At 36.3% G+C, this 124,644-nt stretch overlaps 8 protein-coding genes across 11 annotated transcripts in view; 4 read left to right on the top strand and 4 right to left on the bottom strand.

The window, feature by feature from the left end:
- Window positions 1-7,999: 7,999 nt before the first annotated feature.
- LOC129254291 (transmembrane protein 208-like) lies at window positions 8,000-24,128 on the top strand. Its single transcript, XM_054892743.2, has 4 exons — window positions 8,000-8,158; window positions 13,351-13,506; window positions 16,286-16,422; window positions 18,788-24,128. Exons 1-4 carry the CDS (start codon window positions 8,153-8,155, stop codon window positions 18,996-18,998), a joined length of 510 nt encoding a protein of 169 aa, XP_054748718.1. The 5' UTR covers window positions 8,000-8,152; the 3' UTR covers window positions 18,999-24,128.
- A 4,774-nt stretch (window positions 24,129-28,902) lies between these two features.
- On the bottom strand, window positions 28,903-42,097 carry LOC129254289 (centromere protein L-like). 2 transcript variants are annotated; one of them, XM_064115682.1, is made up of 10 exons: window positions 42,003-42,097; window positions 36,115-36,330; window positions 35,418-35,593; window positions 34,969-35,062; window positions 34,329-34,525; window positions 33,324-33,411; window positions 32,140-32,272; window positions 31,267-31,369; window positions 30,720-30,782; window positions 28,903-29,202 (listed from the first exon to the last, which is right to left on the bottom strand). In XM_064115682.1, exons 2-10 carry the CDS (start codon window positions 36,272-36,274, stop codon window positions 29,119-29,121), a joined length of 1,098 nt encoding a protein of 365 aa, XP_063971752.1. In that variant the 5' UTR covers window positions 36,275-36,330; window positions 42,003-42,097; the 3' UTR covers window positions 28,903-29,118. The 2 variants fall into 2 exon arrangements, with proteins under 2 accessions (XP_063971752.1, XP_063971753.1); XM_064115683.1 differs by lacking the exon at window positions 42,003-42,097 and adding an exon at window positions 36,910-36,929.
- On the top strand, window positions 42,054-57,002 carry LOC129254292 (RNA polymerase II subunit A C-terminal domain phosphatase-like). The gene is made up of 6 exons (XM_054892744.2): window positions 42,054-42,556; window positions 44,697-44,780; window positions 45,242-45,326; window positions 45,693-45,818; window positions 46,739-46,986; window positions 53,549-57,002. The coding sequence occupies exons 1-6, from the start codon at window positions 42,321-42,323 to the stop codon at window positions 55,134-55,136; spliced, it is 2,367 nt and encodes a 788-aa protein (XP_054748719.2). The 5' UTR covers window positions 42,054-42,320; the 3' UTR covers window positions 55,137-57,002.
- A 7,049-nt stretch (window positions 57,003-64,051) lies between these two features.
- Window positions 64,052-68,175, bottom strand: LOC129272099 (small ribosomal subunit protein uS17m-like). The gene is made up of 2 exons (XM_054909335.2): window positions 67,692-68,175; window positions 64,052-65,618 (listed from the first exon to the last, which is right to left on the bottom strand). Exons 1-2 carry the CDS (start codon window positions 67,800-67,802, stop codon window positions 65,283-65,285), a joined length of 447 nt encoding a protein of 148 aa, XP_054765310.2. The 5' UTR covers window positions 67,803-68,175; the 3' UTR covers window positions 64,052-65,282.
- On the top strand, window positions 67,547-73,436 carry LOC129272110 (AFG2-interacting ribosome maturation factor-like). The gene is made up of 4 exons (XM_054909346.2): window positions 67,547-68,265; window positions 69,366-69,545; window positions 70,337-70,452; window positions 71,537-73,436. Exons 1-4 carry the CDS (start codon window positions 67,949-67,951, stop codon window positions 71,575-71,577), a joined length of 654 nt encoding a protein of 217 aa, XP_054765321.2. The 5' UTR covers window positions 67,547-67,948; the 3' UTR covers window positions 71,578-73,436.
- LOC129254290 (probable ATP-dependent RNA helicase DHX35) lies at window positions 72,847-91,436 on the bottom strand. Of its 2 annotated transcripts, XR_010298429.1 has the most exons (18): window positions 91,186-91,436; window positions 88,988-89,127; window positions 88,427-88,597; window positions 87,804-87,908; window positions 85,510-85,571; window positions 84,976-85,149; window positions 84,235-84,303; window positions 83,298-83,426; window positions 82,756-82,934; window positions 81,737-81,938; window positions 80,353-80,579; window positions 79,068-79,162; window positions 78,581-78,658; window positions 77,155-77,203; window positions 76,549-76,783; window positions 74,914-75,025; window positions 74,147-74,323; window positions 72,847-74,087 (listed from the first exon to the last, which is right to left on the bottom strand). XR_010298429.1 is itself a non-coding variant. In XM_064115680.1 (17 exons), exons 1-17 carry the CDS (start codon window positions 91,217-91,219, stop codon window positions 74,282-74,284), a joined length of 2,103 nt encoding a protein of 700 aa, XP_063971750.1. In that variant the 5' UTR covers window positions 91,220-91,427; the 3' UTR covers window positions 72,847-74,281. The 2 variants fall into 2 exon arrangements, 1 of the variants encoding a protein (XP_063971750.1); XM_064115680.1 differs by having other exon boundaries at window positions 72,847-74,323; window positions 91,186-91,427.
- Window positions 91,437-92,621: 1,185 nt separating this feature from the next.
- LOC129254296 (glucose-fructose oxidoreductase domain-containing protein 2-like) lies at window positions 92,622-103,259 on the bottom strand. The gene is made up of 3 exons (XM_054892747.2): window positions 103,162-103,259; window positions 98,064-98,176; window positions 92,622-97,599 (listed from the first exon to the last, which is right to left on the bottom strand). Exons 2-3 carry the CDS (start codon window positions 98,142-98,144, stop codon window positions 96,538-96,540), a joined length of 1,143 nt encoding a protein of 380 aa, XP_054748722.1. The 5' UTR covers window positions 98,145-98,176; window positions 103,162-103,259; the 3' UTR covers window positions 92,622-96,537.
- Window positions 103,260-119,968: 16,709 nt separating this feature from the next.
- LOC129280356 (dentin sialophosphoprotein-like) overlaps window positions 119,969-124,644 on the top strand; it is a 27,029-nt gene continuing 22,353 nt past the window's right edge. For both annotated transcript variants that reach the window (XM_064115679.1, XM_064115678.1), the window contains exon 1: window positions 119,969-120,234. The gene's annotated coding sequence lies outside the window, so the exon portion shown is untranslated. The remainder of the gene's footprint in view (window positions 120,235-124,644) is intronic.

The raw sequence follows: 124,644 nt of genomic DNA, 5'->3' as shown, positions 1-124,644 counted from the left end.
ATCACAATCATATGGTCATTTTTTCGTTTTTGTACACGGTTTTGGAAAAAAGTGGGGGCTGAAGCCCCCCAGCTACCCCCCCCCGCTTCCGCGGCCCCTGGATAAGGCGGAGGATTTTTTGTTTCTTTTCCAATAATCTGCATATCATACATGCACCCTATACACCTAGAGACATATCACAACTCATATTATGTACATGCATATAGATTATAGGTCTACAATTAATTATCGATAGTCGAGGAATGACTATAATAAATCCATTCTGTCCACAACACGTTTATGTTTTCAATTCGATCACAAAGTCAGCATGATATGTAGAATCCGGGGAATAAGGGCGGCCGGGTTACTCAAACTTACCTTTTTTGGGGGGGGGGGGGGCCTAATTGAAAGACATGAGAAGAGTCAGACTGGTGCAACTGGAAAAACATGATGATGATCACTTATGACATTGAAAATGTTTTGACCTTATAAATCCAATTTTTTTTACCCATTTACCTGAAATGCATGAACACTGAAAAGGTTAATTTACATTAGGGGAATATGAATATGAGCGTTTTATATATATAAATATTGGAGCGTTGTGGCCCAGTGGATTAGTCTTCGGACTCTGAAACAGAGGGTCGTGGGTTCGAATCCCAGCCATGGCGTAATTTCCTTCAGCAAGAAACTGATCCACAGTGTGCTGCACTCAACCCAGGTGAGGTAAATGGGTACCGGTAGGAAGTAATTCCTTAAAAAGCTGTGTGCGCTATGAACGCCTAGCTTAGCCGGGTAATATAGGAGCGCCTTGAGCACCTAACAAGGTGGATATGTGCGCAATATAAATACCCTATATATATATATATATATATATATATATATATATATAACAAAATAATGCTGAAGATAATGCTTTCATTGCCAATAAAGTTTTTTATTGCCAATAAAAAACTTTATTGGCAATGAAAGCATTATCTTCAGCATTATTTTGTTACCTACAGAAGCCAATACGTGAATCTTTAAGATATATATATATATATATATATATATAATGACTATACGAAACTGCAGTTACTGAAAAGTGCTCAACTACATGTACATATAGGAACTTCATGTAGTATAGTAATAGGGTGGAGCGAGTTGCTTAGATTTTAGTTGTACAGACTGGCTGTTTCCCCCTGAGGGTTCATCAGCAACTAAATCAAATTTTATTGTTGAACTAAAGTACAGCTAGAGAGAACAAATAAATCTAGTGCAGTCAAGCAAAAAAACAAAAGACACAATTATGTAAGGGGGATAAATAACTACAGTGAACAGATAATAGCTATTCTTTAAACTGAGTTTATATATATATATATATATTTATATACATATATTTATATATATATACAGGGGCGGAAATATCTCCCAAAATGTAGGGGGGACACAGGGGCGGATCCAGCCTTCGCCAATAGGGGGGGGGGCGGAAATTTGTTTCAGCCATATTTTCCCTGATCGGCAGCTCAAAGATGATTTGTGTTGGTTTCTTTGAAAGGGTAGTCCTCATTTGTCATCTTAGCTTTATTCTTATAAATTCATATATAATATATTCATCCTTATTTATATGATGCGAGCCCGAAGCGCGAGCTTTATTTTTGTGGAAATTTTATGTATTTTTTCCTAAAATTTGAACATTCTGGGCAATGTTTGTTATCCTTAGAAAGATGTGTATATGCAACGAACGCGAAGCGTGAGCAGAAATGAACTGATGGAAAAAAATACCTGTTAAAGACTGCATGCGGTATATAGCCATGATATATTCTAAAAATAAAAAAATGCGAGCGCGAAGCGCGAGCTGAAATTTTTGACATTTTTACCCAAAGAATGGAAATTCTATGCACTTTTGTAACTTAAACAGAATAGGTATATAACCAAACAATTGATGCGAGCGCGAAGCGCGAGCGGAAAATCTCGAGATTTATAGACCTACTGGACGAGACACTCTATTCATGTTTTGTAAATCATGAAGAGGATGAGTTATTGGCCCGGGATCTTCCAATTACATCAATAATGCGAGCACAAAGCGCGAGTAGAAATTTTTTATATTGTGATCTGAAACTGGATGATTTAAATAGAGAGCAAGTTGAGTATCTGAATAAACATGCGTGCGCGTGTTTCATATTTAGACCTTGAATCTAGGCATTCTAAATACATCTTTTATCATGAAAATCAAAGTGAGCTCGAAGCGCGAGTTTAAACTATTTGATATTCATATCTGGAAAAAAAGTCAATTTCAGCTCTATATTTCAAGCACTTTTTAGGAAAATTGTGAGGTGGATATGAATCGCACTTAACAAAGAGCTGATATTTTTCTTACTTTGAGATTTGACATAGGACCGGGACATCCTTAGGACATGTCATCATATGAAAATGACGACTATCTTCCTATTCTTCTTGCTAAGCGCGAGATGAAACAAAAGGGATAATTCTAATTATTAAATTAATATCTTATTCATTAATGCCTATAATGAGGGCGCAAAATATGATGATAATATAGCCTGAAAACTGAATGTTTCAAGCACTTTTGTAATCATAAATAGGATGCATCAGTTAATATATTTTCAACCACTAATACGAGCGCAAATTGCGAGCCAAATTTTTTGATAAACTGTCATATGAAAAGGGGATTTTAAGTAGTTTGTTGTAAAATCAATATTGAGACATAAACTCGCCAATCAAAATGCAAGCGTGCAGCGCTAGCTGATTCGTTTCGACAATCAGACCTGAAAAGGGATATTTTGAAAACTTTATGGAATACACGAAAATATTAGGTACCTGATAAAATCAAAATTTGCGAGCGCGCAGCGCGAGCAGAAAATGTTAATATTCAGACCATAAAATTGACATTTTTTACAGAGCACTTTTTAAAAATCAATTTGTAAATCACACAAAATAATGAATGTTCGATTTCCGAGGTGAAATATTTTTGTATATTGACTTCCAAACTTGATATTTAAACTCCATATTGAACAAAATATGAAAATCACCTAACAGGCAATGCGAGATAGTGCGAAGTGCGAGCGAAAATTTTATATAGTGACATGAAAGATTCTTTTTATTTTCCAAGTCTTCCCCTCATCTTATTTTATTCACTCGTCTTCCTCCTCTTATTTTTTGTCCTCTCTTCCCCCTTTTTTTTCTTTCTTTCCCCTTTTCCCTTCTTTTTGCTCCGCCAATAGGGGGGGGGGGCTCGGGCTCCCCGGCCCCATCCGCCTATGCCCCCAAGAGTGAAAGGAGTTGGCCTCTTATTATCATTATTATAGTTAGAAGTATAAGGACTAATAGTTTAATGTTGTGTGGGGAAATATTCTCAACCGGTATCGCAATGCTGCCTGTGAGCGTCAGCTTGCACAGTACCTGCGAATCTGCTCTGCCCCCCTCTCTCTTTGTTATTGTCTTGATTATTGAGGAAGATCAATCTCTCTGCTTTCCCCTTTTCTTTCTTGTTCATATTCCCCCTCCTATTCTATTTCTGTCTTCTTTTCTTCGTCTTTCTAATTTCATTTTTCAATGTTGATTCTCCCTTTTCCTTTAACCCCCCCCCCCTTGTCTCGCTATTTTCCTCCCCGTTCCCCAGTTTTGAAATTTATCTCTCCCATTTCTCCATCTTTCTGCCCCATCCATTTTCTTAATTTCCTGATGGTCCGGTCTTGATGGGTTTCTACTAGAAGACATCTATCCTTTATATACAGGCTTCCCACTCTTTAAGTGGGCGGGCCGGTGATTTTTAAAAAAGGAAAGAAGAGCGTCTTTGCTTTATCATAAGTCCTTTCTAAGGCATCCATGGTATGAACTGAGATAACTCTACTAATATATTACTATGCCTATATATACAACCCCACCCTCACATGCACGGGCCCCTGGGAATAATATTATAGTCCAGGATAGAAGAGGCATAACCTTGTTTTTTTATATATACAATATTTTTTGATGGTTTCTTGTCAATTCGAGGGTGCTGATTCCGAATCTGAATGATGCCACTCGTGTAACCTTGAGCATTTTCCGCAAATTGGCAAAATCCAATATGGCCGCCAAAATATGCAAATTACCCATGAAAATCATAAAATTGTCCACACATTGGCTATGAAATGCATGAAATTGTGTGGCAGGAGTGAAATACTCTCTGAAAAAATAACTTTTGACAAAATATTTATTTTCCTGATATTCAAAATGGCCGCCAAAGGCCCTTGTATACTATATTATGTATAATATGAATAGGGAAAACTAATTTTCACAAAAAATTAGCACTAAAGTGCAAAAATCGCGATGTATGAACGAAGTAATATATGCAAATCATCATTACTAACGAGATATATCATTTATTATATCATATATGGGAACATTTCTGTATTTTGATATCTAAAAGAGCCGCCGCTGGCCCAAACAGTATTGCGTACAATAGCAATGGGGGCCAAAAAATTCACAAGAATGATCACTAAAATGCATATTATTAAGATTAAACGAGTGGAATACAGACTAAAAACATAATTGTTAACAAATATATTATTAATATGCCATGTATGTGATGAATGTTTTATTTTGATATTCAAAATGGCTGCCAAAGGCCCTAAAAGTATTATGCACAATGAGAAAGAGGAGCAAAGAAATCACAAGAGAGAGCACTAAAATGCATATATATGTGATAAATTAATGGGATACTGTCTAAAAACATATTTTCTAACGAAATATAACATTCAGGTTTCAAGTTTGTGTTAAATACTGTATTTTGACTTTCAAAATGGCCGCCATAGACATTAACAGTATTACGTACAATGCAAAGTGGGAGACCAATATTCACAGGAGTGAGCACCATAAATGCACGTAATAGTGATAAATGAGTAAAATATTGTCTGAAAGCATAATTTCTATTAAGATATATCATTTAATCTGCCAGTTAGGTGATAAATACTGCTATTGGAAAGTCAAAATGGCCGCTACAGGCCCTTATGGTAGTATGCACAATGTGAATGGGAACAAATTATTTCAACAGAATTTGACTTTGCTTGGCCAAGTGGTGATGTATGAGTGAAATATTGTCTGAAAACATGACTTATAACAAAATATATCATATCTTATGCAATTTAGGTGATAAAAACTGTATATCAACATTCAAAATGGCTGCCATATGCCCATTTTGTCAACATTGTTTATCTCCACTCAAATTGTATATTTTACGATAAGGGCCTATGATGGCCATTTTCAATTTAAAAATGCAGCATTTATCAACTTAATTACACATGATATGATATATCTCAGTAGAAACCATGGTTTTAGACAATATTCACCCTTTCACAATTCACAATTCACAATTGTATGCAATATTTAGAGTCAAGCAAAGCCAAATTCTGTCAAAGTTATATGTCCCATGTTACAATGTACACAATACTTTTAGGACCTATGGCAGCCATTTTGGATTTCAAAGTACAGCATTTATTACCTCCACGACCAATATGTGATGTATGTAGTTAGAAATCATGTTTAAGACAATATTTTTACTCGTATATCACAGTAATATGCATTTTATAATTCTCACTCTTGTGAAAATTAGCAGTCCATTCGCATTGTACATGATAAATATAGGGCCTATGGCTGGCGGCCATTTTGAATGTCAAAATACTTCATTTATCACATAAATGGCATATTAATGGTAATGATGGCAATGATGTTTTTAGTCAGCATTCCACTCGTTTATCTTAATAATATGCATTTTAGTGCTCACTCTTGTCATTTTTTTGGCCCCGGCCATTGCCATTGTACATACTCTTTGGGCCAGTGGCAGCTATTTTAGATATCAAAATACAGCAATATCCCCATATATGACATAATAAATGATATATCTCGTTAGTAATGATGATTTGCATATATTACTTCTTTAATACATCGCGATTTTTGTTGCGGTTTAGTTCTAATATTTGTGAAAATTAGTTTTCCCTATTCATATAGTACATAATAGAGTATACAATGGCCTATGACGGCCATTTTGAATATCAGGAAAATAAATATTTTGTCAATAATTATTTTTTCAGAGAGTATTTCACTCCTGCCACATGATTTCATGCATTTCATAGCCAATGTGCGGACAATTTTAGGATTTCCATGGGTAATCTGCATATTTCGGCGGCCATATTGGATTTTGCCAATTTGCGGAAAATGCTCAAGGTTACACGAGTGGCATCATCCAGATTCGTAATCAGCACCCTCGAATTGACAAGAAACCATCAAAAAATATTGTATATATAAAAAAACAAGGTTTGGTCAAGTTTCTATGGGGCCTATCCTGGACTATTAGTGATTGAAAGTTGCCATGAATATGGCGCAATTATGCCATATAGACATATCGATTCTCCATAGTCAGATCTCTCCGTTGATGATCTAATAACATTGATCAGGTGGAAATTGGGCCCTGGCCTGGCGCCCCGGGCCTAACACTAATCTGCTGGGCACAGTGGCGTAGCTACGGGGGGGGGGGGCCTGGGGGGGACACGTGCCCCCCCCCCCCCAGGTGCCCCCCCCTAGAAAAAATTGGCAGAGCAAAAAAAAAAGGAAAGAAAAAAGGGAGAAGAAAAGAAAAAAAAGGAAAAGAAAAAGAAGAAGAAAGACAGAAGAAAAAAAGAAGAAAATAAGAGGAGGAAGACGAGTGAATGAAATAATGTAATTAAAAAAACAAATCTTTTTATGTTACTATATAAATTTTTTGCTGGCGCTTCGCGCCAGAATTGCCTGTTCGATGAGATTCATATCTTGCTCAATAGGCTGATATGGAGCAAGTTTTGAAGTCAATATGCAAAACATATTTTAGCTCGACATCGAACTTTCATAATTTTTTTTCATTTACAAATTTAAGTGCTCTGTAAAATGTCCGTTTTATGGTCTACATATATCAGCATTTCAAGCTCACGCTGCGTGGTCACATTGTTTGATTTGCGAAGTTCATATTGTCTACGTGTATTCCATAAGGGCATAATGTTCCATTAAACAAATGTATTCAGAATGCCCAGATTCTAGGTCTACATCTACAACACGCGCGATAGCATGCATGTTCTTTATTTAAAATGTACATGTACTTGAATTATCCAGTTTCACATCAGAATATCAATAATTGTCTGCTCACGCTTCACGATCGCATTATTAATGATACCCAATTGACTATATCCTATTTATGATTTACAAAATATGAATAGAATGTCCCGCTTTTAGGTCGATCTAAAATCTCAATTTTCTTCCTCTCGCGCTTCGCGCTCGCATCAATTGTTTAGTTACATACCTATCCCATTTATTAATACAAAAAGTGCTTAGAATGACCATTTTTTAGGTCGGAATGTAAAAAAAATTTGCTCGCGCTTCGCACTCGCATTATCGAAATATATACCGTCTTCGTGGGTAACTGTAAGCAGTCCTTAACAGGTCCCTTTTCGATAATGCTAGAACAGTTGATAAAAATTTCTGTTCGCGCTTGGCGTTCGCAGTAGCCATCTAGTTACATACGAATCTTGTTCAGGGTCACACATAACATTGCCCAGAAAATTAAATAAAAAATGCATGAAAGTAAAAAAAAAATTGCTCGCGCTTCGCGCTCGCACTTTTTATCAGGCTTATGAGATTATTTCGATCATGTTTATGTTGTTTTATAAGAATAAAACTAAGAAGTGACTGATATAGGTGAAGATAATTTCGGGCCCCTTCCCCTATTGGCGAAAGTCGGATCCACCCTTGTGACACATACACACACACACCGGAAAAATGGTCGGTGCCCCCCCTGAAAAAGCAAGGACCCCCCAGTGCCCCCCTGGGAAAAAAATTCTAGCTACGCCACTGGCTGGGCAAACCCTTCACTCGAGTTAAGGGTCTGAATGTGCAGCCTACTCATGCCTTGTGTACTGAAGGCCCTCTCGTTTAAGTTTTGTATATGCTAGTCTTTGCGTGGAGGTACACTTTTTGATCAAAGTTCCAATCAGGGTCTGCGCCTGCAGACTAGCCTAACACTACAACCGACTACAATTTATCTAAATAGCGCCTGGATACAGAGACTATATTAAGGAGAATCGACGAAATTGGATATATCCACGACCCAAACACCGGCATCTGTTTCGATTTTCACATCTTATTTGGACGAAATTTAGATTGTAGAGTCACCATGCCTGTAAGTATTTACCATTCTAACATGTTGAATTCAATTAATCATACTTTGATATCCGTCAGTTCACGCTGGACGCAGTTTTTTCCCAATCGAATGGGCGACTGCAATTTGAATGGTGTTCCCACCTACTCATTTTAATGTTGGGGATCGCCGATTCGTCTAAAGACCTGGGGCTGGGGTGGTATTCTGAGATCCATTTTATCTCAGATAAAATAAAATATTTTATCTCCGTTAAAATCAGTGAGATAAAATACCCTTAAAATCTCTCCGAATTGGTATTCTGAGAACAATTTTATCTTCATTTTATCTCTGTAAGACACACCTATTTTTTAATCAATATCCAATTAGAAACGCGCTTTTATAGCTCTCTCATATCACTCAACCAATGGAAATCCATTCCGCTAGGAGGTGTGGCGAATGAGTGAGATTGCGTCAATATATTGACTTCAATACGCTTGCACTATACGCTTGTGCGTCTTTACAGATATTTCTTTTTAACAAAAATGGCAATACTCTCATCTTTTTTTCGAAGTCTATATCGCATCTTTTCAAGCATCATTTCAAAGACAATATTAGTCAAGAAAAGTCTTATGAAATGCTTCCTGATTGTACAGGAATAACTTTAAGGTGTTGTTCTCAATGAAGATATAATTTTTCTTAATTTTCATGCCAACATTTGGAGTTAATTCACTTAGAAATATTGACGAAATGAACGTCGCGGAGATAAAATAGCCCCTACCCTCTTTTAAGTTTATTTTATTTTTTCTTCAAAGTAACTTGGGCGCAAGCACATCACCCGCGTTGCAATGGCCAGATACGCGATGGGTATGTCTACGCAGCCACTGCTCTGTTGCGTATCATCATAAATACGCAAGATAAAATTTATCCGCAAGATGAAATTTTAAATTTTATCTGAAAGATAAAATGTCATCTCAGAATACCAATTTCATTTTAAGAGATAAAATAAAATATTTTAAAGATAAAATGACCTCAGAATACCGCCCCTGTACTATTGGCGTATGGCAGTGAGTCCAAACTTCGCGCGTGTCCATCATGTCCATACTTCGCGGACGGTCATTATCTAAAAAACTAGCCAATATCCTTTAAATCTGACATCATCAACGTGAAAAGCGACCTAAAATTACACTTTGGTGTAAATTTCTTTAGGATGAGTTCAGTATTGATGAAAATATTGGCAAAAGATCGGCAAATTTGTCACCGTTAGCGTAGCCTGGAGGCGTCTGGGGAGTGAAAGACATATACTGTACGTATGGTCCCTCCCCTAACGCCTGGGAGCCTAAGCTATATTCCCACACGCACGGGTACAAAACCTGAAACTTTCGCCCCCGAGATTTCTACTTTCCCTCTAAAAGATCGAGCCCTAAAACATGTACATGGAGTTAAACTCCATTCCCAACATTTCTGCGATATTGATTACATTTTTAAAGAAGAATTCATGAAAAAAAACGAGGAAAATGTTATGAAAAGATGAGAGAGCTTACGGCCGTGTTTACGTCGCCATCTTGATTTCTTTGTCTTCCGCTTGGCGACAGCACGCAATCGCGTGATTTTTTTCTGCCAAATATAAATGACGCAATATTCTGACAACAGCGGAAAGGAATTTTAAAACAGATAGAAGTCACCAACATCTCAGATTAATGAACGATCTGTCAGAAAAGGTTTTTAATTATTTTGAGATGCTAAAGAGTTAAAATATATTTGAAATACCTTTTGTTATGGACTCTCTAAGAAATATAAATGACGCATTATTCTGACAACGGCGGAAAGGAAAATAAAATAGAACTGAAGTAAAAAACATCTCAGATTAATAATGATTGATTGGGAATATTTCAAAATTGTTTTGAGGTCCTAACGAGTTAAAATGTATTTTATATGCCTTCCGTTATGAACTCCTGTTCTTTAAAAAGAAGTATAAATGTCGCATTAGGCCAAGTTAGAAAAGAAAGTAGTTGATCGTCCGGGTTTTTCAAGAGCAGTGAAGAGGGAGGTCCTTACTATTTGCTATCTTACTATTTTTTTTTAAAACAAGGAGTCATTTTCTCGGCCCGTTTTTTACATCAGTGATGAAGGAGGTCCTTACTATTTACTATTTTTTTTGCTATTTTTTATTCAAATGATTGTCAGGCTCGATTAAGGTGATCGATGCATGTTCAATATTAAGAATAAATGAGTAGAAACATATATATCAATATATGCATATATGAATAAATATATAATGTATATATATATATATCATACAGTTGATTGAGGCCAAAATTTTACATACACCCATGGAATTGAGTGAAATTTGTCCACAAGCCAAAAATCGTAAAAATTTACTATATCTTCGGATATATAAATACTACCATGACGAATTTGGTATCAAATGAAAGAGTGTATTAGGTTCTTTCACATGATTAGGATGCCGTTGGGATTAAAGTATATTTCAGGTGGAATTTTCTTTGGAGAAAAAATATTAATATTTGTGCCGAATGTATTCTATTGTTTGATATTATATTTTCAAACATCGTTTCATAGAAATATATATGTCAAATCTATGATTTACATTACCGGTACATTTTCTATCATATGTCACCACTGAACAAAAAAGTGTAATCTGAAATGGTTGTGTTGAGAAGTAACTCTAGAGCACAGATATGAAATGTTTTTGTCAAGTTTTTATTTTTAATTTGTCTAAAATATGAAGATTTTTTGTGGAAAAATGACACCTAAATATTTGTCAGCTCCTGATGACAGAGGGGAATGATATACTCATTTGTTTGATATATCAAATTTGTCATGATAGCACAAATATTTCATGAGATACAGTAAATTTTATGTTTGGCAAGTGTCAACTTTTCTTGGGTGAATTTCCTGGGTGTATGTAAACTCCTGGGTGTATGTAAACTTCTGGCCTCAACTGTACATATATATATATATATATATATATATATATATATATATATTGGAAATCTATGGAAAATGTATTATGCAATAAAAAAATTATTGTACTGATGTATGGATCAACCGGTAGTGTATTATTGTAAAACAAAATGTTCATGTCAAGTGAATGATTTAAACATTCTACATTATATATGTAAGGGTAAAAAATACTGGGGGGGGGGGGGGCATTTAGAAAAAAAAATTGAGAGCCATTTTAATTACCCTGGAGCCACGGTTTTCCAGAGCCAATCTCTTTCAGCTCAGGGCATGGTTTCGGATCACAGTTTGTCCTGCTTTTTTTTATTCATTTAAATAATGTTTATTATTGTTTATTCAATTGCTATTCATTTTTTTTTATTGATATCAATTGTTAAATGATTTCTTAATTAATTGTTACTTGTTCACTGAAGGTTTATTATTTCAATATTTGTAACTGTTAGATCTATTTACCAGCTTACAATTGTCAATCAAATTGAATAGCTCAAGGAAAGATGAAGTTTATCAAATTTGAAAAAAATTGGTACTTACCGGAATCCTTTTCATAATTTTCAATGGCTTGATAATACAATGTAAATAGCTCACTTGAAAATATTTTTTTGAATATTCAATGCATTGCCGCTCGAGAGCTAACGTTATAAAACTCGCCAGAAATTTATTCATTTCACAAATTCACATGTCTCGCCAGCACAGTCAATCACATCACCGCAGCACACATGCACACCCAACACAGTCACAAGCACAGTCAATCACCGCAACACACACCAAAGTACCTGGCGCTATCACTCACCAAAAAACCTGCTGAAATACAAATCATGTCATTAAAATTGATTTATCTGCGCCATATTTCCAAAGCATGCGACAGATTTGTTCAGATTTAGGAAGTGAGGTCCCCGAAAATGCAATGAAAATGAAGAAATCTGTGATTTTTTCTGAGTTTGCAAACTTTATTTTCTCGCTAATTTATGATTGTATCTTCAAAATTACCAATAAAAAACTAAATTTTTTCTTTATCGCAGTTACAGCGATATCGGACTTTGCAATAGTTTTAGAAAGTTGCGAGAGAGATCCCAGAGCACATGAGAGCAAATCGCTCGCCAATCTTGTGTATTTTTATTTTGCTTTTCAGCAGCCATAAAAATAGTAAATATCAAGAAAATTGATGCGGCAATCAAAAAAGCGGGCGTGGACAAGAAACATCACATTTTTATATTTTTTTAGCCAATTTTTGAAAATAGTAAATAGTAAAACATTTCATGCGGCGGCCAAAATAGATGCACGCGAGGACGATCAACTACTTTCTTCTTTGACTTGGCCTTATACCGACAACGGCGGAAAGGATTATAAAACAGAATAGAAGTCACAAACATCACAGATTAATGAACGATCTATCAGGACATGTTTTAACATTGTTTGAGAGGCTCACGAGTTAAATTATATTTTAAATACATGTACCTGTCATTATGAACTCTCTGAGAAATATAAATGATACATTTATTCTGACAACAGCGTAAAGGAAAATAAAATAGAACAGAAGTCACAAACATATCAGAATAATGAACGATCTGTCAGAACAGGTTTCAAACTGTTTTGAGATGCTAAAGAGTTAAAATATATTTTGAATACATTCCGTTATAAACTCTCTGGGAAATATAAATGATGCACTAATATGAAACGGCAGAAAGGAAAATAGAATAGAATAGAAGTCACAAACTTCTCAGATAATGAACAAATGATCAGGACATGTTTTAAAATTGTCTTAAAGTTCTAACAAGTTGAAATATATTTTATATACCTTTCGTTATGACCTTTCTGAGAAATATAAATGACGCACTATTCTGACAACGGCGGAAAGGAATATAAAAGAGAATAGAAGTCACAAACATCTCAGAATAATGAACGAACGATCAGGACATGTTCTGAAATTGTTTTGAAGTTCTAACAAGTTGAAATATATTTTATATACCTTTCGTTATAAACTCTCTAAGAAATATAAATGATGCATTTATTCTGACAACAGCGGAAATGAAAATAAAATAGAAAAGAAGTCACAAACATATAAGATTAATGAACAAACGATCAGGACATGTTTTAAAATTGTTTTGAAGTTCTAACAAGTTGAAATATATTTTATATACCTTTTGTTATAAACTCTCTGGGAAATAGAAATGATGCACTACTATGGTGCAGTAAAAATTTAATGTGCTTGTGTTTTATATGTTATTATGAAAACCCCTCTTGATTGTTTCTTGCAGCCCAAAGGAAAAGTTGGCACAAAGGGACAGAAACAGATTCTAGCAGAAAATGCAGAGACCCTAAATTACTACAGGAATATAATGGTTGGAGCATCACTGCTATACATTGTCATCCGTCTTCTTTGGAAACTGGACACATTTACATGGTGGAACTGGGTAAGTAAAATTCGAATTCGAAGACATATATCTGCATTTGCCTCTCCACACCAGGTGCAAATACTAGTAGATAATTGACAAGGGATAAAATCAACACTTAATGGAAGATGTATAGTGACGTTTTTCGTGATTCTGTTTATTTTGATTGCCTTTTGTGTAGAATCCACTAGTAATTTATGGGGGTTTATATTCACTTGGAGCCTGTTTCACAAAGTCCTGCAACTATTGTAACTTTGTCTTATGAAAGGTGCCCCAAGTCTTTGAGCAGTTGGTCCAGTAATCAGATGGTCTAATTGCTCTTTTGTCTATAGATACTCATTTACTTAAAATTAATGCCAAGTTGGTCTAATTTCCACTTTAGTGTTTACAATAATTTTTTTTTTAATTTGTCAAATGATTTTTTTTTCACAAACAATGCATCTAACCAAAGAGACTTGGTGGTGTTGGTGGATATTAGACAAATAGGTATAGCTTCACTGGTAATGTGACAAAATTCTAAATGGACTAAATGGGAATTATACCAAATGGTTAGTAGACAAACTGGTTGTAGACAAACTGAGATTAGACCACGTGGGATGAAACCATACGGAAAGTCAACAGTATACAAAGTGGTAATTTACCATTTACGGGCACTACTTGTACTAGAGGCTAAAATCACTTTAGACTTAGAGGCTAAATATGTGCCGGTACATTGGTTTGCAACTGGTTGGTACTGGTGATAAGGTGATATGAAAATGTACATCTCCATGGTAAACCAAAAATAACTCTGATATTATTGTTTTGGAAAGGGGATAACGCTTCTCAAAGAAAGTAATGGTCATCTCTGAAATATTTGTAATATATTGGTCAGCTTAGTGGGATCTGTAGCATCATGCATAGTTTGAAATTTCATACTATTCTCTGTGTGAATATTCACCAGTTCCAGTTGTATGGCTGTCTCAGTTGATGAGCATAATCTAGGTTGCGAATCATCAAATTAATTAGCATTTGTAGCAAGTGAAACCATAAAATGAAAATTTGTATTTGTCACACTCGACCTCAAAAACCAACAACAAGTTGCCAGACAAGGCTTTCTGTTATTAACCTGAATAATAATTTTTGGTCTCCAAAAATGATTAAAAAAAACTAGCTTATCCAAAAGTAAATCTATGATCTCCATTCTGAAGTTGTCAAGTTAAAACAAAGATGAGATACAAGGGTTTCTTTATGACTACTATAACCCAGCTTGTGCAGTATGCTAGTGCCTTGCTTGAGTGAACCCAAACTTCAAATCCTATTTCTTTTATTTTCTTTGTAGTGTTCACTGGAATCCTTATTGATTGAAACAAGTACAATTTAAATGTTAGGATCTGCTTTCTAAAACTTGAAATAATGTTAACATACATTTAATTGTGGGGTTTGAGGGGGGGGGGTTACATTTGTATTTTGTTCAAATTGAAAACGTTTCATTTGTGTGTGTGTGTGTTTTATTTTTTAGTTTTTTTGGGGGTATGAACTTTGCAATCTTTCCATTAGAAATGTACCTGTTTGAAAACTTGAAAATGAAAAGAGAGTGAAATATTGATTGTCTATCTCTGGATAATTACAAGCAAATCTCAGACAAAAGATGGCCAAATGTTTTTATTCAGTTTGACATAATCAATATGCAGACGAAAGAAAGAGTAGTTCATACGTATGTTTGGATTTGACCATTGTGTAGTTCAATAATGAAGAATTAATTACATCGAAGACAGGTTGAAACAAAGTACTCAGCAGACCTGCCATTGCCAACCAGTACGTTTTATGCGTATTTAGTACGTTTTTGCAACCCAAATACGGGAGTACGTCTTTTCTTTTTAAAAATGCGTTTTTTATCATATTTTTTTTTTTTTTTTTACAAAATCATAATTTATTGAGAAAAATCATCTCTATATGTCTCTATTTCATAAAACTTACACAAATATGTGTGTGTGTGTTTTATTTTTTAGTTTTTTTGGGGGTATGAACTTTGCAATCTTTCCATTAGAAATGTACCTGTTTGAAAACTTGAAAATGAAAAGAGAGTGAAATATTGATTGTCTATCTCTGGATAATTACAAGCAAATCTCAGACAAAAGATGGCCAAATGTTTTTATTCAGTTTGACATAATCAATATGCAGACGAAAGAAAGAGTAGTTCATACGTATGTTTGGATTTGACCATTGTGTAGTTCAATAATGAAGAATTAATTACATCGAAGACAGGTTGAAACAAAGTACTCAGCAGACCTGCCATTGCCAACCAGTACGTTTTATGCGTATTTAGTACGTTTTTGCAACCCAAATACGGGAGTACGTCTTTTCTTTTAAAAATGCGTTTTTTATCATATTTTTTTTTTTTTTTTTACAAAATCATAATTTATTGAGAAAAATCATCTCTATATGTCTCTATTTCATAAAACTTACACAAATATGGTTATTAGATCAATGTAATTTCAGGTAATTTTTTTTTTCTTCAATCATTTTGTTAAAACCAGGGTGAGATATACACATGTTTCAATGTTTTTTTTGTTCATCTGCAAGAGCAGTGCGCATTTAAGCTTGCATGCAGCTTGAGCGCCGCGATGAGCGCGTGCGCCACGCATTTTATTATGAAATACAGATTTTTGAGGAAAAATACAGTTTTTTTTATCACAGAATACAATATTTCATTCCCAGAGGTTGGCAGGTCGTCTGACTCGGTCAATTAGAATGTAGCATTATTATCTACTCTCCAATTGATGTAGACCTTCTAAAATGTTGACATCCATTTCTTTTTCAGCTGGTCCTCGCCTTTGCAACGGCAGTCTACTTCGGTTGTTACTACTTCATGCGCATGATGGCCCAGGCAAAGTACTCGGAGACCGGGGCGTTGCTTGATGGCGGACTGGACCTGAACATGCAGTCTGGCATGGGAGAGTAAGTTTCTTGTGATAGAAACTAGATCATATCCTTCGGTTGGAATTCAGTTAATTCCTTGGTTGATATATGAACATTTGTAATGCGTCGGTATCCATCATAAAAAGATGCTCATGGCGCAATAAAGAAAAGAAAAGAAAGAGAAAAAAAAAAAGAAAGGAAGACAGAAAACCTACTAAAAAGAGGGGGCAAATAACAATTACCTAAAAGCTTGTGTGAATAACCAGGTTTTCAGAGAACTTTTGAAAGTGTTGAGACAAGAAACATTGCAGATTTCTTTTGGAAGTTCATTCCATAGGAATGGCCCAGCATGTTGAAATGATCGATGCCCCCATGAATTTTGAGATTGTGGTACAGCAAGTAAGGATGAACTAGAAGACCTACGGTTGCGAGAGGGATTGTAAGGAGGAATCAGGGAAGAGTTGTATTGTGGTTGTAATACTGTTTCAAAGTATTATTCTTACTATTCATACGTCTGTTTTTTTTTCTTTACTTAATTGTGCTTTGAAACATATGGATCACAAAGCATGCATGTTGTGTATTTATACCTGTATTTTTTTTTTGCATGGCTAATTAATTTGCTTAAAAGGCAAACACTATATGCTATAAAGACCACTTGTCTTGTCTTCCTTGGGTACAGGTACAGGTTTCTCTTAATTGGCCAATCAAATTGCATCATATTTGTAGCTTATCACAATACATGTAATTACCCCTGTATATATAGCATTCTGTATAAACAGACAAGTATTAAACACGTCAAGTAACTTGTAATTGATCACTCAAGTTTTATGGAAACACGAACATCCTCATTTATAGATCATGAGAAAAATTTGAACTAGAACCTTAAAATGAGAGGATTTACTGCATTCATTAAGTCTACAACACTAAAAAATGAAAGGAGAGGGATTGTTTGATATTATGAAGGTACAGAGGTGCTCAAAAGTTAGTGAACCCCACCAGAAAATGAACATATTTTAAGTGTTCAAGTTCTGCTATGTTTTAGATATTTTTATTGTAAAGTCGGGTGATAAAATATTGCATTTGATAAAGTTTTTTTCTCTGGGCTCGCCGAACATTATAGTGTTGTTGGCTGTATTCAAGACTCAGCATGAAGGAGTGTATTTTCTGGTGGGGTTCACTGTCTTTTGAGCACAATTGTATGAGGTGAAAATGTAGATTTTGCGGACATCAAAATCATCATACTGCTCAGATCGAATATGTCATAGCACAAGATTTGTATTGTTATTCAGTTGTCTAGGGACTTAACCTTTGCCGGGATTCAGTTTAAGTAAATAATTAGATAACCTTACAATCTTTAAAGTTGGAGTAAAGTTCATTCCGGGTGCCTTTGTTTGTATTTATTTGAAGGCTTTGGTCATACATGTTGAACTATTGTGAGTAATTATGCCAGGTCTTTGTTGAAATATTTGTGCATCAGTCATTAATTGAATAATAATTTGATCAAATTTGATTATTCAGAACAATGGGTATTATTAATTTAAATTTATATCCTCTTGAAAATGGGGTGATGTCAACATGGTGTCAATAGATAGGAAGGCGTAGCAATCACTGAAGTTTTCTCCTTTCTTTTGCGACTTACACTGTACTTCAAAAGTTTGTAAACAATGGATAGATGAAGAGGGAGGCATGAGCATTTATCTACCATACTTGTTTATCCATCATTGGTTCAAACATTAAAGTAATAGTTTACATACCATTTTATCTGCATTACTTGTTTATCCATAGGTATAGTAGAGTACTAGTTTGCATTTGATAATACATACAATTTTATCTACATTACTTGTTGTGTATAGGGATTAAACACTCATGAAAACTGTAGCTTTAATATTACAGTTGAACAATTCTGTCAGAATAATTGCTGGTCTTTCCCTTGGCCTTGGGCTGAGTCAAATGTACAGTCTATGGGAGAATTTTTCCTTCAGAAGCCTTGTGACTTGGAGCTTACTCCCTCAATCCTCTGTTGGAAAGATGCATTGCATTGTGGGATTTATGATGGTTGGTCACATATCAACATTTGTAAAAGCAGATAAAACTAGGAAAAGTAGCAGGCAAATAATGAAATTTCATGAAATTTCATTTTATTTCTAGGTTTATTCCAAAATTAATCCGAATGATGAAATTGTACACCTGCTGCAGCTCAAAAGCTGAAATACATGTATTCACAATAATATAAATAAAATTCACATGGCATTGTATTTTTTTCTCTTCCAAACAACCATACATGTATTTATTTAGTGTGCTCGCTTTTAATAAATATTTGGATGCCATTTCCAGCTAAGCTATACAAAATGACGTGTCAACCTTTTTTTTTAGAAATATGTTTTTTTTTCTTTGATCCTGACAGGCATATTAAAGACATCATTCTTGTGACTGCGATCGTACAAGTTTTAGGAATCTTCTCAGAGTACTTTTGGCTAATATGGTTCGTGATACCGGGAAGAGCGTTCTATCTCCTCTGGGTCAACATCCTGTCGCCGTGGATATTTGCCCCGGCCCCAGAAGTGGATGAGAAGAAGCAGAAGAAAATGGAAAGGAGACAAAATAGGAGATTTTAGTTTGTTATTCCAATTCAATTTTATAGTTTTATTTTTGTTCTAGATGGTAGTGAAGGTAGTGAATGTGTTAAGTAAAACGAGAAGAATGCAGAGTAAGTGAATTTGAAAGCAAATCTCTTTGCTTTTCATGTAACATCTACAGCTAATAGGCAAATAGAAAAATACATAATATTCTATTTGATCAGCACCTTGATCCTCTACAGAGTTCTTACGTGATCTTAGTATATTGCATTAAATCATCACAAGCTACCATTGACATAAATCCATGAGGTCATTCTCTTTAAGAGGGGGGGGGGGGGAATGAAACAATGGATCACCACCCCCCCCCCTTGAACAATACTGCCGTACTTTGGCAAAAGGAAGCAAGTTACAAAAGTATCATTCGTTGTAAATGAGCAATGTGTGTTCGTCATTCACATACATGTAGGCGTCAATGCAATTTAACAGCATATTTTCTTCAATATCTATCATAGAACGATCATTTCTTCCCCAAATTTTGCCTGAATGTGCAACATACATAGGGCGTTTCAGAAACAACAATAGCTCAAATTTGACTGATGTGTCACTTGCTTCCTTTTGCCAGAGTTGGGCAGAATAGGTTCACAGCTTGGATTTATGCCAGTGCAAGCTAAATCACCTAAATTAAAAGATTTAAAGATCCCAAGGCTCCCTCAAAATAAACTTTAAACCAGGGACTTGTGACACAAAACTTACTAATTGATTGTATGCTTGTACATGTATGTTTATACGTTTGAGTGCACATAAAGAGCAATATTAACAAGCATGAAGAATTGAAAATCAGCCCTCAGATTAAGATCTGAGCTATTTGTTACAGGGTGTAGAACACTTGGAGAATTATAATAATAATGATTATATTAGCTTATACCATGCGAGTAAAAAAAAAACTTGACACCTCACAAATTCCAATTTAAGGAAAAATATGTCATGGACACATGATTATTATACATGTCTGGAAAGAGTATCTTCTCCCAAATAATTCAATACCACATGAGTTAGAGAACATATTTGTTAATCCCTTTCCAACAAAATGAATTTGAGAATTGACACTAAATGTGTTTATTAAACGATTATAATGTAAATTACTGTAAAGGTGTTTTGAAATGGATTTTAATGAAACCTTTGTAGGATTATGACATCATTGTCACCTGGGGTTCATTCATGGCAGTCATGCCTTAATTTGGCGCAAGTCAAAATTTACCTCACTGCAAAGAATGCCTACTGATTATCTAAGCATGAAGACATACAACATACATATGGTATCAAATTATTTGGGAGAAGATACTCTTTCCAGCCATATGTAATAATTATGCATTCATGACAATTTTTTCCCCTTAAAATTAAATCGGGGATTTGTGAGATGTCAAGTTTTTTTTTGCTCACACAGTATAGTACATAGCACTTACCTTATCAGAAGTCTGTAAGTGCTCTAAAGTTATGCAGCATAATTAATAAATTAAGCAGCTAATCCGCACCCTTTGTTTCAAGGAATGAATTCCTGCCAGCCCCCCCCCCCCCATTTACCTCACCTGGGTTGAGTGCAACTCAATGTTGATAAAATTTCTTGCTGAAGGAAATTGACGCTATGGAAACTAACTCTTTGCAAGAATGACAATCAAGTGTATTGATTAAGATACAAAATCGGGGGGGGGGGGGGGGGGTCATAAACTAAAATTGAATTGATTTCAAATGGATTTAAATCTTAAATCGATTTAAAGCTTGCTAAAACACCCCAAAAGGGATCGAAACACGTTATGTGATATTAGGGAATATAATGAAACAAAATACAAAGAACAAGCAAAACAGATGATTGATTTTGCGTATCCCTGCAGGTGTTTCATAATCCAAAATCAATCGTTAAATCAATTTTGATTTTATAAAAAACATCCCATTACATAGTGTCCTGTTCATACATGTAGCTCTGCTAAGATAGAAGATGGAGTGCAATATGTAGCTAATAATCTAAAGCCCTGTTCTGTATTTCTGAAAAATACAAACCTGTCTTTTATACTGAGTCTGTTGCCTTTTCCATGATGAAACTCTTTTGCAACCGTCATCGAATGAGTACATGGTATTCAGTTTTGCATTGTTTGTAGCTATTTGATTAATTTATAGGAGGTAAATGTAGATTGTTTAATGATAGATTTGATGTAGCATGACATGGGAAAACAGACTCTATTGATAGGGACTTTGAATGAAATATTTCAATTTTTTCTGTGTAGATATCTACATTTTCTACTTATTGGATAAATATGTGATAGAGAAAATTTACCCATGGTGGTTTTGTTTATAGATGAGGGATATATATTGATGAATGTTTGGTGAAAATCCATGAACAAATATTAACAGAGTTGATAATTTTAAAATATTGTGATTTTGTGACATCACATGCAAGCAGCTCCACAATATAACATGTAATATATATCCCAATGATTACGTCAATTTTCAAAGAAATTTGAAAATCATTTTACCTACATGTAAACACTCCACTTATATGTACATCTATTAAATGATATAGTCATTCATTATAAACAAATTACACTATTACAATGTATGGAATTAATATGGTTACCTGCTTGCATGTCATGTTACAGAATTAGAATTCAAAGATTGATAACGCTTATTTTGTGATGGATTTTCGTCAAACCATCATTATTATAAAGTTCTTCTCATTTTTCTACCATTTTCATCATAACTAACTGGACGAAGAGGGATAGATTTTCCCTTGTTAAAAGTTGCAACTTCACGAGATCAAGCATATTTTGGTAAAAAAAATGATATTACACAAGCAAAGCAGTGAAAATATATTAAAACCTAATGACAAAATAAAATAAAGTTACAATATTATGCAGTTTTTATTGTTTTCAAAGATACTAAATTGAAGTGGTGATATATGATCTAGGAATTTGCTAAATATGTAATGAACTGACTGGCTCTTAACAATTTTGACAATGTTAAATCCACTGGATAAAGAAAATAATAGAAAATTGATGGTGGGGTCTTGCCTTATCCTTGCACTGTTATTTGTTTATGTAAGGTTTACTATGTAATTGCCAATTTACAATCCTTTGTGTTTTCATCTATGAATGCTGCAAATAATGAAATTGAATTAATTCTCATAATAAACCTTATGCATGAGACATCACGTCAGAAGAGACCCTCAGTCAGAGGACAAGTGACGTTGCTATTCAATCACAAGTGACCATGTGTTATGAAATTGAGTTCAGACTTATTAATTAAAAAAATCCTTCTAGAATGGTGAATTTTTTTGCCGCATTGTGGGATGCCCAAACTGCAGTGTTCGAGACAAGGCCTTGTCCTTCTACTGCATACCGACATTTTTGAAAGAGTACCCAATGAAAGAGTACCTAATGAAAGGTACCTAATGAATTCAGCCCTGTATCCTTGTTTTTTTCTTTCTGATTATTTTGTTACTGTCGTCACAGTGACCTATATGTACTGTCTTGTTAACAACCAGCCTGCTTTAATACATTCCTTTGTATCTTTTACGGTGACACAACATTTGCTCCTGCAACTATTGCTCCAGGCTTAATTTTGTCTAAGATGAAGAGTTAGAGTTGCAATAAGGTTTTATGTTAGGTTTAGGGTAGGGTATAGTGCCTTTAGTGTGTGGAATTTAGAGTAGAGCAATTGAGAAAATGTCATGGAACCATCGTTTAGAATATAGGATTTTCATTTCAATCCTTTTTTCTGTACCAACTATATGTATAGTTCTCTACTACAGTATTATTGCATTACAGTGTATGTACATAAAGGCGTACATGTAGCTTTTTATTTTGGGTATGCAGAATTGAAGATGCATGTGTTCAGGGGATTCCCCCAGTCAAATATATTGTTTTACACATGCGTGACCAAAATAACGCGTTTAAAGGGGTGTTTTTTCAGTTTTGGCCGCAGGCCGCGCATGCACTCGTTAAGGGTACCAAAAACACAGATTTTTAAAGAAAAGGGTGGTGTTGAAAGACTGGTCAATCGTGGGGTCAAATGTATTTAGGGTATGTTTATATTCCAAAGTTTTTTTTCTTTAAGACAAGCGAAATGTGTTTAGGGTTAAGCTTTTTTCCCGGGGTCACATTCTGGCGACTTGTTTAGGGGCCGAAATGTGTAAATAAAGCCCGCAAAAAACTTGTTTAGGGGGTTATTTTGCACACAGAGAAAAACTTGTTTAGGGGGCGTTTGGAAATAATTTGGTCACGCATGTGCACAGCAATACATTTGACTGCCCCCCCCCCCCCGGGTATTCCCCCTCCCTCGTTCAGTTTTCATCTATTGTCTCTCTAAAAGCACAAAAGTCAGGGATTACAAACTCATTTACAAATTGTCTAATGTATGCATCATGTATGTGACATGTATTATTTGTTCTGTGATATGCAAGTGACAAAGTGAAAGTTTTTACTACATGTATACACATGTTGAGGGTGATTGTGGTTCCGTGGTTTTCCAATGGATTTTGTATGTACAGGAATTTTCTTTTCTTGAAATTGAAAACCTCTTTGTGCCTCTGAATGGAAATGATCAAAGTCTGTATGAAATACACGTAGATAGATGTACATGTAAAAAGATAAATTACTGTTTTCTGTGGTAACATTCACACAATACTTGTCAGGATGTTGGTTCAACTCTAACTTAGAGATGGTCACTTCAAAAGGTGTTGGAATCCAAAGTCACCAAAAAAAAAAAATCTGACCTTGAATTAAGAAAGTACATTTTGATGTGACTGCCTTTACTCTCTTTCTAATTGAGCCTTTTTGCTTGAACCAATCTACTTCCATGTGATCACTAAAAGAAGAAATATGGTATTGCTCATTTGTCAGAGGATTTGATGAGTTTCTTTTGAAACAAAGTTTACTTTAAAGTTTACTTTAATTAGCTTAGCAATCTGAACTAATTAATTTTCTGATGTTGATTCAATACATTGCATTGATTATGATGCATGGCATGCAGGTCTATTGGCAAGTAAATTGGGATATTTCCAGTGCATAATTTGGCTGAAATTGAAGAAACATAGCTGTATTTCAGGTACTTGATGTGTGTATTCTCATTTTGTGTAAATAAAATGAAAAATAAAGGATATATATATGAACAATATCATGCAATTTTTTAAATGAAGTAGTCTGTTTTTCTATAATCTAACCTTAATTACCATTAGGGTAACATTTTTATTGTATAGAGTACTAGTATATCCCAATTAACTTTTTTTTTCTTCTGTTTTTATTGTTTTTTTTTCAGATAAATATCTTCATAGCCTTGCAAGAGTTGATCAAACTATATCAATCGATATGTCACTTTCTCCCTTCATTTGATATTAGAAACATGATATCTGAAAAACCTATATCTGAATGCATCTATAACGGCAAAGGAACCATATGAACTCCTGAAAAAAAGTAGTATACTTTCTGAAGCAAGACCAAATAGACAAAACTAATTCAAATGAATGTTTGTTCGAAATGTCACATTCTGAAACAAAGCAGACCCCCTTCAACCTTTCAGTTCCTAGTTTGAGAGGGGGAAATTGACATAGCTATTTGAAATAGTCTTTGTTTGGCCATTCATAGCAGATACATGTTCTAATTGGTGTTGGAAGAGAGAGGAAAAGGGTGAATCCATAATTTTCTAATGATACAAAAAACACACCAAACTACATTTATTTCAGTTTATTTACATTGGTTTTTTAAGCATTATTTGGCAGAAACCCCAGAGATATAGAATCGTTTTCCTATAAGAACCATACATATTAACATATCAACAGCAAAAAAGCAAATTAGATCTGGCAAAAAAAAAATGAGCAAGATGAACCCAAAAAGTTACAGAATCCAAAATTATGACCGAGTGTATGTACGTAGTGAATAAAAAATAAAATTAGTGACATAATACTTGTGGAAAATCATAGTAAACAAGTTAAATATTAAGATATCATTTTATTACAAAGGTAATCTCTCTCTAGGGTACAACATAACAAGCAGTCACTTTGAGGATTCATGTTGGTAAAATTAAAAGTTTTATCAGCACTCCTCTGTTTTCAGCCATTTTTTTTCATTTATCATGTTTGGCTCTTATTTGGTTTTAACATTTTCACCTTGATTTTCAAAGACTTTCTCTAGAAAAGATTGCTTACTGCAAATAGTTAAGATTAGCTTTAACCCTATCTAGGCCAGGATACTTTGGGAATTCATATTGCCGGGGGGGGGGGGGGGGGGGGGGGTGGGGGGGGCAGGCCCCCCTTGAGATCTCGGCCGTCGACCGCGCTGAAAATTGGTACGCGGGTCGTCTGGGACATAACCTACAAAATTGTATAGTAATTTAATTGCTATTGAGTGATTATGCTAATTTATGCGTAATTAGTATGCAAAATCATATTTATTCCTCTAACTCCCTCAATAAAGCTCCAAATGTTCCAATTTTTGTTATAGAAACTCTTTGTTGTGTTCTTAGCAAGTATACATGAACAAAATTGCGATATCAGATCATTTTCTTATGCATTTTACTGGGTTTTTTTTCAATTTCTTATGTATTTCTTTGTGTTTTGACCTTTTGTTTTTCATTGTTTTTTCAATGAAATTTGTTGGGGACTCTTCTGAGATCATAAAAAGCATAAAGTAAATACATTTAGACCAGCAAAACTAAAAATAATCATACACATCATACAATCATATGATTTTTGGTTTGAAAACACAATTTGCATCGACTTTGTACACAAAATCACGTTTTTGAGTAAAGATGCGCAAGACTTGAAAGTAAAAAGTCGGCGAGCGGCGCGGTTACAAACTTTCGCACGGCGAAAATATTGCGCAAATCGTTGAGGGGGGCCTCCGAGGCCCCCCCCCCCCCCGGCCTAGATAGGGTTAAATGTTATCATTTTAAATGCACTTAATGTACTCATTATAATAAGGGGTAATCCAGGCTGATAGCAATATGATTTGGAGAGATTAAGAAAATCAGACAATACACTAATAATTTAATCAAAATCGTGCACTGCAAGGAATAACAAAGTTATGACACTCAAGATTTGCATTATATTGGCGAAACAGTTCTTTGCATGCCTTCATTAATGTTTACTGAGTAAATTAATGATCATGTCACAATCCCCACTTATCATGTATTTTTTTTACATTAAATTATATTTATTCAAAATTACTCCCCGAAGGATAAAAAAAATGGATTGACAATTGATTATATTCATTAGATATACATTTTATACCACAGTGCACATAAGGATTTAAAGTGATTTTGCTGTTTTCGAAAAAGAAAAAATGAATTACTGTCAGCCTTCTTCAATTTATTTTCATACTTAGATATAATATCAGAGGAAAATGCCCTCATATTGTGTCTCACCAAGTTTCATACCTTCATGTATACAAAGGCAGTGATGATTTCATGAGATTTTGTGGTCCAACTTGGGGGTGCAGGATGACTCTCTCACATAGGCTGATGTACAAGATTCGAAAATTGAGGGGTGGGGTTATGTAATTGTAACTGGGCACCTATTCCTAGGCAATTTCAATCAAATAGTCAGTTGGGAAAAATTCACAAAATTACTACCATATTAATCATAATACTTTCTAATTAAAAAAAAAAAGGTAAGGTAAATGAGCAAGATAAAATCTTTAGTTTGAAACAAAATTTAATGTGTGGTAGCAGTTAAAATTCGTAAGATAATTGCTGAAATCAAACACTGTGTGCATCAATGCCTGGGAGTACAGTTCAGGCCAAAAGTTTACATACATCCATGGAATTCAGTGAAATTTGTCCACTTGCCAAACATCGTAAAATCTACTATATCTTCAGATATATAAATACTACCATGACGAATTTGGTATCAAACGAGAGCGTATTAAGGTCTTTCCCAAGATTGGGATGCCGTTGGGATTAAAGTATATTTCAGGTGCAATTTTCTTTGAAGAAAAGAGGTAATATCCGTTCCAAATGTATTCTAATATTTGTTATTATATTTTCAAACATTGTTTCATAGAAATAGAAAAATGTCAAATCTATGATTTATATTACATTTTCTATCATGATATGTCACCACTAAACAAAAAAGTGTAATCAGAAATGTTTGTTTTGAGAATTAACAAGCACAAATATGTCAATTTTTTTTTAAATTTGTCTAAAATATGAAGAGTTTTGGGGAAAAAATGACTCAGTAATTTTCAGCTCCTGATGACAAGCAATGTGATGAAGGGGCATGACATACTCATTTGTTTGATATCAAATTCATCATGATAGCACAAGATACAGTGAATTTTATGATGTTTGGCAAGTGTCAAATTTTCTTTGAATTTCCTGGGTGTATGTAAACTTCTGGCCTCAACTGTATGTAACTTTTGACACAAACTGGGGATATATATGGTGCAATACAAATGCCTAGTATTATAAAAACAAGTTTGTTAATGAGGTATATGACAGCAATGATATTGATGTACTGATTTTCTACTACACTGCCATTACACAAGTGAGTACTGAAATCAACTTGATACAGAGAATGGAACTACATGTGACACTACATGCAAGGTACCAAATTATATAATTTTTTCTTACAAAAATTTACCAAATATACTTACAATATTAATTTCTATACATAAAGGATATAAAATAGCTATACTGCTATTATTTACAACATTTTACACTTTTACAGCATTATAATTTACAATTTACATGTAATGACATTTTATATTACAAGGGGCATTCATATATTTCTCAAGAAACATTTCATCCATACTTTCTCCAGGGGGTGGGGGGAGGCACTCAACTGTCATATTTATCTGCTGCACTCGACCCAGTTGTTAATAACTGTTCCTTGAAGCCCTTGGGCACCAGGACGGCAGCCAGGTTACAGTCAAGGTACTGATGACAATTAGCATCGTGTGCATGAGTGATTTGTAGTTGCTTTATTAATATTATTATGTACATACATTGTCCTGAAAAATGTATGAAAAGGGTAGTTTGTTGTTTAGACCCGAGATGTGCATGGTGCATTTAGGTTGCAAAAAAGAAAGAGAACAAAACAAGACAAAAACAGCGATGTAGTTGAGTGCCTCCCACCTAATAGAGATCCTCCATTTTGCTCGACTCAGGAAGGAAGGTAGCTCATTCTAACAATGGCTACAACTTGCAGCTATAAGACTCACTTTGAAATTGGAATATCAAAACCGATTGTCACACCAACCTTCCAGAACACAATCTGGGGGGTGAAAGAGTGAAGTTACAACTTAAGAGTCACACTTAAATGTCCAGTTGCGTGCCGTATAAAAGGCATCACCGCATTTGTCAAATTGTGCCATTAGGACGAGCGCTACTGCATATTTATCAATAAGATTGTGCTGCATGTCAACACTAAACATGACTTTAAAGGGGAATCCAACCCAAATAAAAACTGTTTTTTAGAGGAAAAAGAAAAATCAGACAAGTTGATAGATCAGACCAACAAAAATAAAGTTATCAATTTAAAAAAAATTGGTAATCACTATACCCATGGAGACTTCAAATTGGCCGCATATGTGATGTCATAATGATGTAAGGCAAGGACTACTCTTTCATGTACTCTAATACATAAAATAGCTAAAAATGTAATTGTTTCAAAAGTTTTACTTCAAATGATATTTTTCTTTCATTAAGGACATAAATCAATATACTACCTGGGCTATATTTAGATTACAGCCCCAGGGGAATAGGTACTTAGGCAAAAACCACAAATCCCTAAAGTACATGGCCTATTGGAAAGTTGTCCTAGCCTCTTTTCATAATTTACTTACCCAGTTGCCAATTTCAAATCTACATAGTCTTGAGGATCTCAATTTTAAAGCAGCCATAACTTTCTTATTACTTGTCCGATTGCTTTCAAACTTTCACCATTCTGTTTTATTTATTTTTCTCCTTTCCAACGCAACATTTTATTACCAAGGCTGGATTCCCCTGAAGTCCCACTTAACTCTTTGTGAAACCCCTTCCTAGTTTTAAAGCTTCACTGCTATGGTATAATTCCTGCAGTCAACATATTGCACCGATCAAGATGGAACAGAAACAGGAGTCCCTTCCTGGCACTGAGGGACCACACCGTAGCTGGTCGCCATGGTGATCATCATCAAACATCAAATGATGCCATCTTTTCCTCTGCAAGTTCTATGAGATGTTGGAGCACACCAGCGGCCTCCCCAAGTGACAGCATCTACGTGGAAGGAAACAAAACAGAGATGTAATCTATGTGCTGTACAGAAAGTTACATCAGATTACAATTAAGTGTTAAGTCTATAGGAAACCATACTTGTACAAAAAGTTACAACCGAATGTAAATATCGATCCTATCTTTTCATGTTCCACCCCCCCCCCCCAAGACAGAAAGATGAGTATACCCTTCCCATGTCAAAGTCAAAGAAAAAACATCAAGCAGGAAAAAAAAAGAGAGAACTCCCAAAAATGTGACCAAGCTTGTTGAAAATCTGGGGAATTTTGGCATGCTTGTCACAAGAAATGCCATTCACATGAAATAAATTTGTGTTCAGGATTTTTCTAGCAATTATTTGATTGCGCTCTCTACCTCTCCATTCTTTCTTAGAGATACCATACAGGTTTTGAGTTGGTACAACACAATCTTGTAAGTATTGTGACTCTGGTTTGAATCAATGTGCAAATGCCATTTGACGAGACATTGATTAAAGTAAGGCACAAATTAAAAATACTTTTGGCTAAATTTGGTATGGACTCTGAAGTGACAAAAATTGGTATGTAGAAATGACTGAAATAGATGAAATGCTTATAAACCGAGTTAGTTTCTTGCAATTAGTTGTAGAAAGCACCCCGAAACTTCCTTCCTAATTTTGGAAAGAATTGGTTGCAAAACGACGCCAAATTTGGTGACGTTACAGGAGGCAGGCACATTGTGCTAAGACATCAAAGAGTAAGGGATGAGGTTTTTAAAAAATGTACTTAGTGAGCTGATAAAAAGATCAGTTATTTTTGTAAGATTATGTTCATCTTCTACTGAAATGTACAAATTATGTTAGAGCCGACCAAACACGACGTCACACTTCAGTCGGATATAATTTGCTGTAATTTTGTGCCGTGATTTTACGTAAGTTTCGATAGCGCATTTCTCGCTTGTGGTACTCTGTCAGAAAAAGTGAGTATGCCAAATGTTTCATTGGACTTAGAAGCTTTAGTTTGATTCTTTGAATGTTTTGGAAATTTCGTGGTGTTTCACTTTTAAATCCTCAACATCACTTTGCACCACGTCATACTTTTATATTTCATTGTACACATATCAAGATGAAACTAGAGATGCTCGGCGGGTCGCGCGGCCGAGCATATGTATCCCCCGAACCCACCGCATCATCCGTCATTGCGATATATAGAGCTCACACAGAAATTTGACAAATAAATACAATTATCATGGCGACAATGACCCTGCCCACATTTTGCCTGTGCGTACCAAATTTGATGACAATAATATGACGTAACAGACTCTGCAGAACCTAAAGTATTGTCCAGGATCATCTGTTGGGGAATACAATTATAGAGTACCGGTAATCTGGATATATTTTGTACACCTAACCCTAAGACCCCCAACCAAAAATGATAGGCATCTTCGCTTCACCTTCTAATATTGCTTCTGTGTGCCAACTGTTATGACAAACTGGGAAAAAAGCAGAAGTTACAGGTTAGATGAAATGAATGCTAAACCAGTACCTTCAATCTTCCTTCCGACCCAACAAAAGCTGCTGCTGTACCGATAGTCTTCAGATATAGTGCCTGCAAAATTGCATCAAGAACAGTATGTCAATTCAATTTCAATTTTTATGTTTATAAAAATGTATGATTTATGACCTACAAACATATACCATAAATTAACGTAAGCACAGAAACACACACCAAACAGACAAATTTGAATTCACATGAAATAAACTATAAAGTATACAGTGGATTAAGTATGAGAGGTCCTGCAAGAAAGGAACAAGTCTTGTTATCCGCTGACCCCATAACATAATACATCAACAATGAAAAAATCACTTAACTACAACTTAAAGGGGGGGGGGTGGGTGTCTATACAAAATATAAACAAAAGCACTTGATGAATAACTATTCAAAATAAACCTTAAAGTTGACCGATCCAAAAACACTATAGCATATGTACGAGTCAAATAGTAGATGATTTACACAATAGCATGAGAATATGTTCACTAAATACCTATGTAATGGAAGTTGCTTCACAAATCTAAAGGCCCCTCATACTTACGTCTAAGTGAATCTGGAAACACGAGTAGAAATGCTGCTCGATTGCTTTCATGAAAGCAACCACCTCACCTTCCTGTACTTCATCAGAATCCTCTTCATGGACGCTAGAAAAACAAATATAGAGAAACCGGTAATGTGAATCTAGTTGCAGAAATTTAATGAGAAAAAGAAGTAGAAACAATGAAATCAATTTTATATTTCATATTTAAAAAATATACATAAACATAACATGACACAATCAATTACATTTCCAGCAAAGTTGTCCAGTACCAGATATAATAGAATACACAAGATATTTGCAGATCTGAAGGAATGATCAGGAACTTAACAACACAGAAAGAATGACTTGCCGCGAGGTTGGTATATAAAGTAAAATGGAGACTTGTTGAAAAAAAAGAAGCTCAATAGAGGCAAGCCCCTGAATATAATGTGTATGATCCTGGTGGGTGTTTCATAAAGCTGTTCGTAAGTTAAGAGCGACTTTAAGAACGACTGTTGATCCTTTCTTATGGTAAATGGTATATTCATTAGCGATGGTTAAGCGCGTAAGAAAGGTTAAGCACGTAAGAAAGGTTCACCAGTCGTTCTTAAAGTCGCTCTTAACTTACGAACAGCTTTATGAAATGGCCCCCTGGTGGGTGTTTCAAAAATGTGTCCGTAATGATATGGATGACTGGAACATGTTCTTAGGAATTTATTGTGAAAGAAAATCATAAGTATAGAGAACAGGAAAAAGGGTTGCAAAATATTGGATCTTGGGATACTTGATAATGCAACAATGCAATATTGCCCTCTATGACCTTCCCTACTTCAAGCTAGCAAGTGGAGGAAATATCAGACAAAATAAGCTTGTGAAGTCGAAGAGAAATATTACCTTTCCCATAATGCTCTCGCATCACTTGAGTCAATCGTCATGGTAACTTTGCTAAGTCCTGATATTTCCTTTGGGAGATGGTAGACCAGTTCAACTCCACTCTTCTTGTCTTCATCACTGTTCTTCTTTTTATCTAAGAATGAGATATTCATAAATAATTAAATACAATGACTTTTTTAATAATATGATTATAATGATAATAATAATCATAATACTAATAATAATAGTGATAATAATAATAATGATAATAATAATAACAATAATGATAATAATAATTATAATATTATTATTATGTAGCAATTGTATAGCTCACATCATCATTTGATATCTCTCGGCACTTCCTAAGGACTTGGATATTATTACCCTGGCTTTAGCCCGACAATCCTTTCAAAGCACACTAAGCAATATGATATAATATGTTGTAAATTAGGGATGTCCACCAACACCATCAATATCATCAACACAAATATCACTAACATCATCCCACCACCATCACCACCAATACAACCACTACAACACCACACTTGTAAGTATCGTCATCATCATCATCATCATCATCATCATCATCATCATCATCATCATCATCATCATCATCATCATCTTTATCATCATCATCATCATCACCATCACCACCACCACCACTACCACCATCATCATCACTACAACAACCCCCACCACCACCATGATCATGACTTCCACCACCAACAATATCACCAACACCATCACCATGACCTCCACAACCCTACTATCACCACCATCGCAGCAAGATTACCTTGTTTAGCTTTGTTAATGTTAATGCTATAACTATAATTCTATGGTTGAACATGTGTTTACAGGGGGTGGAGCATCAGAGCCTTTGGTGCCCCTCACAGATTACTTATGAAGATTTATTCAAAATTGCAAATAAATAATAGCAACTTACAATGCAAGCACACCCAAGATCCTTGATAAAGACACACTGTACTAAAATATTCTCAATACAATCAATACAGAATAATAAATGCTATAAATATATACTAGTATTGAACAGACAGTCTGGAAATGCAAGCAGTAAGAGCAGAAAGTAAGTGGATAAGCCTTTATTTGTAGGCTCAATTGTCGAGAGAATCTGTAGCTTTATCAAATGTGGTGATAGTGATTTCCAGCAGACAGGTGCTGCCTGTAATGTCCCTGAGAGTTATTACCTGGAACACTTTCAGCCCACATAGATACCATCCAAGAGAGTGCCACTGGGTTGAATGTTAGCTTCCTCACGCAGCAGTCAAATTGAACCTGTAAAGGGAAAGGGGAGAGGGAGGGTACATGTTAAAGCTAAATGACAGTAGTTGCAGTAAAATACTGATTTCGTGAGAAAGTCTGTAAAACCAAGGTTAAGCATTGATATATCATCGTGGATCTAGATCTGGTACAGTTACATAAACTGAACTTTGTGAAATCATAATATCTAAGCAAAAAACGATCACACTGAAGATCGCCAACACAGATAGGCACACGTGGGACAGTGTATTATTATTGCTGGAATAAAGACCGACGGAAGTGACAGAATCCACGCTTATTTTGCTTATTTCTCAGCAATTACACAATTTCTTCCAGAATCCTTTGGCACATATTTTTTATTCATACAAACAGACACTTTGGTGATCATTATATTAAATTCTGTAAAAAGTCATTTTGAGATCGTCCCCACAACTGGAATTTATCTTTAAAATCAACCATCAAGTCCTGATGTAGCATTACAAAGTGAATGAAAGGGCACTAAATTGTGCAATATTAACTCTTGGAAAATTTCCTCCATGAAATAAATGCATCAAATACCATGCAAACAAAATACATGGTGTATGCTGTATTTGAATTATTATTATTGCTGTATTTTGTAGTGTTCAATTCATGAAGCCAGGAGCAGCATGCTACATATCATTTATTGAAGGGTAAGCCCAACTCAAATCAAATACTATTTATCAAACAGAAAATAATAGAATGTATCAAAGAAGGATATCATCATATCAAAAAGAAAATCACAAACTTTTTCAGTTTCACTTAGTTTGATGTTCTTCAGGGTGCTGCTCTCTCATGGAACCCTGTTTACAGACCCTGTTTTCGATACCATAATTATTCCCAACCAATTCAATGCCGTGATTTCAGTAGCTTATCAAATGTCTGGATACCTGCCAAGCCAGGGGCTCCCTTACCTCAAGCCAATGAAGAACACAGTTGGTGGTACCAACTGCTCCCTTGACGATCATGAGAGGCAATCTTTGGAAGTGCTTCCCGTCGCCCATCACCGGGGATGACGGGGGAAAGAAGACAGCTGTCCATTTTGGAGTGCTGCTGGCTGAGACGGCCTGACTCTTTGTAGCATAGATGTTCAAATCTACCGCTGAAGTATCTAGTGTTTCACGTAAATGGACATTCAGGTTCCATAGTCATCAAATTAATCTCAAAAGAGAAAACTGCAGATGTGCATTCATAAACTCATTTGTGCCGTTTTAAATTGGATAAACTGTAGCAGAAAAACGTGATCAAATGTGATGAGATGTTGTATGGTGAAAAATAAAACCTTGGTTTACTGGAGCAAAAATTAATTTGATTTCTCATACTAAAGAGGGTTATTGGCTATGAAAATTATGAAACAATTGCCATCAATTTTTCAAATTCATTCCTTCTCTGTCCTTTTCTCACAACTTCACCCAATCATCACATCTTTTTCAGTGTTTTCTTTATATAGCATAAAAAAGACTCATACACTGTAAAAGGGAAGAACTAGATGTTCGTAACAGATGCTTGACAATCAAAACAATATTTTTACAACCCCAAGAAGTAATTCTTTACCTGAGTCAGGAAACAATTCTGGGCGCAAAGAAAACAAAGCATACTTGGATGTTCCACTATCTTCTACCATCACACCAACACCCTTTTGTGATTCCTGTAGTTGTAAAAGAAGGCAAGATAGGATAAAAAGACCTCTATGTCAATGTATCAAGGATGTGTCACTTGGCCTTATTCTGCTCTTTATTTATTTAAGAAAAAATTATTTCACAATTGTCTTATGCCCGAATGGTCTAATCCAGATTGTCTTTCAAAAGTTTTGTCAAATTATAATTTGGTTTTGAATTAATGCTGGGAGTCCAGGAATCTGCCCTTGAACTCAAAGACCAGAGAGTTTGGGGATTTCTGAGCAGAGTGGTTGGTTATATACCAATAGCCAAGTTTAATAATGCAAAGATTGGAAGCTGACACTGTATTCAAAGTGGGGGGGGGGGAGAACTCAGTATACTCACAGCTTGGAGATGAGAGGAAAGCTGCCTTGAGTATCTCTTCAAAGAAGCAGCTTCACTGCTGAAGGCATAGAGTGGAGAAACATAGTAGGTGTGCCATGTCTTATTGGTCAATCTGCTAAACCTCTGACTCGTAGGGCGGACATTAGAGGGAGTTCTAGTCAGTCTGCTTCTCCGTCCTGTCAAGAAAAAGCACAACATGTATCACTTGGTTTGCTATGAACAAAGAGTTTGTGTATGGGGATAAGCCTAACTGCCTTTGAACTACCAAAAATATGAATATTCATTAGTGCATTTTGTTAAAGCAAGGTATTTACTCCCAATCTTCTTTTCACCATTAATTATCATTGTTACCATTTTCTTGAATTTGAAATTTCTAAAACCACAATCTTACCGAGAATCACTCTCCAATGTTTTGAAAATAGAATGTACTCATAGGAATACCATGCAGCTGTGCAATTTTGTAACTTCCCTTCAAAATTTCTAGATTTTCAAACACACATCTTGCCTCAAGTCTCATGATGAAAGTTATGCAGTATATAACATTACTGGGATTCAGGAGGACAAACTTATCTATTATGATGCATCAGCTAAACAAATTAGATGAGACTGAGTAAATTGAGACTTACTAGGCCAATTAATCAAGTAATCAACAAATTCTGAAACTATGTACACCTTCGATAAAAAAAAAAACCCTCACCATGTAATATCCGGGATTGCGGTGTCTTCAGGTATGGGGTATGTAACCTTCTTCCTGTGAAGGATCGGGATGAACTGGCAGACCGCTGGGGACCCGGAGTCCTCTCAGGACTTGTGACCTGTACCCTGGCCTTGTGAGATCCTGGGCCTGCCGATGCCATGTCACATGATCACTAAATAAATCGTCCAGGTGTTGTCGTTTATTTGCAGCTACAGCCTGTAAATTTTGTTAAAATGTATATTTCATTAAATATTACTCTGACTGTAAGAGGGAATAGAAATCTACACTTAACTTTTGCCTGTCCTAGCTGAAAACCTCAACCTTCCGGACTATATCATAGCAGAGGATGATGACCCCCTGATTTTTCCTACCTCCATTCTCTTACCCTCTCTGACAATACCTTCTTCATCCTCCTCCTCTCTGTGTTGTCTCTGCCTGAAAAAAATCACCTTGTACGGCAGCATTGACTGGATTAAAGTTCACTTAACTCTCTACAGAAGCTTCATAAATGCGGTATTCCACTGATCTCTAAACTTTGGAGTACAGAAAACAACAGTGTACTACAGGTACAATACAAGTACAACAGTCTACTACAAAAAGTAGATTCAAATGGCGAAAACAAGAGATGTCTAGTGATGACCTCATACATATGTTAATGACTGAAAAGCTTTATCAAATTTTTAAATTTTATGCGTTCATCACATACATTTCACGTAATTCCACTGACACAGGTCAGAAAGAGTAACACTAAGTTACAAGATGTAACGCCACATTGTCATGATTGTTACAACTTACAAGTAATACAACATGAGATGGTGAGCTAGCCGTGGTCTGAGTTGTCCCTGATTCGATGAAGATAGGTCTAGTCTGAAGAGATTGACAATCACAATGACATTGTCATTGATTTGATTTTGAAAAGAACTTTTGAATTGCCCTTGGGCGTGCTGGGTCCTGGCCTGGCTTGGCCTAATTAATTGGAAAGACTTCCTCTTGCAACAGCCACCCAAAATAACAAAAGATTGTCGGGACTTACGGTTCATTCACTTCCTGTTTCTCTAAGTTTTTTTTTTTTTTTTTAGTGTTTCTTACCTTAGCTGGGACTCGAACCCACGTCCTTGTGACTGCAGTCAAGATTCTTCCCGCTATGCTAGCAAAAAGCACTGATACCAGAAGGGGTTTTTCAGCGATCATAAGCCGATACTTCAACTAGGGTAGGAATTTAGACCATTTAGTGACTAAATAAACCGATGTCTATGGACAATTACACCCACTCAATCCTGCTCGAAAATTTGACGGAATAAAGGCATATTTTGGTATGTAGACTATTTCCACATCATATTATCATGTTCTATATTAGGGCTAGAAATATTACATTCTCCATATTTTTATTTTCAATTTTGGTGGCTGTCGCAAAAGTAGGTACTCCCACTGGCACTAGATGGTGCTGCGTGCATGTACACAAAAGTCAATACGTGAGTTGGACCCACCTGTTCTTCTATACTTTGAGTGAACCATTTAGTTATTTTGAGATCTAGCAACATCTTCACATTTTTTGGCAGCCGAGTTGATTATCTATCAATGTGACATGTTTCCATGGCTCCTCTGGGAAGAGAACACAGCCCCAGGCCAGGGCAGTATTAACATGGCCACCACTCACTAGCCTACAGTAGGCCTAATGAGTGTACAGTGAGGTACCATTTCTAATATGGTTTTTTTTTGGGGGGGGGGGGCACATAAACATGATCTATTTTGCTACTTTTTCAGAAGTTATACAGAATTTCTGCTTAACTGGCGTGGCGTCCGTCCACAATTTCAAAATGCTTCTTCTTCATCATTTCAATTCTGTTTGCTTCACTAGTATATGATAGCAATTGGTGGGGGATTCAAAACTTTTACACAGAATTTTGAAACTCATTAAATATGCTAATCTATGTGCATTTTTCAAAATTCACAAAAGTGCTTCTTCTTTTTTGTTGACAGATTTTGATTTTTTTGCTTTCATCTGGTAGAGCTTCATGAGGTCCAGCAAACTTCTACACAGAATTTTGAAATTTTGACTATAGAACAATTTTTATGCTAATTTATGGGTATTTTAAAAAATTCACATAAAATGCTTCTTCTTCTTTATTTATTGACCAATTTTGATTTTTTTTCCCTTCCATCTGGTAGAGCTTCATCAAACTTATACACAGAATTCTGAATTTTGATTAGAAAATTATATATGCTAATTTATGCGAAATTTATTCATAAATCACAGAAAATGCCTCCTCTTTATTTTTTGACCCATTTTGATTTTTTTTCTTCCATCTGGTAGAACTGCATGAGGTTCACCAAACTTGTACACAGAAATGTGAAATTTTTACTAGAAAATTATTTATGCTAATTTTATGCAAAATTTATTCATAAATCACAAAAAAAAGCTTTTTCTCCTTCATTTATTGATCAATTTCAATTTTGTTTGCTTTATATGATAGCTCTAGGTGGTATACAAAATTTCAACACAGAATTTTGAAACTCTTTAAATATGCTAATTTATGCATATTTTTCAAAACTCACAAAAAATACTTATTTGTTGACTGATTTTGATTTTTTTTGGTTCCATCTGAGAGCTACATGAGGTTCACCAAGGTTTTTTAGAAATTTTGACTAGAAAATTATTTATGCTAATTCATACGAAATTTATTCATAAATCACAAAAAAATGCTTCTTCTATGTAATTTCTTCATCAATTTCAATTCTAATTCCTCAACTTATGTCACCAATATAATTCACTACAATGTCAACTGGGCTGAAATTAAAATTGTGTTAAAAGTTGTTGCGAGACGCCGGATGAGCTCCACATCATTGATGTGCTAGTTATTATTTTTTCGTACTTGAAGATTATTTTTATATGTTTTTAGCTCATCCGGCCCGAAAAGCCAGATGACCTTATGCCGTGGTGTGGTGTCCCTCATCTGTCGTCGTCCACAATTTCAAAATGCTTCTCCTTCGTCATTTCAAGTCCGATTTCAATTCTGTTTGCTTTATATGATAGCATTAGGTGGGGGATTCAAAACTTCTACACAGAATTTTAAAACTCATCAAATATATTAATTTATGCACATTTTTCAAAATTCACAAAAAATGTTTCTTAATTTGCAGGCCGATTTTGATTTTTTGGCTTCCTTCAATCAAGTTTGATTTTCACGGCAGTGGGGACAGTTTCAACAGTATAGATATACTCATGATGCAGTCCCGACTCTATGGGATACATTTCAATTTGGACGCTGTGGGGACAGTTCCAAGTTCCAACAGTATAGCTATACTCGTGATACAATCCCCACGCTATGGGATACACATTTCGTTTGGCACATAGTGGGGATAGCTCCATCAGTTTATTATACTCTAATACCGTCCCCTCACAACATAAAATCGTGCTCGTTCGACAAGGGGATGGGGACAGTTTCCCAGTGCAAGGTGACAAGGAATGATCGAGGCTGAAGAAGATGTTCACAAACTTCAGGGGGGGGGGGGGGGTCACCAGGAAAAGTGTGCCCCTTTGAATTAGATCACTATAGACTCATTCAAAACCTTTGGGTATTATTACCATCATCATTGTCATCATTATATTATCCTTATTATTGTTAATATTGTCAATATTATCATTATTATTATTACTATCATCATCATACATTATTATTCTTTATTATTGTTGTTTTATTATTACTATCATCATCATAATTCATTGTTATTCTTTATTATTATTATTCTTTATTATATTATCATTATTATAATTATTCTTTATCATTGTGCCCCTTCCATCCATTCCGTTCCTTGTATTTCATTTAATTCCTTCAAATGAAATCACTTTAGACTCATTCATAACCAACGTTTGGGTATTATCATTATCATCATTATTATTGCTATTATTTTTACTATTTTTTATTTTTTACTTATTATTATCATTGTTTGTTAATATTATTCATCTTTTATTATTGTTATAATAAAAATTATCATTGTTATTCTCTATTACCATTAATATCATTATTAATTATTATAATTATCATCAACATCATTATTGCTATTATTTTTTATTATATTTATAATCATCATTACCCCATCATTATCATTGTTATCATTACTTTAGTACTTTTCATTTCCGTCACATATTTGTATCGATTCCTTTTAACTTAAGTTTAATGTTTTGGATTTGGGGGGTTGACTCTAACTCTAGTACTCATAGTCATAGTCATACATAGTCTAAGTCTAACTAAGACTAAGTTAGTTTCAGTGTCATTCTTCATTCATTCTCTTGCCCCCCCCCCCCACTTCCCCGTTTGCTATTGGTGCCCTTGCGCTTTCCCCTTATTTGTGTGTTCTACTTCTAGCTTTCTTCCTTTCCCCTTCTTTCTTTCTCCTCTCCTCTGCAGCTCAGGCTCAGCTCAGCCCCGAGTTCTACTACTACAACTAGTATACCCAGTTGTTGTGTGTCCGGACAGGTTGTGTGTCCAGACGATCAATTTTAATTTTTAGAAAGTCATTTGGAAAAATTTACAACCGAATTTTTATCAATTTTTATTACAAAATGTTGTTAGGAAATAATTTATAGAGAACAAAATAGAAGATGATTACAACTATTGAATTCATATCTTTAGTGCAATCCAAAGACAAAAAAGAACTCTTCAAAAATATAAAGTGTCCGGACACCCGACCCCCCCATCCTACAACTTACAAGTAGGATGGGGGATCGGGTGTCCGGACACTTTATATTTTTGAAGCCTTCTTTTTGTCTTTGGATTAGGCCTAGGCCTACACTAAAAATATGAATTCAATAGTTGTAATCATCTTCCATTTTGTTCTCCATAATATTTCCTTACATTTTGTACGAAAAATTGATGAAACTTCGCTTGTAAATTTTTCCAAATGACTTTCTAAAATTGATCGTCCGGACACACAACCTGTCCGGACACACAACAACTGGGTATACTACGAGTACTACTAGTATGGCAGTGAGTCCAAACTTCGCGCGTGTCCATACTTCGCGGACGGTCATTATCTAAAAAACTAGCCAATATCCTTAAAATCTGACATCATCAACGTGAAAAGCGACCTAAAATTACCCTTTGGTGTAAGTTTCTTTAGGATGAGTTCAGTATTCATGAAAATATTGGCAAAAGATCGGCAAATTTGTCGCCATTAGCGCCCGTTTTGAAGAAATCTGATATTCTCAACAAGCATCACGATATCACCATTTTGCAAGCATAAATCATCAAAAATGTGAGTTAAATATGGTACTAACCGATTCTATAGCAATTTGCCATCAATCTGATATAAATTTTTCACTTTTTCAGCTTGAGTTTCTGTTTAAATCTCCACAAAAACTTTGGTCCGCGAAGTTAGGTCACACTTTTTCTTAACGGTTTTCCAGCACAGCGCGCATTCGCCAATCGGAATAGAATTTTGAGATCGCGATACCGGCGAAAGCCCTTGACCTACTTCACATTTTCGTCCATGATTTTATACTTTACGATCTTGCCGTCAATGTGGTAACTATTTCTTGAATTCTTTTTGTATGAATTATGAATATTTTGTGAAAAAAAATCAGCCTGATGAATATTTTTGAAAAGTGCGCGAAGTTTGGACACCCCATCATACTAGCCTGGCCCCCTGGGCCTGGCGCAGCGCCGCAATAGAGATTGGAGCTGGCGCTGGAGCCCCAGGATCAAGATCGAGGAAATTGTCTCGAGAAATGGCCATCACGCGCGCCAGCGGCCAACACCGATAACGCTCACATTGTGTTTAACTGTTTTTAAGATAATATTTTGATGATTTTAAAGTACTCGTTATTCACAGTTTTATGGCTTTAAGCCTTCAAATAATAATAAAACATTTTGAAATTTTGAACTCACCGCCTCCGTCGACGACGAAAACGCAGGTTGAGATTGAGCTATTTTTTTCTTGAATCTCTCAGCGCTGCCTGCGTGCGCAGCACGAAAGCTGTATTAAGGAGAAATGAGTTTAGTCTGGAATATTGGTCACTGTCATTCGTACACAATTGATTCATATATGAAATTTTATAACAAATCGAGTACTATAAACAGTGTTTTTAGACAAAATAAAACTAAATTACAACTAAATTTTTATTTCACTATTTTTGCGTATACGACTGATTGAGAAGGACCTAATATTTTCTGCAAAATTCTTTCCACGTTTTCTTTCTTTTCAAAATGGCGGCGTCTGCGCCCCTGGAAATTTTTCTCCCTGAAAGAAAAAGTTGTAAAATTTCTAAATTGAAAGTGAAATCTGGCTCGAAAGTATCAAAAGGAACCGTATTGTTATTCTATAGATCTGAAAATGAAGATATCGGTGGTGAAGAGAAAGGACCTGAGCAGAAATTGAAGTCTCAAGATGTTGGAACTGTCAAAGATATCCTTGCAAATGAAGGAGACGAAGTGAAACCAGGGTATACATAATAAATGTGTATTTTAGGATAGTTTTGGATTACAGTGTAGATATAATTTATTTTCAATTATGATAACAGTTGCTATGAAAAGTAATATTAGCTATAATGAATGGAGTTAAGGATAAGTTAAGTATTGTAGATAATTCTATATTCATTTCATAAACCACAGCCTGATGCATTGCCATGGGCATGGCCATGGCCATGGCTGATAAGTGATGGCATGCACACAGCACAGACACAATCATACGGCGGGTTCCCTCAAGTCTGCGCAGTCCCCCTTGTCTGCGCACACGCGTATCTGCGCGATTCTAGTAAAAGAAGATACGCAAAGAACACAGACTTTACACATGCAATACCTAGACAGATATCCATTAAAAAATAGGACTAAAAATGGTGGGAAAATAATGAATTTAGGGCATTTCATGTGACGACCTCAAAGTGCAGCCTTTCTCATCAAAATCCCCGAAATGTGTGCAAAGTGAATGGGTGTGCAGACATGGGGTATGGTCAGTTCCCCCAAGTCTGCGCACCCGCGTATCTGCGCGATTCTAGTAAAAGAAGATACGCAACGAGCACGAACTTTACACATGCAATACATAGACAGGTATTCATAAAAAAATCTGACTCAAAATGGTGGAAAATAATGAATTCAGGGCATTTCATGTGACGGCCTCAAAATGCAGCCTTTGTCATCAAAATCCCCGAATCGTGTGCAAAGTGAATGAGTGCGCAGACATGGAGTACCATTTTTGTTTCAATCTGAAAATGACTGCCCAAAGGTTTTTTCAAGAAAATCTTATATTTTCTTTCATTTTTTAATGAGAAATTTGGTACACTTACTCTTGATAATATAAGGAACACTATTAACCAAAAGATTTTGTGAAATAAGAAGGAATTCATGTTAAATCTTAACTCAAATTGTTAGGTGCGCAGACTTGGGGCCCACCATCATACCATTTTTTTTTCAATCTGAAAATGACTGCCCGAGGTTTTTTCTAAGAAATTCCTATATTTCTTTCAAATTTTTATGATATTTGGTACACTTATTCATAAAAATATAGGGAACATTATTAACTGAAAGATTTTGTAATATAAAAAGAAATTCATGTTAAATCTTAACTCATAATATAGGTGCGCAGACTTGGGGACCATGCACCATCATAAATTAAGTGGCGGGGGGGGGGGGGGTGCATGGGGCTTTGTCTGTCTCCATGTCAGCTTAGCTCCTGAATTTGAGATTACACATAATTTTCTTGTTTCTTTTTCTTGAAATTCTCACAAAACTGCTTTATAAATTTGGATGATTCAGGCTCTTTTTTCATGAAATTTCACCATCCAGGCCAGGGAATTTGATGAGGCTGCATTTTTTTTTTTTTTTTGATGACAAGTAAAGTGAGTCCACCACATATCCACCACCTCTTGGAACCAACCACCTTGCGCGCATTTAATTTATTGCGTATTACGAATACTATGTGAGTGAGAGTAGGCGCACAGTGTGTCTATACGAACGATAAGAATCAATTTTAAGAGAAAAAAAGTGATAAAAAAGTAGGAAATTTGTACAATTTATAACCAGATCCGAACTCCGTAAAACAGCCACAGCATCCCCCCCCCCCCCCCCCGGGTACAGTGCCTGCTCGATCGATCCCTCTAATTTTTTATGTGTGTGTGTGAAAAATCCTTAAACATGGGGTTTGGTTTTGTGCTTGACAATCCTTAACTTCCTCTCCTTTTTTAGTCTTGAGTGCATGATGAGCCCTTTTTTTGTCAAATGAGAAAAAAAACTTTCAACATGGGTCTATTTGAGGGAGAAAATTCTTCATAAAAAGTACCGGTACCTTTTTCTGGCAACATTGCTCAAAAAGAGATGGGTTTCAAGGTTGCAGCTGCACACCGGCCTCCAGTCCGAACCAAATCTTAGTACCCCCCCATCCTGGGGCGAAAGTTCATTCCAAATTCATATGCACATATCTGATGGTTGAACATGTTAGATTCGTGCTATGCAATTGAATTTAGGGTGCTGCTTTATAAAAATAGCATCATCACAAAATCTACAAGTATGCAAACAATTTTTGCCAATCGACCCCTGCATCATATCTGAGAATTTATTCCTTAAAACCTTTTTTCTTTTTCTTTGTAGGTCGGTTGTCTTGAGGATTGCAAGATGTTCACATCCCACAGTTATGAAAGACATGTGTGCAGAATGCGGGGAAGATTTGAGAAAGTGAGTAACGCACTAACTAATGTGATCTAAATTTGGGGATTTGTAATAACTGCATGGGTATAATGTGGTCTTTTGAACTTCACAAGAAGATTTTAATGGACAATAAAGAACTAACTTTAATATACATATTCTTTTGAATTTGTTGAAATATTTCTTGGTTTGTGAATACAGACCTGGACAATTATTTTTGAAAAATCCTTCCTTAATCAGACATCCAGTGTTTGGTTTACTTCCTGTGATCCTGTCATGATTTTTTAACTGATGTTTGCTAAATTACTTTAATAACACTTCATTGATAAATCGATCCACATGACAGTTATGTCACTGGTTATGAAAATTCTTTTTCAACCAATAAAAAACAAGTCTAGCAATAGTGTGGCTGGATGTGATTGTTATTTTCTCTATTTGTAACTAAAATGAATTACACCAATAAGTCCCGAAATATAATTTTATTTTTCTAGGGATGACGATGACAAGCAGACACCTGCAAGCAAAGCATCTGTTGCTATGATTCATAGTATTCCTGAACTTCATGTCAGTAAAGAAGTAAGTGGTTTCTTTGTGATAGTTTGAAATGGTAATTGATTTTTTTATAGAAAAAAACTAAGATTTTAACATCTCGTAGGTGCTTTTAGCTGTGTTCTCCTAACTTATACAAGAACATATTGTAAAGTCTGCAGAAACAAATAAATAAATTGATAAATGAATGAATGGATGAATGATTGGATTAATTTACTAATGAAAAAAAGAAACAGAGTAATTATTGAGTGAATGAATAGATAAATGAAAAGAAATATCTAAATTGATTATGAAATTAAATGAACTGATCAATAAATAAATTTAAAAAAATACTTTTAAGCAGTAGGCCTATAGATGAAATAAAAAATAAACTCATCTCATTCGTATTTTCAGGAAGCTGATGTTCTTGCCAAGATTGATGAGGATTCTCTTATCAAGCACAAAAAGTTGGTTCTTCTTGTTGATCTGGATCAGACGCTAATTCACACTACGCTTGATGATGTCCCTGCAGAGATGCCTGTAAGTCAGGCTATTTTCATCAAGCTTTTATTAAAGGAGAATGAAACCAGTGGAACAAGTTAGCCTTTGTGAAAGGAAAAAATAAAATCAGAGAATAAGATCAATGAAAGTTTTGAATTGGACAGACAATAAAAAAAAAGGGGACTCTCCTATTGGCAAGGCCAACAAGATATTTTATGTCACACATGTCCCATTCGACAATGAAAAGATAGCCCAGGACATCTCTGTCTGCAATCTAATGATAAGACTCTAAGACAAACAATTCATCCATGATGTCTTCTCATAAAAAAAGAACACCCAATCTTGTGATAAGACTAGATAAAAGAGAAAAGTTGAGTGAAATATGTTCTTAATTGATGCCAATGGGAGGATTAACACAGTACTAGTGATCTCGGTATTCAAATTCCCATAACTGTCTTATTATTCATTCCATTTTTCTCCAACCTTAATTGATTGGTTGTTTGATTTTTCTCTTAAATGTTATTCAACTGGTTCAAGGGTTTCATTCTCCTTTAAAAACAACTTTACGAATGACCAGAATATTATTTTCCAAAATATGATAATTTGAAGCCAAGAGTGAAGCAAAGCTGTCAAGGCTCCTTGATTATTACAGAAGTTCCTGAAAATTAATGAATCTCAGTGAAAGCTACTGTCTTTAATGATCTGTCTCCCCGATTCATGCATTGATCTTGTATATTACAGTAGGTGTACTGACTATAGCGAGACCCCCCTCTCCCTCTTCCTCTATGATTGTGTGTGAATGAGCAGAAGATTAGTACACGCTATTCACCAGTGCATGTAACATTTGGAAGTATTTTTGCTCGACCAATATTCCTTTCAGACAGCAGATAAAGATTTTTATTTATTTTGAATAGTTGGTAATATAATAGTAAGATTTTTTTAAATTGATTATTTTGCAGGGAGTTCACCATTTCCAGCTGAGGAAGGGTCCCATGTTCCCCTGGTACCACACTCGGATCAGGGATAACTACCAACAGTTCCTGGACATCATCAGCCAGTTCTACCAGCTCCATATATTTACCATGGGGGTCCGCCTCTATGCTCATACTATTGCGGAGATCATTGACCCGGATGGGAAGTTCTTCTCCCATCGTATCCTCTCCAGGGACGAGTGCTTTGACCCCAACTCAAAGAAAGCAAATTTAAGGTATTTTTTAAATGATTTTTGTGTCCTTGCATTGGTGGGCTTTCAGATCGTAGTCCTTTGGGGAATGTTTCACAGTTTAAGTAGAAAGAAAAGGTAACAATGCACAGAAATTTGACAAATGTTTTTGGACTTTCTTTCTGTAATTTTGAGGCATTCCTTGTTTGAGTGTATGTGTCAATTCTTCCCTTTTCAAAGAAGGACACATTGTAACAAACATTTTGATTGTGCGTCCTTGTGTGATGAATGCTCTCATTGGATGAATTTATTCAAAGATACAATTTCATTTTTTCTTGAAAGATGCTATTCATCTTTTTTGTGATTATTTATTTATATATCTCTTCAGTTTGAAACACCAGCCATTGGTGACATGTTTATTTATTGAACACTTTTACTCATTGCTAAAATTGTTTTGAATAGAGAAAATTAAAACAAGCATAATGCAGAAAATTTCATCAAAATTGAATGTAAGAGCGTAAGATATATGGAAATTAGGCTCATATTTACAAAACGATTTTGTGCACAACTTGGGTGATATACAGTGAGATAACTGGTATTTGTCACACCCTCACCATTTATTTTGTATAATATGATTTATTAAATATTTCAGGTTTTAGTCGATTTGACATTAAGGAAGCTCATCATTAAATCACAATAGGATGCAAAAATGGCAATTTCACATGTTCAGGAAGGAACTAGAACTCGTTTCACGTTGTAATAAGAAAAAAATGAGTTCTTATAAGTAATGAAATACAGAAGAAAGTGAGATGGTGACGGTTTCAAGTCCCTCATTTGTATGCTGACCAGGATGTGCAGATTACTGTAAATGTGAAATAAAGCCAAAGCTCAAATTGTCATAAGTTTCTAATTTCACATCCAACTTAAAGTTGAATTAAGAAGACGATTCCAAATATTGAGATATTTACATTAATAGCAACCTTACAACCCCCCAAACACTAAGAGGTGATTCGACCCCCCATTTTCTTTTTTCAAAATAGTGAATTTGAACGATTTATCCCTACCCATTTTCCCTGAGTTCGCTCATGCAATGCCTACCGAGACGGGTGTTCTTTGACTGTGACGTCACCGGGGGGTATTCGGTCCCGGTGTAGTAAACAAGGCAGTGCCGTTTTGTGTACTATACACGTACACCTTCATATTTACTTTTGTGTAAAAACTTCATTTTATCGCTATTGATTTTATGTGAACGATACTGAAAGGAAGTAATAATTATTCAAAGACATATAGTCAATAATATAACCCTACATTGTTAAAACTGTTCTTCTTTGTAGCGATTTTAGACGATTTTAATGCCTTGTTTTCGTTCGGGACTGTGTCCGTGGCGAAACAAGTCATAATGGAATAAACTGCAGTTGAAGTTGTATCTACGAGCCGGAGAACTTGCAAAGAGGAAATGATTAAAAGTATATTTATGGCCGTACTATTATTCCTAATATGTAAATTCCCTCAGAATGATACCATAGACCCTAAATTAATAATTTCAAGGCGAATAATATTAAATTTGATCGAGATCTTCTCACCAGTCGATCACGTAGCAGACGTGTTATTATGACATATTTATCCGCGTGTGACGCGGCTCTTGCAAAAAACACAGTTGGTTGCGGAATTGCTTTGTGCCGACCGGCCGCCCGCTCCGGCTCAGCTAGCTGTCGAGCTACCGTACTATCCCGCATACCTTTCTTGCTGTCTTCAACTCACTTGCGAATTGCGTTTATATGTGTGACGATGACCTCTATGAGGCGCCGAATGTACCAATATTATATAGAACAATTATTTGTTATATAATCATTATTTATTAAATAATAACTATTATTTATATATAATTTACATTTTATTTGTAAATAACTACTATTATATAAAATATCATTTCTAATTATTTATATATAATTCCAAGTAATACTTCATTATTTGTAAATAATAATAGTTCGACATTCCATTATTTATAAATAATGATTATTTGTTTTTCATTATTTATAAATAATGATTATTTGTTTTTCATTATTTATAAATAATGATTATTTGTTTTTCATTATTTACAAATAATGATTATTTGTTTTTCATTATTTATAAATAATGATTATTTGTTTTTCATTATTTATAAATAATTTGTTGAGTTTTCCATTATTTATAAATAATGATTATTTGTTAAATAATGAAAACGTCTACTTCATTATTTATAAATAATTTTTTCGAGTGCGCCATTATTTTCATTATTTATAAATAATCATTATTTAATGTTCGAGTTTTCCATTATTTATAAATAAAGATTATTTGTTAAATAATGAAATATCTACTTCATTATTTATAAATAATAATTTTGTTTCAATATCCCATTATTTATAAATAATCATTATTTATAAACAATTTTTACAGTTTGCCATTATATACAAATAATCATTATTTATATACAAATAACCATTATTTATTAAATAATGCCATTATTTATTAAATAATGCCATTATTTATTAAATAATGGAAAACTCGCTATAACATGCAAATGTGGGACCGCCCATGATATGAATATTCATGATGCGATTTCCTTTTTCGTGATTTTTCTTCACAAATTTTTGTCCATTTCCTCTTCATAATGACATTTCTTGAAGCAATTTTCTAGGGATATGGTCTGATTGTAATATTCTTCATTTTCTATATAACTTCGTCTTCGTAGAAATATCAAAAAGTGTAATTTTATACGATTTTTCCTACAGTTCACAATCCCCATAGGCGCGCGTGTATCGTAGGGACAACCGGTGAATCGACGGAGTGCTCTTCATCGAAATACTACGTTGGTTGGTCCCCGGAAGTGGCGGGCGGAATTTAGCCCGAATCCTCGATGGAAGTCGATCAAGTGCATATGAGCTGAGAGAGTGAAATATCAGTGTATGTACAGGCCCTTCTACTTTTTATAAATATTTCTTGTTGCTTTTTTGTTAAGTTAATTTTTCCTGGTGGAGAGATAAGTTTCAGTTCTAATAATGCACTTCAAATACATTTTGGAGTGTCTGTTTGAGGCGTTTGGGGCGATTTCACCCTGGCCCCAAAATGCTAAAATTATCACAAAATTCACCAAAAGTGTGCACGAAAGCCTTCGTATTTCACTTTTAAAACTCCAAAAAGTGCCCAAATGACAAGCTTGGTCGCTTCGCTGTGTCGCTTTCAACTTGAGAACGTTTACGCGTCTGCTTCCCCCCCCCCCCCCCCCTCCTCCGAAAGAAATTCTGTATACGGCCATGCTCTAAAGAGCCTGGCACATTGATTTATGTATACTTTCATTTTCATTATTTTCATCTCATTATCAACATGGCTTTACGCAGAATTTTTTCCAGGGGGGCCGGGGCCGGAGCATGACGCGCGTAAACTTTCTCAAAAAATCTTGAAAGCGAGACAGCCACGGGACCAAGCCCAAATGACAAGCTTGGTCGCTTCGCTGTCTCGCTTTCAACTTGAGAACGTTTACGCGCGTCTGCCCCCACCCCCCGAAAGAAATTCTGTGAACGGCCATGCTCAAAAGAGCATATGGCACATTGATTTATATGTACTTTTCATTTTCATTATTTTTATCACATTATCATCATGGCCTTACACAGAATTTTTACCGGGGGGGGGGGGGCAGCTAGGACGCGCGTAAAGTTTCTCAAAAAAAATCTTGAAAGCGAGACAGCGACGTGACCAAGCTCAAATGACAAGCTTGGTCGCTTCGCTTTTTCAAGATTTTTATGAGAAAAAAAAAATTCTGCGTAAGGCCATGATGATAATGAGATAAAAATAATGAAAATGAAGTATACATAAATCAATGTGCCAGGCTCTTTAGAGCATGGCCGTATACATAATTTCTTTCGGAGGAGGGGGGGGGAAGCAGACGCGTAAACGTTCTCAAGTTGAAAGCGACACAGCGAAGCGACCAAGCTTGTCATTCAGTTTGGGCACTTTTTGGAGTTTAAAAGTGAAATACGAAGGCTTTCGTGCACACTTTTGGTGAGTTTTGTGATAATTTTCAATAGAAAAATAAGTTTTTAAAAATTTAGGGGTCATCATGCCCCCGTATGACGGTTGCGAGCATTTTGGGGCCAGGGTGAAATCGCCCCAAACGCCTCAAACAGACACTCCAAAATGTATTTGAAGTGCATTATTAGAACTGAAACTTATCTCTCCACCAGGAAAAATTAACTTAACAAAAAAAGCAACAAGAAATATTTATAAAAAGTAGAAGGGCCTGTACATACACTGATATTTCACTCTCTCAGCTCATATGCACTTGATCGACTTCCATCGAGGATTCGGGCTAAATTCCGCCCGCCACTTCCGGGGACCAACCAACGTAGTATTTCGATGAAGAGCACTCCGTCGATTCACCGGTTGTCCCTACGATACACGCGCGCCTATGGGGATTGTGAACTGTAGGAAAAATCGTATAAAATTACACTTTTTGATATTTCTACGAAGACGAAGTTATATAGAAAATGAAGAATATTACAATCAGACCATATCCCTAGAAAATTGCTTCAAGAAATGTCATTATGAAGAGGAAATGGACAAAAATTTGTGAAGAAAAATCACGAAAAAGGAAATCGCATCATGAATATTCATATCATGGGCGGTCCCACATTTGCATGTTATAGCGAGTTTTCCATTATTTAATAAATAATGGCATTATTTAATAAATAATGGCATTATTTAATAAATAATGGTTATTTGTATATAAATAATGATTATTTGTATATAATGGCAAACTGTAAAAATTGTTTATAAATAATGATTATTTATAAATAATGGGATATTGAAACAAAATTATTATTTATAAATAATGAAGTAGATATTTCATTATTTAATAAATAATATTTATTTATAAATAATGGAAAACTCGAACATTAAATAATGATTATTTATAAATAATGAAAATAATGGCGCACTCGAAAAAATTATTTATAAATAATGAAGTAGACGTTTTCATTATTTAACAAATAATCATTATTTATAAATAATGGAAAACTCAACAAATTATTTATAAATAATGAAAAACAAACAATCATTATTTATAAATAATGAAAAACAAATAATCATTATTTGTAAACAATGAAAAACAAATAATCATTATTTATAAATAATGAAAAACAAATAATCATTATTTATAAATAATGAAAAACAAATAATCATTATTTATAAATAATGGAATGTCGAACTATTATTATTTACAAATAATGAAGTATTACTTGGAATTATATATAAATAATTAGAAATGATATTTTATATAATAGTAGTTATTTACAAATAAAATGTAAATTATATATAAATAATAGTTATTATTTAATAAATAATGATTATATAACAAATAATTGTTCTATATAATATTGGTACATTCGGCGCCTCATAGACCTCTAGCGTAATTAAATATAGAAAACAACTCGGAAGGCCGAGAAGAATAGTACGTTTGATTCAAGATTGTTCTGTGGAATGAGCTATGAGTGGAAATGATCCAGAGGATATAAAAATGGAGTCAAAGACAAAAGGAAGAAGAAAAAGACGCCAGGGGATCGCTGTATGGTCATGAACTGCGGGTCGACATATACCGGTACCAGACCACTACTGTACAGTACACTCAATGCCTGGGTGTTGTGTGTATTGTATAGGCGTGCAGCGCGCGCAGAGCTGAGCTAGCCGCCGGAATTACTTTCCAGCTACTCACTTGATGGAACATCGTGATAAAATAAATGAGAAATAGTGAAAATATCATTCAATAACTCACTGTTTGCAATCTTACATCATGATTTAAGAGTTCATGATAGGTATTCATACTGTTTTTTATACAGGGAAAGTAAAGATTTGTACATACGATTCCTATTTGTTTGATTTGAGTTGCTTTGAAAAAAAAAAGTAAAATCATCTTTCTCTCTCTGCATAGCATTTCTGTATTATATCCGGACACCTCTTATACTAAATTCCCCCCGGTGACGTCACACTCAGAGTGATTTTTCTGTACACTCGTCTCTCGGGCTCTGACAGGTGGCTAATTTCATAGACTTTCAAAGCAAAATATCGAGAAGGCAGAGTATTTTTGTGACATGCTATCTGTTTGAACAACTGATATATACTATATATTGTGTGTGGAACCCATATTTATGGAAACTCACCCCCTTCTTAATTCAACTTTAAAAAAAAACTTATGCTTGTTTAATTTCCTCTATTCATATCAACTATATGCTGGGATGGATTTGACCAGTAAGTGTTATCCACCAAAAGCAGTGTGTCTTTGGAATTATACTTTTTTTTTTTAGAAGTGCCATGTATACCTGAATAATCCCGTTCCTTGAAGGAGGGGGGGGCACTTTCATTACAAGTTGGACACATTGCTTGTACACAAAAGCATGTACAAGTTGTTTTTCATGGCCAAGTGATATAGGCTCCTACTAGTGAAAAGGATATCAATATTGTCAAAATAAGAAGGAAAGAGTTTACCTCTCAACCATTTCATGAAATGGTTGCATTGATCTATTTTTATTCATGTAACAGTTACTATTATTGTAATATCTTCTTCATTGATTTGCAGGTCCATATTTCCTAGAGGTGACAAGATGGTGTGTATCATCGATGATAGGGATGATGTGTGGAGCTTTGCTCCAAACCTAATCCAGGTTCCTCCCTACCGCTTCTTTGAAGGCACAGGTGATATCAACTCCCCTCTAAACCTTAATGATCGCAACAATGCACCTGTGAAAAGGCCCAGGGAATCACAGCATAAGTCCTCGCCTCCCTCTCAGAAGGGAGATGGTGATGATGGCCTGAGAGACACGGAGAGTAAGGAAGGAAAGGGAGAAGTGAGTAAGGAGGCTGGTGAGGAAGAGAAGACCATGGACAAGAACAAGGTGGTGGATGAGAAATCGGAGGTGTGCAGTTCAGAGGTGTCCTCAACAACCAAGGATAGCGAGGAAGAATCCAGTGACAAAGTAGACAAGGGACGTGGGAAGGGGGCAGGAGAGGGAGATATGAAAGGGTTATCAAAGGATGAAATGGAAGAAGGCGAACTTGCCCATGAAAAGGAGAGTGACAGTGATAAGGTAACCACTACAGATGGAACAGGCACAGAAGCGACGTCGCCTGTGGAAGATCAGGATGAATACTTGCTCTACCTTGCAGACACGCTGACACGCATTCATAGGAAATTCTTTGCACAAGTAGATGCAAATCCTCGGGAGCTCCCGGATCTGAAATCCATTGTTCCTGCAATGAGGATGTCTGTTTTGAAAGGATGTAACATTGTCTTCAGCAGTGTGTTCCCCACTAATATGCCACCAGAACAGAGCAGAGTGTGGAAAGTGGCTCTTGCGCTAGGGGCTAAGGTCTCCCCTCAGATTGTTACAAAGAGTAAAGAGGAACAGGCAAAAGGAAGGGCCACTACGCATCTCGTCGCTGCCAAGGTTGGCACGTCGAAGGTCCATGCAGCCAAGCGCAGCAAAAGTATCTTAATTGTTGAACCCGATTGGCTGTGGTGCTGTTGGGAGAGATGGGAGCGGGTGGATGAGAGGCTCTTTCTTCTTGCCGATGCCAGTAAACATGGCAGCAGAAGTAGCACCCCTGGCTTCAGTGACACAGAAAGTAATGGATCACAGAAAGGAAAAGGCAAGGCCAAGGTGAACACTAATGGAAAAGCTGGCTCTACTGGGATTCCAGGGCAAAGAACAAAGAGCAGACCTTTGAGCATGTCGGAGGACTATAATCCAATGTTTAGCTTCTCATCAGAAGACCTTGCCAGTATGGATAAGGAAGTTGAGGACATGTTTGGAAGCAGTAGTGGTGAAAGCAGTAGCAGTAGTAGCAGTGAGTCAGAGGATGATGATCGGTCCAACCCAACAAGTCTAGGCAGCTTGACCAGACCGGCTTCCTCCTCAAGCGATGAAAGCCTGACAGCAGAAAACCCCAGAGGATGGAAGCGCAAGCGAGAAGAAATGGAGGACAATGACGATGATGTGAATGATTTTGACCCATTTGCCAATAGGCCTGCAGAGGACAGTAGCTCAAGTGCAGGGTTGAGTGAAGGAGAAGAATGGTTTAGTGAGGAAGAAGGGCAGAAGATGGCAAATGCCATTGATGACTTACTGACGTACAAGAGAAGCGTCAGAAAATGGGATGAAGGCTGATCATGCCGAATTTCAATACCAATAAGAGTCAGTTATGAATTATGTGATTTACAACAAAAGTACTGCTAATAATGGTGTATAAAGCACAAAGAGTTGCCCCTGTTCTTGATTTGCTTTCCGTCCTTGATAGCTCGTTTATAAGTTGAGTTGAATTGACTTCCCTGTAGGTTAGAAAAATGACAAAATGCATGCTACAACATAAATGGTCACTCAAAGAACTTTCCTAAAAATTTTAACAGATCTTGACCTTCAAGTTTATACCAATATCAAGCCTTTCCTTGTTGCAGTTTTTTCATTGTCTTATTACATGTAGCGATAACCAGAAATCTAAATACTGCTTATGAAACTTAACTTGCATGTTGATATTAAAAAAACGGACCTAGAAGCACACATTTTTCCTAGTTCTATTGTGATTCATGAATATGTAATTACTAATCTTCCAGCATGAATGCTGGATTAATTAGCAAGTTTCAATACGGGTGAATTGTACATTTAACACTTTGTATATAATGAAGTAGAGAGGTAAATGTTTGTTGTTCACCGCTTGTCAAAAGAGGAGAAGAAAAAAAACCTGTTCATGAGCTTACAATTCTTTTTAGGTTAATTTTGAGATATGGACCAATAGTTGCTTGTGCTTTGTGAGCATCGCAGCTCTCAAAGAATTTTTAATCATTATTTGTGCAAACTTTGTGGATTTCTGAGTCTAATTCGAATTCCTAATGTATTGTATGTAATAGAGCCGTGAATGATTTATTGTGCCAAGTGTTACTTTTTCAGCAAAATGTTCATGGGAGACATAATGTTAGTCTGTTAAACTTGTTTATCTTATAAAGCTAATTCATTATTAGATTGATATTGCCACCATTGACCAAGTCTGTATTTTGCATGTTTTAATAATCTTCCTGTTAATACAAGAATGATTTAAATCACAAGCATCAGGATGACATTCTCAAAGTGTTGCTGCAAATAATGTACAAACTCCCTGATAAACGAATGTCCAAAAATATTCACTCATAGGGCTTTATCAAGTGTTGAAATGGGTGCTATGGGCTGAAAATCACAATATCTGAAAAAACAGAGTAAAATTCCTTGACAAAATTTTCAGTGATTTGTTTGTTTGATCAAGTATCTGTTCAAATAAAATGATTTTTTTAGCCTGGACTTCTGCTTTAATCAAGCAAATGAAAGCAAAGAAGAAACCTAGAAAAGAACTGTTGTGCTTCCACTTTTCTCTGTCGCTTTTTCCACCAACTTTAGAGCTATATTTCTTTTTTGTTGCATTATGTGTGCCTCTGTTTGTTACGTGTACAAAGTGTGTGCACTTTACTGGATGATTCAACGCATTTTCAAGATGGGTTGAACACTTGATAAAGCTCTTTTTGCAAAAGAATAAACATTGTTGTGAGCATTGTTGGTTTTACCGGTTTTATTGATTTAGTCAAGTTTAGGAGAAAAGGCCGTTATGAACAATCTGACCTCATTTAGTAGGCCTTGATTAATTGGAACAACTCCATTGACTGGCCGTATCTCCCGTTCAATTTAGCTAAAGAAACAAGCCAGAAATGAGAGTAACCTTTTTATTATTTCATTTTTATCTTGCACAGACAAGCAAAATGACATCCGGAATCATCCATAACCCAAAAGAAAAACAGGGGCCCATTTCATATAAAGTGTTACAACTATGGTAACTTTGCTGTTATGACAACTACCATGGTAACGGGGCTCAGCAGCCGATCCCAATCAAGAATTCTGTGGTATTTATTATAATGGCAAGGTAACAATAGTCTTTACGAGCAGGGCCCCAGATCTTCTACGACAATAGCACTCTCATTCTTAACCCATTAGTTACCTCTTGAAGGGTGTCCCAAGAAATAATTCATATCATGTCAGTTACACAGATGGGCAGCAGCCAGTGGCGGACAGTGACCCGGAAGAGACAAAGCATTGGAGGGGCACAGCATTGTTCACAAACAATACAGTGCCCCTCCAATGCTTTGTCTCCTCCGGGTCACGGTCCGCCACTGGCAGCAGCCCCTAGTCGGACAGACAAACTAAGTCGAACTGCTGTAAGAAAGTCATCCTAGATGCTCAGAGAATGTTTATTCTGTTCAGATTTTCTTGTTTATTTCATTATATTTCTGATCCATATCAAGAATGCCTAAGCTTCTTCCATGTAAAAGTCGCGAATTACAATGTACGTAAGAAAAATATCAAACCTTGCCATTATATATACATGTTAATGTGTACAGTGTTTATATGAATTTAGAGGTTTAGCTGTTTAGCCTGCTCGTGCATACTAGATTACCATAGATATTTAACTTATTTCATAGTTGGCTGTCCCCAATTAATATGAGGGTTTAGTTTCTGAAGTGCAAGACTGATTGTTTTGTTTTGTAAGAAAGATTCGAGTTTCGCAATTGATCATTACTAAATATAGTATTTGAGGTAGAGTAAATTTTTTTAGAAATCATTTTCAAAGCAATCATCGAAGTTGGCATTGCGGCCAAGATCACACCTTTATATTGCTGTGAATTGTTGCGCATTAACTATGTAGGTAGGTGTCCCTGCCAATGCGCAACGATTTGGGAGGGGGGGGAGGGGCATCAGTCACTATTGTGTAGTATGTTTGTAATTAGCTTGATACAAAATCAAAGCTGTATGAGCTTGACTTGCATTCAGAGGATTAATAGCAAATCAATATCCACAATCAATGAAAAAAAAAAGAATAAAACACCACAACTTGAGAAGTAGGGCATTTAAACTTGTGCTTCAATGTTAATTTAAAAAGTTCTATAACCGGAAAGTAATTAGCACATTGGCCTTTGTGAATTTCTATGTAGTTTGCATATTTTACCGCACTTTTGTCAGGTATGACGACTATTGTTTGAGCAAGACGGTGCATTCGCAAGCCTAATAATACGCAGAGTTGTGATTATACCGTACAATTATTACAATAACTTGTTCCTCATATTGGATTAGGACTCGATAAGAAATTAGTTTACCCTCTACAAAAGATTGCTGCATGGACTACATTGCAGCTCACTGACTCAAGGCATGACACCTAGCGATAATCCCGTGCCCAGAGGAGCGCTTCATTGACATTTTCATCCGACAAGTTGTCAGATCTGACAACTTTTGTATATTTTGATTTGGCTGAGAAGCACAGTTACTATGGTAACTGTCGGACAAAATGGGACTAGTCGGATGAAACATCTGACAAGTCCTTTCATGAAATACTCACCATATCTACAGTATCATGCAGCCCTTTCTCGTTATTTGCCTTTCAAGGAAAAGTCACGACGTCTTTGATAAGAGTAATTATCCAAGAAAAGCAATGTTGAATAACCACTTTTACAGTTCTATGCATACTGATTTTTTTTTTAAAAGATATTTCCAGATTCTTTCAAAACAATCGCAAAACCAAAGCCATGCAGTTTTTCTTTTGTATTTTTGCAAGAAAAAAAAACCCATTTGGGGCTTGTTTCATATGGTAACTTTGCCATTATGGTAATTACCATGGTAACATGGCTCAGCAGTCTATCAAAAGCAGTTTCCTTTCAATAATGGCAAAGTTAATCATAAGTTTTGTAAAATGGGTCACAGGTTTCATTTGGTGCATGGAGATTTCATATTGAGTTCCTTGTGTTTTTAACATGCATTTTTGTTAAAGTTGAGTATGTATATATCGAAATTCTATTTGTATAGACAGTAATTAAGGATCAGTACATGTCATATCAATAGTCTATTCAATATTTGTGATAATGGCGGAGTTTTTTTTTGCTAGGTAAGCTGATTGAAATGCTCATGCATAGTATGAAGTGTACAGATGATTAGATTTTATTATATTTTAGTACTACATATCAGCATATATGATTTTTGTATGAAAAAAAAACATGGAAATTAAATGAAATGCATAATTTGTATATTGCTAGGGAGAATCAAGATTTTGATTTTATCAAAGGGGTACCCCAGGCTGAAGATAATATGATTTGAGCAGATAGAGTATAATCCAACAACAACAAAATCACTGAAATTTCATCAAAATCGGACAAGGAATAACAGAGTTATGACATCTTAAAGTTCTGCATTATTTTGATGAAACAGTTTTTCATGAATACCGGTATGCAATGAGCAAGCTGATGATGTCATATCCCTACTTCTTTATGATTTTCTGAAATTTGTCCTTCAAATATGTCCAACTTGGATTGATTGGCTTTGACTCTTGACTTAATGAGTAAGATAATCATTGATGCAACTTATTTTGTTACATATGAACCATACATTTATCATGCATACATGTTTGAAAATGTGATTTTATTATCATTTCATGTGATAAAATGCGAAAAATGGAAATGAAAACACGATATCATCAGCCGACCTATTTCATATACACGACGGCGTGCATATAAAGGTTTTCAGAAAACATTGCAAAACTTTTTAATCAAATAACTTTATTTTGTTTAATATAAGATTTTGATGAAATTCTCAGCATTGTGTTTGGTGAATTTTACTCTACATATTGAGGTACAATTCTTTTCAGCCGGGGGTACCCCTTTATAAAGGGTAAATAAGAAGTGTGCTTTCACAGGGTACAATAATCATTATAGTGCAGGGGGCAGTTTCATAAAACTGTTCATAAAGTTATGAACTACCTCATAAGTGACTGTAATATGGCAGCCAATACGGTGTCTCAGTTACATAATAGTTGAAATGAAAATGCATAAATATATGCAGATGTTGATCCACATTTTAACTGTTATAATACATTTCATGGCTAAGCAAATTTTTTGCTGTAACTATATATTGAGATAAGTCATAAAGCAGTCAGTCATTTCTTAAATGAAAAAACAAAACAAAAACTGGGGGCTTATACTTTGAAATTCATATTGCAGTCATTCATTCAGTCATTTGTTAATTCATTTGTAACTTTAGGATCAGCTTTTATGAAACACCCCACTTGTACATGTTGTGTAGCCTTTCAAAGCAATATATGCAAGCAGCCAGTATAGATTCGTCCTGATCATGGAATGTTTGTCATCAGTGTTACTGATATAAAGTTTTATGAAACAGTGTCTTATGTTTTTTAATTAGATCATGGGCCCCGTTTCATGAAGGACTTGCAACTGTTGTAACTTTGCCATAATGGCAACTACCATGGTAACAGGGCTTAGTGGCCAATCATAATCAAGGTTTCCATGGTAGTTACCATAATGGCAAAGTTACAACAGTTGCAAATCCTGTATGAAAGGGGCCCCCGTTTTATAAAACTTGTTCTAATAACAAATTTGCAATGACAGTTAAAAGCTACTGAAATCGTTCAATTTGATTGGCTGATAGTAAACTTGCTATAGAAATTGTGCATTTGTTACTATAACAAGTCTTTATGAAATAGGACCCCAGTGTAGGTGTTTGCTGTCATTAGATATCAATGGCACGATTCATTAAACAAGAATGACCAGTGTATTCCTGGCTAGGTTTATGCATTTGGGAAAAAAGTCATTGTGAACTTGCCATCAAAATTTTCATCATTTACATAAAAATTGACTTGATTATTATCGCCATGTGGTATATCAGAATTTACGTAACATGCTTACGTTTCCAATGAAACACTAGCATCATGAACAACGTACACGCACAGACCCTGAAAGCAATTCAGACTTTTCATGTACGCTTAGACGTGATATGACCCAAGACCCATTTTCAAAGAGTAATATGATAATTTTTTTAATTGCTCACAAAGTGAAATTATCCCTTTAAGAATGATCTTTTATTGTGTCAAAGGCAAATTTGGTTCATGAGCAGGTCATCGACTGTAATTATACAGACTGTACTGTAGCAAATGAATATTAGATGAAATGGATATAGGGCCTAGATGAAATGGTTAATAGACTATAGACGCAATTAAATCAACATTGTTAGACAAACTGGTTGTAGACAAAATGGGACTACACCAAGTAGGATGAGACCAAACGGGCAGTAGACAATGTTTTTGTAAACCAATTTACCAAGGGATTGGGTTTTTTTTTTTTTTTTTAAACTTAGTGCTGGCTTTAAAGGTTTACCTACAGGTAAAGAATCCTGGGTTATATTCTAGGCAATTGTTTACTAAAATAGAAATTGAAAACATTTTGCAACGAGGCAGTACAAAATGCTCTTCTCTGTAAAAGTGGATTTTTCGTACAGCAAACACATGACTATCTCATCACAATTCTTAGTTTGGATATGCCCTTAGACTTTGTTGCGTGTTATAGGTAACTTGTCTTCTTTCTCTTCGAGCATATCCAAGCTATCTACTTCATATTCCAGATTTGACTGGGATTTTGCAGCCAGAATCTTTCAGAACCAAACATTTTACTTTTTCAGGTCAGTCACCTCCTCCCCAATGCTCTGTGCTCCCACCCCATTGCATCTACCGTCTAGCATTCCTCATCCATCTTCTCATAGATTTCTTCAATTTCTTTGTGTGGCCATCCCCTCCCTGTGCCACTTCCACATTATCATTTGGCACCCAAATTATACCCTGGCTTTCTTCATTTTGCTTTCTTCATTTGCTCCGCAGCATCCCCTCCCCCTCCTTGTGTAAATTTCCTCATCTCTTTCTCCCCATCTAGTATGGTTTCTCCTGATCTTCCCTCTTGTGCTTCTCCATTTCTGTTGCCTCTTCTTGTCTTTCTCCTCAACTGTTTCCTGCTGCTCAACCATCTTAGTCTCATTGCTGCCATCTTCCTCCTCTTATAGCAGATCAGGGTTCCATGACACAAAGGTTAGCGATTGATTGTACGCTGATTTTTACAATTGATTGTACAGTGTAATCAATCAAAGAAAAATGTTCTACGATCAAAGAAAAATGTTCTACGATCATTGCTAAGTGTTGTGTTACAGGCCCCAGATGTTACAGCCAATGGCATCAGAACTGCTGCCTGGTCTCTAAACATCTTTAATAGTGCATCTATTTCTTTGACGTTGAAGTCATTAAGATAAACATATTTATCAACTTCAATGACATATGCCAAGCAGAGCTCATAGTTTGCTATTGCATTCATGATTTTTTTTTTTTTTATGAAGAAAAAAATTAGTAGACGACTATAGCACTCTATTTTGATTTTCATAAATTAGTCATCAGCAATTGAAAAAAGAAGCCTCATTGCAAAATGTTTATGAGATGAAACTTATGCCACAGAGTCCACCAATGAATCCGACTGAACCAACTGATTGGATGTTGTAATACATTTGGTTGGTCTATAGAGTCAGTACACTGAAGAAAACTGTTATTTACATTTCTCTACTTATTTTCACCAGAATGGTGAATCAAACTTTTGCTTTACAGCCTTTCAATCCAAAATCCACTTGTATTAAGTTTTGGATATCACATTAAGGACAACATTTATAACAAAATTTGACTTCTGCAATCTTCCAGAATATTAATAGGCATGGTTGTTGTCAATTGCTTTAAGTTTTTCCCCTGTAGTTTACACAAAATCATTCATACAATATTGACAAAGAGTTCTACATGTCTCCTCTTGTAAGAATTAGAATTCTGAAGATTATCATGTGTGTTTTTGTGTGTTACGTTTTTAGATCAAATTATGCACAATCGAATGTTTACTCTGTGTTTTGGTTTGCTGTAAACTTGATCATTTACATCAAATTGTATGTACAAAATTCAACAGAATAAAAGATCTTACTTATATAATTGTGGGTGATCTCAATTGTGTTTGCTTGAAGTCTGGTTTGAAAATGGTGAGACAATGCACAGCAAGACATGTCCTGACAAGGAGGGATCAATCGCCCTGTTAATGCCAGTAAATGCATATTATACATAAACTGAACAAAGTTACAAGGACAAACTCGTGCATGACAATGATTTAAGTCATGATGGAATGATTTGTGTTATGTTTAAATGACTTCATCATGATCTCAGGTGTTGCATTGAATGATGGTATTGACTTGCATGAATCTGGACAAATTATTTTGTACTCCCTTAAGAGTTTGATCGATACACAATTATTTCCTTTTTTTTTCACCATTGGGACCAAAATGTATCGAGACATTGTACACAGAAATTCTGCTGAACTCTATTGCTGAGCATTGTGGCATACTGTATAACAAGCTTGTGACTTTGGAGTATACATGTAATATGATCAAACCGGCTATTGACCTGTACAGAAGGACCACATGTTTGGTATCCCTTTAAATAGTATTTTCCCTATGAAAAGTGTTACAGAATCCAGTTCATGAAGACCATTTTACTTGTCTCACTCCAGTCTTCTTTATCTACAGGTTTTATTGTACTGAAAAAAAAGGGAAATGTCTACTCGAAGGCAATCTGGCAAATAAAAGTAACATTGGTACTTGGTATAAAAAAAAAACAATAACTGGAAACGGATGGCGAAAGTTCTATAGAATTAGCACAAGGAAAAATACTTCCGGATGTTTGAATAGTGAGATGACAAAATCTGAAATTGGTTATTTCGTTAGAGCAATGTAATGCTCACTGGTAGATATTTAAACAGAGAAATTATTGTTTGGAAGGGGGGGTTGAGATTATTATCATCCCCTCTCTTGAATACAGCAATGTCACAATTCTCTGCAGGTAACGATGGTCCAATTTACTGTGACTTTGTTGTTCCACTGTTTGCTTTTATTTGAACCAGTATAGTATGAGCGGTAGCAGATTGGGGTTAAAGATGACATTTTAAAAAAAATTCAGTGTGTTGAGCAAATGTAGAAGTTATGTCAACAATGTATACCTATCTGGCTAATTTTAAATGTATACAACTGCCAGTTATCTTACTACCTGTCTGAATGTGTTTTCTGATTTTCACTTCTCTTAATTCACCAAAAACAGGACTGTGAGCACTGAATATAGGTAATACACTTTCGAAAGGAAAATAAAATAAAAATTGCAAATGTAATCAGGATAACACTTATTTATTTAACATGAAGAATGTCTTAAGGAATGAAGAACGCTCAGGCAAACTCGTTTTGAAAATGAAGGACGATTTGAAGGTTTTGATTTCATCATTCAAAAGTTTATTTGCCAGAATTCAAGTCAAGAATGTCCAACAAAAATTCATTTTCACATCACATGTATCACCATCACAATTCCGACTCAAGTTCATTTCCAGTTTTGCTACCAAGCAACATGTAGATTGGTTTTCAAGTTCAGGCAAGTACAGTACTGTATACAAATACTTCTGAGATGGACATCAATTTCGAACCATGATTTGCAGTGACTTTAATACATGTATAGTACAGTGCAATGAGTGCATATTTCTTTCACACTATGAATAAAGCCAAGGTGTGACAGCAACTTTGAACAGAATTGTCTACTCAGAGACATAGAGCCTCATCAAATACTAAACAGAAAACAGCAAACTTAGAAATGCCATTGGACAGTACATGTAAGTGCCCTATAAATGATTTGTATTATTTTGTATCATTATAATGCATTTAACCAGGGAAGCATTTCATCAACATTTTTATCTAACAGGTTGTCAGACCCGACAACTTTCCTTTATTCTGATTGGCTTAGAAGCAGTTACTATGCCGTCAAATAAAACAGGACTTGTCGATCAAATCCTTTCATGAATCGCCCCCCAAGTCAATTCCTGAATCATTCAGAATCCCTCTGGTTTCTTACCCAGATTGATCATTTTTATCATTTTCTTTTAATACAGGCCTATACTTGACACTCTGATAGAATGACAATTGTATCTACACACCACTTACATATTGCCAAGGATCAAACGGATCAAAGTTTGCCACAAAACATTCACATTCACTGATAAAGACAAACTAGCCATTTTAAAATTTGATACTTTTGGCTGTTTTATCAAAAGGTTTAAGAATTATCTATAAAATAGTACATTCTAGGATGCTAGTGACAGAATTTCCACTTCCTCCAAGGTATAGGACAGCTCCTCATCAATTTTGTTCTCTGGCCGAAGCTTCAAGACCAATGTGTGTGTGCTATCATTTAAGAGCATTGGTTGAAAAATGAGGAAATAAACGTAGGTTGATCTGATTTGTATACAGTATGCTACCGACCGTCCAACAGTATGCTGATTCCCATTGATACACAAACCCCCCTTCAAACAGGCAGGGCATAAACACGTCTTTAATGCTTCTTGTAAAACTGAGGATTCATACAGGCGTGCCATCAACTTTGAGATCTTTTCCATCTCCCATCGTCCTTGAAATGTTACCTGTGACATCCACTTCCTTGTCCACACTATCTGTACTATGATCAGAGACCAGAGCACCATCGGAGCCCTCCCCCTCGTCCCAATACGAGTAGCAGTCGCATTTCTTGCCGGTGATTGGATCAGTCACATTTCCCAGGCTGTAGATGATACGCTCCATTTGGTACTTGACGTGGGTGGACTTTTTAATCGGTAGTTCCTTCACAAGGACAATGTCTCCAAGTTTCGCTGCTTCCTCGGGGTCATGTGCAAACAGGGTTGACCGCTTGGGGAAATACTGAGGGAAAAACACAGAAAAGACAAGGTCAATTTTTCAAAAATAATTGAAATGTTATACATCTTGGTCTGCTTACATCCAGGATTCCATTAACACTAGGGCTGTAATTTTTCCAGTGATTCATTGTTATGAAATGGTGAAATAAATCAATACACTGAACATCTTATTGATATTTGAGATGAAAATTAACACTCATTTCAATATAATATGCATGCATTATGCATAAATTAATTGCATATTTTATTACAAACATTAGCAATGGAGTGAGGTGAGGTGACACCCTCACCTTCAAGTATGTGGAATATCTCATTAGCTAGAAAATATACCATCAGGCAGCCTGATCTGTGATAGCTGTCAGGCTGCAGAATTCATAGATTAACAAAGGCATAGTAACAGTAGAGGCCCTGGTCCAAAATTGGGATCGTCCCAGAAAACAAGGATATCCTCATAAGCTGCCTCATAAACCAAGACAAATCATGTCTTGATAAATTGAGATTGTCCTTGTTTATGGGGACAGTTTAACACAGAGCTATGGCAGTAACTGGGATATAGTGTGCTAAGAATAGATTCAGTGACCTCAATTCCTCCCAGTGCACCATCTATTTTTTACAGCTTGCCATCTTCCAATAATCTTGTTATGAAACCCAATAGGTTTACATTGACTAGTGCACTGACTGTCAGGACTTGACAGGTGAGTGAACTTTCCTAGATTTCTTGTGTGGAGAAATCTTTGAAAACTGAGACAGTCGAAACTGGGACGATCCAAATTTTCTGACCAGCGCCTCTACTGAGTAAAGACTAAAATTAAAGGCAAATGGCTATCTATGTACAAATGAAAGTTACATAGATCTATATTTTATTTATTGGCCCTAATTAATATTCAGCAATAGCTCATATAAAAGCCAACAATATTAAAAATAAATTATGACACGTTCAGGTACATGTAGCCTATCCAGGTGCATGCAGGGCAAGGGGTAGGGCAATATTTTTCCATTGCACCTGACCAGTCATCAAACATATCTTTACTTTTCACAATCACACTTCTGTCTTTCAGCTCAGAATCAGACATGGACGGACCATGGAGTCAATGGGCATGGTTGCTTGAGAAATTTTCTATTTTGAATTTATTTTGACAGTCTAAATTGTTGTTGTTAGTTATCAAGTCCACCTCAGAAAAATGTTGATTTGAATCAATAGAGAAAAATCAGATAAGCATAATGCTGAAAATTTCATCAAAATCGGATGTGAAATAAAAAAAGTTATGACATTTTAAAGTTTCGCTTATTTTTTAACAAAATAGTAACATGAACGAGACAGTTTACATGCAAATGAGTCGATGATGTCGCTCACTCACTACGGTATTTCTTTTGTTTTTTATTGTTTGAAGTATATACAAATTTCAATTTATACAGATTTTACAATAAGGACAAACTTGACTGAACGATAAAATGTTAAAGTTAAACAATGGTAATTACACATGTTTAGGGAGAAATAAAACTTTGTTTCACAGGACAATGGGGAGAAAATTAGAATATTTCGTATTTCATATAATAAAATACAAAAGAAATAGAGAGTGATGTCATCAGTTCCCTCATTTGCATACCAACCGAGATGTGCATATATAAGATTCAGAAAACTGTTTTGTGAAGTGTAGCAAAACTTTAAAATGTCATAACTGTCTTATTTTACATCCGATTTTGATGACATTTTCAGCGTTATGCTTGTTGGATTTTTCTCTTTTTATTCAAATCAAGGTTTTGTTGGGGTGGACTTGTCCTTTAAGTTACATTCCAAAATTCAAAACACATTAAACACGTTCCAACATATTCACACTTAGAGAAGAGTGCAAAGTTATCAGACAGGCAAGAGCCAATGCATGCAACAACGCTCCTGGTATTGAGTGGGGGGGGGGGGGGGGGGGATTCTGGTACAGTTTTTAAGCGACCATGCAGCTCAGCTCAGGCGTCTCTTCGCCGCCGAAGCTCTGGGTACCCGGGTATGCATATGCTGGGTGAGAATAAATTAATACGGTTGCTTGCGAGGAGCACCCCCATCGAGCTCGCGCGTGCTTACCTGAGTAACAAATGGATCCAGTTGTAACTTATTAACCCGCACTTTTGCAGTCCGTGTCATCTTGGTTCCTATAACCTGTCCTATAAGTATTTTTCGAGCTGCACCAGACATTTTCTTTTAAAATAAATAATTTCTTCTCAATCAGAGAATGCGACGCCGACGGCTGCGGTATAGGTACGGTGCGTGCGATATTACATGCGGGGGTACGGTCGGTCGGTCAGGCGCGCGGTCGCACATTTCTTGCACAAGTTGATGTTATGTTACGCAATCCGACAACGTCAATGGCTAGTTCGAACTCGTCCAAAATACTCGATTTGATGCACAAACAACTTCGAAAATCACTAAAGAACATTGATTCACTCAGAGACGCCTGGAAAGTCACTTCGAGTGCAGCTTCGTCATCCATAAATTCACTACAAAATGTTATTGAGCAGTATCACTGCACATTACGGTGTGTTCAGTCCCAAACACCAGATATCATGTTGGTAAAACGTTTTCCAGATATTCACAAGGGTGTTCAATACAAACTGATCCAAGAAATGGAACTTCTGATGGAGAAACTTGGAAGTGCGATGTAAGTAGCTGTTCTTACCCATTCACCCAAATTTTAAAGTGTAATGATAACCTGAAGCAGAATGAACATGATGGATGTCTCAAAGCTAAGTATAAGTAAAGACTTTCGACTTGGACTCTGACTCTGTTAATAATAATAGTGTTAAAAAAACGAACTTAATACGTATACGAAGACAACTTACAATTGTAATTATGGGAAACAGACAAGTAGATTCCAAGTCTGAAGTGATGAGAACTTGGAGGGAATTATCTAAATATAATATTATAATCATTAAAATTCTAAGACTAAACTAAGTAAATAGATATGAGAATAAAGACTAGAGTAGACTCCTGCAGCATACATACCTTTATACCTTTATACCGCATCTACTGGAAAAATACAGTTGTTCCTGCAGTCAAGTTTCCAGGTCTATCTTGTTGTCTTCCTATCTTGTTGTCTTCCTAGCTTGTTGTCTTCCTAGCTTATAAGTTCGAAAACTGAGTCTGTGCTATTTGTGCAATGTGCTGTGCCAATTAATGTATTGGAATGAAATAGGCACTATTCCCATGCGTGAACATAATGCCACGCAGACCAGAACTTGTCTAACTTTGTCTTGAAGCCATTGATTGTTGATGCTGTGACTACCTCAGTAGGCAAGGAGTAATTCCAGTCATTAACCACTCTAACACTGAAGGTGTTTTGTCTCACTGCCAGTCTACTCCTTTTCAAAAATAGCTTGTAAGGGTGGCCACGCGTTGCTTGAGTGGTAGCTGATGTGAAGAATAGGTCTCTATTCACATCATCAATGCCATAAATTATTTTATAGGTTTGTATCATGTCTCCTCTGCGCAGTCTGTACTTGATGGAGGGTAATTTCATTTCACGCAGTCTTCTGCCATACATGTACTGCCACCTTCTGAAAATTTAGTTTACAATTAACTGAGATGATTTATGGACATAAGTTTGGCATGAAAGTTTTTTCCCCACTTCTGTGGACTTCCCAAATCTGATTGATAAGTCTCACTCATCAAGGTTAGTAGAAACCTTGAATATCAACTGGTATGCAGGCAGGAATATTTTTAGTACCAAAATTGACATAAAATTCTTTTTAACCTTTATAGAGATGAACTTCAGGCCATCCATTCCAAAGTGCACCAACAGTACATCAACAGTGTGACTGTCTACAAGAAGAATGCCGAATATCTACCACTGGACAAGATTACAACAGGAACAGCCACCTGGCCGCCCATTGCTGATATCCTGGAATGGCTGAAGGATCTGGACTCCCTGTTTAGTTTCTTGTATCCTTTTGCCAAGATATAACAAGAATGTAAATAGTTTTGTATGAGAAAAGCTTGTCATTATCCTGGTTTAAGTCACCAGTCCATTCACTGCCATTTATTTTGTCAGCACTGGTGACTTTTTTTTCCACTCCCATTGACTTTGTACACAACGAGTGCACACACACCGACACTTACGAGAAGAGAGGTGACAGATTTCACGATAAGGCCAAAAGCTTTATAAGAAGAGTGAGGAAAGTGTGTTGGGTAACATTTTCAAATAATAACAAATTAATTTAAAAAATGTCATTCTGATAACCTAATGTAGTATTTGAATATTATGGGTTTTGGTGAAAAAAAATCATATTATGATATTGTCCAAGTAGTCACTATCTAGTAAAAGTCTTTTCCTGAAACATAGGGAGTGTGTTTAAAAAACGTTGACTTTCAGTGTGATGTTGATGTTGAGAGAGCGTGTAAAGGCTGCTGGACCAAGCCAAAAAAGACTGAAATAGCTAAAAATCCTTTAATTCAAAGGATAAGTTTCAACAATAAATTTCATTAAAATACAGTTTAAATTCACATAAATAACTAAGTATTGTTATTTCTCATTAGAATTTATGAAGCTGTTATCACCAACACAAGTTCCTTGTGTGAATTGGGAAATCAGTCACTAGAAATTCACAGTTGCATGTAGTATGCAATGCTTTGGTCAGGCAACGTTCCATGAGTTGGTCATAATTAAGTCTTTTTGAAAAAGGGGCTCTTGGTAAAAATTTTTGTGTGTTTTCCATGACAATATTTTCCACCAGATATGAGAATCAAAGACAAGTCCTGGCAACAGTTGACTACGAAAATGAGGAGCTTATGCAAAATCTATCTAAAAATTGGAACAAAGGCTACAAAGAGACAGAGGAATCTCTTGAGAGTGAGTTTTAAAGAGTGTATTACCTTATAGTAATACCTCGTAACAGATGTTGTGCATCACCTAGAATGGATTTGAGTTTTATCACGATCAGGAGTCTGACCAATGGCAATCTCTGTAAATCCACCCATTGCCTCATATATATTTAGTTAAGTCGTCATCTCATTTTTCTCTAGCCCAACAATGGCATTGACTGGCTCAGGATCGTCTATATATGTGGGGACATCATAATTGGATGAACTTTATAGATTCAGCTGGATAAAACATATTTCCATTTCTTTTCACAAAGCTGGTGTCAGCAGATTATTATCCATTCCCCATGGAAGCTCAAATGTTACAAACCGCTTTTATCATTTTAAAGAGGAAAAACTATCTCAGAAACATATAGTTGTACTATGTCTGGGATGTTTATTATAGTCTTGTTGACTTCTGTTCAAGATTAAGCTTGGGCACAAATGTATACCAGGCATAATATTGAGGGTACTCCTTTTTCTTAGGGTTTCTCTTGTCACTTAATGACTCAAAAATGACAGGACAGGATGTTGTAAAATTTAGCCCTATGGTATATTGCCTAGGTTTTTTTTATGGGACTATGTAACTCTCACTTTTAACCATAGAAAGTGGAAAGTATGTCATAGACATAATCAATTTGTATTACATCATAAGTAGTATATTTGTAATGTTTCAGTAAATGCCTAATGGTAACATGACTGTAGCAAAGTTTTGGGCTATCCCCTATTATTCCATATTTATATGTAGGGTTCCATGACATTTGCTCCAGGGACAATTGCTCCAGTGGAAAATCTGCTCATAAAGCCAAAAATAAAACCTAACCTCCAAAACTAAATACACATAAATCCTAATCTTTAGATTAATCTGAGCCCAAAACTCAGTTCTAATTACAGTCCTAATTCTAATCCTATGGCTCTGAGATATAAAGACAAAAGCAAATGTCGCAGGAGCATATGACAGGTCCCCATACTTAGACAACGAATTTGTCCATTGTAGAATATGGTTCCTTTCATTTGCACTTTCTGCAAATGATTTTGACTTTTATCAAAAAGCTTGTCCATTCATTTCTTTTCAGATGTGCTGGCACATGTTTCATTCTTCATGGCAGATGGATGAGGGACTTTTTTTAAGAGTACCACGGTTTACACAGACAAGGTTGGATCTTCAAGAGAATGCCTGACCTATCACCCCAAAAGTGGGTCAGAACGTGGGTGCTCCATTCGAGTCCCTAGGAGACATTGCACTGCTATGTTGTTCAGAGATGTAGGTAGATGGAGAGGTTAAAACAATAAAATCTGATAATCCTTCAACTATCTTGCAGTGCTACCTAGAATTGACAGTGAGGATACTAATTCTGTTTTGGTGGATACTGCTAATAACCTGACTCAACTTTTTTGAGTTTTACCAAATAATGAATTCCAAGTGATTTATTTCATTTGCCCTGCATGCTTGAGTGGATAACCAATGGAAGCTCAAAAGCTTATTTCCAGTGGTGTGCAAGTCTATTTTTTAATCTAAACCCCTCAAAATAAGTTCTGCAGCTCAAGTTTGAGGGATGATGACTTTTTTGTTACTGTTCAAAGTATAAAAGATGAAGCTGGTATCATTTGAAAGGTCTTTACAATCATGATGTGCCATCAGCTCTGATTATATAAGTTTATAGAAATTCTCCCATTTGGTTTTTGATTGACCATTTGAGAATAGACAAAGCTTGTAAAGTCGAACCAGTCAAACAACTATAGTAAAGGTCCACTATGTTGGAGTTCTCTTCTTATGGGACTGTATTAATAACTGCTGAATTCTTAGGGTTAAAAATTTATGTTTTGTCCCATATAAAGCATATATTTCACATATATATATTTTTTTTTTTTGGGGGGGGGGGTGCTGATGTGTATTTCCAGTTCATTAGTTAGTCAGCACCTAACAAAATCTTGTAAAGAGACTACAATAGGCAATCTAGTTTTCACAAGAAAGAGCTTTTTTTCATCCATGCAATCATTGCAATATGTAGTATGGGCATGACCAAGAAAAGCATATAGATTGCTTCTAGAGAGTGTAGTTTTGAATAACCACTTGATAGCCTATCCACTGATTCAAAATTGGACAGAAAATAAAAACAAACTATGTATGGCAATGCAATTTTGAAGTTTGGGGGAGCTTTGAATTTTGCCATCCCACCACATAAATAAAAAATCTGAAAATTTGAAATTTAAACATTGGCTGCACTGGTTTTCTTTGTAAAATCAAACTTACGCATTCAGCCAAATTTTCTAAGAAATTAAATGTTTCATGTACCAATACAAAGTAGATCTAATACTTTGTTTTGATCTTCAAATATTCACATTTTTATGAGTTCGCAATGAATAAAATCAATACAAGGAGAAATTGATTTATGTTTATTTATTTGTCATCCTCGGTAGAATTAAAGCAATAGGGGAGAAACAACTTCAATAATACAACAATGTAAGTCTTCACAAGCAATGTTAGATACTTTTGTCTGCAAAAATAGCCTCAAAGGGCCTTATTCAGTTGTTGGCAACCTTTTTTTTTCTGGAAAAGTAGCCCTAACAAGCCCAATTGGCTACTTTGGTCTTGAAACTACATGACAAGCCTTGCTGGCCACTTGTTTGTGTGGAAGCCTTGGCTGCATTTTCTATGAAAAGCTTTAGCATTTGTTTGCTGGCTACCTTTGTCTGAAAAGTGGTGTCATTCAACTACAATACGGTAAACAAAGGAAAGCCAGAAACAGCAATATCACCATCTCGAATGCACAGTATACATGTATTTACCGAAGAAGTTTGCTCCGATGGCTCGTATGCTGAACTCTGGTTTAGCATAATCTAATTCACCAAGTCTTTGCTCAAATTATGGGAAGTCAAATATGACAAATTTGTTTACACTTCACATTTCAATATATGTACTAGTATTTTTCACATAATTGAATTCCCTTTTTATTTTTTTTATGCTTCAGGTGTAAAACAGAAAGAAAATTCTTGAAGCAATCACTGCAAGAAAACATTTGAACCCTGAACCTTCCCTTGTTCACGGATATAAGCTCTTGGTCTATGAACTAGGGAAGGTTCAAATCCCACAGTAGTACTACTAGTACATTTGGCAAGACAATCTACATGTGCCATTCTGTTTATAAACTCTGTTTATGCATATCACTATGTCCTCTAAAAGAGGGCACTATGAGATTATGGCATCATATGCATATTCATTGGCAGCTGGACCAACGCAGAGGACGGGTATAACTGGAGTACCAAAGTGATGGTTTTGCAGTGAGTCTTTTGCTTTGGCATAGTGATGGTTCCAAGTGACAAATCCTTGCACCAGACATATATAAGTGGTTTAGGGCCGTGGCCTTGTATCACCTTCAACCACTAGTCTTCAGGCACAGACCTGTTGTTTCCACAAAGTGCATAATGCAGAGTCTGAACTAGTGAGACTGGATTCACTGATGTACCGTGGCTGCCTCTACACAGACGTATAGCTTGGAGTTTAGTATTCACTCTTGACAAGGTATAATTTGTTTAAGTGTCAAATTTGAGTCTGTGCTTGCAGACTAAGCAACCCCTGCAATGTGAGACACAATGTTTACAGCATGTTGCCACTGGGAGATATGCCTGTGTTGCTGTTGTTTTAGCTTATACGGTGCATATCATTCAGCAGTGAATATTTGCGCCAATGTGACATCACATCTTAGTAGTCTTTTTCCAAGGGTAAAGTCAGCGAAATCGCCCTCATGATCGTCACATATAGAATTATTCTTCTCAGGAGTCTTGATTTCTCTAAAGTTCAGGCACTAGCTGTCCCTGTGTCACCTCTCTATCTTCTGGCGTTTGGAAGCTATCTCATTGTCCTGCATTGGAAAAAAAAAAATTACTTGTTAATTTCTTGTTGAAGCTCATACTATGTGTTGGAAGCAAGAAGAAGAATTATCTGAAACTGCAAATACAGTATCAACTATCTACCTCAAATATAAAGATACATTTGCAAAATTGTATAAAGTGTCATACATACTTCAAATTCCAAGGCATTGGTCAGATAATTTTCAAAGGACGTGCGATATATATTGTGTAATCAATAACATTATGCACATGGTCACATAAAACAAGTCAATATTTGTGAAAATGTCTTTGGAGTAGTGTTTCCAATTCTGGGCTTTCAGTTGGAGCGTGGTTGGTTCAAATTTTATTTCAGGTGTAAATTTATTAGGGTGAGGAAAGTATCCGCAATGGCCGCACTTGACCCAGGTGATGTGCATGGATACCCGGTTGGATTTATTCCTTTGCTGCTTTTGTACCTATATGGCGGCTGAACTGTCGGGGTAATAAGATGATACCAAGTATTACATCCAGTAGGGTACATGCACGTAGTAGCTGCATTATGTAAATGCACCTATTATTATTATTACTACTTTTATTATAAAGAGAAGAAAATTGAACTCACCGTTCCAAATTGGTAGAAGTGGGGAGCTAACTCATACAGCCATGATGATTCTACCGCTGTTACATCTCGCATGTAGTCTTTACTGGTCTGAAGAACCTCGTTATATACCACCCTACAAACGAATTAACAAATGTATTAAAAATGAACCAATTGATATGCAGTTCAAAGAAGTGAGTTTCTCACATTTCCGACAAATAAAAACTTGATACTTTTGCTTTAAAGCCTGGCAAAGTGTCAATAATATAAATTCTACTTAGAGGCCACTGAATCCTTTTCAACTATTGATTCATTAAGATTCTTAGTGAAAATCAGAATTTTGAATTTTGGGGTATCTAGTAGCCTCTCATGTTTTAATTCTTATACGCAAATAGCGAGCGCTAGCAAGCACATTTGAGCACTAACCTTAATACTTCTGTGATTGGATAACAGAAAGTTTAGGTCACTTGACACTTTTTTTGTGATAAATCCACTAATAATAATATTCACTTAGTCTCTCTGGTCAGATAATATTTTTCTGAACTAAATTATCATTTGACAAAGTAAAATAATAATAAGTAGACAAAGTGAAACTTAAGGCCACCGCACACCTTACGACTGTTCGCGATCCGATTTCAGAACAAATCGCATTTTGCTCATTTTCTGAAAATGTGAATGGAACATATCATTTTATTTGAGTTAAAAATCAATTGAAAGAATACTAATACAACAATTTTGAAAGATTGCAAGCCTTTATTTTGGGGTAAAGGCCAATTAGTTTCAAATCGTAGCCAATCGTACGACTGCTATGACGTCATTACGACTAGTATTAAATTCGCTTTTATTCTAAGAAGGATGATAGCATAGTAACAGATTTGAACATAGGTATTTGTACGATGATTTAGAACATTACACAGTAAGATATTCCAAGTCTCAATATTAGCATCAAATTATACTTCATTTTATTCTGAAATTGGGTAGCAGACCAATCGTAAGGTGTGGGGTCGCCTTTAGATCAACTGGCGAAAGACTAAGTGAGAATTAAATTAAGTGGGTACTAGATCAAATGTTGTGTACACCAAATGGCAATTAGACCAAATTGGAAGTAGATCAAATAACCATGATGGTGTTATGCTAGGAGTCCACTGGGTGGTTCAATGTCATTTGCTCCGGCGACAATTGCTCTGATGGAAAATCTGCACGTTAAGGCAAACATATAACCTAACCTCCAAAACTAAATAAACCCTAATCCTTATATTTACAAGACAAATTCTGAACCAAAAACTCTTATTACAATCCTAACTGTAACCCTTTGCCCTCTGAGATATGGTGACTGGAGCAAATGTCACATGAGGAAATGTCATGTCACCCACTGGGCCGGCGCCAGTTGGCAGCCAGTTCACGACTGCAAAGCGGCCGTGGCGCCTAGTGGCTCAAACTGGCGCATAATGGCGCCAATTATGCACCACCACACATCTGTTGGGAGGAAGTTTGAGCCACTGCACGCCACTAGGCACCTTAATAGCGACACTAAGCATCACAGCCACTTTGTATGGCCCCAACTGGTGCCGTCTGGCATGGTCCAGTGGACTCCTAGCATTAGAGAATCTGAGAATTAGATCAACTACAATACAGTAGACCAAGTGAATATTATCTTACCACGTTGGAGGAGGTTGAGTGTATAGAACAGAAGATGGATGGATGTGAAGAGGAAAGTCGTCTCGTATTGTCCTGTACTCCCCGCTGGGGTGGTAGTGAGCGACGTTGGGGAAGAAGCCAGCTACGATGCAGCGGAGTACGGTATCTGCATCACCCTCGCTTGACACCATCTTGACCTTGAACTTCTTGAGGAGTTTCTTGAGTTGTTCCCTGACCACAACCACTCTACAGAGGGCTGGATGGATAAAACAGTTTCGCAATAATATATTTACTATGTTGTATCAGTTTTTAAATCAATAATTACATACTCATGTTGAAATACAGGTACTGAATCTTGACCTTAAAATCTCTTTGGGGTGGCAATCCCCACCCCTTGATGCAAATTGTTCATGGAGAATACTCTATTATATTGTGAACCCCCACCCCTCTTTTTTTTTCTCTCTCTTGTATCCCCTTTCAAAAGTTAGAATGAAAATAGGTTTCTTTTAAAATGAAGACAATTTTGGCTTGTTGCAGATTTTGAAGTTACGACTTTTTCTTTTCTTTTTTGGATGCCTGAAAGTGAAAGAAGAAAAACTTTGTGTTGACTGTTAAACTAAAACGTACCTTTGTAATTCAAGAAGTTTTCTCGACACCATCTTGAGTTCTTCTTGTACTGTTGTATAAGAAAAAAGGCAGATAAAGGATGAAGCTAATATCTAATTGAAAATATGTCCAAGAGTTTATTTTCTGAAATGACTGCATTTATCATCCCTTGGAATTGGAAAATGCACAATTACCAACAGATGTTTCTGCAACCATGTTTCTCTATGACTACATTTATGAACAATCTTTCAAAGATTCACTCGTGACTTGTAAATAACTGAATTGGATTGAGTTGAGTAGAAGAGAATAGAATAGAACAGAACAGACTAGAATAGAAATCAATACAATACAATACTACGATACAATGCAATACAATATAGTAGAATAGAATGGAATGGAATAGAATCAGAATCCAATCAAATCTAATCAAATTAAATTAAGTTAAATTGAACTGAATTGACCTGTCAATGTATCTTTAAGTTATCTTAAGAATAAGCCACTTTTAGGTACATGACCACTGTGAGTTTTACACTGATAACTGCAAAGCTAATCAAATCATTGCCACTCCAACTAGCATTCAAAAGCTAACTTTGAAGTTGATCTGTCAAGCAATTTGTCAGATATCCCAAGAAACAAAACATGGGATATCTGGATAGGTGATCAACATACAAACGTATAATGCCTCCGGCAGAAGTGTAAAATAAAAATGTCAAGAAAATTAAAACCTGAAATTAAATATTCTCCTAGTGACATCAATATTGTTTACTTAATTCCTCTACTCCCATAGAATTGACATAGAGGCCACTTGGTTCCTTGCTTCATATGCATGTTAGCAGTTGGAAATGCAAGAATTCTATAAACAAACTTTTTCTGGATCATCAAAAACTGTCCTTTTTCAGTAGCTAAAATAGTAGCTGGTATCCTGTTCCTGATGACCTGATTCCTCTAGCTCAAGGGTGGTCATTCAAACCAAAGATACTACAAGGGGAAGATCGGACAGTACATAGGCCGCGTCATGAAACGCACGGGAAGAGAGCCCAACAGCGTTGAGTAAGTAACAACTTTTATTTACCTTTGCTTATCGCGAGATGGTTGTGTACAATACATATGAGAGAAATGGTGAAGTGTTGAATAGACAATTTTTACATTTTAATTTGTTTTTCTTAAATTAAAGATGAATATATTTCAGAGGTTTCTGGGTAATAAAAGGTGGAATTATTCCCATGCACCACCCTTGAGCCTTCTCCAAAGTCACCTCTCTCATTTCCCCCTATATTTTCTTTACACAGCTGCGTGCCGATGTGCCTTGTTTTACTTACTCAACGCTGTTCCCCAGGAGCATTTTTCGGGCGTTTCGGGAGCGTTTAAAAAAATTGCTGAAATGTCCGATCTTCCCCTTTTAGTATCTTTGTTCAAACATAGGGTCTAGTCCTTTCTCAATATTTACCTTCAGGAATGCTTCATGGACATTCAATAATGTCAGGTGATCTCCTTCCTTCACTCCAAATTTTCTTTTAGCTCTTTCCTAACAATGAAAAAAAAAACAGTTCAATTTAAAATAATCCTATAAAATGAAATGTTTGTAATATCCTGGAGCCATATCATGTGATAATTATTATGTTAAAGTGATTAACAAAAGCAAACGTTAGCAATGTTGATAAGTACATTCATAACTGGAACACACTTTGGCAATTCTATGTTATTCATGACATTTGACAACAATAATATGAGCATTTTTCCCATACAGCATTGTAAAATCATGAAGGACACCATGTCCAAAATGGATTTTAGTCAAATTTCCACTAACATGTTTATTTCACTTTTGGCTTTCATCGAAACAAACCGGATATCATGTTGAACAAAGTATGCATATGACCTTGACCTTGGCATTCATATGACCTGGATATTATGACATTCAAAAGAAGTGAACTTACAGCTGCATTCCTTTGGTTGGCAGGACACTGGAATACATTGTTGACTTGCAGCATTGCAGCAACAGTGAGTATCTCTTCTGAGCAACCAAACTCTCCTGAATAGAAATATCAAACAGTAATTTTGTAGAGAATTATTCCCTTATCTGACATGAAAGCATCCATTTACAAGCCACCAGACAACTGGTGCTTGCACTTGCATGCAAATGAATTCTGAATTTCGCTCTCAAAAGTATGTCTGTATTTACTGCAAAGGGAGTGAATCTATGAAGGAACCTACTATGATGAAATCTCATGTCATGACAACAAACTTTTAAACTGGCTCACGACCTCAACATATATGATCATTCATACAACACCAGTCATGACATCATAAAGATAACACCACATGATCATTGTCAGGTGATGGGTTGGTCCATGTAACTAAGACATTCTTTTAATATGATTTAATTAACCTTATCTTAACTGGGCTATTTTGGACCAACATATACTGGGGAGGGTCAATTTGACCCCCCCCCCCAGATCTTGGCCGTTGATTGCGCGATCGCCACAAAACTTTGCATGCACGTAAAGCCGGATGTAAACTCCAAGACTGAATAGTAAATTTTCCCCAAAATTTATCGCTTATATTTTTTGTATTAATTAATTATGCAAATAAGCATATGAAATTTGCCCTAAATTTGCTTTTTGTGTATGTTTTTGCCTTTAACTCTCTTTGTATAGCTAGTAGAATACCAATTTTTACATTTCTAACCAAAATCTACAAAAAATTGCCAAAAAATAATTATTATTTCCTATGTATTTTTTTTTTTTTAATTCTTATGTTTTTTCAAACCTTTGTTTTTATTGTTTTTTTTATGAACTTTGTTGGGGACCCTTTTGCATTCATGAATAACATAAAATAAATCCATCTAAAACAACAAAAATAAAAATAATCATAAATTTATGATTTTTGGTTGAAAAACACAATTTGCATTGACTTTGTACACCGAATCATGTTTTAGAGCAATTTCAGGACTGACATGCACTTACAAAATATTGCGTAATTTCGGGGCCCCGTACACGGGGGTCACAAATTTGGTCTCAAAAGATGTGCAAGACTCGAAATTAAAGAGTCGGTGAGCAGCGCGGTCAAAAAATTTTGTACAGTGGCGTAGCGACAAAATTTGTCGAGGGGTCAACCCCCCACCCAGTTTTAGTAAGGGTTAAGAGTACAGTGCACTTTATGTAAATGCCATGGAAAAGTTCTAAATTTTGTCACACCATATCTGGATGAGGCTCAACTCACCCGATACAAGTAGCATCTTCGCCAACATGGGATTGACCGGTAGTTCGGCCATCCTGACCCCCAGGGGTTCGGACAGCTTGGCATGGTCGGTGAGACCACCTAGGGCATAGAGCAGCTCCAGCCCTCTCACCATGGCCTTGGAGGATGGGGGCGAGAGGAAAGGGAAGCGCAGGACGTTGTCGATCCCAAGACACTTCAACTGGAGGATGGCCGTACCAAGGTTGCTCCTGGAATATTCAGAGATAAATACCCATGCATTATGAGATACCGATCAATTCACAGGAAATGTTGACCATCCACCAGAAACAACCATTAAGTTGCAGTTTTGGCCTCCCTGATTTTGAAATTGTTTTAACAATCAGAATTTAACATTAATGACATTGTATGTGCACCTCAGATTGCATTATTTCCTGATAGATGACTCAATATCACTACTTATTATTTTCATTTCATTTTTTCCATAAAATTAAATATACATGTATATACAATGCAATACAAATACAGATTAAGAATAGTGGTGGACCAACAAAAACTTGTCAGGGTTGTCTGGATGGCCCAAATTGACACTAATAAATTCAATATTACTTTCTAAAATCATACTGGTTAATAAAGTTATTACGAGATCAAGTTAAATGGAGATTACACAAAGTCAAAAAAGTAAAAGAGATATCACAGAGTAATGTCCCAAGTACTGGTAATAGGTAACACATGGAAAGTTGAGACTTCAAAGGTTTTTTTTTTAAATGAGACCCTCCAATAAAAATAGCCTAATACATTGACTTTCCCTACTTCAACTTGGTTAAAAATATCACATACAACTAGGATTTACAGATGAAGTATGTATTCGCTGATATGTCTCAATGAAGAAACTTTGAAATTACAATTCTTTCATTGAAATTATGTATAAAGATTCAATTAATAAAATCCCCGTGAACCATGATAAAGATATTATTGGTTTCAGCTGTACTTTTTATCTTTGAATACATATACAAGAATCTTTTTGCTCTTTCATGTTGAGAATCATTTTCTCACATTTATGACCAGAGACTAGGAAGCTATCTTGTGCTGAAATTTACAATTCACGTACACCAACTTGTGCCATATCTAGGATTATTACTTTTCTGGGTAATCCTAAAAAATATAACTCCCGATATACAAGACCTTCCAGAAGGGATTTATCTCAGTTTTGTTCTTTGTATGAATAGGTGCAACGTTTTCAAATTATCATGGCTTGAGCAGTTTATGAAGTGAAGAAAAGATTGGATACCACAGACAGCTGAGCGTACAAAATAGTTGATTACTTTATAAAATTACCCTCCTTATCTCAAAAGGAAAAGTTATACCCCTAGTATTCTCTTGTCACTTATTTTTTTACATGGCATACCTTTGCATTTCTGGCACAGTTGTCTTGGGTAGTTTCTTGAAGTCTTCTTCCGTGTAGAGTCTATAGGCCTTCCCTGATCTGACACGCCCAGCCCTGCCAGCCCTCTGTTGGGCCGACGCCTGAGACACAGGAACAGTGACAAGACCCTCTACACCATTCTTGGCATTGAAAGCCTTGATCCTAAGAAAACCACCATCAATAACTGGAATACGAGTGACAAAAAATAATTAAACAAATAAAATAATAGTAATAATATGCAACATTTACTATAAAGCAATGCAGGCTATTAACCCGGCTTTAGCATGGCAACCGAGATAGAGTGCTTAATCACTTCAGGAATTCCTACTAGGTAACCATTTACTACCCCTGTGTGTAGAGTGGCAAATGTAGATAATCATCTTACCAAAAGACGTGAGGGGACCACGGTGGGATTTGAACTCCAGACCTTTTGGTTCAAAGTCTGGAGACTTCTCCACCAAGCCACAGCACCTCCACAAGTGCAATCGAATAATTTTGAACACTGGACGAAAATGCCACAAATTATATTGTGAAAAGGCATCCTCTTAACTGATATTTACTGTAAGACATTGGAATCCCCTACATAGATATAAACTGACACAAGTTAAATTGATTCATAAACCTAAAGCTAAATGAATGAGGTTGCAGGATTCCATGAGAAAGTCTGTACAATCAGGGCTAATTACCACCATACCATCATGGGTCTAGATCCGGCTCATGAAAATAAACCTGACTTTGTGAAATCATGAAATCTACGCTGAAAGCCAAGCACACTGAAGATTGCCAACGCAGATAAGCACATGTGGGACAGTGCATCATTATTGCTTGGAAAAAGACCCAACATTTAGTTGAAATGCCATGATTATTTGGCTTATTTCACACCCAAATTATTGGGCACATTTACCGGTATTTTATATATACATACAGACCCGTGGGAGGTCATTTCACTGTATTCGGCTTGAACACATTTTGAGATTGTTAAACTAGCATTAATTCCATACCATACACAATCCCATTGATAGTGATGGATGTCTCTGCGATGTTGGTTGCTATGACGACCTTCCTGGTGTTTTTGCCAACACGTTCAAAGACTCTCATCTGATCCTTGGCAGGGAGACTGCCATACATAGGCAGCGCCATCATCTTCATGGAGCTGTCTCGTAGTCCTCGGATTTGATCTCTGTTTGGGTTGAAGAGTAAATTTAAATCAGGAACTTTAGTACAGGTACAGAATTTTCTGGAAAATAAACCGCGATGGCATCCCCAAAATCGGGAGGTTTAAAAAAAAATAGACAAAAGCTTATATCAATTTGGGTTAGCCAATTTAACTGAATAATCATTGAAAGATCAGAAGATATATCACTAATTTTTGTATTTTTAAAAGATTTGACCTAGGCAGAGTTACCATACTGCAAAATACCCATGATTAAACAACCATTTACCAAAGGGTAGAACAACTTTATTTCTAAACAAATTGGATCATTATTACAGGAAGCAACGTCCTTGCATCGGAAAGTCAGTAAAGAGGATTCTTGTGACTTACATAACCATTCTAAGGACATTCTCGACCTCGTCCTGACCCGGAAGGAAAGCAAGGATGTCACCAGTTGGTTCTGATTTATGAATCTTCATGATGGTCTCAACCATGGCCTTCAGGTAATCTGGTACAGGACTGGTAATGAAAAAAAAATGTGTAAAAAATAAACACTCGGTCGTGTGCTTTACAAAATCCCAAACTGCTTTAAATTGTAACAAGAGTGTCGCTAGGCGAGCACATAATACGCCCGCCTGTAACGCGGAAAATGGAGTTATTGATCAAGCAAGAAAAACTGGAAGGTGGCCACTTTACCTTTGACCTTCTGACCTCAAAATCAATAGAATTCCTGGGATCCATGCTAGTATCATACACACCAAATTATATGAGTCTAGGTTAAGTTAAACTAAAGCTATCGTGTTTACAAGGACTTCAGAAGGATAAGATGAAAACATGTCACTGTGACCTTGACCTTTGACCTTTTGACCTCAAAATCAATAGGCTTCCTGGGACCCATGCTAGTATCATGCACACCAAATTATACAAGCCTTGGTTAAATTAAACTGAAGTTATCGCGTTTTAACGGATGGACGGACACCGAGCGTGATACCATAATACGTCTCGTCTAGGACGGGCATATAAAAAAATCAGCATACAAGTCTCCTGTAATTTGAGAGTTTCCCTGTTAGGTTAATAGTTTTATGCAGTCATACATGCATTGTGTTTTCTGTCATTGTGTTTTTTTTGGGGGGTGGGATAGCTGTAAAATGAATCATGTATGCCTTTCTTATTCCGAAAAAAATCTTCAACTTTCGCGGGGAATACACTATCCCAATGTGGATGATTTCTTGCTGAAGGAAATAATGCCAAGGATGGGATTTGAACCCAAAACCCTCTGAATGAAAGGGGAGGCTTGAAACCACAAGACCATGACGCTCATACTAACCTTGTGGAGTAGAATATGTCAACCGGATAAGTTCTTCCTTCGACAGTGAGAATAGTCGCAGTATCCTCCCTTCAAATTACAAGCAGGAGCAAACAAGATGGAAAATCCAGGAGGGAGAGGAATAAAGAAAAATAATGATTCTTTAAAATATTTATCAATCAAAATCAAAGCCATTGGTATAATTATCACATTTTACATTAAGATAATCATTTTCATATTGAGAAGTTATTTTTTTTTTTACTTTTCAATTACCCTCTTAATCAGTTATGAATAGCACCCCACTTCTCCCATTATGGCCAAGACCCTATTGCATTTTTAAGATACCAACGCTTGTCTAACTAACATCAATTAGTGTCTGATTGAACAAATGAGCATTTATTTTTTTGATGTAACAAAAGAGAACGTATCCATACCGGTTCGTAGCTGTAGTTGTCTATGCCTAAATAGATCCAGTCTTTGGGAGAAATGCATGAAAATTGCTATGCTATCCTCCTATTAGACCAAAATCAAGTTCAATATCTAATTGTATGGACGCCACAGCAATTGTAAAATTTGCTATGATTTCAAACCAATTTGACCTTCACTCCACAATGAAGGCTAGGAAGTATACAAAATTCTAAAGAGTTAATTTGAACCTCAAATTAAATATTCTACTCATTCATAGTTTCAGGAAATAAGCAAAATGCAATTTGCTCCAAATCAAAGACCAATTGTCAGGTGTGTGGTTGCTTTTAGACTTACCTCTTATCATTGCTGGTATTCTTATTGAAGAAGTCCCTGAATGCTTCTGCATCGAGGGTAGCCGAGGCAATGATGATTCGTAGTTCAGGTCTCTTCCTCTGGATCTTCTTCAGCAGCCCGACAATGATGTCTGTGAAAAGGGTCCTCTCATGGGCTTCGTCAAGCATCAACACACTGTGTATACAGTGATGGTGATCAGGAAATGAAAGCGAATTGGAGATAGAATTTAGTTTTGGGAAGCATTTCCCAAAGAATTAAGTGTGATTTAGCATCAAGCTTAGTGACAATGCACGCATGATATTTAATGTGGTACTTCAGTTATCTCTGTTATCACCCACAAGAAAGTCTTGCATTATAAACTGATAGACAACAGACAAACAGCAAACGGATGCAATTTGGACTCCTTTAGTAGTCTTGCCTTCACCTCGAGTGGATGATGAGCAAAAATTGAAACATGATTGTAGGATATTCTGATCATTGTATCCCAGACAAAAAATAAACAAATAAATAAATGAATGAAATTATTATTCTTACCTGTATCTCTTTAAGAGGGGATCTCTCATCATTTCTCTCAGCAGGTACCCATCTGTCATAAACTGTCCACAAATGAATACAAAAAAACACAACATAATTGACCATCCTTTAGACTCATTCACAGGATAAATTATTTTCAACCCTATTTAACCATTCTTTTTCTTCAAATTGGCAACATAACTTTTCTTTCGTTGGCACATTTTGTTCCTTAACAGTTTATGTATCAGAAATAAATAGTGATTGAAAAAGAATATATTCAGATGTTATAAATGTGCCAATTTGTATTAAAAAAAAAAGATTTCAAGAATATTTTTGGGTAATGACAAAAAAATATTAATGCAATAAAAATGGACAGAGTGAATGTAGACTTTATACTCTTCTTCTGATTCTCCTGATAATTTGTAAGAGTATTTGAGTTCAGCACCCAAAATCAATGGGCAAGACCACAAAATGTGGTCACTTAATCCTCAATGCATTGCACAGATTCAGGAAAATAGGAGTCATCATTTGACATCGTATGCTTTCTTATTTTACATCTGATTTTGATGAAATTTTCAGTGTTATGCTTGTTGGATTTTCTCCTTTTATTCAAATCAACTTTTTGTTGGGGTGGACTTGTCCTTTAAAGGACAAGTCCACCCCAACAAAAAGTTGATTTGAATAAAAAGAGAAAAATCCAACAAGCATAACACTGAAAATTTCATCGAAATCGGATGTAAAATAAGAAAGTTATGACATTTTAAAGTTTCGCTTAATTTCACAAAACAGTTATATGCATATCCTGGCTGGTATGCAAATGAGGAAACTATGACGTCATCCACTCACTATTTCTTTTGTATTTTATTATATGAAATATTCTTATATTCTCCTCATTGTCAAGTGATACAACAATTAATTCCTCTCTGAACATGTTTAAATTGTTTAATACTATATGGTTAAGTCAAGTTGGTCCTTACTGTCAAATCTGTAAAAAATAAAATATTGTATAATTCAAACAATAAAAAACAAAAGAAATAGTGAGTGATGGACATCATCGACTGACTCACCTAATTGTGCATTATCACATGTTTTGTGAAAAATAAGCTAAACTTTAAAATGTCATAACTTTCTTATTTTACATCCGATTTTGATGAAATTTTCAGAACTATGCTAGTTTGAGTTTTCTCTATTTATTCAAGTCAGCATTTTCCTGGGGTGGACTTGACCTTTAACTAATGTGTTAAATTTAAACCACCTTCATGAATATGGGACGATGGGTTTAACAGATTAATTGGAGCTGATCATATCTTTCTACAGAGACCGCATCTTCAGGCATAGACGCTTGATAATTGATTTTTTTTTCTTCAAAATATACCATTATAATGTACTAGACGTATAAGGACATCAATGTGCAGTACCTATCTTGAGCCTTGAGGTGCATGATAATGTCTTCATGTTTCTCTAATGTGAGCAATGTGTATTTCTTTATCTTAATATGCTGCAAGGGGTCCGTTGCATAAAACTTTTTACCTGAGAAAACTCAGGTTGTTTTTACCGGAGTTTTTGCCCTGTGTTAAAGTCAATGGCAGAAATCAGACTAACCTTAGTTTTCAGTTTTTACCTGAGTTTCAGTTTTTACCAGAGTTTTCTCAGGTAAAAAGTTTTATGCAACAGGCCCATGTGCATAATTTTATATCTCGTGTGTGTGTTAACTAATTAGTTCTTGTTTCAGTTACTATGAATGCTTTAATTCAAACCATGGTTTACGAATCACTGATCTACTATGTTATTCAAGGAACTCTGCACTTCAAACATAATTTGTTTATGCACTCTGTTCCCCATTCCTGCAAATGTAACACTATCTCTTTTTTTTCTTTTTTTTTGTCCATGTGAATATTAGCTTACAAGGTGAAACAAATAAAACAAGCCTAGAAGAGCCGTGGTGTAGTGGTTCTGACTCTCGCCTTGTATACAGAGGGTCGTGTGTTCGAATCCCACCGTGGTCTAGCGTCCTTTGGCAAGGCGTTAATCTACACTTTGCCACTCCCGACCCAGGTGCTAAATGGGTACCCGGTAGGATGCGAAAGATATTGTATGTTTGAATTTGCCAGCGCCATAATGAGGCTGCGATGAATGCAAGGAATGCTCCCCAGGGAGTGGGAATTGTGCACTTTTCGTGCGGGATTGAAATGAATCCAATGACCGGGGTAATAATATGCTGTAAAGCGCTTTGAGTCGTTCTGGGAAAAGCGCTATATAAAAATTGGCTATTATTATTATTATTACAAGACAAGAACATCATTCGTCCCCCTAACCTTGATCTTGGTAGACTGTGGATCAGTACAATCTTCAAAGCGAATGGCATACCCAACCTCATGGCCAATGATGGCTCCTCTCTCTTCTGCAACTCTCTGGGCTACCTGCCATTCAAATGAAAACAAGAGTATGTCAGATAGGACTCTGTCAGCCCGAGGGAATGATGAATCATTTTTAAACATTGAGATATGCTCTGTTTTCAAGACAATATACAAATGTGAATGATTTCTATTAAATTCTGTACTATTATTTCATATAACCTCACAGTTTCTTTAAAAAAAATTGAAAAGGTAAATTAAAGTAAAAAAAAAACAAAAACAAGCAGATAAATTTATATCAAATATTGAAAAGAAAAAAAACACACGTAATATATTAATCAGAAATAAAAGAAAGCATGGATTCCAATGTACCAAATCAAATAATTGAACAGGAAATTATATCATTCATATATATGAACATTTTAATACACAACCATTCAGGTTCCTAAACTCATTCAAATATATCAACATTACAAAGGTCTTGTTTAAAAAAAAGGTTGAACTATGACGAGTGTTCACATTATACGAGTACATAAACATCTCCAAAACATGTCATTTGAAATATATTTTCGAGCTCCACTCACTGTAACAGCAGCAACTCTCCTGGGTTGAGTGACCCCTATGACATGGCCTTCTGCTCCCCAACCTGCTTCTACAAGATACTGCGGAATCTGGGTGCTCTTCCCGCTTCCTGTCTCACCTACAACGACCAGGGTTTGGTACTTCTCTAGCAGGTACAGGATATGGTTCCGATGCTGTACAGGGGAGGGGGAACATACAATTGAAAGGTAAAGTTTTTGCCCGTCTGGAGATAGTTCAGTTTGGCTTTTGGTAAAAGGAAAAAACCTTTCTCAAAGTCGAGGAACTGACTCCCAACTTCCCCAACCCAGTGCCAATCCACTCAGCAAATTTCAAATCAATAGAGGGATCCCTGGACCTTCAGGAGTGGAAAGTTGGTGCATGCCAAGCAGATCTAACCAAAGTTCTATGAACTACTAACCCTCTCTTCTCATTCTCCCTTCCTTCCCTCCTCTATATGCATAATTATCTATATCACTTAAAAATATTTTTAAAAGGCAGTCACTCCCTGCCCCCCCCCATCCCTCCAATAATAATTGAAATAAGCAGAATGCGGCATTGCTCACCTTAAATACTGGTAGTCTCTGTCTCTGTTGTTCGATTGAGAGAGATACATACTGGTTGAATACAACACACCGAGTCTCTCCATCCCCACTCCCACCGCCAGATCTCTCCTCTTTCAAGCCTTCCCCGGGAGCAGCAGTTCCTGCATAAAAAATTAACAGTAAATGTACAACTGACAGTTCGCAACACAATTTCAATAGCATTTGCTTATAAAGGGAAAGATCACCCTTACAATAACTTGGTTTTAATAAAAGCAGAAAAATTAGAGAAAGATATTGATAGTTTGATAAAAATACATCAGATAAGAGTTATGGATTTTTAACGCTTCCAAATGAAATGTGACATCACATGCATGCAAGCAGCTCCCCCATATAGGGCCAAATTCCAAATATAAATCCAATTTTGTAACAAAACATAAATGAATAAAGATATTTTTCTTATACTAGAAAGGGAAATGAAATGAAACTCAATGAAATGTGTCTAATGATCACCAACAAAGAAAATCACTTTCATTTTTTTAATATTGCATTTTGGGAATTTATGCCACATGATCACATCATTGGAGGTCTTCGAGAAGCTTGTCTGATACAGGTCTCACAAAAACAAAGTCTTAAAAAAATCATAATTCTGTCATTAGTCCCTAGACTCTTAGATGGATTTTCATCAAACATTCAACAATATTTTTCTCAAGTTTTCTGCTTTCTAACAAACTTATCGAAAAGGTGGATTTTCTTTTTAAACACAATATTCCACACTCATTTTCCTTTGCCTATAGAGTGCATCATTGTTACAGTAACCATGGAGTGAACATTAAGCAAAATATACAGAAACCCAGGCCAGGCTAGGCATAGCGTAGACCGATTTAAGTCTATTTCTGTCAGGGATTAGACAGGAATAATCGTCGTTTCTGGGGATTTCTGACATTTTACCATCCTATGTATTGGCGAGTGGAGCCAACGCAGCTCAGCGGAACAACCAAAGTACAGAGACTGAAGCTTTTGGTCTAGTCAGGGATATGCTCCGCTGACGCTTAACTACAGCATCTATGATGAAAAGGGGCGCAATAATAAAGAGAAAATAATAATCAGCTTACCTTTCCGAAATATATGCTGGAAAATACCAAATATTTATGACAAACATTCAGGATCAGGTTCTTTTTCGATCGTTCGCTGCATGTTTGTGATATACAACCGAGTCGAGTCTGAGCATACAAACGTGCCAGCAAATCACGTTCGCCACTCTGCTGAATGTTAATTAAAATTTGTCGTAAAAATTCGTTATTTTCCAGCACACATTCCGGAAAGGTGGTCAGCGGATAAAATTCACTATCATTTTCTCTTTCATTATTGCGCCCCTTTTTGCCTAATCAAAAGTCTAAAAGGGGGAATTAAGGCTAGCAGTAATCAAAGATGTGCTAGCGCACCCTTTTCTCTATAGAAGCGTCAGTCGAACCTCCACCATTAGCAGTAGAGGCGCCTGTCCAAAACTTGGGATTGTCCCAGAAAACAAGGATATCCTCATAAACCAAGACAAATCATGTCTTGATAAATTGAGATTGTACTTATTTTGGGGGGACAGTTTTTCTTCACTTACCCTTGAAGTTGAGGGACATGGACGGCAATTACGGGAATTGAGACTGAGAGTGCCAACGCTAAAATAGATTCAGTGACCTCAATTCCCCCCAGTTCACCGTCTATTTTTCACAACTTGCCGTCTAATTCCAATGATCTCGTTCTGAAACCTGATATGTTTACATTGACTAGCGCACTCGGAACTGAAAGGTGAATGAATTTTCCTAGATTTCTTGTGTGGATAAAAATCTTCGAAAACCGAGTGAGACAGCCCCTGTCAGGCCTGTATTATAATCCTGGGACGATCCCAATTTGCTGACCGGCGCCTCTATTGTAGTCGACATTACCAGTATCTATATAGGCTATATGTGGGAGTCTCGTCTCAGGCCTTATTCTGAGGTCTTACTCCTAGGTAAGTTTGGGGCTATTCCAGAGGGCGAGACAGGGCCAGGGGGCTCCGCCGGCCGCCGCGGAGCCCCCTTGCCCTGCCTTGGTCCGCTGTCCCTTTTAAAAACTAAATAAAGAAAAAAAAAGCCTTGGCTTTACTTTAGTTTTGCTTTTGCTAGCCTTCGTCTTCTCTTAAAAAAAAAAATAGGCATACCAGTACGGTAGCTTTGTTTTCTCCTCACCTGGTTTCCAAAACTTGGGAACGGGCGCTGCCATCTCTGTGTTAGATGGGTAGAAATGTCATGCACCTTTTCCGAATCCCGAGTTCGGCTCAGCAAAACACCCCGTCTGATATGTCACGATCACCGCGCCAGCGGGCCACGCCGGCCGCCCCCGGCCCCGCAGCTAGCCCTAGCTGTGGTCGTTCGGTAAACGTTCACCGCACCGAGTGTACGGTGGTGTCGATGGACGGAGTTTTTCATGTAGTCTTATGGGACAGTCGTTTCATTCACTGTACGCAAGTTCCTAGGTTTGTTGTAAAGGAAAGGGAATCAGCTCCCCTGATCAGCTCTATAGCCCTCTAGTCATAATAGGTCCAATATTCATAATGCAAGGTTAAGTCTGAAGGTTGTTATTCATAACAGGGCTGCCAACTCTCACTCATTCCTGGCACTCATCTCCTCACTCTACAATTTGCTTTCAAAATTGTATGCATTTTAATTTCTATTGATCTCAATCATTTTGACTCCTAAATTATATATTGGCCATGAGTCTCACTCCTCACTCTCAACAAGCTTATTGGCAGCCCTATCATAAATAACCACGAGGATCTTTGTCTCGTTGCTTGTTAAAATCGCTCGTCATAGAACAAGTAAAAAAAGGATCACAAAAAGACATAAAAATGACAAATTTATTATAAGGGTATAGCGATTCATAATTGCATTCATTTATATACTAGTCCTAATCAAGTAAGAGGGTCGCTGTAAGAGGAGAGCTAGGGTTGCTGGTCCTGATAGAATAATTGATTGTTCATGCACAAAAGTGGTATAAAATATTGAATTGAAGTGCTGAAGTCTAATGCCACTACAATCCTTCCATCTTTTTATTGCCAAAGATGTCATTATGATCTAATCCCATTCTTGTTGCCAGTATAGTTTCTAAAGAGTTCTGGGGTCCAATTGCATAATTTGGGTCGCATTGTTTATTCAGGTACTTGGATTCTAGAGTACTGAAGTGATGACGTCACAAAAAACTTGTTTTGCATTTCAGCGTTTTGGTGAGAATCTGTCCATGGGGGCCTAAGATATGACCTCATGAATACATAATTAGCCCCATTGAAGTCAATTTATAATTCTGTATTCATGAGGTCATATCTTGGGGCCCCATGGGTTGATTCCTTTTTTCATCATGCTCTACCAATATATGGTATCAAAAACGCTAAAATGCAAAAATTGAAAATTGATGGCACACTTCGGTACTCTATACACGATTGTTATGGTATCCTTCAAGCACAAATGTGGTATGAAATACTGAATTATAAAGTCTAATGTCGCTAAAATTTGAATTAAACAGTGTTTAATTTGTAACATGCACTTGGGTAGTGCCTTCAAAATTTCTAATACTAGTAACTTATTAATCTGGGAGAGGAAATGAAACAAATGCATGTACAAGTCAGCAATAACATATCAAATGAAATTTAATAAAGCAATATCGTTGTCAGATTTCATTGGAGAATCTGAATTGGTTAATATCCACGTACACTGTCACTGGGCCCTGTGACATATAGGATATAGTCAATTGTACACTAACACATAACTGTAAGTGTATGGAGAACCATGTACAAAAAATGCAATCATTTGTGAAAAGAAATGAGCATGAGCATATCTAGTCAGTAATCACATATTACAATCAATTTAATATGGGGCAGTTCCACGGTTACAGAGTGACATTCAGAAACAAGTTTTTAGCATTCAAACAAAGATATCACCCATATTTAAATAGTTATTTGCAAAGAAATGGTACCTGACAGTAGTTGCTGAAACCCACTTTTAAAATAATAACATTTGTTATTTTGATCCACTGAATTAATGAGATAAGAATGTTCATAATCATGGTTACGGAGTGACGTAAAATGGACATGCATATTTGAGGAGAAAACATATTGCTCAAACTCTGTGAACTTTAAATGGGTATCACAATGTTGAGTTATTGATTGGATTCAATGTTGTTCTAGCTTTAATATGCTGCATTACATTACAAATTGGTGTATTTTTTTCATGAATTATAACTTAAAACATAAACCTATACCCGGTTACGGAGTGACATCTGAACAAAGTTTGTGGCTAATTATGTTCCCCTTTTGTATTTATGAAATCCCATATGAGTTTTAATAGAAAAATTTGATCCAGATTTAAAATAGAGCCAATATAAATTTTTGGAAAATGTCCACTTTTGCTTGGAATTGCCCTATGGCAATATCGGCATCGGATTGAGTTCATGTGGGAATGTGGGTCTGGCAACATCCGCTCTGAGCCACTTGTTCACTGCAACCACCCTGCCTGTGGGGAATACAGGTTGGACTATGGCATGCCAATGCTGCACAGAGCACACACTTTAAAAAATGATTAAAATATCACTTTTGTGACCAAAATTACTAATTTCCATACAGTTGCAATTTCTTTTTCATTTGTAACTTGGGAATAATTTTTGTATTCACTAGAGCGCTCAAAAACTTGAATTTTGGGCATATTTTTGTGTACGCCCTCTATTGGTGGAAAATAATATGGCAAGAAAATCTTCATTTTTTCATCTCTATTTTTAATTAAGAAAAAAATAATTTAAAGAATCAAATTTACTTAAGGGCCAAGTTGTATGACGAATAGGTGTAATGGAAACTGTCAGTGTAAAAAAATCAAGCATTTGTCCCAAAGAAAAAGAAAAAATAAGCCAAACATTGCCATCCTTATTTTGCCACACATCGTGATATAACTGAGATCAAGGTTATATCATAACCTTGTTCATTGAATGAGTGCTCTGAGCCCTGCAACAGAGGAGATATAGTCAACTGAAAAACTAAGCATAACTGTAAGTGAATGGAGAACCATGTACGAAAAATTGCAGTCAATAGTAAAAATTGAGCGTATCACTTTATGTACCCCCCCCCCCCCCGGCCGATATGACAAACTTACGTAATAAACTGTGTTTCCTCATATGGTAGAGTAATCATCTATGACGAACAGTGCATTCTGGGGCCTGTATATTATAATCTTTTCTCCATGAAAACTGAAGACACTGATTGCAATGAGAGCATCATGCTTGGATTACAAACAGGGTGTAAATATTCATACAATTCCAAATGACTGATTATTCTTTACGACCAAATTCACAAAAATAGGACTTACAGGAGTAGTTTGTAAACTTCTCAAATTTTCACAATAAGTAACTTTGGCAAAATGCATACCGTACAGTATTGTATATTGACAGATATATCTTACAGCAGCCCGGGGCTTATATAGCCCCTAAACAGCTAGGTATATGAAAAGTTAATGTATGGAATAATTTACAGTAAAATACTAAGAACCCTTTTTACAATAAACTATAAGTATGAAATACTTGAAAACGTATGAACAATAAACAATTGTAATATAAAAAATCAAATATTTAAAAATATCCATTGACTGAAAAATTAAAAAAGACAGATACAAAATAATTTGAAAGATAAAAATCAATATTGCAGACTAAATAATTGATTTAAGATCTAAAAATGAAATGTGTGTTGAGACTGTTGACAAAGAAATTGAATTATCATCTATAGTAATTTTCATGCATTAGTTCCGATGAAAATGAATACCGGTAATACTTTCTACAAAATTAAGAATTAGAACAATTTTCATGATAAAACATTGAGAATGACATGAAATTTAATGCTAGAAACTCCAAGCCCCCTGCATTTATTTCCATATAAAATTTTGTCATTGCACTTATCAAAAATTGATTCTTAAAAGTTCAGGAAGAAATTTCATAAAACTTCTGCATATCAGGGTTTTTTTTATCAAACGGATTGACAAGGGAAGTGTAAAACAAAGTTTCTCAAGTTTTTATGAGAAACTACAACGGAGAATGATTTTAGTTTTGATTACTCTGTACAAATTTGTGGTTAAAAAACACTGCAAGTCTGCAATACAATGATACAAATGTCAATTGCCAGTGTCTCTCAATATCACAACCCCTAGTTTGACAATAATGGTATAAACACTAGCTTTAGGTATAGTCGACTAGTACTAGTCGACTGGTGGTTAACCAGCCATAACATTAGTATTTGATACAATTTTGCATGGAAGAAATTAACAATAGCTTGATTTATATAGCGCTTTTTACCAGAGGATACAAAGCGTTGCTATGTTTGTTTACCCTGGCTTTAGCTCAAGCTGCCAGTTTTTTAACAGCGCTTTGTGCATTCAAGGAATTAATCCTGCCACCTCACCTGAGTTGAGTGCAGAACAGAGTGGATAACTTTCTTGCTGAAGGAAAACACACCATGGCAAGGATTCGAACCCACGACCCTCTGTTTGAATGGCGCGAGTCACAACCACTAGTCCACAGCATCCCCACGAAGTGAACAAATCGAAAACCTCAATTTCAGTAAGTAATAATTTAAGTAATTTGGCAAAGTAAGACAGTATATTTTTGGCATTTTAAAAATATTTATCTAGCTCGAACCCAAGCAGCTTCATGACACATCTCAATCGTGAAATTCTAAATCTGGGAAGCTACTCTTAAGGACAACCATATAAAACCAGGCAGTTAATTTTAGGTAAAAAATTCAATAAGCTTACAATCATTTGTAAATTTGCAACTGAGTGTTGATCTGCTTCTTGCATCAGATAATACACATTTATAATGTGTAAACTGCTCTACGGGGTTAAGGTGAATGGGAACCTAGCAAGATTCTCTCCTTGAAATGCTCGCACGCTGTAAAAATGCTACAAGGCTTAAAGCCAGGGCAATAATATCCAAGCCCTTTGAAATTGCATAGGGACATTGTCTTAATGTGATATGCACTATACAAGGACTGTGTACATGTATTATTATTCTATCATTATTCCATAATAAATCAATTGCAAATTAGAAATCAAATTTTGCAATCGATTCCACAATATGATTTCCTTGTAATGCCCTAAGGATTAAAAAATTTTATTTGTCCTCACCTAAATCATTCTTTAGTCTTTGACGATCCCAATGTTGACTAAAGAATGTTTTATGTTAATTAAGATATAGTTAATAAAAAAGTGCAGTAATTGTATTATAGATCTATGTGATTATGTACAGTTTCAAAATCTGAGTGATTTTATAGCATCTCTGTGACCTTAAATACAAGCAAAATATGTTAATCCTGTTATACATACATATAGCACAAAGTATACAATGAGATAGTTTGAACAGTATCTAAACTTCAGTTCAGAAGCTTAACTCTGAGCAAGAATAAGCTGGCAATCAAAATAAATATCCTTCAGTTTCTATTACATTTCAACACTTGTCTAACTTTGGGTAAATAATATGGGTGACATGTATGGGCAGGTGCCGTATATCCATTCTCATGAAAGGAAGAATCCCCTCCCATTCCTATCTTCGTTCAACGTCTCCACTGATTCCCAGTTCCCTGTAATGTTTGATTTCCTTATCGCATCTATGACTGTCTGTACATAAAGGGCATCTTCAAAGGTTGCAGCGAATGCTACAGGCTCCCCATCCCAATTGAGTCTTTCCTTCTTTCTCTCAAAAGATTCCTTGAGGGCATCTGTGAGTTTCAAGAGCCCCTTATAGTATGGAAGGGGAAGCTCTGGCGTCGGAGCCATGCTGTATTTCTGGCGTTCAGGGACATGTTGGATATCGGCCATGAGCAACGTCTCCCTCGTGTGGGATGATGTCTGCCCGTACAAGTCTGCATCCTTGATGAGCAATCGTCCTTCTGAACCTATCACCATAATCTCCTGCTTAAACTGACCTGGAAAGTGTCCATTCAAAGTCACCGTGGCGCATGCTCCACGAAAGAGTTCCATCTGGAATGTGCAGAAGTCATCGCTCGTGATGTGCCGGATTCCGTTGATCTGCTCGTTCTGTTTGATGAAGGTCTTCAGCATGCCACGAACCTTTGATGCTCTCTGGCCAACAAGGAAGCTGATAATATCAATTATATGTGACCCTATAATATTCAACAATCCACCACCCATGTTCTCGTCACACATCCAGTTAAATTTATCTGTCAGCAAACTTCCGCAAGAGAGCTTCACATCACAGAGGAACACTTCACCAATCTCGCCCTCCTGGATCATGCGTTTTGTTCTCACAAATGCAGGTAGGAACCTCAACCCATGCGTCATGATGGACACAAGTGATGGGTAGTAACGAGCTGCTGTCACCATCTTCATGGCATCGGCTTGCTTCAATCCAGCAGGTCGTTCGCACAGGACGTGTTTCCCTATCCCAAGTGCCTTCGATGCGACCTCACCGTGGAGGTGGGGAGGACAGGTCACCCAGACAAGGTCAACCTCCTGGTGCAGAAGAACCTCATCCACCTTGCTCGTGTGGAATGGTATGCGGTACTGGCGGGCTAACTCCTTGGCCTCTTGGTCTGTTGGACCCCAAAGAGCAACAACCTGATTTTAACAAAAACAAGAGCAAAAATTAGAGATGTTTACCCATGATGTTTATGTAGAAAAGGTCAAGAACAACATACATTAGTAATATACATCTAGACATATTTGATCATTTCTTTTTGGTGCATCCAATTTATATCCTGTCTATGATAAAAATAACAAATGTTACAACCATGCAATTGATTTGAAAAATGTTAAGGAAAAATAGACTATACATAATCTTGTAATGTTCAGAGCACCAAAATTGTTTTTATGAACGTATAAAAGCTTATAATCATTGCATTGTCAATATTTATGGAGATACATGTAGAACAGCAATTTTATAATTTTAAAAAATTATTGCATTTTTTGGCCCAAAGTTTATTTGTAGCTAGCTACCTAGTGACTCACATTATGCTGAAAATGTTTATGTCATCAATCAAATAATCTATCATCTATTGACTATTGAATAAAGTGTGACTAACCTTGATACCAACTGCCTGTAAGGTGTTGATTAGAATGCTAGTGAGGGACCCTGTCCCAACAACTCCAACCCCTTCCAACATGGTGCTCAAGATCAGTTTTTATTCCAGCAAACCTGTCCACAGCAAGATCAATTCAACAAAATATTTTTATTAGACTAATTATCTGAATGCAATTTGCAATAAAAAAAGGATTTGTAACAGGAATGTCATTTTTGAGTAGACCTATTTTATTTGACATTATCATCTTTATAGAGCATTTTAGCAATGCATTAAAAACATGTATTTTGGTCTGCATCAATTGCCCATGCAGTATCAGAGCGTATCCCTACAAAGGACCAAAATCAGACAATTTCCCATAAGCTCCTGTACAAAATTTGCCATTGAATATGAGATCGTATTCAACAGTCTAACTAGTGCACATGCACAAATGCATGAAATATACAACACCGTAACAACGATGAAAGCAATGCGATGTGCAGCATTGTGCAAAATAACACTCAATGACGTCATAAAGAACTACACTTAAGTCGCTTTTCAACAACAAAATTAATCCTAAAATTGGACTCTTGAGTAGCCAGGAGGCTCCTAGAGAGTAAAAATCATTTACTAACGTTACAGACGCCGCGTCCGTATAACGTTAGCGATCAACAATGAGAAACAAGATGGCGGCGCAAACATTAGGGCAAGTCTCCCCCGTCTTTTCATAATATTTTTCTCATTTTTTAAATGAATTCTTGTTTAAAAATGAAATCGATAGCGTAGAAATGTCAGAAATGAAGTTGTATCCCATTTACATGATTTAGGGCTAGATCTTTTAGAAGGAAAGTAGAAATCTCGGGGGCGAAAGTTTGAGGTTTTTTGGCGCTATGTGTAGATAAATGCAATAGAATCACTGGCTCCATGGAGAGTAACTGTAAGCATATGTTAGTAAATGATTTTTACTCTCTAGGAGCCTCCTGGCTACTCTTGAGTGCATTAGACCCAGCCTTCGCCAATAGGTGGGGCCCGGAATTTTTTTCAGCCATATTTTCGCCGATCGGCCGCTCGAAGATGATTTTTCGTTTCTTTGAAGGGGTAGTCCTAATAGTCACTTCTTAGCTTTATTCTTATGAATAAACATAACTATATAATATCATAATCCTTATTTATATAATGCGAGCGCGAAGCGTGAGCTAAATTTTTTTGGAAATCTTATGTATTTTTTCCTAAAATTTTGAACATTCTGGGCAATGTTTGTTATCCTGAAAAAGATGTCATGCAAATGAATAATTACTACGAACGTGAAGCGAAAGCAGAAATAAACTGATGGAAAAGGTACCTGTTAAAGACTGCTTGCAGTTAGCCATGCATGAAGACGTTACATATTTTTAAAATCAAATAATGCGAGCAAAGCCCATGCTGAAATTTTTTGACATTTTTACCTAAGGAATGGAAATGCTAAGCACTTTTGTAACTTAAACACAATAGGTATATAACTAAACAATGAATGCGAGCGCGAAGCGCGAGCGGAAAATTTCGAGATTTAGACCTACTGAACGAGACAATTTATTCAAGTTTTGTAAATCATGAAACTATTGAGTAATAGGGAATCGTCCTACATTAATAATGTGAGCACAAAGTGCGAGCAGAAAATTTTTTATATTGTGATCTGAAACTGGATGATTTAAATAGAGAGCAAGTTGAGTATCTGAATAAACATGCACGCGCGTGTTTCATATTTAGACCTAGAATTTAGGCTTTTTAAATACATTTTTTATCATGAAAATCAAAGCGAGCCGAAGCGCATGCTTAAATTATTTGATATTCCGAAAAAAAAAGAGTCAATTTCAGCTCTATATTTCAAGCATTTTGTAGGAAAATTGTGAGGTTGATATTGGTCGCACTTAATAAAGAGCTAATATTTTATATTATTATATATTACTTTAAGTTTGAACATAGGACCGGGACATCCTTAGGACTAGACCAAAAGCTTCAGTCTCTGTATTTTGGTTGTTCCGCTGAACTACGTTGGCTCCACTCACCAAATGGGGATTATAGTGAAATGTCAGAAATTGTTAAGGAAATCCCCAGAAACGACGGTTATTCCCATCTACCTTAGGACATGCATATGAAAATGACTTCCTAGTTCCTATTCCTCTTGCTAAGCACGAGATGAAACAAAACTTACAAAAGGGACAAATTAATTTATTAACCCTTTAGCACCTGAACCGCCCGAGACCGCCCTTCCTATTACACACTGAACCGCCCTTAACCGCCAGTATTTCTTTGCGCTATAGTATCTCATGTCTATGATTTACCGTGGTAATATTGCGTGTGCATAACGTTTAGGTTGGCTGCTATATAGATCTGCATAGAAAAGTGTATGCTCCTATTGAGTATAATAGAGAAAAACCGATTGACATGCATCGGTGTGTAGCAAGTTCCAGACTGTTGCGCAGTCGATCTCAGCAAAGATGGCTGCGTCCATGTCTCGGAAAACCACTTACTTCGCCGAAGAAGCTCGGCGTTGCTATATGTTCATCAAAACGTTGGATATCACACAGAGTGACATCTAAATGTGAGTTCGAATTAATTTTTGACATATTTGATCCAAGATTTGGCGAAAACTTTAGTATTCTGTCAGTGGTCTTTACATTTTTTTGAAGGCGTGGGACTGGGGCGGCTGAAACCCGAACTTTTGTGTTTTTTTTCTCGCTCTGCAAACGATTGTCAAAGGTCAATATTCGTACATCTGATTGAACTTTGCCATGTATCATTCTATTCAACAGGTCCTATGCTACAAAATAAATATAACTTGTAATGAACAAAAGCAAATTTATAAAAAACTATTTCAATTTGTTTGGAACAATGCCTACTTATTACCAGTTTTATTGTTTCCTCCAGTGAGTAATTGCCATTATGCATAGAAATCTGTAGGTGCTATAGGGTTAAATGAATATCTGTTTCATTAATGCTAATGAGGACGCAAAATCTGATGACATTATGGCCTGAAAACTGGACATTCCAAGCACTTTTGTAATTCTAAATATGATGCATCAGCCATCAGTTAATATATTTTAACCATTAATGCGAGCGCAAATCGCGACCCAAAATTTTTGATAAACTGTCATGAAAAGGGGATTTTAAGTAGTTTGTTGTATTATCAATATTGAGACATACAAAACTCGCCAATCAAAATGCGAGCGTGCAGCGCTAGCTGATACGTTTCGACAATCAGACCTAAAAAGGGACATTTTGAAAACTTTATTGAATACACAAAAATAATAGGTACCTGACAAATTCAATTTTGCGAGCGCGAGCAGAAAATGTTAATATTCAGACCATAAAACAGAAATTTTTAGAGGCAGCACTTTCTAAAAATCAATTTGTAAATCAAACAAAATAATCAAAGTTCGATATGTTTTGCATATTGAGTTCAAAATTTGATAATATGTAAATCATCTAAAAGGCAATGTGAGCGCGAAGGCGAAGCGCAAATTTTATAATTAAATAATAAATAGAGACCAGGGGCCGATTGCACGAAAGGGTCTTTCCAAGGACCGTCTTTCGTGTCGCCCATCTTTTATGATGTGCTATAAGCGGGGTGTTTCTGAAATTTATGATAAACAAATAAAATTCGTAAGCTTGCTTTTAAATCAAATTTTATACAATTTCATGAGATATCACATCATTTTATAAACAAATATTTTGTTTATTTTAACGGACAAATAAAATATATTTGCAGATAATTCATTTGAAATGCGTTTCACATGGCATATCATAAAAGATGGGCGACACCAAAGACGGTCCTTGGAAACACTCCTAGTACCAATGAGGTCCAACATTACATGTATGGACCTCATAGGCGACATCAGTAGTATTTTTGGTTAGAAATCTCTGAGAACAGAATATTTATATATTATATCACAAGTACAAGCTATATTCCTTTCTCTTATTCAAATTATAATTTTATAGTGTAAATGCATCGTTAGCAACAAAAAAAAATGAAAGAAATGAAGGGGAACTTACATTTTCACGGCTTTTTCCTGATTTTCTGGGCAGCTGCTCTTCTCTTCTGACTCGCGATCGAAGCTGATATGAAGATCACGTGATTCGCGTTCTCGTCAGCTGATCGGTTGGTTATTCTTTTCGTCAGACCTTAATAATATATATTTTATAATGCTAGCATTCATCGCTAATTTAGGTGAAAGAGATTGAAGTTAAACAGCGCCAGGTCGGAATCATAATTATTTTGGAAGAGTGTATTTATACACTCGATCTCATACCTGACGTAGACGGCGCTATTCAACAAATGCACAATCTTCAATATAAAAAATAAAACAGAAAGAACGCCTTGAACACAGGCCAAAATGCCTAACGATTTCTCCGCGGCATTAACAACTATCGTAAAGGGCGCTCCATTTATCAATAAAGATGGATGCTAAGCTGTCTATGGCGACAAAATTTGCCGCAAATATTTACGAAGAATTGTGAGAAATGGTCTGAAAATGCAACAAAAGAACCGGTGAGTACCGATTAAACATTATCAATTTATTTAATAGAACATATTTAATGACTACAATGTAACAATTTCTAGATAATATTGCTTAGTTCTAAGCTAGGGCAGCCCAAATGCGCGTGAGTGGAGTCCCAGTTTATTAGCACGGGTAAGTATTGGGGTGTCGCCTAGAGTGCTTGGAAAGACCCTTTCGTGCAATCGGCCCATGAAAGATTTAAAAAAAAAATTTCCAAGTCTTCCCCTCATCTTATTTCATTTCAATCATCTTCGTCTCTTATGTTTCCCCCTTTTTCCCTCTCTTTTCCCTTCTTTTTATTTTCTTTCTGTCCCCTTTTTTTGCTCCGCCAATATGGATACGAGACCAATCGAACATAAACCTCCTCCGCAGCGCGGCGCGGCGTCGCGCCACTTCGAATCCCAACAACACAGTAACACTTACACAATATTCAGTATGTGGGACAATAAGAAGACCAAATTAGACGAAATATGAAGAAATGTGACGTTCATCGGATAACAATTTCTAATAGAAACAAGAGAGTGAGTAACTTAGTAAGCAGGATGCACGAAACTTTAATTCCAATTGAAATGTTATTGACTAACCATTAAATAGGCTGTTTTCATGGTCTTCCTGATCGATCCGTCTTGAACTGTCGATGCAAATTGAATGCCAATGATAACAAGCACGTTGCGAGCGAAGCAAGCGAGCATAAATTGTCAAATTTTGTGATAGATTATAATATTCAGAAAATAATATCATATTTCACCCTCCTCTCTTTCCTTTAATTTTATTTTCTCTTTTTTTGGTCGTTAAAAATGGGGGGGGGGGGCAATTAATATGAGCCCCCATATTAGCCTTGCCCCCATCTGTATACACCACTGCTGATCTCGTACCCACTCACATGACTCATGAAACTAAGGCACATATATGATTATTCTTACAAGTTATTTCCTTCATTAAGTAGTCATTAACATCTAAAACTTATAATATATTGTTGTAATTGTTTCAATTAAAGGGGGGCCCATAAAACGGCCGGCCGGGTCGTTCTCAGGTATGAAAGCACAGGACATGTTCGTGAGGGCCGGGCGCACTTTTCTTGCATGGGTCAAAAAGCGACACTGATTCGAGAAAAGGCACAAATTACAGAAAGGCAAGGGGGCATGCACTTGCTGTCTTGCTCACACCTAAAACATATCCTCAAGTGAAACAGGGATCGACACACACGTTCGTGAGGGAGGAGGCATTTCTCTTACGTAAAAAAATAAGGGCACTTTTTCAGGGCTTCAAAAAGTGGAGGCACTGTGCCCCCCGCCCCCCCCCCCCCCCCCAGGATTGCCACCCCTGATATTAGTGGAGGCCGGGTCATTTGAACTGAGTGCAATTGATGCAGAAATAAACGAAATGCCGAGAACAATTCAGTTGCATGAACAAAAACTTCAAAAAAGGATATGATGAGCGCGATCTCATAATCTTTGACCTTTGTCTTTTGTCTCTGAATTTCACAATCCTGTATATAAGATTTTTTTTGCCCCTTTCGTTATCTTCATGTATTCCTTTACGTATATTTCAATATTCTTTCTATCCTAACTTTTTGAGGGGTACACATTTTACAAGCTTTGCTTTTCAGTGGACCCCTCCATTCTTCTCATGATATATGACTATATTGATTATAAATTTGACATGCATGTTAATTAATATTTGAATCACTTATTGAATATGTATATTATTGATTCAATGTTGAATTTTGTTCATGCTTTTATTTAAATTGAATTAATTTATCATGTAATTATTTGTATTATGTTGAAGAATGAAAAATAAATTGAATTTATATGAATTTACCTTTTGACCCCTTCATCCGACCAGTGGCGGATCCAGGGGGCAGGGCACATCCGGCCTATGCCGCCCCCCCCCCCCCTTGAGAGCCATATTATAGTCAATATATTTTCTTAATGTAAATATAGGCCTATGCCACTAAGTGTGCCCGCCCCCCCCCCCCTTCAAAAGTTATACAGCATATGTTTTAATGGGAATATGTCGTTCATACAGAAGTAGGACCATTTTTTTTCATGGCTTGTCAAATTTTCCTTGGGAAAATATGACCTGCCGGTTACGCGTATTCATGATTACCTATATTTGACGAGTGCATGATCCAAAGTTCCAAACTAATGCAGAAGTAAAGAAATGAGAGCAATGAGTTGAAAGGATAAAAAAAGATCCTCACATCATGACCTTCGATCCCTAGATGACCTTTGACCCATTAGCGGCGGAATTAAGCATCAAAATTTAGGGGGGACGCGAAACGGTTTTCAAAGTGCGGGGAGCTGACCATGCTTGCAAAAAATCACAATATGGTAATTTTTACGTTTTAGTACACGGTTTTGGAAAAAAGTGGGGGGCTGAAGCCAGAAGCCCCCTCCCGCTTCTGCGGCTCCTAGCTCTAGCTAGCTGGGACGGGAAAAAGAATTCACCCACATTTTTCCCCACCGTGACAAAAGCTGATTTTTCAAATCTTTGACTAGGGGGTAGTCCCTACTAATGTCTGAAATTTAAAATTCATCTGAGTTTGATTTTTTATACAAATAATTAAGATGAGATATTAAGGCAGGCGCATATCCAGGATTTCGCACCACGTGGTCCCGACCTATTTTTGGTGCCCCTGTGTACTTTTCGAAAAATATGGAGCCCCCCATGAACATGAATCTTAAACAGGATGGATATCTATCTAAACAATTTGTGCGAGCTGAATTTTTTTTATATACTGACCTAAAGTTTTGATATTCTAAGCACTTTGGGTTAATATTAACAGGATGGTTATCTAACTAAACAATGCGAGCGTGAAGCGCGCGAGCTGAAAATATTTGATATTCTGACCAAAAACTTGAGATTCTCAGCACTTTTCGTGACTATGAACAGGGTGGGTATCTGTCTAAATAAATGATGCGAGCGCGAAGCGCGAGTTGAATTTTTTTATATTCTGACTGACCTAAAATTTGAACATTATATACAAGCACTTTTGCTAGCCACGAACAGGATGGGTCTAATTAAACAATTGATGCGAGACGCGAGATGAAACATTTTGATATATACATTACTTTTTTGTAAGCATGAAGAGAATGCAATGGAAACTCGAATGGCGAGCAAAATAATTTGTGTATATTGTCTTTAAAATGGCATATTCAAAGCTCCATGTTATCCACTTGAGCAGATTTTCTCAGTGAAACAGGGAATGCGAGTGCGAAGCGAGAGCAATATTTCAGTTTTTATGTAATGACACGATTTTTTCATTTTCCAATTTTTCCCTCCCCTTATTTTATTCACATATCTTTCTCTCTTCTTCTTTGTTTCTTCATTTTTTTCTTCTTCGCGTAGCGCAAAGCCCGCGGTGGGTGGGGTCCAGGGAGCAACGTTAATGTGAAATCCATGTCATTTTCACCAAACTTTGCACAGATACTTTAAAACCTGAATAATCAAAATATGCAAAAAATAACATGGGTCCATGTGCTTGATTTTTTGCTAAAGAGCTTCAAACTTGGAAAATGGAAAATATATCTGTATTTTCATGATTTGACCAAAAAAAGCTTATGTCGAATGACCGCTTCATTTCGAAAAAAAAAATCGACGTTTAAATCAAGAGAGGATCCCTTGATCATTGAATACATGCCATTCATCACCTGGAAAGCTGAAATCGCTCTCATCCCTCCGCCAGTCAAATAATATAGTTTCAAAAGCTAAAGTGACATTTTTTTCCATATTGTGACAAAAGAAGATCAGTGATCAGTGTTAGATGGCGAATCATATGCATACACTTTCGTGTATCATCAATAATTATCAAACTAAAAATATTGGGATTTTGTTTGGGTTGGGTCGAATTAATATCTTTTGCCTTCCTTTCTTCCTGGACCACTAAACAGTGTATAGCGACCTCTACCATCTAAACCATAAAAAACGCCCTATAGCTAGATACTGATGTGTAATAATCATTTTCTTCCCCCCCCCCCCCCCAGCCCCCTGATTTCTTGATTTATTTTCAATTTAGAAATTGTCTTTGATAAAAGAGTATTAGCTCGGCTACTTTTTCAAGACAAATCTCGATTGTAAATTGTGGCCTCTTTGCGTCTAATAGAAAGACTCACTTCATTTCAAATAAGGATAAATTCAAGGAGCTGTTGGGAGCTCCTTGATAAAATAAACCCGTGGTGCATTTCCAGCGAAAATCTGTGAATTACCCAAAAAGCATCTTGTAGGTGATATTGCACGTTGCAAGGGAATTACTTCCATAATTATTAATGTTCTTCATTTACTTACAGCTCCTCCAATTGATATCAGTTTATATACTTCATGTACTGAGGATAAAAATGATTTGGCGATCACTCTAATTACAGGGGCACTAGACTTTTTCTGAAAGATTTTAAGGTTCACTACTTGGACCATCTCACTCTCTCTCTCTCTCTCTCTCTTTTTAACATCTCTTCAGGATTTTTTTTCGAGTATCGGTGTTATGATTATAAATACTAGTGGTAGTAATGGGAGACGAAGTAGCAGTAGTGGTGGTATATAGTAGTAGTAGTAGTAGTAGTAGAAGAAGTAGTAGTAGTACATAAATTTTATAGCATTATTTTTGCAGCGACATCAGTCATGTCAGTTTGCGGTAGAAGTAGCATGAGATAATAAAGTGTAGGGTGTAGTATGTAAAAAAAATAAAATCGAAGCTGTTAAAGCTGCAGTTCAGTAGTATTGGAGAGCTTTTCTTTTAAGTTTTATCTTCATTTTGAAGTGGAGAGCGATGGAGGTTGAATTTATCAATAAAACAGTTAATGCACACTCTAGCATTATGACGGTCGTAAAGAAATGATCGCTATTGACCTTGAAAAAAAAACCACCTTTTCGTCCGAAATTATTATTATTTTTTTTTTCAATTTGTTTCCCCTCCACAGGGATTTTATTATTATTCAAAACATAACAAGATATCTTTTCAATGACAAATCAAATTAATAACAACGAAATACAATACAACTGTAATTGTAACAAATATATAAATTGAACTGTCAGGTTTACATAATAGTAAACAATTTAAGGAACAAGCAAGGAGTAAATGAACAATAATATTCGGGGACATCCCGATAGACCGCGGGTCCGTTAGACCGCGGGTCCGATAGACCGCGGGTCCGATAGACCGCGGGTCCGATAGTCCGCGGGTCCGATAGACCGCGGGTCCGTTAGACCGCGGGTCCGATAGACCGCGGGTCCGATAGTCCGCGGGTCCGATAGACCGCGGGTCCGATAGTCCGCAGTGTGTGTAAAATTATGATCAGATATATCAAATGTCATCGAGAGGTCCAAAGGTCAAATGATACGAGGCCATGGGGTTCTATCAGGTGCGGATCCACGGTGGGCCGAGGGGGAACTGCCTCACCCCCCCCCCCACCCCCAGCTCAAAAAAGAGGGGGGAAGAGGGGAAAAGGGAGAGAATAAAACAAGAGGAAGATGGGAAAAGAAGAGAATAGAAAAGAAAGTAAGAAGGAGAAAGGAAGAGAAGAGAAAAGGGGAAAGGAAAGACAAAGAAAAAAATGAAGAAGAAAAGGGGAAAGAAGAGTAAAAAAAGAGGAGGGAAAAGGAAGAGAAGAAAAGAAAGGAGAAAGGAAAAGGAGGAAAAAGAAAAAAAAAAGAGGAAGGAAGAGAAGAATATCTAAATAGAGAGGATGATGGGAAGAAAGATAAGAAAAAAGAGAGAGAGAGGAAGAGGGGAAAAGAAGAGAAGAAAGAGAGAGAGAGGGAGGAAGGGGAGGGAGAGAAGAAAAATATATTAAAAGAGAAAAAAGGGGAAAGGAAAGAAAAAGAAAAAGGGAGAAGTAAAGGGGGAAAGAGAAAAAAAGTGGAAGAGGGAAAAGAAAGAAAAGAACAGAATAAGGAAAAGGGGGAAAAGAAGAAGAAAAAAAAGAGGAAGGAAGAGAATAATATTTAAAGAGAGAGGAAGATGGGAAGAAAGATAAGAAAAGAGAGAGAGAGAGGAAGAGAGGAAAAGAGAAGAAAAAAGAGAGAGTAAGGGGGGAAGAGAGGAAAAACGAGAAAAGAGAGGAAAAGAGGGAAAGAAAAGACAGAAAAAGAGAAGAAAAGGGGGAAAGAAAAGATGGGGGAAAGAGAAGAAAAGGGGGAAAAAGGAGGGGGAAAGAAAGAGAGAACGAAATAGAAAGGAAGGAAGGGGAATGAGGATAAGAGAAAGAAAAAAGAAAGAAAAGGAGATGGGAAACGGAAGAGGGAGATGTTGACCTGGACGTCGATTTGATGGCGCCAAAATGACGTTCGAACTATGGCGCGCCGATTGATGTTCGATCTCGCGGGGCACCAAATTGATGTTCGAACTTGGGGAGCGCTAATTTGAATTTTGACCATAATGCGTCAAATACATGATTCAGAGAGGGGGAGGGAGGACAAAGTTATATTTCACATGGGGGCGCCAAGTTTATGTTCAACCGAGGGCGCCAAATTGACCTTGAACTTAGGGGGCTTCATGCAAATTAATTTTCGACCGGGGGTGCAACATTGCTCGTATTGCCTGTTTATAGTAAAAATTAATGTCCTGCCCAAAAAACTTAAATTAATGCGGCTGAATTAAAATATCCCGTTTTTACGATAACAGAAAAAACAATATTTTCGAGTTTTAAGTCTGTTTAGGGTCACAAAAAAGGGTTATTATCAAATTCAGCTCGCGCTACGCGCTCGCAATATTTGATTAATGAGGTATTCATCCTCTGCTTCAATCCCACATGTAAATGTTAGTGTTTTTCAAGTCAACATACATAGGCCGATCCAGGGGGCAAAGATTTTGCCCCCCCCCCTCCCCCATGGTGGCGCAAAAAAGGGGTAAGAAACAGAAAAAAGGAAGAGAAAAAGGACAAGCAATTAGAATAGGAATTATACCTTAGTCCTTCTTAAGTCGGTATATAAAAAATTGAGCTCGCGCTTCGCGCTGGCATCAATAAATTGTTTAGTTATATACTCATCCCGACCTTACAGTTTTTTATGCGAACGAGAAGCACAAGCTGAAAATATTTGATATTCTAACCTGACAACTGAAAATGTATTTTTTATTTCATCATTATAAAAGTTTTCAGCTAGCGCTTCGCGGTCGTATTCATTTCTTAATAGAAATGCATCGTGTTCATCATAACAACTACTAACATAGGCGGATCGAGGCGGCCCGAGGGCAACCCCCCCCCTATTGACAGAGCAAATAAATTGTGAAAAACGGGGAAAGAAAAAAAGGGGGAAAGAAAGGAGAAAAACGAAGACAAAACATAAAAGGAGGAAGACGAGTGAATAAAATAAGGTCAGGAGAAGACTTGGAAAACAATTTTTAAAAATATTTAATGTCACTATATTAAAGTTTCGCTCGCGCATCGCGCTCGCATTGCCTGTTCAATGAGATACATATCTTGCTCAATAGGCTGATATGTAGTTTAAAATATCAAGTTTTGATATCAATATACAAAAAAAAATTCAGCTCGGACATCGATCTTTCATTATTTTGTTTTATTTACCAATTTATGTTTTTAAGTGCTCTGGAAAATGTCCGTTTTATGGTTTGAATCAACATTTGCAACATTTTTTGCGCTCGCACTATTTGCCAAGTAGGCCTACCTATTGTCTTTTTATATTTCATATAAGATTCTCTAAATATACCTTTTTCAGGTGTCTCGCTTATAAAAAATATAATAAAGGCCTATGAGCTAGCGCTGTGCGCTCGCATTTTGATTGGTGAGTTATGTATACCTATATATTAATTCTATAACAAACTACTTAAATCCCCCCATTAAACAATTCTGGATCGCAATTTGCGCTCGCATTATTTGCTAAAAATATATCAACCAATGAATCCTATTCATGATTACAAAAATACTTAAAATATCCAGTTTTCAGGCCTCATGCGCTGTCAACAAATTTCACACACTCATTAGGCCTAACAGATTAATAAATATGAAATAAAATTTGTATGAATTCACAATAACTAAATTGTCCCTTTTTCAGATAAAAATATCAACAAGTTTTAGGAAAAGAAATAGAAGATAGTCATCATTCTTATATGATGACAAAATGTCCTTGGGCCTAAAATGTCTCGATCCTAGTTCAAATAAATAATAAAATATCAGCTCGCGCTTCGCGCTCGCATTATTTATAGTGCTATCAAATTTCCCTATATACACAGTGCTGTAAACAGTGCTTAAATTTACCCTTTTCATATCGGAATTTCAAATATTGTTTTCAGCTCGGGCTCTGCGCTCGCATTATTGATTTTTATGATGAAGAATGAAATGTATTTAGATTGCCAGGATTCTGTCTAACTCTAAAACACGCGCACGCATGTTTTTTGAGATATTCAAAACGTGCTAAAATTATCCAGTTTCGAATCAGAATATCCAAAATTTTCTGCTCGCGCTTTGCGCTCGCATTATTATTGTAGGGAGATACCAAAAATTACCCATCCTTTTTCATGATTGACAAACATGAATCGAATGTCCCATTGGGGGATTTGAAATCTCATCTTTTTAGGTTGGAATATCAAAAATGTTCAGCTCGCGCTTTGCGCTCGCATTGTTATTGTAGGGATATACCAAAAATTACCCATTCTTTTTCATGATTGACAAACATGAATCGAATGTCCCATTGGGGGATTTGAAATCTCATCTTTTTAGGTTGGACTATCAAAAATGTTCAGCTCGCGCTTCGCGCTCGCATTATTTAATCGTTGAAATGTGTATCGTCTTAATGGCTAACTGCAAAACATCCTTAACTGGTCCCTTTTCGACCAGGCCAGAACGAATATTTAACATTTCTGCTCGCGCTTCGCGCTCGTGGTAATTATCTAGTTACATACGCGTCCTGTTCAGGTTCACAAACATTGCCCAAAATGTTCAATTTTCAGGACAAAATACATGAAATTTCATTTTTAGATTACATAGGGCTTAAGAGATTATTACACATTTATGTTGCTTATAAAGTAAAGCTCGGAAATGACTGTAAAAAAAAATAGAGAGAATCAAGACTAAGAAAAAATTGAGAGAAAAGGAAAGGGATTAGGATAAAATATAATATTATTTTCCAAATATTATGTCAAAATCTATCACAACCTTGTATTTTTGTAATAAAAATGTCAGGATATTTGCTTGCTCGCTTCGCTCACTGGCAACTTCTTATTAATTTTATGTGATACACCATATTGAGCCCCCTCGAAATTGTTGGCTCATTACGGCACTGGGACAACCCCTTCAAAGAAACAAAAAAAAAATCAACTTTGAGCGGCCGATCGGGGAAAATATGGGTGAAAAAATGGCCCCTCACCCTATTGGCGGAAGCTGGGTCCGCCCCTGACTTAGGCTTTCAGGATATAATACATGAAAAATCTATAAAAATAAATATATCGCGCTTCCCGTTCTCATTATTTATTTAGGCCTTGTGAGATACCTCAATTTGTTTTTAAGAATGAAATCTCAGATTTTCTTTGACGTCTACCCCCCTCCCCCATTTCATTTATTTTTTTTTTAATTTGGTGCCCTCGCCACCCCCCCCCCGTGCACCCATGCTGAATGGATACGCCACTGATGAGGAGAATTAGTCGATTGCTTCGAGATTGCATTATTCCCAAGAGGTTATCATTAATATTATTGAAGGATATTCTAACAACAGTACAGAAACTACAGCTCCCGTTCACACAATATTCTAGTAGGGCCTACTCTGGTTTTTATTTTAATGTGATTATAAGATAATTCAAAATCCATTTAAGGCACTTAAGTTAGCCTTGCCGGGAGGGAGTGGGCGCTATTTTTCGAAAAGTACACATATGGGCGCCAAAAATCAGGTCAAATTTGGCCCCCCCCCCCTTCCCCACGAAATCCTGGATCCGCGCCTGGGTTCTATAACAGTAACCCAATTAGGGCAATCACCCCCTGACAACTACTTCAAGGAAAATATTATCCCCATATTTTTACCGCCGGGGACTGATTACCCCCCCCCCCGGAAATTTACCCTCCAGACAATTACCCCGGATAATTACCCCTAGTACGGAGCCTTGAAAATGCCATCAACGTGACGACATGGCGTGGTACTTTATCTTGCCATGTCTTAATTAATCATTGGCGGCGGAAGGCAAAACAATTTAGGGGGGTCCACCTGAAATTTTGGGATGGACACAGGTAAACAATTTGACAAGCAAGTCAACCAAAACTTATAGGAAGGACCACCAAAATTTTTTGACAAGAAAAAAAAGGTTATCAACCAAAATTAGGGGGGGGGGGGTCCACCTCAATTTAGGGGGGGGACGTAGAAAACAAATTGACAAGCAAAAAAAAAGGTTCTCAACTAAAAATCTAGGGGGACCGTCCCCCACCTCAAATTTAATGGGGAAAGGTCCCCCCCCCCCCGCTTCCGCCGCCTAAGTAATTAATACGCTTATTATTTCGACATAGCGATATATTCTATCTTGTCAAGTCGATATGTCCACATGGCGAGATATGAAGTGTACAAGTCCCGGCGAGAATCCCGATATATCGCTATGTTGACATATAACTTTTTATAAGTGGCAGAATAACGTATCGCGCCATGCGGACATAATAAGCTTATTTAGTCGACGTGGCAAGATAAAGTATCTCGCCATGTCGTCAAGTCGATGGCATTTTAGAGGTTCCGTATGGCGTCTAGAGGGTAAATTTCCGGGGGGGGGGGGTAACAGTCCCTGACGATGAAAATATGGGGATAATATTTTCCTTGAAGTAGATGTCAGGGGGCGATTGTCCTTTGGGTCATCGTTATAGAACCCCATGGACTCGTATCATTGGCCTTTGGCCTCTTGATGGCATTGGATCTCACTATATCCTGATCATAATTTTACACACACCGCGGACTATCGGACCCGCGGTCTATCGGACCCGCGGTCTATCGGACCCGCGGACTATCGGACCCGCGGTCTATCGGACCCGCGGTCTATCGGACCCGCGGTCTATCGGACCCGCGGTCTATCGGGCTGTAACCATAATATTCATATGTATCATTGTACATGGAAAGGGAACTGAACAGATCACTTCATGTAAACATGGCACGTAATCATGGTAATTGGAACCATTTCTTTGTAAACTTTACCATTTTACAATTTGACTCTGCGATATATTTTTCATTCTTGAAATAATTCTGAAGTGCAAATTTGATATTATAAAAAACAGGTAATTGATGTTTTACTCTGGAAGTATAGATCATCTGTCGTATCACTATCAATAAACAATTCAATGCATAATTACTTGAACCTCTTAAACCAAATAATTTTTCTTTATTAGAGAAAAAAATTCTATTTCCAGTTTTAAGAAATATCCATTGTTCAAACCTGTCCCATATATGTTTAATACATGTACATTCACAAAGTAGATGAGTAACTGTTTCACGGTGTACATTACAAAAAGTACATTCTTTTTGTTGAGCTAAATTAATTTTAAACAATATTTCATTTGTATATAAAATATGTTGCATTATTTTGAACTGAAACCAACGTAAATTCACATCGGTTGTATACAACTGAATCCAATAGAGCAATACGTCCGAAATTATGGTTATGTGTTTATCATTTATCTCAAAAACATTCTGTTTTCCTTCTTTCTGAAACGGCAAACGAATCTCAGTTTCCTAATAAAGACGTGTGATAATATGTTCTTAAATTATTGTATCATTCTTTAATATCTTCTCATTTAAGTTATTGTTCCACAGTGTGGGGTTTTCATCAAAATATAATCTTAATCGTATATTTCGTCTACAGAAAAGGGCACTTAAGAGTTATAACTCATTCTCATCATTTACATCCTTCTTCCCCTCTATTTTCCAAAATTAATATTTTTTCAATCCATAGTATTATTTCTTTACAAACTGGTTCATTCATGAATAACTGTTATTATGGTAATATACCACTGTCACTTTTGAATTATTTTATATTGAATTAATCCATTCATTCCCATAATACACGAAATAGGTGTAAATTTCATCCTCCTCTTTGTCGCACTGAGCTAGCCAAATCAACCATGTTTTATCAGGGCCCTATACTGTGGAACAATCTCGCTGTTAAACTTCAGACAGCAAAGACAATTAAGTTTTCAACGTTAATTACAAACGACATTTACTTTACATTGATCAGCAACCCCTTTCTCTTGACAAATAATCATAGCCTCTCTGTTTCTTTCCTCCTTCTTTCCTGTCCTGTCTTATGCCATATGGATGTATTTTTATGATTATGTATTTATTATGTTTTATGTATTACGTACTATGTGCGCTAATGAATGTAATTTTGGGCCATCCAAACAAGCGCAGCCTGATGAGCTTTCATTTGGTCCACCACTATTTTAAAATGTACTTGTATATTGCTTCGTATATATTTTAATTTTGTGGAAATAAATTAAATGAAATGAAATAATGAAGTAAGTCCCATGAATTTTTTATAAAGACCCAAGCCCGTGTGCGAATGTCATTTCAATGAGAATGAAACATTCGCATTATGCAGAAACTATAGAAGTAAACAAACAGGTGCGCCGTGACCATTCCCTTGGTTACGGCGCAACGATTGGATGAAAGTTTTAATTCTAGCTGCGCAGATGACATTGTGATGTCACGTCAGAAAGTTCGTTGACTTCACAGATCGGCCTATTTTTAGTGACCGGTGGCTCTAGCTCTCAGTATATAGTCAGTAAAGGCGCATACCGATCGTGCTGGGCAAATTCGATCGTCTTGTCTGACGAATGATTGTGTGGCATCCTCCTTGTTTTATATCTTGTTTTTGGGGTGTGTTATTTGGATGCTGAGGATTGATTTAGGATGGAGAGGGGGGGGGGATGGAGTGAAAAGACATCACATTTTATGGCCATATGGTATCTATTGATATTCAAAAATCTAAATACTTAATGAAATAATAGTGTCAGCGCTCTCGGTCACTTTGAATGATCGGACAATCGATTTGCCTCTATTGGTGAAAAAATGTTGGTTCCCTTCCACTAGCGTACCTAAGGGGGGGGGGCAGACTGCTCCCCCCTGACGAGTCACAACTGATCCAGGGGAGGTTGAAGAACTTTTTTTTTTTTTTTTTTTTTTTTTTGCTTGTCAATTTCTTTTCTGGTACAAAATCCTTTATTTGTGGTTGAAGCCCTCGTCTACGACTCCGGCGATATAAATCTAGTTTGGGCGATATATGTCGTATCGCCCCGAGGCCAGTCAATAATGCTTTAATGTTCTTCATTTACTTACAGCGCCTCCAATTATGGCACTTCATGTACTAAAGATGAAAATGATTTGGCGATCATGCTTGATGTGTTTTCCTTTTGGCCCTGCTTTTACTGTAATTTTTAAATATGAGTTATATTGATTTTATTCAGGGCCGTAGTCTTTCTTGAGGGGCGTCCTTTTCAAGCCTTGTGCTTATGACTGTTCCCTCCCATGCAATGATTGTTTATTGTTATTTTACCATGAGATATTGTCAATATATTTTCTGTTGTATGATTTATTTTTGCATGGAAATAAAGAATCAATCAATCAATCAATCATTCTAATACAGGGGCACTAGACTTTTTTAAGGATTTTAAGGTTCATTACTTGGATCATTTCTCTCTTTCTCTTTTTTTGTATTACGTCCCTATAGGATTTTTTTTCGAGTATCGGTGTTATGATTATAAATACTAGTGGTAGTAGTAGAAGCAGAGCTGTAGCCAGAAGCATTTTGTTGGGGGGTGTACCAGCTAAATTTGCCAACTAAATTTGTCATGACAGCGCCAACGTGAGCACAGGGGGAGTCTGATGGGGGATTTGCCCCCTTACAAAAATCACATGCTAAAATATTTTGAATTTTTAGAATTTGTTTGTATTGTTTGTTTGTATTTATTTCCATAAAAAGATAAAATATATACATGCTCAATTTAACATAACATACAGATCATATGGAGGATGGCCCATTTCAGCGGTATTAATAAAATACCGCTGTTCTTCCATGGGGTCCTTTAGTGAATTAGTGGCATTTGGTGAATACTTTAAGGTAAATTATACAAAGATATACAAAGATATTTGCACTGTAAAAATAAACATTTTTGATAAAAATAGAAAGGCTATAATATAGTGTGCCGTAGTTGCTAACTTGCAGTATAATGATATACCCTATATACATTAATAATATCAAAATCAAAGATTTTTTAATTTTTAATTGACCTTCTGTGCAAGATGTCTCAACTAAAATTTCAAGAGTGCTACTGCTAACATGTATCTCTTTCAGCCATTAAAAATGTTACAGAAATTATTGAAGTTACCTTTATCTTGTATGTTATTCTATATATCATATTAACGTCTTGGTTTTGATGACCAAGTTGTTAGCAAGCGACACCTGGCAAGCGATTCAGTCGGCAGTATCTGTAAGGTCCTTTTCACAGTTCAGGATCACAATCAAACAATATTAACAGTAATGAATCAGGCACTGGCGTAAATCCCGGGGGGGGGGGATGGGGGGATATATCCCCCCACTTTTCGAGGAGGGGGGATGGTCTGTACAAACATCCCCCCCACTTTTTACGAAAGAAATGAAAAAAAAATCACAAGAGATAATTGTTTTATTGGTGAAAATTCTTCCTGAAATACCGCTTAACAAATAAAACAATATTATTGAATCATAAAATGGAAATAAAGAGCCAGTTCACCATTTCCAAACGAAATACTAATGTCCTTATTATAACATTGAAGAGAAACTCCCGTTTCTTCCAATTCAACAATGTTGGGGTCTTTGGGAAGGGATTAAGATGGAATGTCAATTCTTTTTTAATTAATCTCTAATAAAACCATTAAACCATCATGGGGTAACAAAGATAATAATATTGGAGGGATATTTGCCATATGGACATACAGTGGCGTAACTACGGGGGGGGGGCATGGGGGCACGTGCCCCCCCCCCCATCGGCTGACAAAAAAAACGGGGAAAAGGGGAAAAGGAGAAAAGAGGGAGAAAGGAAGAGAAGCGTATAGTGGGAAAGAAGAAAATGTTATTCATTATAATGTTATATTACATGAGAAACATTTTTATCATAACTTCATGAAACATAATTTGCCCAGGGCCTACGTATTCATTGTTCCTGCATGGTGCTTGCATTGTCTGTTAACGAGATATATAATCCTGTTGTACTGAAACATCCCGTTTTCAAGTCAATAATAAACCAATATATTTCCTAGCACTTGAGTTATCATTGTTTTATGTAGTGACATATGCTTCTTTTTTCATGACTCAAAAAGTGATTGCCCCATGTTAAGGTCTTTGTATATATGAAACATTTCCTGTCCGTGATTACGTTCGCATTAGTGGATTTGTGAGATATGTCTGCTCTTCATGAATTCCTAAAATCAGTCCTTAAAATTTCCCTTCTTCTGATCTGAATATCAAAAATTTTCAGCTCGCGCTTCGCGCTCGCATCATTTGGATATTAAAACACGTATGGTCCTAGTTAATTCCTACAAAGAAACCTTAGAATGCTCCACTTCAGGTCTGGATTATCTATGATTTTCAGCTCGCGCTTCGCGCTCGCAATATTTGATTAGTGAGATGCATATGATAATCATGATTGCAATGACTACAAAAAGTGTTTCGTTTCGTGTGTTCAGATGTAATTCTCATAAACCAGCAAGCGCTTGGCACTCGCATTAGATGACTATGGTGAGATATGCATACTCTTAATGGATTCCTAAAATATATTCCTCAAAATCTCGCTGTTTGGGGTCAAAATATACGAAAACTTCAGCTCGCGCTTCGCGCTCGTATTGTTTAGCGAGACAGGTACCTATCATGATTACACAAATTTGATTATAATGTCTCTTTTTAGGTGTGAATATAAAAAAAATTCAGCTCGCGCTTCGCGCTCGCATTATTTGATCAGTGAGATGCATATCCGTTTAATGACATTGTCCAGAAAATGTCTCTATTAGGTCAGTATAACTGGCAACTGAGCGCGCTCACTCAGTGATTCAAACATTTTGCTGGTGCCCCCCTCCCCAATGCCGTGACCCACGGTACGCCACTGTGGACATATCAATGACAATTCCTTGCATATCTAAAAACATGATTGCAAAAAAAAAAGCCAAAATATTTCAGTCATCCCCCCCCCCACCCATCAACACGGATTTACGCCAGTGGAATCAGGAGAGATAATTAGCAGCATGTAGGCTAGCTAATTACTCACATGTACTGGCATTTGACAGAAGTCGTTTTTATGTAGTACCAGACTCTTTTGATGATTGGAAAAGCATGTTTAAACATGATTTTAACATGCATGATTTTGTAAAGTGGATTTGACAGTTCTTGTGATAAAAGGGATTAGACAGCTTTCAATCTGCATGTTTGAAGCCTGGAATTGATTGCACCAATAAAATTGACTTGATTGACTGCAACCCCAACCTGCCCCCACTCCCACCCATCGCCACCCCAAGCACATTCTGACACCATAAATTAAAAAAAAAATCTTCGGCGACAGAATTTAGTAAAAATAACTTAAAACATTTTAGTGTGTTTTTTGCCAACTGCAAACATGTAGACAAGTCTACAAGTTGTATAGACTTGTCTTCATGAATTTGCCAACTGCAGAGTTACCAGTTTTTTAAGTCTTGTGTTCTGTTCTTTTCAGATCTGAAACGGGGCAGTACTTGTACATCACTTTGCTGACAGGTATAGAGCGTATAGTGTTGTGCCACTTTAATAGGCCCACTTTATAATTTGCCAACTATACTTTGGCTTTGATTATTCAACATAAACCTTGGAAATTCATTCCACCCCATATTTCTTTACCTAGTCTTGCCACTAATTTGACAAAACTAATGTGTTTGTTAAATCGTCAATAATTGTGGTATAATTTCCAAACTTACAAGCTTGTTTATATTGGGGGAGGACCGGGGGCTTACTTTGTGTGTTATTATAGCTCCATCTGTTTTGTCCTTTGTATTTTGCTGACTAGTAGGGCTCTAAGCCTGGCTACATGGACTTGGATTTGCCAACTGGTTGTCTTTACTCTATAAGTCGTAACCTTCTTCGAAGTTAGTACCCCTATTTTTCCTTTTTTCTTTCTTTCTTTCTCCTAATTCTTTGATCTTTCTTTCTTTCTATCCCCCTCTCTCCTTCTTCCTTTCTTTCCCTCTTTCTTTTTCTCCCCTATCCCCCATTTTGCCAACTGGTACATGATTTTGCCGACTGCCATGAATGTTGGGGGTTAAATGTTGGGGGTTGTCACACCCCCCATCCCCCCCCCCCCCCTCTAGCTACGGCCCTGAGTATAGAAGACGAAGAATTGCGGCCGTAACAAATATTCGATATTCCCGCGTTAATTGACTGTAGGCATTTTGGCCTAGCGCCTTGGCTGAAGTGTTGCTGCCCTCTACGTTCGGATCGTTGGCTCCATAAAATGTTCGAGCTTTCGAAGTCAATCTATCGTCCTTTGCTTAGTTTCTGTTTTATTTAAAAAAGAAGTCTGGAACCGTCAAGTAAGAGGAGAACTAACGCCGGGATCTTATAAACAAGATAGATCTATCCCTTGTGCATTGAATTTCTGAAGTTGGAGATCGTGGCCATTCGTGGGCAAGCCAAGCAACAGCAGCCGGCAGCCTCGGCGAAGTCCCACAACAAGTTCCAGAAAGCGAGGGTTTGTGTGCATTGACGCCGACTTTTCCTTTTTTTTCGTTCTTTCCCTGCCATTCCCAGCTGAAAATCCTGCTTTTTATTTTACTCTCTCGTCTCTTTCTCTTCTTATTTTTTCTTACCCGCTTTCATTTTTTTTCTTCTCTTTTGACGGGCCATTGGCATTTTCACTTTTTTCTTCTCTGACTTCTGACAAAGGTAATAGTAATACGGTACCATACCACTACCAGTGCAATGGCGTAACAGGCGGGGAGGCAGGGGGGGGGGTGGGGGCAAGCTGCCCCCCTGGCGCGGCGGAGTTCACCGGGAAAATAAAACAAAGGGAGAAAGAAAGAAACGGAAAGTAAAGGCAAAAAGAGGAAAGGAAAGGGAAAAAAAAACTAAGAACAAACATAAAAAGGGAAAACGGGGAAAAGGAAGAAAGCATGATTAGTATGATAGTAGTATAGCATTAGCACTATAGGACAGGGAAATAAATTAAAGATGACAGAAAGGCAAACAAAAGCGGGAAATGAAGATAGAATGGAATGTGCCAAAATCGAAATTGGAAAATAAAGAAAAGGGACAAGATAAAACTACCGGGCTGCCGAGGATTGACATTGTAACATCACTGGCAATGAAGTGGTAGATAAGGCCGCCAAAAGTGCTTTAATAGTAGTATACATACTACAATTGACATCCATAATAAACTAAATAAAAGAGAATAAAATAGTATGATCAAATTTTATTATATGCAAAAATGGCAAAATAGATGGGAGGAAACTGTATCCCCCTTAAAAAGAATCCAAGAAAATGTAGCAGGAACTTTTAAATGTTCTTTGAACCACAAGAATAGTGAATCCATTTTGCACCGCAGGGTGCGACATAAGCGCTTGCCCGGGGCAAGTAAAAGTTAGAGTCGGGCAAGTGTTTTGAAGCAAAGACAAAAACTGCTTGCCCGAATCGGGCAAGCAAAATTCTCCTGTGGAAATTATATTTTAGAAAGATTCCCCATATTTAACCATCAAAATATAGAAAAGAAAAAGAGAAAAAAAAAGCAATATCATTAATTTCTTCTTTCGAATTGCAAAATTTGCGCCATTTTCTGCAATAAACACACAGCTCAGAGACGTACACACACACACACAGAATCAATGGCAGTCTAGCATACCTAGCTAGCTAGCGCATAGTCCACGCAGCCGATGCATACGGAGTACGGTGCTGCACGAACGAAGTTTGCTCAGGAAGAAATCTCCCACAGAACTGTCAAAATTCACATTTCTTACCAATGAAAATTCTTGTAGTGTCCATATTTCCTAAAAATTGGGGGTAGCTCTGTCCTTTGTAAGCAGTAAAAGGATAACTTTTCACTTCTGTTATGCTTCAAAAAGATCGGGTTTCGAATGATCGTCTGTATCGCACACACTGAAATACATTGTTTGACAGTCCCACATATGCATTTGTGTGTATGTTGATAAACGTGGTTTCTTTCGGAACCATTTTTTTTAGCCAAGGAAATTGATAAATTTTCTTCTTTACTTATGACTGGATAGTTTGAGCTTTCTTCCTTTATTTTCTTTCTTTCTGCCTATCTTTCCTTCTTTTGAATCTCTCTGTATTTCTTTAAATTTCCTTCCTTCTTTTGTTCATTTTTTCTGTTACTATAGCTGTCTTTGTTTTTGTCATTCTTTTCTTTCTTCCTTCCATCCAACCTTTGTTTACCTATTTCTTTAATCCTTCCTTCACTTTCCCCTTCCTTTCATTCTTTCTTACTTTCTTCCTTCCGTCCATCCATTCTTTACCTTTTCTTCCTGTCTTTTTTTCTTCCTCACTTTCTTCATCCCTTTCATTCTTTCTTTTCTTTCTTTGTCTTTCTTTTCTTTCTTTGTCGTTCTTTCCTTCATTCCTTCCTTTTTTTGGTCTTTCATTCTTTCTTTCTCCTTTCTTTCCTTCTTTCTTTCTTTCTTTCTGTTTTCTTTATTTTTGTCTTTTGTTCTTTTGATCTTTCTTTTTTTCCATCCTTCCTTTCTTTTCTTCCTTATTTTTTCTCTCTGCCTTCCTTCATCTCTTTCCTTCATTCCTTCATTTCTTTCTGTCTTTCATTCTATCTTTTTTTCCTTCCTTCCATCTATCCTTATACCTTGACTTTCTTCCTATCTTCCTTCTTTCCTTTCTCTCGTTTTTTTTCTTTCTCTTTTCCTTCCTTCCATCAATCCTTTTCTTTTTCTCTTTTCTTCCTTTCTTTCTTGTTACCTTTTTTCTTTCTTTTTCTTTTTTTATTCGTTTCTTTCTTCCTTCCTTTCTCTTCCCCTCAGTTTTTTTTCTATTTTTTTTTCTTTCCTTCCTTCTTTCTTTCTGATTTTCTTTTTTTTTTGTCTTTTGTTCTTTTGATCTTTTTTTTTTTCCATCTATCCTTTCTTTTCTTCCTTATTTTTTCTTTCTGCCTTCCTTCATCTCTTTCCTTCATTCCTTCCTTCATTTCTTTCTGTCTTTCGTTGTATCTATCTTTTCTTTTTTTTTCTTTTTTTTCCTTCCTTCCATCTATCCTTATACCTTTTCTTTCTTCCTTTCTTCCTTTCCTTTCTCTCGTTTTCTTTCTTTCCCTTTTCCTTCCTTTCTGTTTACCTTTTTCTTTCTTTTTTTCCTTTTATTAATTCCTTTCTTTCCTTCCTTTCTCTTCCTCTCATTTTTTTCCTATTTTTTTTCTTTCTTTTTTCTTTCCATCCTCCTTTCCCTTTTTTCTTCCTTTCTTTCTTTCTTTCCATCCTACTCTTCCCCGCAGCCATTCTATCTCTTTCTTTCTTTATTTCTTCTTCCTTTCTGTCTTTCTTCTTACTTTTTTTCTTTCATTCTCTCACCCTTTCTTATTTTTTTTCTCTGGTTATTTTCAGTGATTTCCCCTTTTTTTATTGTGTGTCCTAGTCCCCTCCAAAATATGTGGAAAATATATGAGATTAGGAAATTAATTAAAGAGCATATTTACCATATATTCTCTCATGATGTTCAAGATAAAAATCATTAAAAAAAAAGAAATACAACTACAAGGTACATCAGTAGTCATGTTGAAAAATGTATTTTAAAGCCGTCAGTGGTATGGTATGTAAAACTATAAGGCTATAACTTGTTTTGAAACTTTGTTTTGAAGGATTTTTTCGGGCAAGTGAAATCTATATTCGGGCAAGTATTTTCCAACTATTTGAAAATTTACTTGCCCGACTGGGCAAGTGCTTCAAAAAAGTTATGTAGCACTCTGCACAGTCTAAGAATGGATAATATAGGATTCAACCAAAACCTATTTCTATTCAAAATACACCTATCTGGATAATGCGATGTTTGTGGAGTGCCTGAAACGGCAAGACATTTTCTAACTGAATGCACAAAATATATTATAAAAAGGACAATGCGGTTAGTCGATACAGACTGCCAAGAGGCATCAGATCTCAAAGGATCATTATCTTCATCAGAGGCTTCACACCAGAGAGCACTTGTGTCTTTCGTAAGAAGGACACATAGACTCTTATTTTAAAGTTCTCTCTGCATAACATTATTACAAGACATAGCAGGCTGTAAATAAATGTACCGGTATATAATGTGTATATATGTATATAATATGTTTTATTTTGTTTTTGTTATTTTTGTAACTTTTTTTGTTTTGCTTTGTTTTCCTCTCTCTAAATTTACTTGTAATTTGGCTTCTACATTTTGAAGTTCCCCTTAGTGTATGTACACAGGGGTCACACATCTATGAATCGATAGAACATTCCAAATAACCATGTAAAACATATAACATTGAATAATAACATATGAGATTAATCGCACCGAGCACAAGTCCAGAATGTCTGCATTAAAGGAGAATGAAACCCTTGAAACCAGCTGAATCCATATCAAAGAGAAAAATCAAAGAAACATATTGTTAAAAGTTTGAGAAAGATTGAATAAATAATAAGAAAGTTATGAGCATTTGAATATTGAGATCACTAATGCCATGTAGATCCTCCCATTGGCAATGCGACCAAGATCTGTGATGTCACACACGTACAACTCCCTCATTACTTTAGTACTTATTTCACTTATATTCTCACTTTTATAGAGTCTATCACAAGGTGAGGTGTTCTCTTTATGCATGTTATGAGAGGACAAGTACAGAGGTTTCACAACAATATATCATTGATGAATCGTTTGTCATATATGATTAGAATGAGCAAAAAGAGATGTTTTGGGGTATATTTTCAGTGTCCAAAAGGGGAGAGTTGTTCATCTGTGACATCATAGATCTTGGTCACATTGCCAATGGGAGGATCTCCATAGCATTAGTGATCTCAACATTCAAATGCTCATAATTCTTCTATTGCTAGTCCTATTTTACTCAAACTTTTGTTGATCTTATTCTTTGATTTTTCTGCTTTCACAAAAGCTAACTTGCTCCAAGAGTTTC

Source organism: Lytechinus pictus, chromosome 2 (genome assembly GCF_037042905.1).
Source record: "Lytechinus pictus isolate F3 Inbred chromosome 2, Lp3.0, whole genome shotgun sequence".
Lineage (NCBI taxonomy): Eukaryota > Metazoa > Echinodermata > Echinoidea > Temnopleuroida > Toxopneustidae > Lytechinus > Lytechinus pictus.
This window is presented reverse-complemented; position numbering and strand designations above follow the sequence as displayed.

Coding starts and splice junctions, on each gene's coding strand:
- LOC129254290 (XM_064115680.1), bottom strand. CDS start 91,219: ATGGCAGCGCCCGTTCCCAAGTTTTGGAAACCAG. Junction 82,935..83,297: donor AATGTCCTTAGAATGGTTAT/GTAAGTCACAAG, acceptor CAACCCAAACAG/AGATCAAATCCGAGGACTAC. Junction 76,784..77,154: donor AAACTTCTTGAATTACAAAG/GTACGTTTTAGT, acceptor TTATCCATCCAG/CCCTCTGTAGAGTGGTTGTG.
- LOC129254289 (XM_064115682.1), bottom strand. CDS start 36,274: ATGGCATCGGCAGGCCCAGGATCTCACAAGGCCAGGGTACAGGTCACA. Junction 32,273..33,323: donor GTGGGCTGAAAGTGTTCCAG/GTAATAACTCTC, acceptor TCTCATTCTTAG/ATAAAAAGAAGAACAGTGAT. Junction 31,370..32,139: donor GCGAGAGCATTATGGGAAAG/GTAATATTTCTC, acceptor TTGTTTTTCTAG/CGTCCATGAAGAGGATTCTG.
- LOC129272099 (XM_054909335.2), bottom strand. CDS start 67,802: ATGTCTGGTGCAGCTCGAAAAATACTTATAGGACAGGTTATAGGAACC. Junction 65,619..67,691: donor TGGATCCATTTGTTACTCAG/GTAAGCACGCGC, acceptor TTTTTCCCTCAG/TATTTCCCCAAGCGGTCAAC.
- LOC129254292 (XM_054892744.2), top strand. CDS start 42,321: ATGGCGGCGTCTGCGCCCCTGGAAATTTTTCTCCCTGAAAGAAAAAGT. Junction 42,557..44,696: donor GGAGACGAAGTGAAACCAGG/GTATACATAATA, acceptor TTTTCTTTGTAG/GTCGGTTGTCTTGAGGATTG. Junction 45,327..45,692: donor AACTTCATGTCAGTAAAGAA/GTAAGTGGTTTC, acceptor TCGTATTTTCAG/GAAGCTGATGTTCTTGCCAA.
- LOC129272110 (XM_054909346.2), top strand. CDS start 67,949: ATGTTACGCAATCCGACAACGTCAATGGCTAGTTCGAACTCGTCCAAA. Junction 68,266..69,365: donor GAGAAACTTGGAAGTGCGAT/GTAAGTAGCTGT, acceptor TAACCTTTATAG/AGATGAACTTCAGGCCATCC. Junction 70,453..71,536: donor GACAGAGGAATCTCTTGAGA/GTGAGTTTTAAA, acceptor ATTTCTTTTCAG/ATGTGCTGGCACATGTTTCA.
- LOC129254296 (XM_054892747.2), bottom strand. CDS start 98,144: ATGTTGGAAGGGGTTGGAGTTGTTGGGACAGGGTCCCTCACTAGCATT. Junction 97,600..98,063: donor TACAGGCAGTTGGTATCAAG/GTTAGTCACACT, acceptor TGTTAAAATCAG/GTTGTTGCTCTTTGGGGTCC.
- LOC129254291 (XM_054892743.2), top strand. Junction 13,507..16,285: donor CATTTACATGGTGGAACTGG/GTAAGTAAAATT, acceptor TTTCTTTTTCAG/CTGGTCCTCGCCTTTGCAAC. Junction 16,423..18,787: donor ATGCAGTCTGGCATGGGAGA/GTAAGTTTCTTG, acceptor TGATCCTGACAG/GCATATTAAAGACATCATTC.